We start from the raw sequence: 144,179 nt of genomic DNA, 5'->3' as shown, positions 1-144,179 counted from the left end.
ATCTTTTGAAAAGTGCACATCACTTATCTGCTAAAAATTCTGTAGTATCTTCCCACCACAATTATAATAAGATCCAAGTTCCTGAACATGGCCCACAGAGGCCTATGTGACTTGGCTCCTGCTTACTTTCCTGATTCCTCCATATATATTTATATCAACTTATTGTATTTACCATATTAGACAACTTTATTTTTCTATTCTACCATAAACTCATGACTTTGTATTTGGGTTTTTTTTTTTCCTCCTCCAGTAATTTTCTATGTATAGCTTCTTATTTTTCATGTCTGTATCTATCACCTCCTTAGAAAGGCCTTCATTGACCTCTCCAACTAAAGCACCCCAAACCAACAACTGAGTCATTGAAGGTAATTGTTTGTAATTATCAAGTTTGTTTGTTTTGCTCTTTTGCTTTGTTCACTGGCTGGACTACAAACTCCGTGAGACTTGTTGAACTGATTCAGCATTACATACCCAGTGCCTACCACAGTGCTTGATATGTTTCGTGGCAAATAGATGCTCTCTGTAGTCACAAATGCAAGTGAGTGAGTGATGAGATCAAGTTTTATGAAATATGCATAATGTACAATTAACAACTTTAAAGTGAAGAATTCCGTGGGCATCTAGCATGTTCACAATGTTGTTCAACTACCCTTTCTAGTTTCAAAACATTCTCATCTATCCAAAATAAAACCCCATGCCTATTAAGAAATTAGATCCCATTCTTTCCTTCCCCAGTCCCTGAAGACTATCACTCTGCTTCCTACGACCATGGATTTACCTATTCTAAATATTTCATGTGAATGAAATCATATAACATAGGACCTTTTATGCTGGGTTTCTTTCAAAATGTTAACACAGTGTTTTTGCAGTTCATCTTCACTACAGCATGATCAGTACTTTGTTTACTGTGCAGCTGAATAATATCTCGCCATGCATATATCCTGTGATCTGTTTAACCATTCCTCTGTTGATAAACATGTGGGCGGCTTCTACCTTTCAGCCACTGTGAACAGTGCTGCTCTGAATGTGTCCGTTCCCTTTTAACAGGTCACAAACTCCATTTTGGAATTCGGATGCAGACAGTCATTTCTAGAGCACACGCTCATTAAATTCTTGCCTGTTTTTGATTTTCTAGCATGTCTTTCATGCCCCAGGATTTCTCAGTCACTGAGAGTAGCTTTATGATCATATCTGCTTAATCATCATAGAATCCTTAATTAAGTTGTTTACTCTGCAGATTCATGCAGCAGGTCCTGAACTTAATATGGCTAGGCAGGAAGAGATTCAGGGGAAGGATAGGAGGAGTGGCTAAAACTAGGACTTTTAAAAAATATGCACATTGCAAAATAATCAATTTACTCATCCAGTGATGAACTCTGTTTCGCTCAGAAGTGTGAGTAGCTGCCAAATCTTTCTGAATTAAGCACTTGGAGTCCCCTGGTAGTATGTTCAATGCCATCTCCAGCATTGGAAAGTTTTAATCTGCAATTAGATATATATTAAGCCATTAAAATATCATTGCATTTTAATGATTTGAATCTATGAAAATATGTAAATTAGTAATGGCTTATTAAACTTTCCAGTTTCGGGTTATTGTAAAAAAAGATCTGTACATATAAAATGTTAGGGGAGAAAGCTTTTTGTGTATTTTATTACATCATTCTTCAGTGAGGATGACAAGAATGAAAATGTTCATGCAATTAATAATTTTAAAAAATAAGTGTATTAGCTATCATGAATAGAAACAATTTTCATGAAAGCTGAGTACAAACAGTTGTTTATGTCTAAGCACTTTATCTCGATCCCTGGCACTCTTATTTTGTGCTTTGGAAAGCTCCACTCAATTCAGAACATAAATTTAGAAAAGGTTTCCTCCCCCGAAAACTCCTGAAAGCCTGTAGTTATGGTGGTTACTTAAATATTATTTCCATAGCTACGCTGGCTTCAAGCTACAGCTGAAATGCATATCAACAAGCTTGGTGTGAAAATGGGAAGGGAGGGGAAAAAATAGGGGAGACAGAGGACACTAATTTTCCTTCTTCGGAGTAGGAGGTATAATGTCTTTATAAAGTAATAATTAAAAGAAAAACAATTACTGGAACCTTATCTGGACCATGCAGCTGTACTTCCTCCTTTTGCATTAGCAGTGTTTCTAAGGTTATGACAAACCATGAAAATTGCATCTTTAGAGGAGTTTTATTCCTTTTCCTATGATTTGATTGAAACAGACAGCTACATTTTGTGTATATATAATTAGGCAGTAAAATGGGCTTTGAAGGCAGGTTCCCATTTAGTATGTGAGTCACATGCACAACAGCTTTTCATTCACCAGCCAAAGACTGATCTTTTTAATGCCTCAACTGGCTCAACATGTTTTCTGAATGCTACAGCTTGCACTGGGGGAAAAGAGGGAAAGAAAAAAAAATCAGCTTTTAGCCCATATTTCTTTCTCTCTCTCTCTCTTTTTTTTCATCTTCTTTCCAAAGGAAAAACAATCTGAAAAGGCAATCTAGGAAGTCTTTGGTGATTTAACCTTACAACAAACTGATTTTTATCATCTTTTTTCCAGATTGTGGTCCGGGGCACAGCGAATGCTGCACCAGTTCTTGGCGTATCTAATCCCTCTCATAAAAGGCCATTGTGGCAGTAAAACTGAGACCAATGGCTTTCATTCTCCACCTCTCAGCTCTCCAAAGTAATGGCACTGGGTCTCCTCATCGTGTTTTTCCTTTCAGATGCATAGTTTCTCCCTTTAACAAGGTTTTTAAAAAGGGGAGGATGAGGAGGGAGGAACAAGGAGGGGAGAAGAAACACAATCCCATTTTCTCAATGCTGTCCCCATATGTGGCACTAAGTGATTTTTTTTTTTTCCTGAATCTAAATTAGGAAGGGCTTTAACATGGTGGTTATTTGAGATGCAGTCTGTTTTTATGAAAGAGATTTTCCTCTGAGGTTTTGTGAGCACAATGAGAACAACCCTGGGTGTATTTTTTTTTTTTCTTGTAATAGAAATCAGACCTATCAACTGTGCATCGTCATGCCTTATCTGATAAAAAAGCAGTCGCCTATTAATCTCTAGGCTTTCATCTCACTGTATACCATTTGCTATCTCCTATCTGTTCTGGCAAAAGATGCAGAAAAAAAAATATCAAGCTACTTGGTTGATTTATGCAAGCAATAGTTTGTGTTTGTAGAATGTCTTTCATCTAAAGACCTCAAAGGGCCTTAGGAACATTACCACATTGACAGGGCCCAGCTCCAACATAAAGGGCACAGAAGGGCCATAGTCATGTAAATCTAAATTTCTGGAGTGATTAGTACCCTGGTAACCAAGAGAGATGAACTAGGTCCTCATTTTTGATGTGAAATTTGATGTCCATGCAAGAATTTCAATTTCCAATTCAGGCCTATCACTGGGTAAACCACTCAGTATTCAATTTACTTCCTGGGATGTCCCCCTGGGGAGTCTACTCCCCAAGATGAAGGGCTTTACATGACAGGCAGGTGTATATATTTCTTCAATTGGCCTAATCTAATAAAGCTGGACATGATTTATATGTGCAAAATGTTTCCGTGTTAAATAATTCAGAATGAAACTGCCTTTTCTAGTTGCGGTACAAATAGATGTCAATCTACATTTGATGGTGCCTGTATCCCACAGGGACTTTGGATCAACTGAAAGAAAATACATTCCTTGTGCTAATTCTAAGGAAGAACACAGGGGACAGCTCTCCTAACTGAAGCCTAGGGCTTCAGGCCCAAACCAAGTGAGATTTTCAAAGTAGACTATCCTTGCTGGTTCTGTTTTTGTAAGAGAAGCTGCTTCCATAAACAATGTGGTATCTACACAGATTTCTATGTAAATCTGACAAGAAGGTTTTCTCATTATAAGAGAGATACATGTGTATAACTATTAAGGCCCAAGGTCAGAATAATCAACTTCACCTGTCCAAAATTTCTTCTTTTTCATTCCTGAGTTTCTTATTTCTTTTCACATTTCCCCCTCCCATACCTACCTCACACTATCTCTTCCTACTCCTTATTGTTTTCCCCTAAACCGTAGATTTTAAAAGATTTTTTTTCACAAAAGCAATATTTTGAGTCAAACTTTTATCATAGTTTATCTCAAATAAATTCATATGGTGTGCACTCATCACTTCCACATTAACCATACAGACACAATGGGAGCTGTCAGTTTGCAAAAATAAGGTCTCCACACTTCCACACAGTTATGTGTCTGAACTTCAGCAACGGTTTGCATTTACATGATAAAGCATAACAGGCATTATTTCCCAAATGGAGCCTCTTTGCTTATAAAAATGAAATGGAAACATTATGAAAACAATCCAACCAGTTCTGGGAGTTTCTTGATAATAACTTCAGGATGCCACTTTGTATTATCTACTTGTTAGCCTAATTTTAATGGATGGATATGATAAAACAAGGAAAACTTATTTCCGGTGCATTTTATTGATGGACTAACCAGACCACAATAGTCAGTTATTTAATTGATCTTCAACAACTGATTGGGATCCCAGTGATTTGAGGTATCCTGAAAGACCATGAAGAAAAGGCCAACGATACAGTAGAAAATGCCTGATGAATTCTACTTCTACTCCCTTAGTTACCCAGAACCAAAATGTGGGTTTTCTTAGGCTGGTTCTGTTTCAAATAGACAATTCTTAGCAAGTATTCCTTTATTTTTTTTATTTGTTTTAATTAGTTATACATGATAGTAGAATGCATTTGTGCACTTTGATATAGCATACATAAATGGGATATAAATTCTCATTTTTCTAAGTGTACATGTTGTAGAATGAAATTAAAAAATTCTTAGAGGTAAATGAGAACACTGATATAACATATCAAAATCTCTGGGACACTATGAAGGCACTAAGAGGAAAGTATTTGCATTGAGTGCATTCATTAAAAGAATAAAAAGTCAGCACATAAATGACCTATGCTGCATCTCAAAGCCCTAGAAAAAGAATAACAAATCAACACCAAAAGTAGTAGAAGACAGGAAATAATTAAAAGATTATAATGGAATGAAATTTGAAATCAATGATAAAATAAAAAATAGAAGCTACTATAACAAATGGAAACTAAATAATACACAATTGAATAATGAATGGATAGTAGAAGAAAGCAAGTATTCCTTTTAATGAAAGCATGTTTTTTTAATATTTATTTTTTAGTTTTAGGTAGACACAATATCTTTATTTTTTATTTTTATGTGGTGCTGAGGATCGAACCCAGTGCCTCATGCATGCTAGGCGCGCACTCTACCACTGAGCCACAACCCCAGCCCTGAAAGCATGTTTTTAATGTCTGTTTTAAACCCAACCAAGAGAAATATTCTACAGTTATAAAAGGAGGACACTCATTGTTTTGTTTGTTTGTTTGTTTGTTTGTTGTTTAACAAAGAGGCAGGGAGCATTGACAGAGTTAAAATTTCTCCAGATCCCAGAATGTTCCTTCTTGTTCTTTCCCAATTTCTACATAGCATTTGTTATTACCAGAAATCATTGTATTTTATTATCTGTTATTCATATTTTATTACTGGTTTACTTATTATAGCTCAACTTCACTAGAATATACATCCCAAGACAGAAGTAACTTTGGTGTCTTTGGTGCCTAGAATAGAACCTGGAACACAATAAATATTGAACCTGATACTCAATAAATAATTTGTTGAAGGAATTGATTTATTAATTAATATTAGTATTCTATATAGATGTGTCAACATTTGATAGATTTCTGATACTGTAAATAAATGTAACTACTGCAGAAATGATCTGGTAATTTTGATTACTGACTGGGAGAAACATCAATCCACTAGAATTTATTACAAGCCAAGTGTCCAATAACTCATCATTGCCACTCTATTCATATCTATACTACAATGAAAGATCAGATGCATATAAATGATGCAGAATCAAAGCAAGAGGTTAACTATAATCTAAATTGCAATTCTGAAACAAAGTTTAGTACAAATCTACTGATAGTTTGTGTCAAGCCCCACATTGTAAGTCTATCAAGTCTATGGCTCTCAGACTGTGTTGCTAAATTTCACACATGCCTTCTTACTCCCTCTCCCTACAAGCAGGTCTTAGACCACACTGGTGGAATCTTGGATTTCTTCAGGTCAAACTCCAACTCTCTCATAAGGTCTCCATTTCCTTCTCCACCCAAATGGGATAATCATTCCTATTTCATTTATTATTAGAAACAGTATCATTGTTCTCTTGTTTCTGTTGCTCTAAGTCTTTTTTTTTTTTTTTTTGTACTGGAATTGAACAGAGGGTCACTTAACCACTGAGCCACATACCCAGCCCTTTATATCTTTTTTAAATTTTGAGACAAGGTCTCATTAAGTTGCTTAGGACCTTGCTAAGCTGCAGAGACTGGCCTTACACTTGCAATCCTCCTACCTCAGTATCCCTAGTCTCTAGTATTACAGCTACCCGTCACCACACCCAGCTTCCAAGCCTTTTTTTTTTGGGGGGGGGAGGATGTACTGGGTATTGAACTCAGAGGCACTTGACCACTGAATCCTATCTGCAGCCCTATTTTGGATTTTATTTAGAGACAGGGTCTCACTGAGTTGCTTAGTGCCTGGCTTTTGCTGAGGCTGGCTTTGAACTTGTGATTCTCCTGCCTTAGCCTCCCTAACTGCTGGGATTATAGGTATATGGCACCATGTCGGTCTCCAAGCCTATTTTGGCTAGCTGGTCTTCTGGAATTCATTCCTTGTGTCTACATTGTTTCCAGTTTAAGAACCCATGTCAGGGCTGGGGATGTGGCTCAAGCGGTAGCGCGCTCGCCTCACATGCGTGCGGCCCAGGTTCAATCCTCAGCACCACATACCAACAAAGATGTTGTGTCCGCCGAGAACTAAAAAATAAATATTAAAAATTCTCTCTCACTCTCTCTCCTCTCTCACTCTCTCTTTAAAAAAAAAATTAAAAAAAAAAGAACTCATGTCAGACAGCCTGGATGGTTATCTTTTAGAATTCTTTTGACCCACTCATGCTTTTTTATTGGAACAAATCATCCAACAAATGTGTTTGTGCTTATGGCTGCCAATAAATTTCATTTCATCTCATAATCCAGCCATGGTAGCACTGTTCATCTTGTCTATCTCTGGAAGCCAAGATTCTAGGTCTGGCTACCACCTTGACTCTCAGTCTTGCACTTTGAACTTGAAAAATGGTTCCAAACGTAAACCTGATAGTCAACATATTAGAATAATCTTGCTGCAATCTTAGATGTGTGGCCTTGGACAAAATACATGCAAACTGAGTTTTACATTTTCATTTACTAAATTTAAGGAGATGGGTTACAGTGTTCTCTAAAGTAAGGGCTTAGGGTATAGCTCAGTAATTAAGTGCTTGCCTAACATACCTGAGGCCCTAGGTTTGATTCATGATACAGAAAAAAGAAAAAAATAATAATAAAAATAAAACAAGGGAAACATAAATAATAATCTCTAATTTGTGTCCAGTTGAAAATGTTTGATTCTGATGATATATACATTTTCTTCTAATAACTCTTCAGGTTAAATTTTCAAACAATTTCTACTATGGCAAAGTGTTCTATCTCATTACTACTTTATCAAATGTTAGACTAAATGATCTAGGTTGCACATGTGCTATCTATTGTGTCTTTCTTGAAATCTTTTACTGCTGTCAGTTTCTAATATACAGTTTCTAACATACTCTTAAGCTCATATCAATCCATACCAGAAATATAATTTCAGTTTATCATGTTAGCAAATTTATTATGCCTGTTTGTATAATCCACAGCAGTCAACGAGGAATATCATGTTTTTTAAAGTGGCAGAGCTAACTCCATTTTCACTTTTTAAAACATTTTTTAGTTGTAGATGGAAAGCGTGCCTTTATTTTATTTATATATGTGGTGCTGAAGATTGAAACCAGTGCCTCACATGTGTTTAGGTAAACGCTCTACCACTGAGCCACAACCACAGCCCCAGGAATATCATTTTAACTACATGTCTCTTTTGTATTTCACTGGACAACATATAAAATAAGGATGTGCTGCAGTGGTGGATGGCTCTGTTGGAGCTCAGGAAAAAAATATTCCAAAATGAAGGTTTCAGAAGCAAATTTTCCCTCTGTTCTCCTGCCTCAGGTCTCTTACCCTTCATTTTCTCCAGAAGCAGATAATAGAAACTAGAACCTGTTTTCCCCAAAGCCAACCATAAAAGTGAGAAATAAAACTCTAACTTTCTCCAACCTTTTGGTATGAGGCTAGCCATAAAAAAAAAAAATTCTCTGACTTTCCTTGTTTGATAAACAGTGATAAGACCTTATTCCAGAAAAGGACCATGTCCGGTACCCAGAGGAAGAAATCCTACAACGAAGAGACCAAGAATCTGACCTTATGGGCCTTGCTGGGTTTCTCCACTCAGTCTATTACTATCAGACCACATTTTTTTGTCCAATTTCATTTCTACACCACTGTTGCTGCTTCATCAAATCTAAACTGAATATATACATTTTCCCCTGAGTCCTCATCCTGAAGTTTTCCAAGTCACTTAAAACTATGATTAAATAAATTTGTTGTGCTTCTTTCCTGTTAACCTGTATTTTATTATAAAGGTATAATCTGTGACCCTCATGATGGGGAACAAAGGTATCAGTCCTTTCTGCCTTGACAGTTTTATGCCTTAAAAGCACATGCACACAAGTTAACTCCTCTGACCCTCACAACAAACTAATGAGGTAAGTAGGGCAAGTCTTATTGTCCCAATTTATACAAGGAAATCTAGGGCATAGCAGAAAACTGAAGTGGCTTGCCCTAGGCACCACAATTGATTAGTGACAACTAGGACAGGCACTCAAGATTCTAACTCTGAATCCAGGGTTATTTCCATGGTGCCTGCTTTCATTCTCAGAGTGTGCTCACTCCTCCAAGTGCCCATCACCAAATGCTACTCACTAACCACACTGCTTTCTTCAGGCAGAACATCAAATAATTCATTACGTAAAAATAGAAAATTGTGTGTGTGTGTGTGTGTGTACTTATATATATATATATGAGAAGTTGATATAGGTAGGTATTTGCAGTTTACAGTTATAGATGTGATTTACTGGTAGAGATAAAATTCTTGGCTATGCTTGGCTTTAGCATCCCATTGCTCTCTCCAAATATCCTCTGGTGTGGAAACAAAGCATCTAATAATCAGCTGAAAATAATAACAAATTCCAGGATTCCAGCAAAGAGTGGATAGCATTGCTGTTTATGGCAATGAATGGTCACCACTGGAACTGTGAAGTTCTTTCTATTTACAGTCCTGAATGAACCATTAGGTCAGTTGTTTACTCTTGCTGACTTGCACAAACCTTCCCAGTTTTATCACAGGTACATCATGGACATTGATGTTAATCTCTTTCAACATCAAAAGCCTAGAACTCTTAGCCAGGTGTGGTAGCACATGTTTGTAATCCCAGTGACTGGGGACGATGAGGCAGGAAGATGGCAAGCTTGAGTTCAGCTTCAGCAGTTTACTTGTATAAATAAGTAAACAAACAAACCAATAAATGGGCTGGAGGGGTAGCTCTGTGGTAAAGTGCCCTTGGGTTCAATCCCCAATACAGAAAAAAATATATATATACTTGAAGTTTTAAGCATTTGTCCTTTCTTCAATCCTACACCACAGACTTCTTTCATTCTACTGAATCCAAGTATTATCATAGTTGTCTTTCCATTTCTTTTGATTTGCACATGTTGTAATGCAAGCTTTCATTTGGCTATTGCTCAGATAATCTACTACATGTCTAGCCACAACTTGAATCCTGTGAAAAAAATTATAGATGAAGTAGAAAGTACCATCCATCCACAGGAGGGCTGGAAAGATAAGTACATATGAGAATGTACTCATGCACTGAATGTTTGTCCCCTAGTCTCACAATTCATATGTTAAAGTCCTCAGTGTAGCTATATTTAATGATGAGGCCTCTAAGGAAGTAGACAGGGTTGAAGGATGTTTTAAGGGTGGGACCCTACCACCCTACTGAGCTGTGAAAAAATAAATTTCTGTTGCATAAACCACCTAGTCTATCTCATGCTGTTATGGGAGCCCAAGCTAGTGAATACAGTTTGAGAAAAAAAAAAAAATATATGACAACCTACGTAAACTTGATCATATTGTATGCAGTGCAGATAAATAATTTAAAATAAGAGAAGTTAAACATTTTGGGGGGCTAGTATTTCTTAGTATAGAAACTATGGTGGATTTAGGTTTATTTTTTAAAATTAAAAAGATTGTATGATTTGGATTTTAGAAACTAGTAAAGGGAATGGAAAATTAAAGGCATGGTTACATGACCTTGGTTTTCAGAAGATAGTACAGAGTTACTATGAATGACCAATAGGGAGGCTTTTGTTCAAATTTGAGCTTGGTGTCAGGAGTAATTAGCATTTGATGTCTATTCCGTGTCAGGTAGTATGTTAAATGCATGATGTCATTTGATCCTGCAAACACCTTGTTACTCAGTGCCTGATACATTGTAGGAATTCAATAAATGCTTATTAAATGATTGAACACTAGAGTAAGTTTCTGAGGAAACTGAAGCTCACAGAAATTATATTATTGCACATAACCATATGGCTATCAAAAAGCAACTAGAATTTGAACAAAATCTATGTGATTTTAAAATGGAGGTGCACACCTATAATCCTAGCCACTTGGGAGTCTGAGGCAGGAAGATCACAAATTTGAGGCCAACCTCAACAACTTAATAAGACTCTGTCTTAAAGTTTTGTTTTGTTTTTTTAAAAAAAGGGCTGGCTGATTAGCTCAGTGCACTAGACTCCCAATTCAATCCCCAGACCACAATAACAAAAACAAAAAACACTCTAGCTAAAGATTTAGTACACTGCACAGTGCTAAATAAATATTAAAACAAAATATTTCATTGGCAAACTAAGAAGGGATGAATGGAAAAACAATACAGAAAGAAGAGCACAACTATTTTTGGATTTTCAACAGTTTAAGGCAATGAGTTTAGAGTTGATAGAACTTCAAATGACCCATGTAAAACAAATATTTGATGTGATGTTTGCTTTCATGCTCAGCCATGGCAACTGTTCCTTAGTTTTTAAATTTATTTAGTCTAATAATTTTAATACTAAGCCTAAGAGAGGCAACTAAATGACTTTTCCTGGAACATTCTCCATTTTCTATATTTAAAAATGGCCTAATAATATTTTCTATTATGACCCAAGATATTATTTGATACTCCTGATTCATATAATACTTTAATAACTCTTTGGTGTATTGAATCAAATAATAAGTTTTTTTTTTTAAACAACCTAGGGTAAAACCTTGAATAAGCCTCTCTGGTGTTGGAGTTTTTATAAGGTGATCCCTGGAGGCAACACCCAGGTATTTACGAATGCTCAGAGGAGCTCCCATAGTCAGAGAAGAAAACAGCAGTGTGCGTGACATTCCTAAGGTGAGATGTCACTTACAACAGGAAAAAGAGTGACACCTTGAAACACAGACTCAAAATTTAGGAGGTAGAACGAAGCCATGAAAGAAGAATCATGTGTATAAAGGGATAAAAAGTAATATCATAAAAGATTTGAGAAGATCTTACATACACGAAAGAGTAGGCTATGAAAAATAAGCAATAGAAGTTTTTAGAAATAAAAATTGTGATTATTGAAATAAAAATCTTGAATAGGTAAGAGAAATGGCTTAATGGATATGCTTGATCCAATGGATGAACAGGGAAATGGAGCCCAGTATCACTAGAATGCCAGGTAAAAGGATAATGTAATGGGTTGCACTGTGTTTCCCCTAACTCATGCTGAAGCCCTGACACCTATTACCTCAGAAAGGGACTGCATATGGAGATGGAGTCATTAAAGAGGTGATTAAGGTTAAATGAGGGTTCATATAAGGAACCCTAATCCAGTCTGACTGTTGTCCTCACAACAAGAGGAAATTTGAAGATACAAGAAGAGCTCCCAAATGTGGATGCTCACGAGCCGCGTGAAGACACAGCAAGAAGGAAACCATTCACAAACCCAGGAGAGGCCTCATAAGAATCCAATTCCACCGACACCCTAATTGGGACTTTTGATCTACAGAAATAAAATAAATTTCCATTGTTTAAGCCCCCTAAGCTGTGGTAATTTGTTATTTCAGCTCTAGCAAAATAAGACAGGTTAAAACAAAACAAAAAAATGGACAGTCTGGGAACATGGAAAATACCTAAGAAACACAAAAGATTTATAACCCCAATTTTTAAAAAAAATATATATTTTTAGTTGTAATTGAACACAATGCTTTTATTTAATTAATTAATTAATTAATTTTTAATGTGGTGCTGAGGATGGAACCCAGTGCCTCCAATAAGCTAAGCGAGTGCTCTACCACAGCCCCTAACCCACAATTTAAAAAAAATATTTCTTAGTTGCAGATGGACACAAACCTTTGTTTTATTTATTTATTTTTATGTGGTGCTGAGGATCAAACCCAGTACCTCCCACTTGCTAATTTCCCTGATGCATGTGGAATTGTTGGTCACTCTCCTAAGAGGGAATTCCTTTCCTTGTTTTTTCTTTTTTGTCTTCCGCCCCCACTTTGGGTTTGGTTTGGTTTTATCTCCCCATTCACTCACTCAAGCCCTTATATTTTCTGGCCCATACTTAGATGTTGGTGTTCCCCATGGATCTCATTTTTGACCCTGTGTTCTATGTGTTGACATTAACATTTGCTTCATTCAACATGTTTTCATTCATGAAGACCTCTCTCTCAACAGGTTTTCATTCATAAATCCCTTTTCTTGCTCTGGTTAGTTTATTTAATTTGGTTGTAGAATATTCTCATAGAATTTGCACCTTCTAAGTTGAGAGTTTCTAAATTCAGAGTTACCTCAGTACACATACTTGTTGGCTTGAATATATTGCAATACACCCGGAGCTGTTCACTATTCCTTACTATTATCTGTGCATTTGAGGAATCTATTCTCTGAACTATCCATGCATATGGACATTCAATATAAGTTCCTTAATTTAACAAACTTTTTTTTTTTTTTTTTTGGTACTAGAGATTGAGCCCAGGGGTGCTTAACCACGAAGCCATATTCCTAGCCCTTAAAAAAACAAAAAATTAAATTTTGATACAGGGTCTTGCTAAATTGCTGAGACTGGCCTCAAACTTGCACTCCTCTTGCCTCAGCCTCCCCAGTTACTGGGATTATAGGTATATGCTGTCATGCCTGATTTAACAAACATTTTTTTAAAAGTATTATAATTTCTAAGAATTTGGCCAGGCATGGATAATATGTTTCATTTTGGACCTCCTGGGCCTTTCAGATTGCCTTTTCTTTATATATGTCAATAAAATGCTGTAAAATATAATAGATTTAAGAGCTTTTCATTGTTTCTACTCAGTGTAGGCCATTGCCCTATGATATACTCAAGCTTCTCTCTGAAGGGATAAAGGCAGGTAGGTATGTGTTTCTGCTGGGCTGAGAGCACACTCTGCTTTGGCTGACACAGCAAACCCAGGGCACGAAACAGAGGTGAGTTGGGCCTAATGTCAGCTTCCATTGTTCTCTCAACAGAACACCTCTGCACTGGTTCACCATGGCCATATCTACAATATGACTTCAACCTAGAAACTGATCATCATCCTTTCCCTTCAAGACGCCTAAGATCAGCCAAGCTAGGTTAACACTGCTGTCCCAAAACCAATTTTGCCTCTACATCTATGTTCATGGTGTCTTCTCTCTTGGGCAATACCTTTCCTCCACCTCCGTTGTAATGTGGTGCTCATTTTATCTACTGCTCTAGAGCCTATACCAACTCCTTACATAAAGTTGGCTTCTCCTCTCTCTGGAAATAATGCTTTTTTGGACTTATTGTCATATACCAGTTTCTTTTCAGAGTTTGACAAGTGTCTTGTCTTACCTGAGAAACTCGAATCATCTCAAGGGTGGAGACAATGTCTTACTCCTTTTCCAATCCTCTGTGAAGCTTATATAGCACAACAGGGTTTGTTGAATTACTAAATGAATGAATCTCTCAAATTTAGTCATGAGAAACGAGTTAATATTTGTAAAACATCTAGCATAGTGCCTTGCACAGAGTTAGTGATAGACAGGTGTTTGTTAAATAAAATGAAAGGTTGATAGGATTTAAGTTTGGATTTAGGAGGAGTATTGTTACTGTAATTAATGAAAATTGTGTCTAATTTATTAGCAGATTCATACTTTCCTCTTTATCACTGGAGTTTTACTAATGTGGAACCATGGAACCTTACTTTCTTTTTATATTCCATTCATTTTTCTAATTGCATATCATTTCTCTCACAGTGATAGTTAAATCTCATTATATTTAATGATTTATCCATTTTCCGTTATAACAGTTTTATCAGTGACTCCTTGTGTTATAATCTCATTATTTTACAAAATTATGTCCTATTTGTTAATAGTAACGGTTACCATGATTTTATCTTCTTCAATGCTCTTTTCAATGCCAATGTCTTAGTCCTTCTGTGAAAAGATTAAATGTATTTTCTCTTCCTTTGATATAATTATGTTCAATGGTGCTTATATTACTTAAGTGTCTTTCACTATATTGCTATTTTATTTAAAGAATTTAATTCTGTGTAAGAACTGTGTCTGTTTCATCTCTCCAATTCTATTTCTTGGAATAAGACAGAAAACATGCACCAAAGAAATCCAAATTACCAGATCTTTTGATTTCTTTATTCCAAAGTATATCATACTTAAAATGAATGTTAAATATTTATTCTTTAATTTTTATTGAATCTATTTTCTTATGGGATTGATTTTTTTTTTACTTCTTGATTGAAATATAGTTTATGCAAAGATGTTATAAAGTGTTCAAGTGAGTCTCCTAGGTGCATGTTGGAAGTGTAAATAGAGCGTTACAGATTTTCACCATATGTGGCCTTGCCAATACATTTGGCTTAGACAAATAAAACCTATGTAAACAAAGGGTAGGATGCAGGTGTAATCTGCTGCTTCTTTGTACGTATAACAACATCATTTGAGATAATTTTGTTCTATTGGGTTAATGCCAAAAAATGTTCCAAAACCAAAGGTTAAATCGTGTTTCTGAATAGTTTTTTCCTTCTCCCAAACCAGGGAGTTTTCTTTTCCTTTTAGTTTTTAATGTAGAAGTTTTCCAATGTGTGTGTGTGTGTGCACATATGTGGTATGCATGCGTGTGTGAGTTACATAAATAATAATATGATCTATGGGGAGAGAGGAGAGAAAGAGTAGTACTGGGGATTGAAATGGAGCAAATTATGTTATATGTCTTCATGAACATGTCAAAATGAACCTACAATTACATAAAACTACAACGTACTAATAAAAACATAACAAAGAATAGTATGATCCCAGTGCACACCCACTAGTCCCAATAATTGAGAGTCTTATGTCATATTTAATCTCACTCTGCCACCCATTATGGTGACATTTTTAAACTGTTTAAAAATTAGACTAGGTATAGCTCAATGGTAGAGTGTTTGCCTAGCATGTGTGATGCCCTGGGGTCAATCCCCAGCACTGCAAAAAAAGAAGGGAGGGGGGCTGGGGATGTGGCTCAAGCGGTAGGGCGCTCGCCTAGCATGCGTGCGGCCGGGTTTGATCCTCAGCACCACATACAAACTAGGATGTTGTGTCTGCCGAGAACTAAAAAATAAATATTAAAAATTCTCTCTCTCTCTCTCCTCTCTCACTCTCTCTTTAAAAAAAAAAGAAGGGAGGGATTTCAATTAACAAGAAGTTGTTAATTGAATATATATATATATATATATATATATATAGAGAGAGAGAGAGAGAGAGAGAGAGAGAGAGAGAGAGAGAGATTTGAGATATATATATTTGCATCTCAAATATATATATACATCAATGATATACATATGTTCAATTAAATGATGACAATAAACTGAGATATATTTGAGATATATATACATATACTTATATGTATATATCTGTATAACCCCAAGTTTTAAGACCAGAGGTAATATACTGTGTCACATAATTTGTTTATCTGATCAAAAGTCCCATGCTTTCTTCTTGGCATAGCATTTATCTTTAGTTGAAAAATTACCACATTGTTTTCTTTGCTAGAAAAGCAGTTATATTCATTTTTTAGGAAAATAATTCATCAATTACCTGCAGATGTTCCTATGCTCAAGAAAAAGGGTAGCATTGTTTGGAGACACATTTTTGGTAGCACTCTAGTGTAGTGGCTAAGTATATAAACTCACAGGGCTTCTGTGATGAATAAATAAGTTAATATATATGAATAATTAAGAAGAGTTTCTGGAACATGGTAAGTCACACATATATTTCCTATTCTTATTCACTGGAATTACAAATTAATTAGTTAATTTATATATACCTGGAGTTTGAAACCTAGGGGTACTTTACCACTGAGCTACATCCCCAGATCATTTAATTATTTTTTTTTTAATTTTTCTTTGAGATATATTCTTGGGGGGCTGGGGATGTGGCTCAAGCGGTAGCGCGCTCGCCTTGCATGCGTGAGGCCCGGGTTCGATCCTCAGCACCACATACCAACAAAGATGTTGTGTCCGCCGAGAACTAAAAAATAAATATTAAAAATTCTCTCTCTCTCTCTCTCTCTCTCTCTCTCCCCTCTCTCACTCTCTCTTTAAAAAAAAAAAAAAAGAGATATATTCTTGGTACATTGCTAAGGCTGGCCTCAAATTTGCAATCCTCCTGCCTTAGTCTCCAGAGTAGCTGGGATTAGAGACATGGGCCACCATATCTGGCAAATTATAAACCTACTTTAAACTTGAAAAAAAAAAGTGTACTCTTAAGACACTTGTGGGTCTTTTGGAATAGCTAAATTTTTAAAACATTTAAAAAATTATTGGTAAAATTCATTGTTTTAATTATTAAAAAAAGTGCATCATCTTTTTTGCCCTTAAAAATGGTTTAACAAATCTACTATTCAGTATTAAGCTCAAAAGTTTTTAATTTAATGCTTTAATTAAAAAAGATAACAAAGCAGAAAATTCTTGTTAGGGCAGATAATGTTAGAATTATAAAAAATAAAGCATATGACCAGCACAGTGGTCCACACCTCTGATTGCAGTGACTATGGAGGTTGAAGTACTAGGATCACAAATCCAAGCAAGGCCAGCCTGGGAAGCTTAGCATGACCCTACCTCAAAATAAATAAAAAGGGTTAGGGATGTAGTTCAGTGGTGGAGTGTCCCTGTATTCAATATCTACTACTCGGGGGTGGGGATAGAACACATATTCAAACAATGTGTTATTTAACTTTGTGAGATTCCTCTAAAAATCCACAAACCTTGAAATCCCAGATATATAGAAAACATTAAAATATGGTTAGACAAAATGTCCCTGTACCTTCAACTCTCTTAGCAGATCTCCAATATGATCACTATGTGTTAAAAATATATACACAAAGTGCTTCCCTGGCTGATTTTAAGAACCCGAAGACTATGATGAAGAAGAGAAAGAGAAGGAGGAAGAAAACAGAAGGAAATAACGGAAGAGAAACAAGAAAGTGAAAAGAGAAATCAAAATATTTTTGTAAGAAGGGGGTCCCTAGAGCAGGCCAACATGCACAGTGTATACTGAGCTGAAGGAACTTTAACATCCTGGCCCAGGAGTCAACCAATCAGGAAGCTGAGAACCACATTTCCATAATGATGATTGGCTGGTGCCCTGGAGGCTCTGTGGAATTGGGAGAGGATGGGGAGAAAATGCTCTGCTGAGAAAAAAGCCAAACAACTTTCTGGCTTTCTGTTGTTTATTGCATATTCTCCAAATGATTGTAGTGATTCATCCTTTAGGGAAGCTTGTTTTGAAAACAAAAGAGGCACAGTTGTTCACAACAAAAGTGATATTCAACAGCCAAAGGAGCTGAGTATAATGGGACTCTTTTATTCTTCTTTAAAATAAACTTTAGTCTTCTTGTTTCTTCTAACCATAAATGTTAAGACTTCCTAGGAGATGCATAAGGGTTATAAATTAGGCAGGATTTACTGTTTCTGATAAGCATCAATGCTTTATTAATCTTCAGTCAGCTTCATGAAATGTGCACAGGGTATACTTCCTAAAGTGTAAAAATCCTTAAATTCTACAGCCAAAAATATATTAAATACTTTCACAATTCAGAGAATTCCACAAAGAAGCTATTTTAGGTATTTTCCCTCTGAAATCACATGTGTATGAAAGTTAAAGATACATTTATCAATGCATTTGCTATTGCTCTCATAAATTTACATATGTATAAAAATCTGTTATAAATCATGGCAGGATTTTTTTTTTTAAATGACAGAAGTGGAAGCAGACAGAGAAAGGGAGGCAAGGAAGAAAGATGAAGTGCAACATAATGGCTGTGTCCTGCTGCTTTTTGACCTTCCCTGTTTGGTAGGATGGCATTTTTTTTTTTTTTGTAGTTGTTTTAAATTCAAATAGAGCAGTGACAACATTTCACCTACAAGTTTTTAAATTTAGTTTTACAAACATTGTTTCCACAGGCCATCTTTCTGGAAATGAGAATAACTCTATAATGCAGATTAAGCAGAAGTATTTTGCAGTCTCTCCCAGTGACCATTCCTTGGCTAGCTAACAGACCAGCCATTCAGAAGCAATTTTCTTCAGGCTGAAATTATGTGCTGACCGTAGCAGATCACTTCCCATAATAACCCTTCCCCCACCCAATGCTAAATACAATCTGTCTCCTACTCACTGTAATAACGTGCAAATGACTGTAATTTTGCAGACAAGAAACAGCCCAAAGTGAAACGTGTCTAAACAGAGGTCGATTTGAAAAATCAGGGCTATTACCTAAATCTGTAAAATACATATTGTAATAAAACCAGCAACAGCAATCTCCAATAAGTAGTTTTTTTAAAATGTAGTTTGTGTTTTGATCTTCTTTATGTACCCAGCCTCTAGCAGCATAAAGGAAAAATCCTTTTCCAGAAATGGTTTCATTACATGCAATGTAAATTGCCTTACTTTGCTAACGGATCCACAGATCTTGCTAGGGCACCAGTTCAGATAGAGTAGCACACACTACACTGCAAGAGTCTGGGCCAAGCAGGGGTACGATTTCAGTCACTTAACACTGACCTACATTACAATTCTCTCAATGCAAACAGTATACAAATGTTTTCCTTTAAAAGAATGTGCTGTTTTGCAGTGGTTTGCTAGGTTCTTTGGAACTGAAAGGCATGAAAGGGATACAATCTGCTTTTCCTTTTTGATTATTTTAAGGTGTGGGATTGGGAGAAGGAATGAGGAATTATATGAATCTATAGGGAAAAGCACCACCTTCTTCAACTAACTTTCTTTCTTTCTTTCTTTCTTTCTTTCTTTCTTTCTTTCTTTCTTTCTTTCTTTCTTTCTTTCTTTCTTTCTTTCTTTCTTTCTTTCTTTCTTTCTTTCTTTCTTTCTTTCTTTCTTTCTTTCTTTCTTTTCTTTCTTTCCTTCCCTTCCTTCCCTCCCTTCCCTCCCTCCCTCCCTCCCTCCCTCCCTTCCTTCCTTCCTTCCTTCCTTCCTTCCTTCCTTCCTTCCTTTCTTTCTTTCTCCTTCCTTTCTTATACTGAGGATGAAATGTGGGCCTTGTTCATACTAGGCAAATGCTCGGCCACTGAGCTATATCCCCAGTCCTGTATTTATGTACTCTTAAATCAATTTGTGCAATATTTGCTTGATGTCATCCTAACTCTTTTGAACTAAACTGTATTATTAAGATTTGTCAATGTCATTATTCTCTCTTTTAGATACAAAGTCCCTTTATCATACTCAAAGGAATTTAAATTGAAGATCAGTTAGTAGAGCACAAAAATGACCTGAAAAGTTTAATATAGCCATGTTATGCAATGTTTGTAAGTATCTATAGTCACAACATGTTTTTTCAGAAATATCCAAGACTTTCACAGCAGGATACACCACTGGTGTCTTTCTTTCCCATTCACCCCACCCCCCATCTCTAAACCACACAAAGGACCAGAAATGTTTCAGTATACACGATCCTGTCTCTCACCTGTACACCAGCTTTTTGGTGTTGTATCTTGGTCCAGTGATATTTCTGAATGATGTAAAATATCAAATATTTAACCAAGAACACTGCTCATCTCTTTGATGAGAGTTAACCAGAGAAGGATATTGTTGAAAGTTCTCCACAGAAACTTGAATTGGTTTTAGTATGCAGGTATAAAAGGGCCGAGAAAGTTTTTCTAGTATCTCTTTAGCAAGTAGAAAGTTAAGATATTACCTAGGAGCTGGGCATGGTGGCACACGCCTGTAATTTCAGCGACTCCAGCAGTCTGAGGCAAGAGGATCACAAGTTTGAGGCAAGCCTCAACAACTTAGTGAGACCCTATCTCAAAATAAAAATTAAATAAAAAAGGCTGAGGATGTGGCTCCATGGTTAAGTGCCCCTGGGTTCAATCCTCCCCTTCTCCCCATATATATAATCTATATGGAAGTGTGGATGTAGCTCAGAGATAGAGTGCTTGCCTGATATATATATATATATATATATGAAATACATGAAAAAAACTATTTATACCTTTATCTATATTTACTATATATTACCTATTAATTATAGGGAAAAAGGGTGAAGACCTGGTAATGTTTGTGTGGATGTTTAATAAATCACCAACTCTAACTTCCCTAGAAAACAGAGTAGGTCACCTGCCCACTGCCTTCAGGCAGATGATTGCATAACAGTCTCAAATAGATAAGGATCTTTCTCTACATTTTTCCTGAGTTAGCCTGTAGCCAGTACATTTATATATGTTTAAATTAAGTTCCTTTTTCTATAAATTAAGTCCATTTATGCTAGAATTTATTTTTATTTTTATATTTTTCCCTTGGTATTGAGTAGATTTCAAGTGTTGATGTTGACACAGATTTAAAAAACTAGGTCAAGGAATAGACTTGCTTCCAAATAAGCAAAAACTCACTGGTCACAGTGATGCATGCCTGAAATCCCAGTGACTGGGAAAGCTGAGGCAGGAGGATTGCATGTTTGAAGTCAGCCTCAGCAACTTAGCCAGGTCCTGTCTTAAAAAATAAAAAGGGCTGGGGGGTGTAGCTCAGTGGAATAAGCTGGGTTCAATATCAACAACAACAAAACAAACAAAAATTTAAGAAATTGTTTCTGATCCTTATTAACATACCCCAAATCAGAGGAAACAGAGACAAAGACCATCGTGTTTTTCCATCTTATTGCTTGAAGCCCTTGACTTCCTTAGCTTTTGCCAAAACCTTTTGATTACCTTGTAAAGAACGCAGTATATCCTAGGCAAAGTCCCAGGGAGAGGTAATGGTCGTCTCTGGAGGTGGGATGACACCCTTCAACTGCCCCTTTGACATTATTCTTATGCTTTCTCCAGCCGTCAATTCCCAGTCCTTTCCTCTTTTTCAAACATCTCCTTTTCCCTTCCAAATCTCTAAGTTGACACACACTGTAATGTAAAATTATGCGAGGTGCAGTGGTGCAGGCTGAGGCAGGAGGAATCTCTTAATTGGCCTCTTTGTCAAACAAACACCACATGTAAAGCCAGTATCACAACACTGTTTTGTTTTGTTTAATATATTTTTAGTTGTTGATAGACCTTTATTTTATTTATTTATTTATATGTGATGCTGAGACTCAAACCCAGTGCCTCACACATGCTAGGCAAGCATTCTACCACTGAGCCACAACCCCAGCCCTGACAACATTGTTTTATTCAAAAGTTGCCTGGAAGAACTTGGAAACCAGGAGATGGGGATAGGGTGTAAGGGGAGTATGGAGATGCTAGCATGGAAGAAAATGCTTTAATTTATCAAATAATTGAGTTTAACATGTGGTACATTTGGACATAAACCTTTGTCTTTGGCCAGTGATGTTTAATAAAAAGGGTTAAGGGGTAGGGTGAGGTGTGAAGTTAGAGCTAGTTTAGAAAGTGTGTGTATTCTTAGACTTTGGTTTTGATTACAATAAATCTATGCTGTAGACTTGTGCTTTGCTTTTACTTAAGGAGATATATTGGAGGAGCCCTATACTTCTCCATTGTCACTAGGTCTCATTTTTTAAAATGCCCTTTGAAGTCCTGTTGTTATTAAGAGCTAACCGTTAATTTTTTTCAAACTGACGTAACATATGGGTGTAACCATAGGCTTCCAAAGGCTGAAATGGAGAGGACACCCCAGAGACCTAGGAAGTACCCAAGAGTGATCTGATGCTTTGAGGAACCACTTCTCTGAAAGCTGAAAAATTAAGGTGCTGTGTTATTATCAACAGGCCCATATGCAAATGTAAAATCTGTACATTCAAAACTATAAAACAAATATCAAAACTAAAATGGAAGGTAAGTGGATATGAGATATATTTTGTTTGTTTATGTACAGCTTCGATTTGAATGCAAATGCATTTAGGGAGATCTAAGGACTATTATAGATTGCATTCCTCTGGTTTATACACCCCAATAAAGGGTGGAAACTGCTGTCTATTACTATTTGCAACATCAAATCTAGTTCATCTAGCATAGTGAAACAACAAATTGGCATTTTTTTCTAATGGACTAAATATATTAAAAGCCCAAACATGAGTCAATAGCCAGTACTTAAAACATGTGACATAAATATTTGTATTGATCCACAAAGTCATCACTGAATATTTACATCATATGCTATCTTCTGCTAGCACTAATTCACTTTATGTGTCCATTTGACTTTGTTAAGATACATTCTTAAATTGCAATTGTTAGGTGGAAATTACAATCCCACTATTACTGGATCCTTAAAACTTGGGATCATGATGCTTTCCATTAAATTCAGAGCGACCATTGGCTTTAAAATTTCCATATTATAGCTCCTAAAAATAATGGAAAGCAACGATGAAAAATTATAAATAAAACATACTCTGAAGACTTAATATATAAACACATTCATTTAAAGATATATTAACAACTTGTTATTGCATATTAACCTCTTAACTATGTCATGAATCTTATTAACCTGGTTGCATATGTCCTACAATAAAAACTAAATTATGGGGGTTGTGGATTGCAGATGTAGCATTCAGAGAATTAAGATACACCACTCTCCCAAGTTAGAGTTAAAGATTTGGGGAAAGAGGAATTACAACAATCCCAATGGTTTAAAAATGTGGACTGGGACTATTTAAGGGGTTAATCTTCCTAGTATATTTTATCTCCCACAAATCGATTTAAAAAAAAAAAAAATGAGACTGGCCCGAGGTGTTAATATGGTTGGCGGTGGCCTTATTGTATTTTTTATTTTTTGGAGCCTCATATGACCAGGTGGAAAGGTTTGTTACTAATTTAAGGGAAGAACCGTTCCTGTAGTGTTGGCTAAATGGTTGCCAGCGTTCACACTTCAGTGGTTGTAAACCCGAAGACTGGAAACAAAAGGGTTACTTGTTTCCCCACCGCCGCCTTTACCCCCAGATCGATTTTTCTTATTTAATCAGCGAGCAAAAAACACAGGGAAAAAAAATTGCAAGAAGGGCAAAGTGGTGGGGGAGGGCTGAGAGCCTGAAGCTGCAATACAGAAAATCATTCTTGGGAGTTCGGCTGCCGAGTCCTTGGAACAAGGAAGAGAAGCCAGCAAAACGCTCGAAGTCATTTCCACACAGCCAGCCTCCCTGTTCTCCTCGCTACGCGCTAGTGGCTCATTTGGCTTCCCTCTGCCACCGAGCGATCACATACATTATTTCCCCCAAGATAACACAATCAAACTTGTATTTACCGACATCCTCTTTTCGCAGCCTGTTTGAGATTTGTTTTAATAAATAAGTGTTTTATGTGAATGATGTAGTAATTGAAACGGGTGCTCCATTTTTTTTCCCCTTCTTACTGCGGGAGGTTTCTCAACCCCAATCTGGTTGGAAAATAAAACGCTTTGTCTCCACAACTACCCCCCACCGCACCCCCACCCGGGCTCAGTGTGTGTTTTATACGTGTGTATATCTCAACCCCCTACAGTAGCCAAGAGAAAGCAGCTAGCCAATGAGAGAGCCCAGTTTCATAAAAGCTGCTCTCTGATTGGCCCGATGCGAAAGGGCATTGGGAACAAAGAAAAGTCCCTTTCAGGTATAGAGGCTGAGAGCTCCTTTTGCTCCACTCCCCCTGTGTGTGTGTTGTGTTTCGGTCCTGATTTCAGTTGTTGCAGAACAAGCTTGTGTGTGTGCACCAGGGGGATTTTTGTTTTTTGTTTTAATTTTATTTTTTGTTTTTATAAAAAATACACAGGACGGTCTGTGATATTTGATGGTCCATCTTCTTTAATAAAAAATTTGTTGAAGAGATTATAATTTCCAAAATAAAGCGGCTGCAACCAAACACATTCAATGCAGTTAGAAGGAAAAGGTCAACTCGATCCCATACAGACCGTAAGTACGGTTGCGTGGTGTGTCTCTATATAGCACTTAGCGGGGACTTCATGCAGGGGAATGTGCGAGTTTTATGCATTGAAATGAGGAACTAGTTACAGGATTTGGCTTTTGCATTTAGAACAACCCAAGAAGGGTGAATTTTATTCAGTGGAGGGTAAAGCATTTGTAACTTCTTCACACAAATTAAGCTTGACTGGGCACTCGGGGTAACTTAGAGTAAATTACCTTTTGGGCTCTAACCCAAAGGAGAATAAAAGTGACACAGTTACATATCCTGGTCCGTAGTGTCAATTCTCTAGCGCACCTTACCTTCTTCCTCTCCTTTCCTAGCTGGGCAGATCCCCTCCCAAACAGAGCCATTAAAATGGGGGCAAGGGCAGAACAAGCCGATTTTTGTCTCCTGTCACATTCTAGTGCCCAATAATTTAATATTAAGGGGACATTCATCCATTACATATAATGGTTATAACTACCATTTTCCACCGTCTTAAAAAAAGCAACCAGCAAAGACACCATTAAGAGAAAAAGAAGGAAAAAAAAAAAGCCCCACCCAACCCAAACAAACCCACAAATAGTAACAATGGTGTGTTTATTTAAGGACCCAGTTTGAAAGCTAGAAAAATGTTTTTTTTTTCTTTGTGTAATACATGAAGGGGTCCCTAAAATCCTAATAGTTCGGAGGTGCTCTCCCCTTCCCCCAGGCGTCCGCGTCTCTGGCCCCTTGGGAAAGCCGACAAATTGGAGATAAGTTGAGGAAAGGTTTATAAGGTGTTTCTTTAAAACATCTGCTTTGCTCTTGTGCTCATTACATTTCACTCCTTCCGAACTTCCGAGATCCTAGATCTGAGAAATGTTTCACATTCATAACTTGTAGCTTCGCCCACTGCGGGTGGGGGCGGGGGCGACGGTGGGGGGAGTGTGTGCAGGGGGAGGCGAGAGACCTTCAGCTTTTTTTTAAAGACCAGATCAGTATTTTCTTGATACGCTTGTCACCATTTTTGTTCTCACGACAACCAATTGAGCCCTTGATCCTCACGTGATGTGAAAGGCTTGCACTGTAACAAAATCGCTCCTTTTAGATGGTTGGTTGTTGCTAACTCGCCCATCCCCCTCTCCCGGCCCCGACATTTCCAGCAAAGCGACTCTCCACTTCCAATCCATCAACAATTCATTACTGCTTTTAGCTTCCAAACGCCAGCTAATTAAAAATACTAAGCCAAGCTCCGAGGCCATCTGACTAAACACAGGAGGGGGTGGGCGAGAGGTGGAGGAGAGAGAAAAAAATAAATAGAAGGGAGACGCACCGTTTGCTGCGTGTGTTAGGGGAAAAACGGTCTTGAAAAAGGTCGTCTTATTATTTTTTTTAACTTAAATTATCGAATTACCACATGACTGATGGACTTGAGCGACAGAGGATTTTAACTCCCCCCCCCCGTCCTCCCTCTCCCCCAGGGCTATACTAAGGAACCCGGTTCCTTTTTCTTAAAACAACATAAAACAGGAAAACATCACATCCTTTAGGTTTCGAAGTCTGAGCCCATTTTAAACGCCGTTATTTCCCCCACTCGGCTGCCCCCCGCCCCGAGCGAATGCTGTTATAACTGGTTTATCAGCTCACTGAATCGTCTGCTCCCTCCTCCTCCACACCTTTCTTCTTCTCCTCTGGCTCAGCTTCTCATCCCACCCTTTCTTCCTCCTTCTCCTCCTCCTCCTCCCTCCATTCTTCTTCCCCCTCCTTGTCTCTTAAGTTAGTTCGAGAAATCAAATCTGTCAGGACGGGCGGAAAAATGCCACTTCCCGACTAACAGGCGGAATCCAGCCCAGATTTTCAGTCCTTTCTTCTTATTCTTTCTTCCCTTTCACTAATTTATCCCGATGTTAGCACATTCTGTCTTGTTACTAGCGGACGCCTGTAGGTTTGCTACATGGGATCATTACTTACTGATCACGGTGACTCTGAAGTCTGGAACTGAAGGCGGAATGAGAAGTTGGGAAAACTTTTTTCTCTAAGCTCTTTCTCTCTCTCTCTTCTCTCTTTTAAACCCTATTATTCTCGATGCTTGTTAAGAGGGAAAAAAACCTTTGGTGCTTCTGTTGTGAATGTGAAACATTATCTTCCAGCTGTACAGTGACACATTTTTTTAAGGAGAAAAGGACTCCTGATCCGTTTGCCAAAAGAGGGGGGTGGGGAGGTGGAATAATGTTATCGAGTGATTATTCTGGCTGAGATGTGTTATTTGGTTTCTTCCTTCTTGATCATTTGGTGTTTAAGTAAAATGAGGCACAGGCTTGTTTGCCGAGTGGAGTGGGAAATGCATTTTGATTTGCTGGCCTAATTAAAAATGATAAAGGATTAAAGGTAAGCAATCTCTCTCTCTGTCTCTCTCTCTTTCTCTCTCTCTGTGTGTATGTATATTTATTTATTTTTTTCCTTGACAATCAACTGTTAAAAAGGGGCTGATCCCTTTAAAAACCGTTTTAACTGCTCTTTGTCAAACACACACTCATTTGCGGTCATTGAGGCCACCTTGGCGCAGATCACTTAAAGTGTATGTCTTAATCAGTTTCCCTGTACAGTCAGTAGCACCATATTTAACAGACTAAGCAATTCTGTGACCTAGGGATATAGTAGAATTGTTTAGATGGATTTTTTTTTCTCAAGGCAAATATTTAACCTTTTATATAACACTGTCTTTTATATAGAGAAATGCTCTTGAAGACGTGTGTATTTAAAAAAAAATGTCTAAGCTGTTGGGGAAGAGAGGATAGGAGAGAGGTATGCATGTGTGTGGGGGGATTATTGGTTGTTTTTTTCTGTTCCTTACTGGGAACAAATACCAGATTGCCCAGACAATTTGTAAAAAGAAGTGCTAAAATTAGAAATAATGAAAAATTAGCAACATCATTCTGAAAATTAGTCTTCAGAAAACTTCCAGGGTCTGGTCTTTTAAATTGCAAGAGCTAGGACTCGTTTAGGGCTGTTTAATGCTGTGTTCCTCTTGTCTGAGTGTTCAAGCTGTATTTCAGGGGCTGAGATATCACATGTGCCAGACAAAATTCTAAACTTAAAAGAAACCCACAAAAACCTTTCTGCACTTGAATCAGATCCTTAAGATATTTTAATGCTTTTAAAAAAAGTGATTATCCTTGTGTTGTTGATAAAGGGATTTTAGTAAGATGCTTACTGTCATGGGTTTGTTTTTTGGATCTGATTATTTTCCTTTAAACCTGATATTGGACTGTGGAGACAATACATGAGGCACCTTACTCTCTATCCTTCCCTGTACCCCTTACTGACTCCCCAGTATTAATCTTTTCTTATTCTGGTAACACCCAGACAAGAAATATTCGACTTTTCCCCCCTTCACAGGAAAAGGTGGACCTGGACTGAAGGGTGTAAAAATCCCTGGACACATTCGTGGGGCAGGATAAAGAAGAGGAAGATTGGAAGATTTTTTTTTTTTTCTTTAAGAGAAAGCCCAGCGGAGCTAAACGAATGTCCCCTCATCTCCAAAGGAAAGTTCATCGGATTTTTATTCTAGAGAGCTCATCTTCAGGATGTCAGTGAACATTTCTACTGCAGGAAAAGGTGTGGATCCAAATACAGTTGATACTTATGACAGTGGCGATGATTGGGAAATCGGGGTTGGAAATTTAATAATTGATTTGGACGCTGATTTGGAGAAGGACAGACAGAAATTTGAGATGAATAATTCCACCAACACCACTAGCAGCAGCAGCTCTAAGGATTGTGGAGGTCCGGCCTCCAGTGGGGCCAGTGCTACAGCAGCCTTAGCTGATGGCCTAAAATTTGCTTCTGTTCAGCCCTCTGCTCCCCAGGGGAATTCACACAAAGAGACCAGCAAATCAAAAGTGAAAAGGAGTAAAACTTCTAAGGATGCTAATAAATCTCTGCCTTCTGCTGCCTTGTATGGGATTCCCGAGATCAGCAGCACTGGCAAGAGGCAGGAAGTCCAAGGGCGCCCTGGAGAGGCAACTGGCATGAATTCAGCGCTGGGTCAAAGTGTGAGCAGCGGCGGCGGCGGCGGCGGCGGCGGCAACCCAAACAGCAATAGTACCAGCACCAGCACCTCCGCTGCCACCGCGGGGGCAGGCTCCTGTGGGAAAAGCAAAGAGGAGAAGCCAGGTAAAAGCCAGAGCAGCCGAGGCGCCAAGCGGGATAAGGATGCGGGGAAATCCAGGAAGGACAAGCACGACCTCCTGCAGGGCCACCAGAATGGCAGTGGCGGCCAGGCCCCTTCCGGGGGGCATCTCTATGGCTTTGGGGCCAAGAGCAATGGAGGTGGCGCGAGCCCCTTCCACTGCGGGGGCACTGGGAGTGGCAGCGTCGCGGCTGCAGGGGAAGTTAGCAAAAGTGCTCCGGATTCAGGGCTCATGGGAAACTCTATGTTGGTAAAGAAGGAAGAGGAGGAGGAGGAGAGCCACAGGCGAATCAAGAAACTGAAAACTGAGAAGGTAGGATAAAGTCGCCTTCCTAGATGTCCCACTCTCTTCTATGTGCATTTGTGTGGGTGTGTGGGGGTGTGCCTCTGTGTGCCTTACACTTCTTCGTGCTTTCGTTCTTTGTGAGATTTCTCTGAGATACGTCCTTGACATTAAAATTTGATATGGGGGCGCTTTCCCGGGTGCCGTGTTTGACTCGTGCTGCTGTTGCTTTTGCTGCTTCTGCTTTGGGCCCCCAGGTGGGAGGGTCTGAGTGTTCTAAGTACCTCTGCCCTGCACGTGGGCTCCTGGCTAGTTAGCAAGTTGTGGTGTGCTTTTATTTGAAAACCTGCTTACGCGCCCGCTTGCCTCTTGTCCTGGTTTCTCCCCAAAGGAGAACAGTGTTCTGTTCAGTTTACATGCCCCTATCATTGCTGGTAATGTGTCCTTAGGTGCAGGGTTCAAGTTTCCTCTGTGGAGAGCAATGTTCAGGATTCCATTTAACACTCCCCCCTCAGCCCATTCATTGTTACTTTCTCCAAAATAGTTCAGTCAAAGGATATCCTTTGATGGTTTCCTGTTATTGGTTCTGAATTAAACTCCAGGCTTGGGGTGTTGGGTCATTGGTTTCATAAATGTGCAGCAAAACTAAGATGATTTTTGATGGCTGCTAGGATGATAACCCTTCCTTGTTCCCTCACCAAGTTTTTAGCTAGAGATTTGTGTTATCACTTGGGTGCCAGCTTCACAGGGGAGCTGTAAAGCTGTAAGAAGAGTAAAATAGACTTGGTGGACTAATGTTCCTGAACTATGAAGACATAGCCAAAGGGGTATACCACAGGAATGAGGCTGAATACTAGATTGTGTGTTGCACTTGAACAATGCTGATTTAGACCATTTGGGTCCTTTCCCCCATCTTTGTTATTGTCTTAAATTCTGCAGTTTAACACTGCCTTAGGAAAACTGCCCCCAATGTTTTGCTGCTTAGGAATGGAGGCCTGTGTCTTGCTGGTCTGGGATGTGATTGTTGTGCATTGAGTAATGTCTGCTGTGTCCACCAGACAGGTTAGGAGCTAATTGGGGTGTAAGTGATCTTTCTGTAAAATTAACCTTTAGATTAATTCTACAGGTTGTGCCTTGCAGAAGCAGCATTTCTATCATGTGGCTCGTGGTGTGGTTGTTTGGAAATATGCTTATTAAATGATTTGATTTTTGCTCTTTGCTGATCAGAATTTTAAGTGGTGGTACATATCTTTGGGATGCTGTTTCTGTGTACAGTTATTCATGGTTCTCTATTTAAACCTTTTTATTTTTGTTTTTGTGCATTCAAGATTCAAAAAGGACTTTAGGAATAAAGTTTTGATTTTAGAAGTTGACAGAGGTATATTAAGTGTAGCTAAAAATGCCAAACTTGGAAAGGACCACTGAACGCTTTTTAAAATTCTTATCCTTTTGGTTAGACAGCATTCTACATTGATGAATTTAAATCAGCTTTTAAAAATCCCAGGTTTTGGTTCTTATGTTTAAATGTGTGCAGTTTCACATAATTTCTACTAAAAGGCGTTTTGAAATGTTCTTATTACTTAGTACAGTAGGGCATTTACTTTTGTTGCCAATAGTCTTCAAATTGCAGTTCTAATCTGCTTTAACTATCTAGATGAATTGCCCTAATCCAGTGCTCACAATGGCTGTGGTTAAGGAGTCAGAGGCATTTGATTGGATTCACTGGCTGCCTGGAATGTGGGAGGTACTGCCCTTTTGCATTCCCCTTAGCCTTTTAATCTTCCAGCCAAATGTTCACATTCAACAATTTTGTTTCGCTGGCAATCGGAACATTTCAGGATCTCAAAGGCTGCTGTCATGGCAACTGAGATTAGAGCTTGGTGTCGGTTCTCCAGTTTTTGTGTTCTTTTCAATTTCCAGTCACAGAGGAAACTGGATGAAGAATGGAAGAATTAAATTATTCATATACACGCAACCCATCTTCAGTCAGAGCAGTATAAATGTGATCATATGAATTACGTAAATGAAGAGCAAACAAGTCATGGTGGGGCTGGAATGGGGAAGGGGAGAGAGCACATGGTGCTTAGATTCACTCCTGGCCCTAAGAGGGAAGGAAGCTGCACTGCCAACCTTAGCCACTGAAGTTGGCACAAAGGTCCTCTTGGGACGATTTGGAAGTGCTTGGATCTTGCAGTGTTGGCTCAGGATCTCAGAATTCATTCCTTAAGCCTTTCCTTCCCACCCCATCCCACTCTACCCCAGAAGGACTTAAGAATGCTTTCATCCTTGGCACACAAAGATGGCACTCCCTGGCATGAATGCCACCCAGGGAAGTAACTCTAATTTCACTAACTAGTGGTTATGGCAAATTAGGCTTCAATTTAGAAAATACTTCCTAATGATATGAAGATACCTATTTAGGAAATAAAGATTGAGTAGGACAAGCTTCACCTGACAAATGTTTCAACTCTGAGGCATCTTTGAGGAAGGTTTTATTTTATTTTAGGTGGTGCTGGGGATTGAACCCAGGGCCTCCTGCATGCCAGGCAAGCACTCTTCTTTACTGAACCATTATCCCTAGCCCTTAAGGAAGGGTATTTAAAAAAAAAAATACAGTGTTTTAATTTCAGCCTTGCTTGATTATCTGAGTTTGTGAAAAGCCAGATCCTTAAAAGTGAAGATGATTAATTTTCAGCAATCAGATGTGTCTCACGAGGGGCTACATGTGAAAACCAAAGGGGAGTGTAGGTGTGTGCGCATTTGCCCACCCCGCCTTGGAAGATTCATAAGACTTGCTGTCACTGGTTAATTTTCACAGCATGCTTAAATGTCTATTTTTTGGTGTGTTTATTCTGTTTCTTCACTATAGAGAGTCATGTAAAACATGATAAATTGGACCTTATGGAACCTAATTAAATCAGTGAGTGTTCTACTCCTTTATGTGGAAACCACAAGCATGTTGTAAAGTTGCCACTCCCTTAATACGTGAACAAAATCAAAACATGCCATAATTCTAAGATGTTGGAGCTATATTTCTATAGCCCATTTCGTGGTTAAGCCACCAGTGACATGTCTGAATAAGTAGATTTGATGGGTTGGCTTTTGGATGTTAAAACCTGCCTCTCCACCTCCCCCCTCCTTTCTTTTGGTGCATAATAGTCTTGTGTTGAAGCCCTTCTTCATGTGTCCTCCTTAACGGTCTTATAGTTTTGACTTATCAGAGAGGGAGGCGTTCGTCTGGGATAAATAAACAGTTCTATGGAGTATTATACATGGGTTTATTTGATCGCTAGATAATTTGAAGATTCTTCAAAGCAGCTGATACTTAAATGGAAATGAAAATGAAAAACACAGAGGTCACATAGTTGTGTCTTAGGGTCCTATTCAATATATATTCCCCAAAGAGAATTATTTCTGTAATATCATATTGCTTTCATTAAGATGGTCCTTGTCATCCTAAAGGTGATATCTATAAATGGACCTGCCTATAAAAGATATCATTCATTTTATTTTATTCTCTTGCAGAGCCTTTTTACACCTCACTAGGGAATTCTGGCACATTTTCTAAGTGAGTGTGAGCAATTTAAGAACATATTTTGATTAATGAGTTTTGTGGATGATTTTTTTTCCCCCAGATATAGTGCCCCTTATGAATTCTGCTTAGAGAGTGCAGATTATCTATGGTGAAATAAAGGGCAGGAAGGTCACTTGCTATAATTAAAGAACAAAGTCCATTGTTGTTGGACAGCAAACTGTTTTGAAAGCTACATAAGGGATTTAGCTGTTAGAAATGTTGGTAACTAAGGGTGGCTCCCAGTCAGCATTAATCCAGCTCCTTACTTTTCTATAGGCTTCCCTGGAAGGTGACAGGGCTTTTTGAGGTGGGTGCAGATGGGCTACCCTTTCCCCAAGGAGCATTTCTGTGAGAACCCCTGAGGGTAGCTTGGAGCACTTTTGTGATCAGGTTCATCCCTGAATCCTGAGTTTAGTATTTTCTGGAGAGATTAAGAAATATGCACAACTGTTTTAGATTGAGCTAAAGAAGATAATAGTTAGCAACTTTTAATAACTTTACAAATAGTCTTTAAAACAAAGAGTGTGTGTGGGGGGATTGATTGTCCAAATGTCATGAGGTTAAGAATGCTCTTTAAGTGAAATTGCTTGGCTGAAAGATGGTTTTAATTAGAGTGTTATAAAGACTTATTTTTCCTAAGCAGCATTTTATAGTTAGTAAATGAAATGTATGCCGAAAGTGCTAAGCAGAAATCTCCCTAACCACAGAGGTGTTCAATAACCAGATTCAAACAACATGGAAAGTACCATCTGTTCTTCGTTTTCAGCATGAAAAACAGGGATTGGATGGCTGAGATTTGCTCCAATTTTGATGGTGTCTGTGTGTGTGTTTTTTTAATTTAAAAAAAGTCCACCTGGTACTTCATAGAAACTTGAAATTGCAGTAATATGAGCAACACTGTGAAAACACATGTTCCTACATTTATTTTAACCAGTTCCACTTTTATTTAAAAGATTTCCAGAAGCTTGGCCATTGACCACTTTATAATGGTTATTTGGTTCCTGCAGGCACTCACAATGGGGGTGGGGGTCAGTTCTTCAAAGATCTGACTATTTAGTTAGTACCTGAATTATTCTGTCAATTTTCCTCCTGGAGGTGGGGGGTGCTCTCACAGGCTAACCTTGGTCAACATTTATGGTTAATCTAATTGTGTGTGATAGTGCTTAGGATTGGTGTTTACTATATATAGACCATGCTCTTGTTCAGAGATGTAGTCTAGCATTGTCGATAATGAGCAAAATACTTTTTTAAGGATAACTTTCTAATTCGTGACCTTTAGGCACTAAGATTCTTGGTTCTGGGTTTAGTAAGAGCCCTGGGTAAAACATTATCCGGCCTTTGTTTGAGGTCTTTTATTGAAGCTAATGACTGGGCTTGTGCCTCCCTGAGATAAATGACATTATCTCTGAGTGGGCTGACAGGAAACAGACATGTTAATGGTGAAGCTGCGGGGAGGATCTGCTCGGTTCTGACAAAGGAGTGGAGAAGGGACCCCTGGTTGTGGTCATTAACACATAATGCATTCTTGCTCTTCCTAAGAGGCCCTTGATAATTGGAAAGCTATTTTAGCCACAAGCACTTAAATCATAAATCTACTACTCCTAGTTCCTTTGCATTCTTAAAAGTAGCAAAGTAATGTGTTTTTGTTAACAAGTGTGTGATCTGGTTTTTTAGCATGGTAGCAGTTTTAGGCTGCCTGGTCATGACATTTAGAAGAGCTGCAGGTTGAACTCTTTTTATCAGATGGGCCCACTCTTTGTCTCTCAAAACTGCTGTGCCATCCCTCCAGTTTAATAAGGGGGAAAAGTGGCTCTAAAGCTTAAGAAAAGTCATTTTTATACTTGAAGATGTCTCGTGGGAGGGGGATGAATTTTTTTTTTTTTTTCAAAGCTGGGAAAGAGATTTTGCTCAGTGATTTGAATGTGATGAAACCTGCCTTTTGAAGTGTGTGTTTTAAAAAAGTCATGCTTATAATTGAGTTTCAATGAAGTTTAAACTCCGCTTCTTGAACGAAGATAATTGCCATGTTGAACACACTCTAGAGGTGTAGAAGAGGTGGAAGGATTGTGTTATTCTATTCTTTAATATTAAGCACTGGAAGTTTTTCATAGTAATTACTGTAGCACAACATAGTTTTGATTGCCAGCACTCTGAACTTGCCAGCGATCTGAACATCAAGGGATTCGCTTGAATACTAAACAGTTTATTCCTTACTTGTATAGCATTGTTGTATAATGTGGAAGGGAAGCCAGAACTAAAGATATACTTGTTTATTCTTTAAAGCAACATCACAGTGGAAATAATCCTTCTTCCTTAAGGTTGTTCTCAACAAATGATAATAGTACCTGCCTAAGATGATAGAAGAAAAGGTGAAAATCCTTGCCTCAGTAATGACTTAAATTGTCCTTACAGATAAGTACAGGAATCATATTGGTGCCCTGAAACTGATATTTCATAGGTGTATATAAATGTAGTTGCATATGTAGATTGGATTGAGAATATTAGGTGGTATGGACTTTATTCTTTAAAAAAAGATCATCATTGATTTTATGTTCCACTCTGCTACATGTCCAGTTCTCCCTTACAGCCAAAGTTTCACTAGTGGCTTCTTGCTTTCTGTTACAAGTCTTTAATTGAAACTGGTTTTGGCAACATGAACAAAACCATTGCACCTAAATGAAAGGTTGTTGAACTATTCACAGTTTATTGACCTGGCATTTGGATTGTTTTTGGGGGAGGGGATATTCAAGATGGTCAGACTCTTAGATCTTAAAACCAAATGCTGCATATTTGCTAAATTTTGTTTAAAAACACCTTTGGGACTATAGTAGAAGAGATTGTGGATTTTGCCTGAAGAACTGAAATGATCACAAAGCAAATACAAATACTTATATTTTGATAGGTCTGTGGACCTTGAACCATGGAAATCTCATCTAATATTTAGAAGGTTTTCTTTTCTTATCCCAGTGCAGCTAAATGAAAATTTAAAAGTATATATTATAGTTGTAATAGAGAACTTAGAACAAGTGGGTTTGAAATGGTGAACAAATACTATGCTATTGCTGATCTTTCAAAGCAACCCCGCCTCCACCCTCAGTTTGATTATTATTCGTTGTGATGAATCCAGCTCAACCACTGAGGTTTCTGCCTCCTGGGAAACCTCATTGTCAGCTAGCACCTTAAGAAAAATGTGCCTACAGGGACATTTAGGCATATTCCAATAATGCCATATGAATGCAGCTTTTACAGTTTTAGAGTAAATAAAAATACATTGATTATATTTTGTGTTGTACATAATGATTTTAGAAAGCAGATATTTAGGTTGTGGAATTGGCTTATTATGTTAACCAGAGAGCAGATGGCATGGTGCCACAGACGTATAATTTTACTTAAAGGGACTTTTAAGGTTTTGATGTGTTTTCTTTTCCTCTTATTTCCCTGATGGCTTCTTTTTATTGAAGGGTAACTTAAGGAGACCTGGTAGCAATTTTACTGCTTTCCCCTGACAGTTTGAAATAATAGCTTGGTCTTTGGTTGCACTGATCTTCTACCAGTCAGCTTGATTCTGGTTTTTGTCATGTGGCAGTGAATTAAAAAAAAAAAGTGTTTGTAGTATGTTTTAAGAAATGGCCTCTTTTATATGCTTCAATTAGCAACAGACGACAAAGTTCCAGTTGGTCACACTTTCATAAACTCCTGGAAGTCACTGTTCGTCCTTTTGATTAAAGAAAACTCCTGGTTTGATTTCTTAGGAAAGCACATCTGGCCCTCTGGCTGCTTTCAGTACCTTTCTGTCCTTTGCATTAGTCACTGAAGGTTCAAAGGTCATGTCTGAGTTGTTCCTAGTTAGGGTAGCAAGCTTTCCCCATGTTGGAGGGCTGTACTTTTGGTTAGTACACTCGACACACGTTTGGATTTAGTTGGAGTAAAAGTACCATTTATTTCTGTGCCTATATTTTAGTTTAACCCATTCTTCACTTAAAATATCATGAGAGTGAGCTGGAAAACATCTCCACCCCCCCGCCCCCCAAATGCGCATAGCCAGACCAGATTACTTTTGGATTTCCTGTCACATCCTTGGCTGATTTTATGGATGGCTCATGTTAAAAACAACAATAATGTTTGAATTGGAAGGACTGAAACCTCGGGTTTTCAATCTTCATAGAGAACTGTTTATTTGTGTGTGGTTCACCACAGTACATGGATAATGCTATCAAATCTGCGCTTTATTATAGGCTTATAACTGTCCCAGCGCTTAGTGCTCCTGCACTTCAGTTCTTCCTCAATTCTTTTGTGATGGAAATGAATCAGAACTGAATCCTTTGCAACAAAGGAGAAAATAGGCACAACAAATAGAAACTGCCCCCAGAGCCAGTTCAAAAGTAAGCAGTGTCTTTAAAAAAAAATAATTATTTTCTTAATAAGTGGAATACACAGAAAAAGAGTTCATTTTTAACTTGGGTGAAGATAGATGGAAGATGAGCCAAACCCTTTGACAAATGGAGCCTGCTCCTACAACTAGACTTTATCCCATCTTATTTTTTGACATCTTGAATAAGGGATTGAAAGGGATTCATTTTCCCAGATCTTTAAGCTGTTCTGAAGGTGGAATTTGAGTTAGGTAATAGTATTTGCTTCTGATCCCCAAAGGGAGCAACATGATTTTAAAACAGAGCGATCGAGCTTTTCCACATCTAACTCCATTTGGGCAATTGTCTCTATTTGCATTCCTTGCCCAAATCCTTCACCAGCCTTTCCCATGATGCCGCAGCAGATGCCAGACACTGAAGTAGAAAGCCAGCAGCTGTTTCCATTACTCCATTGCTGTAATATCCCCCACAATCTGCTTTCTTTTTCTCTCCCCTCCCCCACCCTAAAAATAAAGCAGCTTTCTCTCCCTCTGACTTTTGCATCCTCCAGTTTATCAGTCTGCAGGTTTGATATCTCATCAGTAGCAGGGGCTTCTTCTGAAGGTGCATTTATTGTTTTCGCTTAGGGAGCAGATGGAGGGCCCTTGTCCCTGGGGGCGTGGCCGCTGGCGTCTCGGGCCTGGGCTGCGCGCTCCCGGCGGGGCCGCGGGGACGCGCCCTCCTTCCCGCCCGGGACCCGTTTATGGCCCTGAGCGCTGTAAATCTGTCAGCTCTTCACGACGCCTTCACCTCTTTCTTCATTTGCTCCAGCTTCTAGTTTGACAACGTTCCCCTGAGGCGGAATTCTAATCTGCTTCCAATTAGTTGCAAAATGTGACTGAAATTTCCACATTATGACTGCTGTTTTACTTGCACGCACACATCTAGAAACAAATTAATGCTCTTGAATATTTATTTTTTGAGCCCTTGAATTTACTTTAAGAGGAAGAGTTTCCAACTGTTTGGAATGACTTCCAGGATTTGCATTCTTCCCTGCCCCCCAAAGTCTCATATACTTGGGTTTATTCAAACAAAACAGAACAACTAGGGTTGGGGTCCCTTGCCCCCACCAGCCTTTCTTTAATGAGTCTTTGCCATCTTTTCAAGATTTCCCCAAATATATTGCATATGTTTAAGTTTTGCAAATAAATTTTGTAGTATTTCTAAAATAAACAAAACAAGGATGTTTGGCTAAGGAGGGGTCCCTGTAAAGTGTTTTACTAGAACACAAATACACACAAATTTACTTCTAAATATAGCTAAAGTTTATTTGGCTAAAACACAGGGACTTTTGTTCTACACTTTTAAATTCTTTCATTTGATGTTCAAAAGCTGTAAATCCAAATACATGAATTGGGTGATTAATTTGCCTGACAATTATAAGGGCAGCATTAGGCACGTCACTGTGGGCGGTGACCAGTGCCCTAAATATGTATATAGGTCTTTGGAACACACTCTCAAAACTGTTTGAATGCTTGAGTTGCAAGATCTGTGATTTAAGTCTCTCCTTCCCTTAAATAATCTACTGTGAGGAGAGTGAATAGGGCTCTGGGTTTTGGGGTGGTCTTAACTTTCAGGGAGATCATTGCTTCAAATTTCATTACTCCAGCTCTCTTTCCTCCTTTTTAGTGATTTTTGTTTTTTTACAAAGATATCTGATCCACCTGATTATATGTAAATGTTAGACTTGTTTAAATTTTGCTTTTTGAGAAAGTCATGTTAAGACTACCGTTTACCTTATTTGCCTTGAAAACTACTGTCTCCAGTACTGTACTGAAGAATTTTACTACTCGGACAGTGGATCTCTGGCTTAGTGTTTGCAGAAAGGTGGTACTCTTAAGTTAAAGAATGTAAACAGTAAAATTTACTGGTGCATTTTATGGTGGAATTCAGTCCTCAAACATCTTGGCAGATTGATATCAACAGTAATAATGGGCTTTAAAGAGGTATGAAGGATTTTATTGATGGTAAAGTGGTTATGTTGATCACATCACTCAGTATTAGTTTCTAAGTAACACCTTCACATGTAAATAATGCATCCATTGTTTTTTTTCAACATTATTGTCATAAATAACTGTAAAATCCCTGCACTGATTGATTTTTACTGTCCCTTTTTATGTGCTATTTTCAATCTCTGTAATCAAGAAGTGGAGCATTTATTTTCACTACATTTAAACAAAACTCATTTTAGATTATTCTATATATATAGAATATAAATGATTTTATGATAAAACCTAATTGTTAGCTACACCAGAATTCCACAAAAGAAGAAGGAGTGCTCTTTGTATTGCTTGCTTTCTTCTTACTGGATGACTGGTAGTAGGGAAAAAAAAAAAAAACAGATTAAAATCCTTAAAAATTTAAAATGTAGGCCTTTCAGATTGCAAGGACCTCCTTGGGTTAAAAAAAAAAAAAAAAGAAAAAGAAAAAGAAAAAAGAAAGAAAATAGTGGCCTCATAGTGAAATGCTTACAATGGGCATGATTGTGGTAGCCCCTCAAGTCCCGGGGTTCACTAATTACCCTTTAATGAGGTCAGTCTGCCCGGGCTTTTTCCCTACCTTGGGAGGGAAAGCACACAAGACAGTTGGAGTTCAAGTGGATCTTTCTGTATTTGCAACTTAGCATAACTGCTTTGAAGGCCCCCAGGGTGCTTAATTGGGGCCTGGCATTTTTGTTTGGGGGGAGACTGCACACAGATCCTCATTGTGCGTTTAGAAGCCACTGTGCATCTTGGAAGCATTACATGCTTTTGTTGATGGTGCATAGTTTTATCAACTCCAAATGAGCTTATTGCCTTTTAACCATTGGGAGAGCTAAATAATGGAAGAACCTAGAAGTCTCTGGGTTGGGCAGCCGCCAAGCAGTTAAGGGAAGGGAGGAATAAAAAGACAAATGAATGGTTTAATTGTAGAGCAAACCATTTGTTTACAGATTAAGACTTACTCCGGTCACTAAATCCTATGGACTAGGAGATGAAAAAAAATGAGGCTGTAAGGTATAGAAATTGAATGCCCAGAGTTGTGTTTTGTGATCACACTCAGCTATTTTTGCCCCCCCCCCCCCCCACACACACAAAGGAGGCAAAAGAAGAATGAATTGTTTAATGGTGAGAACTGCCTGGCCAAGTGCACTTTTTGAGCTGTAAAGAATGAGGGGAAGAACCGTTAGGCAGGTTGTTATGTCTTTTCTGCTGCTCAAGAAGCTGAAGCCTTAAGCTTCCTCTAGAAGATTGTTGCTGAACCCCAACCCTCCTGTTGGTGGAGGGGGATGGTGGTGATGAGTGGAGTAAAGAGTGGAAGAAAGGTGTGTGGGAAAGTGGGTGGTTGCTGGAGGCCTTTGTTGCCATGGCCCTGGACAATACATTCTCATGAATAGTAGGAACCCTTTGCAGAAATCCCCCTATTTCATTAGTTAGGGGCCACGTTTCTGAATAGAAAGGGATTCTTCAGCAATGGCAGTGAAGTGGTATAGCAATTTTGGGGGGGGGGTAGGGAGGAAGGGAGGAAGAGCTGTTGCCTAGCACCCTGAATTTCCGCATTTTTTACCTCCCCCCTTAAGGATTTTAAACAGTAAAAGGCCAGAAATCATAGTGTTTGTCCAATAAGTAGTTGTAGTTCATCCTTTTAATCTTGTGAATAAATAGGCTTCTAGAAATCTCTAGTAAAGTGTTATTTTCTAGGAGTGTCATCCTAAGCACTTTCAAGATCTGTATTTCTATTTTTACATTATATTGGGAGTGAAACCCTGTTTCTCAAACTGCTGTCTGGTGTATTAGTCCATCATCCTTTTTGTTAACTCAGGGTGTAAGTATTGTTTCTTTTGTGTTCTGTTTGGCCATGAACAGGCACATCCCTTCTGCACCATTAAAGTAATTTGTTCATTACCTGATGTGAATTTGATCAGCTGAGCTTTTAAAATCTTAGCTGGCTCAGGGGGATCTTGTTTTGTTTTTCTCCTTGAAATTTGCCCATGATTGTTTTGATATCATGATTCTTCTGAAATGGCATGATTTTTTACTCCAAATGATGGCTGAAAGCTTCACTTCACAGATATATTTCTTCTGGGGTTGGGAAAGCAAAGAGGGTATGAAAATGAAGACTAGGTGGTTTCAGTCTTGTTAAACTACTAGTGACTTTTTAAGGTGTTTTTTGTTCATTTCTTTCCTATTATCTTCTCTTTATTAGGAAAGACACTTGAACGTCCAACATAATTTTTTAAACTCCTGATTTTTAAATTGCCTGAGACTTAGCATTGTCATAGTCACCAAGTAGACTAAATTTGTGAAACACAGTTTTTTAAAAATCCTGATTTTTTATTTTATTTTTTTTACCTAAGTGGTAAAACTCTACAAATGCTCACCTAAATTTGATTTCTCTGGTGGTTGTTTGTTAATATGTGCTCAGTCTGTGTTTACTTAGGCAGCAAAACATAAATGCAAAAATGAAAAACATGACTCCAGTTAATATTTACGACAGCTTTGGGCTGTGCAAGCTTGAGATTCTGTCTATGGTTTTAATTCTTCTGGAAAGAAATCTTTTTACCAAATTGTCAGTACCTCTCCAATATGAATGTTTCTAAGGATTTTTAAAATGCCATCTAGTTGAGTAAGTTTGTGTTCTTTTGTAGTGTAAGAATAGGGAGGAGGTGCTGAGCTTTCTGTCCCTCAGGACTTAATCTGAACAGAAGCTTCCCTTGGCTCTTCTATTTAACCTGTTCTTCTGTATATTATGTAAGTGAATTCTTTATGTTGCTCATATAAAATATGAAAGGAAAAACGCTAACTTAAGATGCTCCGAAAAAAGATTTTTATAAACCTGCTTACACCAAAGTCTAGTACTTTCTGTTTTAGCTCATGTTAAAGGCTTAAAGTCTCCTTTGAAAGACCAGTGTGTGAATCTATAAGCCTGCTATAAATTCATATACATATTTCCTTGTATAAACCAGTGTTTTACATTTATCTGGAGCTTGTACAGCTGCAAAGTTACTTCCAGCAGATAATCCTGTCCAGTCTTAGATTGATGGAAGTTCTGTAATACCACAGTTATGTCCTGGTGATTGGATGTCAGTTCTCTGAGTATATTAAACCTTAAGCATGTTGAATTTTCCTTTTCTGACAACTGTAGTAAACTCTGAAGACTCTTGTTCTTGCAAAATCTAGAAAATGCCCAGCATATTCAAATCATGTTTTTACCAGTGTTCAATACATAAATAGAGAACTTTGCAAATTGCTTTTGAATTTAGTGAGCAGCTTGCCAGCATATACTAGTAGCAGTAGGATATTAAATGGTGGTGAAAAAAATAGATGCTGTTTTATCTTTTATCTGGAAGATAAATTGTGAAAAGTTTTTGAAGAATTTCATTTTGGAATTGTTGCAACTCACTTTGGGACCTGAAGAATAACACTAACTGTACAAATAATTGTGTGCAGTGAGGTATGGTTGCCTCCGTGTTATCTGAGCCTCAATGTGCGTGCATAATTGGAGAGATTATTGGAAAGAGAGTGTTTTGCTGTGGTAGATGTGGTTTAAATCCTAGCGCTGAGCATAGCATTTAGTTTCTCAGCTTACCCACAAAATCTGTGACTAATTTAGTGAATGTGAAGATTTTTGTCCAGATGGTTAGGTTTAATTGTAAAAACTGGAAAGATTTCAAAGTACCCTTTGGGGGAGTGCAGGAAACAAGTAAACAACACAAAAGAATTAAAAGTAACTATCAATCACTAAATATAGCATATATGTATATTTCATATTTATAAACATAGTCATATATACTTAAACACACACACATATATGTATATACAGTCAAGGAAAAGCTTAAAGAATTGGTTACAACAACATGAATAAATAGAATCTAGGTGTGATTGGAATGTTTACGGATTTATCATATTTTATTCTTAAGTATTTCCTAGTTCACATTTGGCCTTTCTGGACTCAAAACAAGTTTTCTTGGTATCACTTTCTGATTGGTGGCGCTTCCTGGTAAAGGGACTTGGTATTGACTGCACCAAACATTAGGGCAAATCCTTGCTGTATCCCAGGAATTTATTGCCTGCTCTTGCCTCTTTGTGGGGCTCTCTGAGGCCTGGACCAGCTTGCTCTTCCCACACTGCAGCTGTGAGGCCAAAGAGGTGGTGAGCTTGTAGAAACGGGATGTAGATAGAGCTTATGTACCACAGAGACCTTTCCTTTCAGCACCCATTTCTTCTTTGCACTTCTTGAATTTGATGGCTGTGCCAGAATGGAAACAATAATCTGAGCTGATAATTTAAAAGCTGCTCAAGATCTCATTCTTCTCCTGATTGTTCCCTGTGAAGAGCAGAACTTTAGGGATGGAAATTGTGCCACCCTTTTGTAGTTGGACATTGCTGATCTTAATCTTGAGCCCATAAATTGGCTTTGAAGTTGGTAGGCTAATAGGATTCTATAGTGAACTTTATTTGTGTTACCTGAAACTATAAAGAGAGGAAGAAGAGTAATGGGCCATGGGTTTAGAAAGTAGCAGGATAGAAGGTGAGATGGGCTATTGATAATGTCTGCCTCATTGGAGAAAAATGGATGGAATTAATGGCACAGTGTTCTACAAAGCAAGCAACATGGATACATTTCTTGCACAGGAATGTAAATGTACCCCAATATTTATAAACAAACATACTTCATAACATTCATAACCAAAGCTGGAATCCTGATTGATTGGACGTTTGCACTTTTTTCTGGACATGCTTCCTAGGCTTTGCCTTGGCTGACTGTACATGCTGTTAAATCCACTCCGATATAGAGAAGGAGCTAAATTTATGTGTTACATTTAGTATGTACCAGTTGCTTTAATATTTGATTATAGAGTCCTTAGCATTTTAAAATGGCCCAAGCAATGAACTCAAGGTTATCTTGCACAGCAAGGTAGATAAGCAGAAGGCCAGGGGTGTTGGAATGGTGATTTTCAGGTCATGAAAAACCTATGTAAATGGGCCAAGAGAAGGGGCTTCCTGGGAGGAGTAAAGTATAAGTCAGTGAGGTCATCCTCTTCTCAGGCTCCTCTTCATCCCCTTTTATCACTCTTGGTCTCCCTTCTGTTTTCCTGAGACCCTTCTCAGGGTTTGTTAAAGATACTTACAGCTGGCCTTAAGGATGCAAATGATGAAGCTGAAGCAGGATCTGACATACTTTCCCTTCCACCTGATTTTTTTTGGGGGGGTGGCATTTTTATAACTAAAATAGGAAGTTAAGATTCGATTAGGGACCTAATAAACAAATGAGAGTCTGAGGCTTGGTACTTATATGAAGTTGTGCTGCAAATCACACTTCAGCATAGATGTTATATCTTTTTACTTTTCATATCTGTTATTAGAGTTTTATATGTATTCCCATCTATAAGTTGTGTTTTCTAGAAATTTCTACCAATTTTTAACAGACTTGAAGAAATTGATGTGAAGAACAGAACTAATGCACAGTTATGCAAATTAATGAACTGACAGTTATGAAGAAGAGGCTTAGATAAAGGCCACTGGGATCTCAAGGACACAAATCAGAAAGATAATGGGTGTGATAAGCTCACAACGATTTGAGCAAGCGGTGGTACTTACTTTTTATTGCCTCTGATGTCTTGATTTGGGGAAAGGAGAGCCTTTTGGGTTGCCAGAGCACACAGTTGTGTGTTTTGCCATTGCAAATCCTGGAACATTTTAGGATACAGTGGGCAAGGAAGTTGGCCAGAAAAATGAAGATTTGCCTACTTGTTTTAAAACCTCTTCTGTTGTTAATGTTTTTTTAAGCCTTCTGGTGCTGGGAACTGCACATGAGGGATGAGGTTAAAGCACAGGGTCTCATGGAGCTGATTTTGAAGCTCTATTACAGGGTAGAGAGCCATATCAAGTATAAGCTTGAGATGGGAGAGAAAGAGCAGACTCAGCAGAAAGAGCCATGTCAGCAGATTCAGCAGCAACTGACGCTGAATGGAGAGGGGAACCAAAGCCTGGAATCCCGATTGATTGGACGTTTGCGCTTTTTTTCTGAACATGCTTCCTAGGCTTTTTCTTGGCTGACTGCACATGCTGTTAAATCCACTCCGATAACACACATGGAATGTGTTTTGCACAGATTTTGTCCAGATTGGGTTGGGAGTTGGGCACAGACCTGATCATGCAGGGCCTTGTAGATCATGGTGAGGAGTTTGAATTTTAGTCTGAATATGAGAAAAATTTCAGAATTTTGTGCAAGAGAATAACATGATTTGGTCTGTTTTTCATAGTTGACGATAGACAAGAAGAGGAACAGGGAAATCAATTATAAAACTTCTTCAGTAGGCTCGAGGAGAGACAAGAGACTTTGCTTAGATATGCAGTCATGAAAGAATGATGATTAAGGATAACACCTGGATTTGGGGACAAGTGGAATCATGAAATATGATTAGTCTGGTGCAGTGATTCCTACAAGTAATCCCAGCTATTCAGGAACTGAGGTAGGAAGATCCCAAGTTTGAGGCCCGCCTGATCAACTTTGTGAGAAGTCTTAAAATAAAATAAAAATTGCTTGGATTGTAGTTCAGTGGTAGAGCACCCTGGGTTCAATCCTGAGTACCAAAAAAAAAAAAAAAAAAAAGTTACAACTCAGTTTTGATACAGCTGCTGGTTGCTGGTTGCCGAGTGATGCTTTTTTAGTTGGATGGCCAGGCAGGAGACACAGATAAGGAGGGATGGGCATATTTTGCTTGGCTTTAAAATTATTGGGCTGAAGCAGGGTCACCTAGAGAATGAGGATAGTTGGAGAAAACTGGGGTCCAGAGCTGAGCCATGGATATTAGGAGGAGCTGGCCCCACTTTAGTGAGGCAGAAGAAAACCCAGTCAATCTGGTGTTTCTGGAGAGCGAATGAGGAAATTCCTGCAAGGAGGCTCTGATCAGCCCTGGCAAATGCTGCCAAGAAGTCGGGTTAAGATGAGACTCAGAACTGACTGATGGTGACCTTAACGCAGATGGTCCTGGGTTGAGGGGCAAGGATAAGGGAATTAAAAATCTGACTGGAGGACTGGATTTTTTTTATGAGTTGAGAAAAAAAAATATTTATATATATGGACTAGTCTATCATTTTTTTTAGAGTGGGGAACTTTTTTTTTTTTTTAAGAGAGAGTGGGAGAGAGAGAGAATTTTTAATGTTTATTTTTTAGTTCTCAGCGGACACATCTTTGTATGTGGTGCTGAGGATCGAACCTGGGCCGCACGCATGCCAGGCGAGCGCGCTACCGCTTGAGCCACATACTTTTAATAGCCTGTTTGCTAATGGGCTGCTGGTGGAGAAAAGCTGATCAAACTAGAGAGAGGGGAGGGGTATTGGTGTGGGGGAGGTCTGGTACTTGGGTGCAGCTGTGGGCCTCTGGGGTCCCTGGAATAGTACTCCATTGTATCAGGAAGGATCTGCATAAATATGTGAGGCGGTGGGGGAGGGATGTGGGGGTGGGTGGAGATAGGTCTTAGGGTTAAAAACAAAACAAAACAAAAATAGCAGGTTTTTATCATTTGTAAATGATATAATGATATAATGGCTTAGTACATATGAAAAAATACAAATTTAAATATGTTAAGTTTTTTGTTTGTTTGTTTGTTTTTTAACTGGAGATGCAGACAGCAGTTAGATATTCACTTCTTCATTCATTCCTTCCCTCCTTCCCCTAACAGTTTAGAGAGCTTTGACCATTTTGTTTGGACAGTAGATATTAGAAAGTGCTGGTGAAAGTCTTAATTTGTTTTTCTATTCATTCCTGTATCATTTCCTTCACTCAGCAAGTAGTGTTTGAATGCCTATTCTATGTGAAGCACAATCTGGGTCCTGGAGGTCCAGTAGTGAACAAACCAAGTATCTGTTCTCATGAAGCTTATATTTTAGTTTATTCTTGATGAATAAATGTATTTTGGTTAGTGTCACGTGCTTTAAGGGAGAATTGAGTCTGGGAAGGTGGGACAGCGAGATGGTGGGAAAGGAGAATTTATGTTTGTTTATGTTTGAGAAGGGACCTGAGAACAGTGAGGAGGAGCCATTTGGCCTCTTGTGGTGGGAACTTTTTAGACCTGGGGAGCAGCCTGTGTGCAAGCCCTGAGATGGGGGAGTGTTTGAGGAGATTCCTGCTCCAGGGTGGCAGGAGCTGCAGAGGCAAGTGCGAGGAGATGAAGTTGGAGAAGAAACTAGAGGCCAGGCTCAATCAAGTAAGACTCAAGGTGGGAGGGACAGGCTCTGATGGTCCTGTGTGGGAACCTGCCCTAAGCTTCACTCTGGCTCCAGTCCTTAAGTCTTTTGATTTCATTTTCATTTCTAAGTGGCTAAGAAACATGGATGGGTTATCTTGTGTGAATTTTATCAAGTGATTTCACGTTGCAAAATTGTAAATATGGAGGTGTTTAAAAAAATAAAAAGTATATATATTTTAGTTGTAGATATACACAATACCTTTATTTTATTTTTTTATTTTTATGTAGTGCTGAGGTTCAAACACAGTGCCTCACAGGTGCAGGCAAGTGCTCTGCCACTGAGCCACAGCCCCAGCCCCAATATTGAGGCTTTTTAAAAATTTTTTTAAAAGAGTGAACAAAATGTTACATTTTTTTCAGAAAACATTAATTAAAAGAGATTACTTTTCCCAAGGACATGTGTTCAAGTGTCTCCATCACTCCCATACTTACATGTGTGATTATATTAATATAGTTGATTTCTACCAAATATGCTATCATCAGAAAATGATGGGCTAGTAATGTAAATAAAAAGGTCAATATTTTTTGCATTGCACCTCAGAAGATTACTTGCATACTTGCTGGAGGTTTGACACACCTCCTCATTTGAAGACTGATTTAGAGCCCTGAGAAACTATTACACTTATTAAAATAATTTTTATATTAAAAAAGCAATAAATAAATCTATAGAAGTTTAAGTTGTCCTAAAATATTGTATAATGGAAAGTAGTTTTTACTTCCCCCTTCCCAGACTATTTGAACCAGTTACTTATAGCAATTTTGTGTGTTCTTCTCAAAATAGTTTCCATCTGGACAAGCATATATTTATATTTCTCCTCTCAGTACACAAGTTAGAGCACATCAAAGAAACTGATTTACACGGTTGTGCACACCTGTAATGCTAGTAACTCAGGAGACTAAAGCAAGAGGATTGCAAGTTCAAGGCCAGCCTCAGCAGCTTAGTGAGACCCTCAAAATAAAATAAAATAAAATAAAATAAAAAGGGCTGGAGTTTAGCTTTGTGGGCTCAATCCCCAGTGGGTTCAAACCTGGGTACTGCAAAAAAAGAAAAAGAAAAAAATAAATAAAAAGCAATGAAACTGATCTGCACCTTGCCCTTTGCAGTTAACCATGTGTCTTTGGATAGCACGTGTTCCTTTTCTACCTTTGATTCCATAATTAAACTAGTCTGAAAGCCTTCAGGTTGTTTCCAGTATTTTTCAGCTGCAAAAAATTTTCTAGTGAACATCTTTGCACACATGTATTTCAAAATGCAATTGTTCTCCAACTTGATTGCATCAGGTTGAATACCTATTTACACTGGAACTTATGTGCCTGTATTTCTATAATTTAATGCTGTGAATTATAATTTTCTCACTTCAGTGTTAATGTATTAATACACATTATTTAAATTTGTATTTTTTCATATGTACAAGCCATTATATCTCTTTATTTTCCTACATGTTGGTAATTATAACCTTTGACTACTTTTCTAATGTGCTAGTGGCCATTTCTTGTTGACTTAAAAGTATTTTAGTGTATATTAATTAAATGCACTATTCTTTTGTTTGCAAAATTTTCATGTGCTTTGCAAATATTTTTCCCATCTCTTCATTTGTCTTTTGATTATATTTGTGCTAGTGCCCAGCGAAATATCTTAAATTGTGTAGTCAGTTTTACAATTTATATATTTGTATGGCTTCTGGGTTTTATATTGGTTTAGGAAGACCTTTCTTACTCTAAGACTATTATTAAACTCTTTTTCTTCTGCTGATTTTATGGTACTTGAACTATCTTTAAGGTCTTTAACTGGGATATAAGATTTTTACCTTATTGATTTTTTTTTTTTTTAAAGAGAGAGTGAGAGAGGGGAGAGAGAGAGAGAGAGAGAGAATTTTTTTTTTTTTTAATATTTATTTTTTAGTTCTCGGCGGACACAACATCTTTGTTGGTATGTGGTGCTGAGGATCGAACCCGGGCCGCACGCATGCCAGGCGAGCGCGCTACCGCTTGAGCCACATCCCCAGCCCTACCTTATTGATTTTGAGGGTCATGTTTCTATATAATTTTTGTTCCAATATTAAAAAATTCTTGAAACCTTAATATAAATAGTTCTTGACCTGAGTTATGTGTCTGAATCATTTGGAGAGTGCTTAAGTTTTTTTCATGTCCCCAAATACCTAGTCCCTGGTCCTCACCCTTATTCAGCTTCTTTGGGTACATTTAGACAATGCTGAAGACCCTTCTCTCTCTCTCTCTCTCTCTCTCTCTCTCTCTCCCTCTCTGTCTGGACAGATGTTAGTAATGGCTATTAGAATGTTTTTTTAAAGGTGGTTCTGTATAGAAAAATCACCACTGTATTGCTTTAAATATGACTTCATTAAGGTGTTTTACAGGTGGTTAATTACTGTACTTGGTTAAATGGGAGGTAGGGCCAGAACAACTAATGATTTGCAACTCCAGCCCTAGGAATATTTATACCCAATAAATACACTTACTGGTGTTTCCTAGAATCCAAGGGCAGAAATATCCCTCACAAACAAATTGCTTAAGTAGTAAAGCTGAACCATGGCTTTGCTTAGTTAGCCATTTTGGTTTAGTAGCATGTAGATAATTGCTGTGGAGGCAGGAGGAAATGTTTTGGGAATGTATAAAGCATGCAGTTTTAAGTATTACTGCTGCTGGTCTGATCTATGGAGGTCGTCTCTCCTGGTCAGCTGGGCTTTGACTTCTTTTATGACCCTGGACAAACGCCACTGTTTTCTGGGCTTTGTTTTCTTCTTGGACGGTTGCCTTCTGGTTCCAAAAGAGTTCTAATTTCCCCCTTTCCTACGTATTGCACTGGAGACAGATGTCTTTTATCTACACTTCCTCCCATTTTGTTCTGTAATATCTAATATATGTTTCCCTGCTAGCCTGAGACCCTGAGGACATGGATGCCATCTTATTTTTATTTCAGTCAATATTTGTTGAACTGGATGCTCTTTTAGTAGGGTCATAGAGTAGAGGAGGGCCTTAAGGCTGGCTCCACTGGGTCCCCATCTTTTGTCTTTCTTTCAGGTAGAGATCACAGGCACAGATACTGCTGGGAATTATTTGGATTTTCCTGTATCTTGCATTTATGTGGCATTATATCCGTCATCTGGATAATCAGTTATGTTGTGCCGGCTTTCTCTGGGTCTGGTAGAGCATATCTGTTGAATTTTAAAGAATAAAGGTAAAGATGATTTACCCATAAGGGTTATGTGGTGTCAGAATAACAGATTACAACGGCATCCTGTTTGTTGGCAGATTTTTGTCTGATGATTTCTTTGTTGCCCACACAACCCTCAGGACTAAAGTGGAGGGCTACTCTTAAAAAAGAAAAAAAAAAGTCATTATTCAAGAAGAAGAAAGAAGTATTTATTGGAAAACTTACACCAAATCATCAATCTAATTTGCAAACAATTTTTTTTTTTTTAAACCAGCCTAGGAGTTTAGAAGGGGATCAGATCTTTGGGACTCAGTCATGAATTTGGTCCCTTTATCTCAGCAGAAGTTCATATAAGAACTTGAAGCACAGCCCATTCTGAGGACTTTAATGTGTAATCATTGATTACAATCATAAGTCATTATTAGCTATAACTGTTGTTAAAAAGAACAATGGTTTGATTTTTACCTTGAAGTTGTCCATTAAACTTAGCATATTATTAAAGCATATTCTTTACCCCCTCCCCCAAATATTCTTGCCAGTATGCATTCAGTAGATCGAAACTATTCATGTTTATTGTGAAAGTCTGCTTTATCTGAATGAGTTGTGTGCTGCTGTGTTAGCCATGGCAGGATTGTGGTTCTTATAGAGCCTCTACTAAGTTGAACATCTTTTTTTTTTTTTTTTTAACTCTGTGAGTTTTTGCTGGAGTAGAAGTGGAGAAAGAAATTCCATAATAAGATATATTATAAAGGTGATGGATTATGAAAATTAATGAGAAATCTAACATCTTTTGGAGTGAGCAAATACAACATCAGCAAAGCTGGGAATAGTTTCCTCTTTGAGAAGCTCCCCATATAAATTATTTACTTAGAAGTCTATTTCCTTTCCAATATCAAAAAGAAACAATCGATAATTTTTAATCTTGGTACAATGCTTAGCATTTAGTTGCCCAAGGAATGTTGTTTAAATTTAATAGCACCCTAAATTATGTGTAAGTACTTTCAAAGGGATATCCTATTGGTTTTTATGACAGCCTTCAAAGGTCATAAGAAAACATATTATTGCTCTAGTTTATGGGCAGAGAAACTGAGGTTTAGAATGAATGCCAGTGCCTTCTAGTCTGAGTGTGCACTACAGTGAAAAAGAGGAATAGCTCTTGCCCTTGAATTTACGCCTGGTCCGTTCTTACCTCTCTCCTTGTAGGTTAGAATTTTACTGAGCATCAATGGACCCTTTCTCCAGGAATTTAAATAATAATGATAATAGTAGTAGTAGAAGAAAGAAAAGGTGCACAAACACACAAACCTTTGCTTCTATAATTACAGGATTTCTCAGACTCCACAAAGTCTTTGAAGCCCAGGTACAAAATCTTTGATTTAACAATTGCTTGTCAACAAGCCCTTGAATTAAGTGACTTGCTCAGGGGCCAAACAGCCTGACTACTGAGAAGCAACAGGAACCCCATGCTTCTTTTTCCTCCCCTAATGTTTTCCCTACGACCCCATGTTGATTTTGAAATGATGAACAACAAATGAAATAATGGGAAAACTCTTTGTAAATATAGAGTGTTTTACAAATATAAATGCAAACAAAGTAAGTAAGTGCCAGGGAAACCCAGGCCACACATTTTGTAGTGGCTTATGTTCATGTATTAGGGAACCTGCTAGAACCCCACTAAATGTTGAGTTGCCAGCTGTTTGCTTTAATCTAATCATTTACAAAAATACAGCAATCCTCACTGGTGTGTTTGTTAAATACTGATATAACCAAAATGAATGCTGTGCCTGTGGCCTCTAGTTTTGCAAATGTCTCTCTCTATGGATTGTGAGAATCGGTTTAATTGCAGAAATATCAGTGGGATTTATATCTGTCTTCCTGAGATAGCTGTAAAGAAGAAATTTAAGTACTTAGAGAACACGCATTTTGATTTTTGTTCTACAATGGAAAGAACCACGTTAGCTTGAAGAAGCTCATTAACGTGAGGGTTAGTACGATTTCTCTTAATTAAATTTGGTGGATGGCAGAAGTATTAGAAGTGGAATACAGGCGAGATTTTACAAAATTTCTGATTTTGAGAGAAGAGAAAAAGCTAGTGGTTATTTCTACTGTGCATGCTAATTTAAAAGTAACTCAAAAATGACTCCATTTGTGTGATTCTGGTGTTAAAAAATGGATATGGTAAAGGCTTGCCTGTCTTTATTCACCAAATAGCAGTTTCACAGACCCTTACAAGTTCCCATATGTTAGTGAAAAACATTTTCCAAGGAATTGGCAGTGTTGTACTTTGTAGCTGATGCCAGCTTCTTCCTTGGGCCAATTCAACAGAGAAGAGAGAGAAAAAGCCTTGTTTTAGTGGCTGAATTACTCTGACAAGCTTTCACATTGCCCCTCCTCTTATTAATATTCTTTTTGATGTGAGCTTGTAAAACAGAGGATTGGCTGTTAATCTCCAAGATCTCAAGGGCTTTTGGCAGTGGCCCATAATTGATGTGTTCACATGGCTGTTGTCTGACTACTAATGATTAGACAGCAGTGTTATCTACCAGCTAAATCAGTGTTGCTTATAAATCACACTTGATAAACTGCAGTTTCATTTCTTCAAAGAGTCCGTACATGTCTACATACTTTGATAGAACTGCCAGAGGCATTTCATGATTCTATGACAGCTTAGATTAGGTTTATTTTTCATTTCTGTTTGACAAAATATTAGACTCTCTAATGCATGTGAAAGAGAATTTGTTTTGTTCCCCTAACAAGGCACTTGGGGAATGATAAGCAGAGGAAGATTACCTGTTCTCAGTGGGAGGGTGAACAGGTTGGGATGGCAGGTTGTATTTTTGCCTTTGCGACTTACTGCAAGGTAAATAGAGTGGGGTGATAGTACTTGAGGTCATGCCACTCTGAAAGAAGGAGAGCAGAAGTCTCTGGGGAGAAAGTTCTCAGAATGTGGGCCTATACTCAGATTGTGACATGGCTGGGGAGGGCCATCTAGAACTGTGAGATTGTGCTGACTGTTCAGTCATAGTGTGTGCTGAGCCCATGCAAGGTATGACTTCCTTTTATAGAAGGGCAAGAGAAAACAAGAAGGTTCTACAACAAGAAGAGGTAACAGCCGCAGAAATAGTATCTGTGTTCCTTCTCCACTGCTTTGTGCTTGGCTGACCACAGATACACCCAGAGTTCCCCATTTGCCCCAAACTTTGCTTACTGAAGACAGGAAGCCAGGTTGCATGTTGCATATACATGGTGGGCTTTGGGAACTTGATGCTAAGTCATGAGTCTTTACCTAAAGGTCACAAACTCCTCTGGCCTAGAGCTAACTTTCACTGTCTATACAAAAAAAAAAAAGTAAATTTTTAAGTAAATTTTTATTTTGTTTGTTACCCTATAATTGTACATGTATATAGAGGCAATTTTGTTTTTTTTTTTTTGTTAATGACAGCTAATCTTTCCCTAATTTCTGAGATCAGATGTTTTTAGATTTCAATGAAATAGTTAAATCAGAATTGTCATAAATTTTTAATAAGCTAATTTTTTCATGGGATTTAAAATTACATTACTTTAGAGACGTCTGTATGGTTTTTAAGGTATATCAGAGGTTAAATATTTTCTCAAAATTCACAGCTTTTTTTTCAGAGTAATTGGTTTCTGTGGCAAAAGATTGGGCTGGGGTTCTGTTAATAAATTGTTAGTTGGTGGAGTTCTTGAATATAGGAATGGGGGAGAATGCACTTACAAATTTTACCCACCCCATCCAGAGCAAAACCAAAAAGCCATGCAAGATCCATCTCCTTAATTCTAGGCGTCATTTATTCTTCACCTAAGAGTGGCTTTGATATGAACACTCCTTTTCCTTAGTAAATTTTAGGGCTGTAGTTAAAATAAACACTGATGTCAAGGAATAAATGTTTATTGATGTGTGAACATTGACTAACAAAGGTACTTAACTAACCTGCTTATTTTACAATGATTCATGGTTGAATCTAATACTTTTTTTATTAAACAAAAGCAATTTATAAGTTGTTTTGGTTATGGTTATTAGATTTTAATATACTGGAAAATACCCATATCAACTTAGAGAACACAGTCCTTCAGTTATTTAAATAGATGCTTCATTTAGTTTTGATACATAAAGCAACTATATTAGAGTTTCTAATGTAGCTGTAAATAAGAAAAAATGCAGTAAGAGGTATGGAGTATGGTTTTCATTATGTAAAGTATGCATGCGTATGTAAGGGCTGGATGGTAATATTAAAAATTATGAGAATGTATTAAAAGATTTTTATATCATCTTTAAGTAATTTTTTAAAGTATTGTATATACACATATCTATGAGTTTTATGAAGTATATTACCATTATGGCAAAAATAAGCATGCAATTTTTAATTTTAAAAGGTATTAGTTCTTCTTGACTGATGGTTTAAATCGTGATTCAAATCAACTTGATTTAAATTTAGCTTAGTCTAATGCTGAAACTGTTTGCAGGTGTTTATTAACTAACTGGAAATAATTGTAATGTTAAAGGAAGATATAATAGAAGCTCTCTTGCCTACAGGGTGCTCATAGTTTGACATTAGTATATAGAAAATATCCCCACCATCTGCTGTTTGGGGGATCCCATTATATAAAATACCTTATTCATTGGTTAAGAAATCTTGGATACTTTGTAGTATGCACTATAAAAATTGTGGCTGCATGTTCATTTGAAAGCTATTCTCTTATGGTTCTGTGTGACAAAAAACTATTTGCTAGATAAGAGATTGAGTATTTTCCTCTTCCCTCCCAAATAGTTTTGTTATTTTTTCCCCCATGTTGAGAATTGAACCCAAGTCTTATACATGCTAGGCAAGCACTCTATAACTGAATTATATTCCAGCCTCCCTGCCCCCTCATTTAGTCATAATAATTTCCTAAATTCCTCCAAAATTTGTTTTGAAGTAAAAGATATGTAAAAATAAGTATTCTGAAAAAAATGGATGCTAGGAGAATGTAATCCTGTCTACCCCCTGCACTAGCCTTTAATCTTTTGTAGCTCTATGAAGTGGATTAGTAATTATAAATGGATAGTAGTATAATTAGTATAAGTGGATAGTAACATTTATTTCTGTTTACATCTGTGCATTTGTTTGAGGCCATTTTCATAGAGTTCATTTCATTCAGTTCTTGAGGTACTCCTATAAAATTGCTGAGGCAAGCATTCTTAATGCCATTTTATAGATAGATATTGACACTGGATGATACTGATCTCATTTGTAGGCAAAGATTCTTCCTAGACACTAGCTTTTGGAAGAGAAAAAACAATTCACTCCCCCCCCCCATAAAACCTCATTATATATGTGAGTCTAAGTAGCTATAAATATTCTATTACAATTCCATCCCTAAATATTTAGAGGTTTTTTACTTTCCGTCTCTGTTGAAAACCGTCCTGTGGTTTTCAGAGACGATAGTAGTATGTTGGTTTAGCCTTGTGATAACTTAAGCTCTGTAAGGATGTGTTATTAAGGTTGGTGCCTTGGGTATCACTGGGAAGAACAGGATCAGGTAGGGGTAATTGAAAAAGCTTACTCAGGATGCCCATTGGTCTTGTGACACAGCCCCCTGACTGCTTGTGACACACAAAGGATTGAGGGACATGGCATTTAGGAGTTAGGGTCTGGTTTTGAAAAACGTCGTGAGTCATCTCTTGGGAAAAGGTGACTGGTGTCCTGGTGTTGAGTCATATTTCTTTTCCTGCCTTGAGACGGACAGTTCAGGTGTGTACAGTGACCACCGGAAGGCTGCCAGTGCCTGTTAGAGTGAAATTAAGGGAAGTGTCAGAAATTGACAGGCTTTAAGAAAACAGCAGTCTTTCTCTTCTGGTAGGTGGAGGGGAGAGGGGAGGGCTGTGTCCTCTTGCTTTTCCTTGGTGGTGTTGCACACTATCGCAGCCCTTTCCCATCTTAGAGCTGCTCTCTACTCTCTCTGATTACTGAGACCTCACAGCCATTCTGCTCCTTTCCCTACCTTTCTTCTCTACCACTGGTGGGGTGTCCAGGGCTCCTCCCCTTTCCTCACCATTCCTTTTGCTTTTTCTGAATCATCTCATTCACTCTGCTGGCTCTATTACTTTATTTGTGCCAGTGATTCCTCTCTAGTCTAGATCATTCCCTTGAGTTCCAGGCACGTCCTGTCATCTGCTTGGTAGACCTTGCCGAAACTCCCTTCTATCTGAACGTACACCTGGGTTTATCCTCTGCCCACCTTCTTGTGTCCCACCCTCTCCCTCTCCCCATCATAGCTGTCCTCTCTTCCTTGGAGTTCTGTCATGGCTTTCTAATTGCCTTTCTCCCTCTAGTTTTACCTTCTTTTGTTGGTTTTCCAGCAGATTTTGAAGTGTTTTTTATCAGATGGGCAATCTCATCTTGCCTTGTCCCTGTTTAGAATCCTCAGTGCTGTCTTCTAACTTCACAGTGAAGCCTCAGATTCACAACCTGACCTGGGCTGTTTGTGAGCTGATTTGCAGCCTCAGCTCTTCCTGTTCTTCCTGGCTTCCTAAGCTACCAGCCCCTTCACTAAATGTGACATCCAGAGTGGCTCAGCTCTGCTCGCACACCCCACCCCTTCAACAGGCCAAATTCCACACGTCCTTCTGATCCATCTCAGCACACTCCGTGGGCCACCTCCTGGTGCTTCCATGTTGCCCTGGGCTTACCTGACCATCTCAGCCCTGATCACACTTTGTTTTCTGCAGCTACCATTTGTTCTCCCTGCCAGCCTCAGACTTCCAAAGCGCATCTGGAACAATGCTTGGCACATAGTGGCACCTTCAAATTTTTTTTGAATGAGAGAATGACTTCCCCAACAACGAGGCAGACACAGCAGCCCTTATAAAGAGGGTGTGGGGTCCATGCATGGTTCCCCACCACACCAACTAGGTCCTTAAGCCACCTGGGACTCACTTATTGAAATAGTAGTCCTCCATCATGAGCCTTCTACCTCAGCATTGGCGTTTATGTATGTTTATTCTAAAATGGAATGGCTTAACATCTTTTATTAAAGTGATTTTTTTAAAAAACGATACAAGTAGTACCTGTTCATGCGTGTTAACACTCAGCTAACGCAGAGGGCTGTAAATGGAAAGTGATCCACTTCCCTTCCATTTTTGCATATGAATGGATACACAAGAAAAGAGGTTCTTTCCAGAGAAGTGGCCTATTGGCTTTTAAAATCTGGTCTGTTCTTGGGAGGGAAAATAGTCCTGGCCTATGTGCAGTATTCTTTCATGTAGGGCTCTATGAGAAGAGCCCCCCCCCCACCCCCCAGTGCTGGGGATTGGATCCAGGGCTTTGTGCATACTAGGCAAATACTGCACTGGAGCTATATATACTCAGCCCCCAGAAGAAACTTTTAAAAGTTTGAGTTGTGATATAGAACTTGGTAAAGGGAATGACAGATCTCACTGGGATAGCCCAGGTCTTCTTGTTTTTGCTCCTTATCCTGAGAGGTAGCTTCTCTTAAGACTTTAGTTACTTCAGTTCACAAAATCACTTGAGGAAACCCTCCGTTGCTTTTCTATATAGACATGGTAGTAATAACGAATGTGTCTTTTAAAGTGCACCTGATGAGCTGGGGTTGTGGTGCAGTGGTAGAGCACTTGCCTAGCAGGTGTAAGGCACTGGGTTTGAATCTCAGCACCATGTATAAATAAAATAAAGGTCCACTGACAACTGAAAAAAAATATATTTATGTAATATATAAAATATAGTACACTTGATATTGTCATGTATGTCTAAAAAGAACAATTTAAAAAAAGATTTTAAAAAACAAATTAAAAAATAAAGTATGCTTGAGAATAGATATATGAATAAGTATTATGTGCATATGGAAAAACCATATTTGTAGATGTGTATAGACATGTTTGAAAATAGATACTTAAGAGCTCTATGATTTTCTCTCTCCCTTTAACAATTTTATCCCTGTGATAAATGTTGGAGAGCTTTACCAAGTTGTATTCAATAACTAAGGCTTCAAAACATTCCTTAATTTAATGGAATGGATCAGTATTTCAGATGGGCGTTTGGGAGGGAGGGAAGGAAGAAGGACAAGATGTACATACTGAGCCTTTCAGACAGTGTTGAATTTCTGTGAGCAATGCTGCTATTTTGCAGGGAGGAATGTGGTACCAAGATAGTATCCTGGTCAGGGAGTCAAAATTGTCCCTTCTGTAGCTGATTCATGATGCTTTAGAAAAGCAGGTTTTGACTCTTTCCAAAACACTGCCTTAGTTCCCACACTGTGTGACTCAGACACACCCTCGTCATTTAATTTGTCATGGCAGCATGTGTCGGGTTTATCATTCAAATGTCTAAAAATTTAGCTGTAATTTCAAGTGAGATTTCTTAATATAATGTAAAGGATTGCTGTTAATTGAGGGGAATAGGAAGAAGGGGATTATCCCTCAACAGATCTCTTTCCTTACTGGTCCCTGCCTTCCTCCTCTCTTTAAATCTTGTTTGTATCCAGGAAGGTGAGGGTCAGGTACCTTCGGACTTTACCCAATTTCAAAGTGACTTCAAGGAGAAGTTAGGAGCCCTGCAAAGATAGGCACTACATTTACCAATGGCCAGTGTCTACTAAGGTACATGCATTGTCCACAGAATTGGAAATTGATGGGCTAATGTAGGTGCATGCCCCTTAAGCAATACCCAGAGTTTACCATAGAGCTCTCTTTCTCTTAAGGGCCCAGGAATGAGATCTAATTGATAGACATGGAATTTGTATGAAACTTTTCAGGAATTCAGCTTTGTACAAAGGGACTTATATGAAAAGGATTAATCCAAGAACACAGGCTTTTCTCGTACCTTTATGATGGTCCCGTTTCTTTGTAGCTTATTTTCGTGTTTTAAGTGTCTTTGGAAACAGGATGAGAGGAAATCAGAGAATGCTTTTGAACAAGATATGAAAACACTGATCATTTACTGCTACTATTTAAAGCACACCCAGCTCTCTGAGCAGTGAAAGATGTCAGCGGCACTTTCAGACAGATTAAGTATCTGTGGCTCAGCAATGGGATGGGATTCTTTCAGAGAACACAAATGAGGCTAAGTATGTGACAACTGATGTGCCCTGGTGGAAGAGTCTTCAAGGTCCCTGGCCCTGCATCTGCTCCACCTCTACCATTGTCACTTTGCAGCGAACTCAACTCATTAAGGGTCTTTAAGGGGAGGTTTAGTTTGGCTTCAAAACAACAACAACAAAAAAAAAAAACAAGGCATTGAATGGAGTCATTTAATTATGCTTGGTCTTAGGTGCTCAGTACCTTCTGTTGTACTCTGAAAACTGTCAAGGCTAGGGGATGAAGTTAAAAATAGTCACTGTTGTTCAGAGCATATTTGACACATGTGGCTGGCCATGTGAGTCTCTGCTTTGTGAGTTGTACACAGAGACATCTCTGGGGTTACCACCAATAGTTGGTGACACCCTCCCCACCACAGCACCATGAGGAGCTGGATTGTTGAATTTAGGTCCTGGCTAGAAATGGAAGCATCCATCTTGACCCTGTGAGGCCACAACCCTGGCTGTGCCCCGGCCCATCCCAGCAGGTCAGTTGCTAAGCCTGAACCACACTTGATTCATTAAGACTGTGGTGACTTGCTATTTAGGGCAAAGTAGGTTTTCACAGCAAGTAGTGCAAAAATGAAAATAGTGATGTAATTCCCACGTAATGTATGTAGTTGTAGCTTTTAGAATTGGACGAGTTTAAAACAATAGCAACAACAAAACCAAACCTGAGCTTTGGTTTTAGTGGGGCTTTAGAAGGAGGTTTGCAAAGGGAATGCAGTATTTGCTGGGAAGCCTTGAGATGAACTGTTTCAAACTGTGGGCAAAGAACATGGATTCAGGAGTATGGCTTCCAGCATTCAGAAGAGGGTAGGAAATCACCTTTGGAGAAGATTTTCTTTCCACATCATGTTCTATTTTACATTCAGTAGAGTTTACTTTTGATATTAGATTGTGCAGACCCAAAATCTGACTCAGCCAACGCATCCTCAGTCATCTTTCTAGTTACTTAACTTTTCCCAAGTGTCCTTTACTTCGTCTGTAAGAAACTTCTCTTCACCATCTTGTGAAGATAGAATGGCAGAATGCAGAGTATAATCCTGCCTACAATTCTAAGTGTTAAAACAGTTAAAAATCCCTTGATGGTTTTTGTCTTGTTTGTTTTGGTACTAGAATTGAATCCAGGGTGATTTTACCACTGAACGACATTCCCATTCTCTCTCTCTCTCTCTCTCTCTCTCTCTCTCTCTCTCTCTCTCTCTCTCTTTTTTTAAATTGTGGGACGGGGCCTTGCTACATTGCTGAGGGTCTGGCTAAATTGGTGAGACTAGCTGTGAACTTGATATCCTCCTGCCTCAGCCTCTGGAGTTGCTGGATTACAGGTGTGCATCACCACACCTAGCATAATAGTAGCTGCTGCCAGTGTTGTTACTACTATTTTTACAAGAAAGGCTGTGGACTTTGAAACCAGGAAGGTTTAGCCTTAAGTTTCAGTTCCTCAGATAAGTGGCACATACTGTTAGATCTTTAGTTTCTGCCTCTGTAAAATTGGGATGATGGGGAGTTAAAGGAGATGGAGTTCTGGTGCCTTAGACCCTTAGAATTTCCCTATGTTGTTTGTGCAACAGACTGTGAAGCATAAATTGCCCTGATCATGGTTCTGAAAAGTCTGTATCATGTTTAAGAAAGGCAGGATTAGGAATGACCACAGATATAGCGGTTCCAGGTTTGTCTATCGGGTGGAAATTCAGATTTGATTAACTTGCAAAGAGTTTTTTAAGCCTCCCCTGCTTTGTTGATGAAGCAGTAATGTCAGGCAGATGCCAAGTGCAACTCTGGCACTGGTTACCTCTCAAGAGTAGTGACTTCTACTGTAGTGCAGTCTCTAATGCTTTTTAAATTAAGAGATGACTGTGGGCAACCTCATAAAATAGCCAAATACCAGGATATGGAGAAAATGTGAACATTAAGTAATCATAACTCAGCATGCACATAGAATGTAAAAATATTAACTGTGAGCAAAACAAAACACCTTTCCCCCTCTGGTTGTTGACAATCTGGGAATACCAGGATTGAAGGGTTAATAGTAGGATGGGTTTGGAGATTTGTGGCAACAGATGGCAGAAACCCCGGGCCAGCTCCCTCCTGCAGGGTTCGGCCCTGACCTGGCCAAGGCAGGGAATCACTCTGCATTTAGGAGGCTTGCCTGTCTGCAGTGTTGGACTCCATCTTCTCCCTCTACCTAGGAGCACTCTGTGTCTCATGCCATAGAGCCACCTGAATGTCCGTTGTTGTATCCAGGTGGAGCAGGAATGCCCACTGGAACGCTCCCCAGCCCTGCCCTGGAGACCCCTCCTCATTTGCTGTCAGTTTGCTGGTACCGAAAACCATCTCTGGCTGACACTGTCAAATGCTCGAGTGATGAAAAACCTGCCACCACCAGCACTCCAGCTTTGGAGCCGTACTTGTTCATCAGCACTCAGGAAGCCCTTGAAATAAGGTGAACAGAGAAAATATTGCCAGGACCTCTGCAGATTTCCCCCCACCCCCCAGCCCTCTGATTGCACACACTAAGTGCCGCTATCTGTGTAAATAACCTTTTCTTCCCCACCTCCCTCTGTCCTCCCTGTTCCCCCCTCCCATGCTCTTAGACTCTCTGGCGTGATAAATAGCCAGGCTACTGCTCAGCGTGCTCCAACACCTGGGAATAATCATGCAAAAATAACAGTGAGAGACTGCCGCGCGTCTGTTCTTGACATTAACTTTCCTCAGTTTGACAGGCTGCCACCACCAGCTGTTAGACTTATGGGTCTTTTTTTTTCCCTTTTCTACTGGAGATGACTGCTTTCCTGCTTTCCTCTTTTGGGCTCTAATGGGTTACATCAGTGTCCCATCAAGATGACAGAAAAGAGGTCAGACAAAAAAACCGTAGCTAAAACTGGCCAGTTCTTTATTCTGGTCTCTTATTGTAGTTATTATTTGATCAATAATGCTGCACTGACTTTTAAATGAGGAATATCTGATTAGAACTATATTAGGATTTCTCCTCCAGGAAGATATTCATAACCTCCTTTCTCTTTTTTAATTGTACTTTGTTCTACCAGATTTTTTAAAAAAATATTTTTGGTTGTAGATGGACATAATACCTTTATTTTATTTATTTATATGTGGTGCTGAGTATCGAACCCTTTGCCTCACATATGCTAGGCAAAGTGCTCTGCCACTGAGCCACACCCCAGCCCCATAACCTCCTCTTTTGAACCATACCACTGATCTGTTTGTTTGTTTGTTTGTTTTTAGTTCAGGTTTCAAATGTATTTGTAATAATGATAATAACATTTACAATACAGTAGATCCTGTTTATCAAATGCTGCACTGTACCAGGCACTGAGCTAAGGTTATTTGTGGGATCTCACATTGTAGTCACATAGGTAGATGCTCTCTCCATTTTTGTCAATGAAGACAGAGGCTCAGCGAGATCAGGTGGCTTGCTGAGGTGACACAGCTAATAGTTAGGGTGGGATTTCAACTCAACACTGATGTCCACTGTCTTTTACCAGTGCCCTGCTTTTTGCACTCAGGCGACCAAGGACAGTCCCATGGATGTGGTTCTACAATACAGCTATAATTTTCATCTATTTATGTGATGATTTGGTTAGTGTGACAGTCTTGCTCACTCAGCAGTTAGTCATGAAGGTAGAGACCTGGTTGGTTTGGGCTAGCTCATTCTAGCAAGTTCTGTGGTGCTTGGCACACAGCACGTGTGCTATAATTGTCTATTGGGTGGATGTGTGATTGAGTTTAGGTAAGCAGGAATAAATTTTGGGGTTGGCAGTGCTTGAAAAGAGGTGCAGTTACAGATTAGTAGAAGGAGATTTTTGTAGTAGTTTAGAACTCTTCGGTACCTCTGTGGCAATCGCATCATTGCTGTAAAACTATAAAATGGGGGTGGATTAAGCTAGTCAACTGCTGCCAGATGCCAGTGTATGAAAGAAGCAATATTTCCCCAGGCTGAGCTTCTCTGGGTTAAGCCCCTTTTTCTTGTACTTTTAACACACTTTAACCGCACTTAACCATGCATTTGGAGGGGATTATAGATTTATGTTAAATATAGTAGGATATAAAAAGAGCTTTGTAAGGTTGTGTGCAGGGTTATGGAACTGTAATATCAGACCAAGGACCTTTTTTTTTTTTTTTTTTTTTTTTTTTTTAAAGCCAGTGTTTACTGAGCTATGCACTGTGCTGAGCATTCACTTTGCATGAATTATCTCATTAAATCTTTGCTGCAACCCAGTGAGGGTAACTGTTATTATCATTCCCATTTCTTAGATGCAGACACCAAGTCTAGTAACTTACTCAGGGTCCCACACAGCAAGCATAGATAGGGCCAGGATTTGAATCCCAGGTTCACCATCTACTGGGCTGCCTTCTGTCAGGGTGGTATCCTGTGGAAATTGTTGCTACCCTCTGCCTTAACGAGTGAGCTTCATTGTTTGAAGAGATTGTGGTTCAGTTCATGGACCAGTGACCTGAAAAGTCAGGGTGCAGTCAGGTTGCTCTTTCGTAAAAGGCAAAAATAACTACGGAGCATCCTTTAAAATTCTGCTTTACATATAATACCACATATAGTAGATGCAGGTTGGTGGGTGACACCTTGAGATATATCTGAGAACTGAAACCTTTTTGTGGGAGCATCTTCCACTGGGGGCATTACCTGGAAGAAAGAATCGGCCACATTCTTTGAATTATTTTCCTCCCATGCCTCTTTGTCTCCCAGTGTATACTGAACTGTTGTAAATTTTCTGCTCATAGTATGCTACTCTTCTGTGCACACTCCAGCTGTCACTAGTGGTGGCTTATTGCCCTTACACAATAGGGGCTGCAGTTTTCTCACTGGGTAGATTGGTCTTGTTGACCTTCTTGGTGGAACATTCTATGACTGTCTCAGGGAAAGGCTGGAAGCACAAACTCAAGCTGCCTGTGCTGAGCAAGTCGATGGGAAGGCTGAAGTTCAGCCCTGGTGCTGATGCCACGGGGAATGGCGCAGCAAAGCACATTATCCAATTTAATTTGAAGATATAATAAAAATTCAGATCCCTCTCTAATGTTTCAAATACTGGCAAAAAAAATGGAGCATTTTTAAAAGTAGCAAACCTGGCTAGGCACGATGGAGCATGCCTGTTATTCCAGCAATTTGGAAGGCTGAGGCAGAGGGATCACAAGTCTGAGGCCAGCCTCAGCATCCTAGAAAGACCCTGTCTCAGAGTAAAAGATAAATAGGCCTGGGGGCTGTAAGGGTTGGGGATTGTAGCTCATTGATAAAGTGCTCCTGGGTTTGATCCCCAGTACCCAAATACACAAAACAAACCTCTAAAGCATACTTGCCAGATAAAGCACTCCGGGAGTAGCTCTAATTCTCCACCTCCAAACCTCTTTTTCATTGGTGACCTCTAGAGAAGAGGTACCTGCCATAGACCACATGGATGGTCTTTGTACTCCTCTCTCTCCCTAGGAAGAAGAGAAGGGGCTTGCTGCAGGGAGAAGGTGGGGTTCCATTTCCTCTTCTCAGGAGGTACCAGAGGTGCCCATCCAATGCCTTTGCTCAGTGGTATATTTGAGCTACCATAAGGAAAGCCAGTACAGGAGAGAAACTAAGAGAAATTCACTTGGGTAAATAAAATATTTGAACCTGTAAGATTATTACCTATCAGGTTTGAGAATTGTAGAGTATTATCATGTAGGATATTCATATTTATAGTTCAACATCTCTGAACCTTAGTATTGTCATTTTGAAACATGTTGGACGGGGTTCCAATTTTCCATCTATAATATCACCAACATTTGGATTGCATAGTTATAATAAGCAGTTATTTTATTTGTAGGCGTATAGGATACCATGGCTCTACCCTCAAGCCAACCAGATTCTTCAGAAATCTGATCTTTGGGTTGGGGTAGAGCTTGTTCTTAGCATGCATGAAGTCAAAGAAGAGGAAGAGGAAAATTTTAAAGGAGAAAATTAGATCTTTGAAATTATATAAATATCATGAATAGTACGGAGGTGTATTCATATCAAAATAAACATAGGGATTTGGTCTAGAAACTGTTGTGATAGGATTTATTACCAACTTCAGAAGGTTGAGGAATACATTTTCTGGTTGAGGAAAATGGGCCTCAGAGGTGTTAAGGGACTCTCCAAGGTCACAAGCTAAGTAGTATCAGAGTGGAGGCCAAAATCCTAGAGTCAACGTGTCCTGCCCCCTTAACTTCTGTAGCATTCATTGCCCCATTGTGTCTTCATCTCCAAAATCAAGGAGCCGATGCTGTCTTTATTCCATTTTCTTGCATATTCGTCTCTAGTTCTATTTGTTATCCTGGTATTAATGGAGGCTCTGAATCAGGCCATGTAAAGAACACCTTCAGAATATTGTTCTGTTTTGTCCTTATAGTTTATATGCATAGTGTTGAATTATAGCCAGTTTATAATGAACTGTACAAATTATGAAGTTTTTGGGAGCAAGTAGAACTGATTATAATTTTCTTACTTTTTTAAAATTCTGAAAAATTATTCTAATCCCACACTTTTTTTTTAGTTGTAATAAAGACTACAAGGTAACATTGGATGTGGTTTTTTTCCCCTTTGCTTATATTTCCTGCCTCAGAACCTCTCTCTTCATTTGTCAGCCCCATTTAAAAATAGGAACTATCAGTGCGAACTTTGATCCACATTAAGCTGCATTTACCCAAAATCATAAATCATCATATCTGGGGTTTGAACTGCAAAATGCTTTTCTCTCTTGGACTCTGTGATCAAGAATATAGAACAATAAAATGCATGGAGCAAAAGAAGTTTTATGGCAGCTTTGAGAGCAGGAAATTAAGTTTCTTTAACATGCAGATGGGTGAAGGGCTGTTCTATTTCGGCTTGGATCACTCAGGCAAGTGAACGTCAGTTTATCATTTTAGTGAAATGCAAACTGCAGAAGTAGTTCCTACAGGCATTTGAACAAGGATCCCACACAGCTGACTGCTTCAGCTGTTTAACTTAGGAGCACACTTCCTTATCTGACTCTCTTGGAATATATTCTTTTTGTTTTGCTTTATTGCTTTTTTTAAGCAACAAAGACTGTGATATTACATCTGTAGCCAAGTTACTACAGAGGGTAACTAGGGATGTATCTGAACAACAGATAAGATAGCATTTTTACCAGAACAATCTTCTATGTGTCCTTTTAAACATGCATGATTTGTTAGCCCAACTGATAATGCATGCAAGGTGTCATCCTTTATATGCAGGTTGTATCTATGGGCAACATCAGGACATAGGATTAATCTGGAGTCCTAGTACAGGTGTGTTTTGTGTAGCTTTCCCCACAACCAATAACCTGTCACCAGGGTCAAAGCTATTCTGTAATAGCTCCAAGTTTGTAAATGGGTCAAAAGAAGGAATAGGTTGGTTGATGATCTGCCTGTTGAGTATATGCATAGGCTTTGATTCATCATGCCAGACTTCTAGACTTCCTCCTTTGCTGACCTCCTGGGGACGGGGGTGCAAAAGAGATATCTTTGCACCAGAAGATCTTGTACTTGACTGTCATTTCTATTTCCTGTATCTAGAAAGAGGGCTGCTGGGCTTTGGTTAAATTCATCAGGGATCTTGACAGGTGGAATCACTAAAGGATTTGTGCACTGGAAGAACTAATGTTCTGTTGAAGTTGAGCACATACATTTATTTCTTCTCTTTTATGAATTCTGCTCAACTTTGCAATAGAACACTTAATTAGGAGTTGATGTTTAATACATGCTAATAATATCCAGTTTATGTGTTTCAGTGTGTGTAATCAAGTTTATATATTTTATATATTCAGCACAGTAAGTTAATATATTTTAGTGGTGATTTAATTTATTATGGTTTATAAAGTACTTTGAAAACAATTTTGGTCCATCTCCTGTACTTAAATGTCCAATAATGTAGGCCTTATTGTTTATTGGTATTTATTGGAGTTTATCATTTGGAAAAGCATATAATTTTGAAAATAAGATTTCAGTACAAGTAGGAAATAGTCTTAATTTTGCAACACATTTTTCATTCACATCTACTGAGACTAAACAGGTTGTTCATTGTGAATTTAGAACATCGAAGGCCTGGCTGTAATTCAGGAAGCTAGCGCTCTTACGTTTACCTTGTTTGGCATGAAAAAATACAATAATCATTTCTATTCTACTTTATATTTTGGCATCATTAAAACACTCAAAGCAGATTATAATTGCAAATGGAATTTGGAATGATGATGTATTCTAGAAGCGATGTAAACAGATTGCATTAAAAAGAACTCGAGAATGCAGCGCCTCTGCAGTAAGCCTGTCTGTCTTTCAGGTTGACCCCCTGTTCACAGTGCCAGCACCACCGCCACCGATTTCCAGCAGTCTCACGCCTCAGATTCTACCCTCCTACTTTCCCCCATCCTCATCCAATATTGCAGCACCAGTTGAACAGCTTTTGGTTCGGACTCGTTCTGTGGGTGTCAATACGTGTGAAGTTGGAGTAGTGACAGAGCCAGAGTGTCTGGGGCCCTGTGAACCTGGGACCAGTGTGAATTTGGAAGGGATCGTGTGGCATGAAACAGAAGAAGGTAAATACAATTTATTTTTCTTTATTTTCCTATGCCCTCTACCCTGTGTTGTTGTGTTTCTGTCCATCTGTGAGGGGAATTTGTTTTGTGGTATTCAGAGAGGAGAGAAAAGAGGCTTTTAAGGCTCTCTGAATTTTTGTTGACCTAAGAACTGTGTTCGTCTTCTTGTTCATGGATGCTTTTACCTTCAGGATGAGTTGGTGCCCCTAAAAGTGGTTCTCCACTTTAAGTGCTAATAGGGAAGAAATGTAAGAAGCAGGGTCAGGGTAACCCTAAAAGGTATTCCCCTAAAAGGTATTGTGGAAATTAGGAAGGGCGATAGATGTCATGTTCATTTTAGTCTTGGTGTGTCAGACAATCTGTCTGTCTTGATGTGATTGCTTTTGTGATATGGAAGCTTATGTTTACCTTCTGGATGGAGCAAAGGTTCTTGTACCTAGCGAGGACCATTGTCATGATGTGGTTGTGGCTGGTTGGTGCTCAGAGCTAATGGAGCCAAGGTCAAAGGCGTACACCCTAGTTGAGCCAGTCATTTCTTCGGTGGCCAGAGACATGAGACCTTTCCTGCCCCTTAACTCAGTAAGCCATTTGGCAAGTGCAGTCCATTAGTCACGAGGGAAACAAGGTACAAGAGAAATGGATTGATCTGTCATTGCTATTGGAAATATAAATCAGAGCATGTGCCACACTGGTAGTGGATCCACATTAGAGTTGGCCACGTCTCATAGCACATGGTCATCAGGTACAGGGTATTTCAGATGGCTTGTGTCATTAACAGGCCAACAAATACTAAAAACCAATTGCCAAGGATTGAGAAGTCACCGATTCCTTCAGAATAGGTAGAGGAGTATAAGGAAGAAGTACATCCCAGAGTACACCAAAGGGAACAAAGGAAAATGAAGAACTGGGGGCACTTTTTTTTCCCCATTTAAGATAAACCGGTCAAGTTTAAAGGGGTTGGCAGTTGCGAATCACTGTCATTTGTAAGAGTAAAGACCAAGATGAGAGTAACAAGGAGTGTCCGAGACTCAAAATCATTCATTAGGTTCCCCCGAATCAAGGCAAAAAACTTGAGGGCCAAAATTCAAAGGGAGAAGATAGAATATATGTGAAAGAGACTGAGTGGGTGGGAGTGGGGAGTAGGTGGGGGAAGTAATTGCTGGGCAAGAAGTAGCTCAAGCTGTTTCAAGATAGAAAAAAACAAAAGTTTTTCGATAAGGCTTTGAATTCTACTTATTACATTACTCTTGTATGATATGTTTCATAATTGGATAAAAAAATTGTGTGGACAGTGCCAGAAAGAGAGAAAAAGACTTAATTACACAAGAAAAGGAAATGAAAATAGTAGCTATGGTGTGTTTCTTGTTTGCTTACATGGAAGTGATGGTTAAAATTTACTTTTGGCTTTAGAAATTTTGGGGTTTTTCATCTTCTCCCTCATTATATTTTTAATTGGGGTTTTTTTAGACATTCTGGGAACCAATTTAAAACAATACTGTGAAACCACATTGGGAGGAATTGATGGTAAGAGGAGCCAGAATTAAATTGTTCTTAGCTTGCTTGTCTATTTAGGCAACCCTCCCCCCAGCGCCAGGGCAAGCTTCTGTCTGGTCACACCACCCCCACCCCCACCCCCTCCGGGTTGTGCACAGTTTTGCCTTCCCTTGGATTTTTCCCTGGAGCAGAAGTGGTGGGAAAGGGTTTCAGAAGGATTCTTCAGTGTGAAAAGTATAGAAAAGGAGTTGGGACATTAGTAAGATCATAGTTAATTAGGTGCAGCTTTTTCAGGGAAACAAAAAAGATTTGGAAGGAGCCAGGAGTTAACTTCCATACACTTGAAGTCAGCTTTTCTTGTACCTGGATAATTGCTCACTGGAGTGAAATGCTGTCTCCCCATTTCTTAGCTGTGATTTAGGCTCATCAGTTCAGTGCTTGTCATGATTTTATTTATTTAACTGTGGGCTAGGACTGAGTTCCTGCAGTGTGACCTCACTGGGTGATGTTGTAAAATTAGCCACAAACTTTCTGGGACAGCTTGGGTTGTTTTTTAGTTTGCTTAGAAGTCTGTTTAGTTTCAACTTTTAACCTTAACCTCTAATAAAAGATAGGATTATTTAGAAAAATACAATCTGTCTTTAAAACTGTAGCAGTACGTGAGTTGAAGCAGAATTCTGATACTCTAGTCATATGTTTGAAGAGGTATGATTACTATTATTTGATAATGATATATATAAAGCCTCCCATTCCATACTGTCCTCTGAAAAGTCAGTCAGCTGATTCTGATGTACCTGCTTTTATATGCTGTCTTCTGTCTGTCTCTGTGGATGTCTTTTGTTCATTCATATGGTGGACCCAGCCTCAGATGGTGCAGAACCTTGGGCAGCTCTCAATTTCTCTTTACTGACCCACATTTTCCAGGGTTTGGGGATGTATGGATGTTTTCCATGATGATAATAAGGAGCTGGAGATGTTAACAGAGAAATTTTTGCTGAATAAAACTAAACATGACCTCCATAGAATTTAAGAGCTCATCTTGGTGACTGCCTGGGATATAAGATGTGTGTTTAATGTGCAACCATTTTCTAGAGCATTCCATTTGCATTCTTTTCTCAGTACATTGTATTTAAAGCCTTGTACCAACTTAAAAATGAAGCCCACTTGACCATTAAATTTTCCCTTTTGGGTAAAACAGACATAGAACAAATACATTTGGAGCCAGTTATTTGGCAGAGCGTAAAGACGTCGTTTTTGGGGAAAAGAGAGTGAAAAGTAAGATACAATAGTTTGGTAGTATGAAGTTTCACTAAACAAAGAGCTTCGAGTGGAGCTCTTATAAAACTGTCAGGTGCTTTGACTAATGTTCTGTAGATTGAGCTGGGTAAAATCCCTTCCCTGGTGTTTTTACATCGAGGGCATTGTATAACTGGTAGAGTTTTTTGCACAAACCTAATTTGTTATGTGCATTCATGTGTGTGAAAGTTGTATATGTGTGTGTGTTTTAAGGTCCTAGAATTTTAAGTGTTCATATTGAAAGTCTTTGGGGAATGTTGAATATTCTCATGGTTTTCTTGGCTGTGGTGGGGAATAGTGAGACTGGAATGTGAAATCCCTATTTAACACTTTATTGTTCCTTGTGCTTGGAATTCCTCACTAGAGGATGGTTCTTTTACTCACAATCTTTGAACCCCCCCCCCCCCCCTTGTTATTGCCAGTACATGAAATCCTGCTTGTCTGTAAGAACCAAATTGTGTTCTGAAATAAAGAATTACTAGTGAAGTTCCCTCTGGAAAAAATTAGTGAGTTTTAGACCATGCTTAATAGGAGAGCAAAACTATTACTACATTTAGATGTTTGGTTTTTCTACTCTGATCTTTCTTTAAGGTGAATGCATAGGAGCAATGATGTATTGTACAAAATTACTCACAGATGTTGGAAAGAATTTCCTCAGCATTTCATTCCTGACATTTGGGACACACATGACTATGTATAATTATTTGTTTGATTTTTTTTTTTTTTGAGAAAGAAAAAAGCATGGTATATAGTACAGTGTGTATAAATACATATGTGTTGAACTTGGCTTTTTAGCTCTTGTGAATGTGTTGTCTTTTTGTATTTTATTGACTCATATTTCTTGGGGGGGCATATCCAAGAACATACTTGGTTCAACTAAGTCTATTGTCCATTGTTGTGATGGTCATTTACCCCTGCTCTGACAGTATCATTCCCATCCCCTCTAGTCTCTTAATGATTAGGCAAAGCTACTGAAGAAAAGGAAGTGAGGGAAAGAAACCTGGCATTTGCCAATGATGGCCCTTCAGACATCTATAGGTTGTGGAACAGTGGTTCTCACTACTGTGCCTTTGAATCACCTGGGGAGCTTTAAAAACATGCAGATGTCCAGGTGTTACCACAGCTTTTCACTAGTGGGTTTGGTGACCTGGCAATGGTGTTTTATCAGAGCTGTCCCAGGTCACTCTAATGTTGAGACACAGTTGAGAACTACAGTCTCAGGGCAAGGTGGAAAGCTGAACCGTCTGCAAGTTCCTTGACCATCTGTTTCCCTTTAAGGGAATCACATGTATTATTGCTTCACGTTCCAAAGTATAAAATGGTCAGGTCACCTGCTTATTTACCACAGAGTAGGTAGTGCCAGTCAAGATGCTAAAGTGTGGCAGATGAGCCTGGTTGTCTAATGACCATTGAGGAAGAGGGTCCAGCCTTAAACCTCAAGGTGAATGCCACAGAAGATTTGAGGGGCATCTTGAATCACTAATTGATACCAATCTATCTAATTTATTAATGTGGTGGGGATGGTCCTTACTGTTGATTTCTCCAATGAGCCAGACACAATAGTTTTATTCCTGTGTGGTCTCTGCTGCATGATTTTTGAAATAGTTTAGAAACCCATACTAGTAAGGGAAGTGGTTAAGGTAGCAAAGAACGAATTGAACTCAGAGAATCAGGGGGAGTTTTCAGAGGGGATGGCAACTTAGGGTAGTGAATGTGATTTTTAATGGGAAGAGTTGGCACCAGGTGTGAGAGGTTTGCCACCTCATAGGAAGTTCCTCACATGGTGTTCTATGTGTTCAGCTTCCAAGAAAAGAAAAGTGATTTGGGGAATTATGCTTTAAAGGTAATTAACTGGAGAAATAAATGGTTCTTTTTTGAACCACTAGAGATGTCCTTAAAAGTCTTCTGCTTCTTTTCTATCTCCAAAGTCATAACTGTGTGTAGGATAAGGGGTTTTTAAACTAATTTATTAAAAGGCAAATGATCCTATGTAATTGAGGATGGATTTAACATATGGTATTGTCATTCCTGTTCTGCATTGTTTACTTACAATCTTATTACTTCAAATAAAACATTTCTTTTAAAATTTTGAATACCTTGAGTAGAGATTAAACATTAATCCAGGCTGACTTTGTGTTTTCAGCAATTAAGCATGGAGTTTGTGCAATAATTGTTCAGAGCGAGGTATTATTTATATCTCTGGGATTTTATAAATTCAACTTTGACTCACAAAGGGAATAAGTTGAACACTGTTAACTTGTGTATTTCATTACACCTCACATTAGTGATGATCATAACCACACGCTATGGGGAGCTTTGAGATGGCCAATGGTTGGTGCTCTCTGTAAGTGCTAACTGGGGGTAAATCAGCCCCCACTCAACAGGTGATTTTAAGATGAGCATAGTTTTATCACTGTGATAACAAGAAAAGGGGTCCAGCCTGGATTCTTACCAGAATGCCACAGAGGGTTTTGAGGGACTGAAAAAACTACTAGTTAGTCCTACCCAGTATATGGGCCATCAACTTCTCTCTTACCTTCCTGGGCCACCTTGCAGTGGGGTTTGCCCATAAGAGAGTGGATTGAGATATCACTGGTGGCAGCGCAGCCCAAAGGTGGCCATGTCCTTCCAAACTGCACATTTACTGCCCAATTTGCCAATGGAAAAGGCACACCAATTTGAAAATCAGATCTGCGCGTTTGCTGGACCACAGTGGTGGATTTCTTTCCTTCCTTCCTTGCCTCTTTTCCCTTAAGACAGGGTTTCTGCCATGCTGCCCAGGCTGACCTCAAACTCCTGGGCTCTAGTGTTCCTCTTGCCTCAGCCACCCGAGTAGCTGAGACTATAGGCGCACACCAGGGCCAGCAAACACTTTTTAAATAAAAGTACAACCTTTAAGGATACATAATACACAACAACAAAATGCACTGAAGTATTTTCTTTTTTAAGATTAATGAAAATGTTTCCAGCTTTTGAGAGTATAAATGGAGAGTGGGTCTTCATGTGGGCATACAGTAGACCATAAAAACCTATTGAATGAAGGAGAGGAAAAGGATGGTAGAAATTTCGTGGGCTTTGGGCCGTTTTCCTGGTTTGTTCTGCTTTACTCCTGACCCTACTTGTTTTGTGCTTTCCCAATGAGGTGATGTGGCCAAAGTTTGGGTAGCATGAGTGAATGTGTTTCGCTGCACAGCAACAACACACATGGTCACTTTACCTCTTGCCAGTGTGAAAAATGTGCTGCTCTAAAGTAGGATTCATCTTACTGACTTTAGGCCAAACATTTAGTTTCTGGTTCATTTGGGGTGTGTATGTTGGTATGGTGACATTGGGTGTTAAGATATGCAGCAAGAACTTTCAAACTCTCCATATAAAGGCATGTCGTTAGCCCTTTCTTTCCCCCCCCCCGTGGTACTGGGGATTGAACCCAGAGCTTCATGCATACTAGGCAGGTGCTACACCACTGAACTATGTGCCCAGCCCTTTTAAAAAATATTTATTTTGAGACAGTGTCTCACCACACTGAACTTGAGATCTTCTTGCCTCAGTCTCTCAAATAGCTGGCATGTACCACAGCGCCTAGCATGAAACTTATTACTGTGTGTGAACACAGAATGTAAAACATTAAAAAGTAAGCTTTTCTTAGGACATGGGTGTAGAAGATTAAGGTTGTCTTGTAGGGTGTGTGTGTGTGTGTGTGTGTGTGTGTCATATTGTCTGATCTGCTTATTAATTTTTTCCCTGTAAAGAAGGAATGGTACAGAAGTCTTGACATTACAGGGACTTTGAACTGAAGATATATTTCTGATTGCAAAATGGAAATGGTCTCATTAGTTGCAAAGATTAGCTGTTGGCCCATCTAAGCATATTGATCTGAGTATTTCATTGATTTTTTTACACAATGTTTACAGCAGCTTTATTGAGATATAATTTACATAACATACAATCTACCCATTTAAAGTGTACAATTCATTGGTTTTTAGAATATTCAGAGTTAAACAACCATCATTTACAATTAATTTCAAAACGTTTTCATCACCTCCAAAGAAACCCTGTACCCTGCCAGTTACTGCACTCCTCCCATTCATTGAATTTTACGTCTTTGTCCTTGATTCTTTGCTTTTATGCTTAAACAGTAATATTTTACAGATAAGACAAAGGATTGATCTGTTTGAACACTAAATCTGTGCCAGGCATTGTGCTGGGCACACTTACCAGATGGTTTCCTTTATGCCTCAGAATAAAATCCAAAGTAAGCTCACCCTCTTTATCCGTATTTTAATAGTGAAGTCATAGAAGGAGATTCACCTGTGCCAGGCAGCATGCCGAATCTGTATTTGAACTCACTGCAGCTGGACTTTCAAAGCCCTTGCTCTCTTCACACTATTCCTGGGTTCTGGATTTCTCTCTGCCACCACTCAGAAGTACCTGTGTATTTCTCAAAGTGCTATATGGAAAGAAGAAGTAAAATGTGATGTAGATTATTTTTATTTTAGCTAGATTATTTTTATTTTAAACATGGAATGATAAAAATTTATAGTTTTAGCATCTGATTTTGGCAGTTGTTCTAGAATGAGCTTCAGCTGGGTTGGTGTGTACAAACCATCCCTTTCAGCCCCACTTTGCTGCAAGCTGCTTAAGTGCACAAATCCCATCTGTCTTGCTCACTGTTGGATCCCTGGTGCCTGGCACAGAGTCAGTGCATGGTACTTATTTGTTGACTGTTGAATAAATTCATGGAACAAAGTGGTATGCTCTTGATACCTGTTTAAATTTGAGTAATGTAACTTTCTAGTCAGGAGTATATTTCTTTTAAATTAAGTTTGGTCTAGACAGTCAAAAACAGTTCCAGAAACCTAGTTTGTCACTGATGTGTGTTTTTTTTTTTTATCCATTATAAAATTGGATTACATTTTATTATATTTCAGCTCCCAACCTTGTTGCTATTAGGCTAATCAGAACAAAAGGAGAGAAACAAAATATTTGGCATGCCTTTTGTGTTTAGTCATGCATATCCTCAATATGGTTTCTATTTTCTGATTATAAAAGGAATATATGACCATTTTAGGACATTTGGAAAGAAAAGTAAAAATGTAGAAGAAAAAAATGTATAACCTCATATTGAAGTACCACTTAGTTCACTTTCTTTAGAATAAAGATTGCTAACTATAGATACAGTCTTGTACAACAGGTCACTAGAACATAGTCATCTTGCATAGCTGACGGCTTTAGCATCATGTTCTAAAGGCTCATCCCATTGTACTTTTGATTTGCATTTCCCTGATGGTTAGTGATGTTGAACATCTTTTCACATACTTGGCCATTTGTAGGTCTTCTTTGGAGAAATGTCTATTCAAGCCTGTGGCCCACTATAGATTTGAAGAAGTTACTTGTAATTTTGGATATTAACCTCTTTTCAGATATGAGGTTTGCAAATATATTTTTTTTCCATTCTGAAAGTTGCCTTTTCACTTTGTTGATGTTTCCTGTGCTCTGCAAAAGCTTTTTTAGTTTTGTGTAGTCCCATTTGACTAGTTCTACCTTTGTTGCTTGAGTCTAAAAAATAGTTGTGCTCATTCATTAGATGCATTCCTTTTAAAAAAAGACTATGTTTTAGATTCATAGCAAAATTGAAAGGAAGGTATAGAAATTGCCTATATAATCCTTGTGTCTACACATGCATAGCCTCCTACATCATCTACTTTCCCAACCAGAGTTGTTCATGTATTATATTTGATGAACCTATATTGACACAGCATTTTCATCCAAAGTCCATAGTTTATATTAGGGTTCACTCTCAATGTTGTGTAATCTCTGGGTTTGGACAAGTATATAATAACAGGTATATTCTATATAGTATTATGCAGAGATATTTTCACTTCCCTAAATATCCTCTGTGCTCTGCCTGTTCATCCTTCCCTGCCTTCTCTGGCAACCATTGATACCTTTTTCTGTTCAATAGTTTTGCCCTTTTCAGAATGCCATAGAATTGGAATCATACTGTGGGTAACCTTGTCTTATTGAATTTTTTCACATAATTAAATGCATTTAAGTTTCCTGGTGTCTTTTCATGGATGGTAGTTTGTTTTTTAGAAGCACTAATATTCTCCTGTCTGGATAGAACACAGTTTATCCATTCGCCTATTGAAGGACATCATGGTAGCTCCCAAGTTCGGCAGTTATGAATAAAGCTGATACAAACATCCACATGCAGGTTTTTGTGTGGACAGAGTGTCAATATGGGGGAGGAGTGCTGTTTCTGGGTGCTATGGTGAGAGTTCAGTTTGGTGAGAAGTTGTGGCACTGTCTTCCAAGGGGCTGCACCACATTGCCTTCCCACCAGTGGTGAATGAGAGCTGCTCTTGCTGCACTTCCTCTTCCATCGTTCTAATAGGTGCGTGGTGATGTCTTCTTGTTTTAATGTGAATTTTCCTAATGGCATAGAACATGGAGTATCTGTTTTCATATGCTTATTTGTCACCTGTATGCTTTTTTGGGTGAAGTGGTAAAATCTTTGGCCTGTTTTTTTTTTTTTTAATAGAGTTTATTTTCTTGTTGAGTTTTAAGAGAGATCTTTTAGATAGCAGTTCTTTATCAGATGGGTGCTGCAAATATTTTCTCCCATTCCTTGGATTGTCTTTTTATTCTCTTGACTGTTTTTATGCAAAGCAGAAAAATTCAATTTTAATGAAGTGTGTGCAGCATGTTAATTCTTTTATGGATTGTGCTGCTGTTGTATCTAAAAAGTCTTTCTCAAATCTAAGTTCATCTAGATTTGCTTCTGTGTTATACTCTAGTTTGCATTTTAAATTTAGGTCTGATCCATTTTGAGTGTATTTTTTGAAAGATATAAGGTTTATGTTTAGATTTTTTTTCTTTTTCTTTTAACACATAACCAGTTTTTTCAGATTATTAGTTTAAAAGATTGTCTTTTTTCCATTCTTCTGCTTTTGTTCCTTTGTTGAAGATCAGTTGAGTCTATTTTCATGGGTCTGTTTCTGGGCTCTAATATCCCTTCATCTATTGGTCTCTTCTTCTAGTACCACTCTGTCTTGATTACTATAGCTTTAAAGTAAGTCTTAAAGTCAGTTAGCATTAGTTCTCTAACTCTGTTCTTCAATATTTTGTTGGCTGTTTTGGCTCCTTTTTACCTATCTAAATAGACCTTAGAATCAATTTGCCAATATCCATTAAATGACTGACAGGGATTTTGATTAAGATTACATTGAATCTATAGGTCAAGTTGAGAAATACTGACATCCTGCCGATATTGAGTCTTTCCATGAACATGGAATATCTCTGAGCTTATTTAGTTCTTTGATGTTTTTTTTAAATCAGAGTTTTGTAGTTTTCCTTTTATAGATCTTGTATATATTTTGCTACATTTATTCCTAAGTATTTCAGTTTGGGGGGTGTTAATGTAAATGATATTGGTGTGTATGTGTGTGTGTGTGTTTAATTCCATGTGTTCATTACTTGTATATAGGAAAGTGATTCACACATGCTAGATAAGTGCTTTATCACTGAACTACATTGAAAGTTCTTTTCTTATTTTTATTTTTGAGACAGAATCTTGCTAAGTGCTGAGTTGTCCTGGCTGCGTTCTAATTTGTGATCCTCCTGCCTCAGCCTTCTAAGTGGCTGGGATTACAGTGCTCATCACCACTTCTCTAATAAAACACTTTCTGAGAAGCATTTTTTTTTTTTTTTTTGCTGTGAAATAGTCCATAGAAGGGATACACCAAAGCTTAATTTAATTTAAATTTCTCTAACAATGGATGTAGACACATTGATTTCAACTCACTAGATAAATATGAGTAGTATAGCTTAGTATATCTTTGTGTATGGAGTTTTTTTTTGTTTTGTTTTTGAATTTGGAATTATTATGCTGGCATCAGTTTACAAGAAACTGAATTGCTGAGTGAGTGGAAAGAAACATTTTTTCATGTGCTGGAACACATTTTACCTAACTGCTTCAGTTTACACTGGATCAGAGTGCCTGTCTTACCCTGCCCATCTTTGGACCAACTGACATTTCAGTGAAAAAGGAGATGAGTTTTAAAGTCATATGCATAACTTGTCCATATCCATATTCCTACATTTAACAGAATGAGGGTGAGAGGTCCCTCTTATAGCACACATCACAACGGTTTAGAAACAGAAAGCAAGGTGCAGAGGGTTCTCCAAAAGAAGACATGCTGGGGCTCTGCCTCAATGGGGAGCCTTGGATGATAGGTTTGGATTTCACTTCTCCTTGTACGTAGAATGACATTTTACAGACTCTCCCCCCATGAAGGAAATTAAAAGATACTTCTAAATATGAGAAATTCAAACATCTGGGGGGAGAAAAATTAGTCTGTCACTCACATCTTTTCTGAGCCACTTGTGTTTCTGCCTCTGAAAACATCTATCTTTTGGGTCCTTTTCCTTCAGAATAAGGGAGGATGAAGGATCAGATTTTTTTTTTTGAAAACCTTTTGTGTCCCATAACTTGTTTATAATACATAATTTGTCAGTTGATGTAGTCAAACCATATACATATCTTCTCCTGGCATACCCAAGCTCTGCCTACTTCCATCTTTTATTTCCACTCCTATTCTTTCTTCCCTCAGCAAGAGGAAGAACTATCCAGGTAGTTTTTTTTTTTTTTTTTTTTTCACATCAGTATCTACCAAAGCATTCCCATCTGCCCTTCCCAAACAACCTTTCTGTTTTCAAATAAGTTTGGCTGATACTTCCCTGACAAAAGGTAAATAATATGGAAAAATGCTTATCATAGGTTTCAAAAACCTGTTCTTAGCAGAGAAAGCTGGGGAAATTGGGCTTCTGGGCACAATTGCAGAGCATTTATCAGGCTCTGACATAACCTAGTCAGGAGACCCAAGAGGAGGGCAGACAAAAAGTGCTGTGAGGTAGGCAAAATCCTTTTTGCTCATTTATAATTTCTTATAACTGAATAGAAAATCGAGCAATTATATGTATGGCACACCCATACACCCATATATATTTATTTTGTGAGTAAGCCTTCTGATTCAATGTGTAATAGAGGCACTATATAGTATTTCAATCCCTGCTAGAAATGTGGCTGCTTCCTTGACATGACACATGACACACCAGGCCCGTGTCTTATTATTAAAACACATTCATCTGGGGAATCTTCCATATTGCTCTTAAACACCATCTAATTAGCATTTTTCTCATTTATGTGGAAGTCTCCCATAATTAATCCCACTGTTCTATGGAAAAACTGTGGTATAGTCTAAATGAAGTGACTTGGGGGAGTGCATTTTATCTAAATTTCTAGTTCCAGTCTAAAGTGATTGGCCTTTCCTGGTTTTGAGCCTCTGTGTGTATGTGTAGATGAATATAACTAGTTATTTCAAAATATGCTAAAAGCAAACAAACATCTGCCTGTCAGTTTGACTGAAATGTGGAAATCCAGTTCACTTATAGAGTGAAATGTTTTTTAAGTTTAATATTCGCCAAATTTTTTTTTTTACTGAAATCCCCAAAATGTAGTTTTCAGCTTTGTATTTCATAACAACAACAAAATAATAGCCAACCACATCCCGTGCCTCAGAGAGGCAGCGCCACATGTTCTCCTGGCCCAGCGGGCAGCTTGGATCCTGCCAGCTCTTCTGGGATCCACGTGTACATGTGCACGGTTTGTATGCTGTCATGTAGATGTCTTCTTGATATCCACGTTGACAGACAACTTTTGAAGTAACTCAAGTCGAAAGAGCTGACTGAGGACATTTAATGTGTCTTCCTTCGCTTGAGTAGCAGCACAGGGCAGCTTATTCAAAGAGACCAAAGGCTGCTTTCCACTGCATCCCTCAGCATTCTGAGAAGGTCTAGTCACTTCACAGTATGAAAAGCCAGTCAGTCCCAAGAAGTGCACACAGTTGGCTGCTTTTTCTCAGTGCCTCTCAGGCACACATGTGAAATTATTCTTGTCCAAACAAACGTGGGGTGGATACCGCAAGCAGAGCAGAACCATCACTGGAATTGGATTGGGCAAATTGGCTTGATACACTCCGTACCTGTGATTGAGTAGCTGCATGTGAGAGGTGCTTTGGGTGCAAGAAATCTTTCAATACTCAAGGACAGACAAGGGAAGAAGCCATAGGCTGGGAATTGGGACAAGCTTCATTGCAAACCACAAGAGCTTTGTTGAACTTCTCTTCCATAGACCCCTGCCTGGCAGGTGACTGAAAGCACATTTACCAGGAATTTTTTTTTAAGTTAATTTCTGAGTTGATAGTTGGACAAATACCTAGTGGGATTCAGGGGACCAAGGGTCAATGTTAAAAAAAAAAAAAAAAAGCAGAATGCAGTGAGCTACTTAAAATTGTATTGACTGCACATTAATCTTTAGTGACTCAGGAGGAGAGCATTACCTTAAAATCCCTAGTCAGTCACCAGAGGATCCCTGAAGTATGCACCTTCTAGGAGATCTCACTTTATCTCTGTCTCTTGAATCAAATGTCTTCTTAGAATAAATATCATCAGCTGTACTAGTCCCTCTGAGCTTGCAGTTTCCTGCAAGTAGCACATTTCCAAGTATGGAATTTCAATAAAGCACATCATGTGTTGAAAGTAAATGTTAAATATTTGAGCTGTGATTTAGCATCACTGTCTTTATTTTCTCATAGTGAGGAAAAAAGAAATGAGGAATTTCTGACTTGTGTAGCAATCAAGACAGGGTCCAAAAGAGAATTCAAAGCCACTCGGTTCCACAGTTTAAGGGTGGTGTACGGGAGGGATGTCATCATCTTGCTCCCATATGCCTACCTCCGAGTTCCAGGATCAGGTGGGCTGGACCACAGGCTCTTCCTCTGGAGAATCAGGCCTGGCAGCTAAGCTTGATCCTCAGGTGTCCAGTTTCTGGTTTATTGAGAAGTCGGTTATTTTTCCTCCAGATTTGGCTCATCTGTGTGGTCTTAATCAGTAGAGTCAGGTTTTGCACTATACTTTGCCTAGGGGAGATGCAGATATTCTGTTGAAGGGCGTGAGATTTTTACTTGCATATTCAGTATCAAGAGTGACAGTACCTGACTGTCAAGGCATGTGAGAAAGTTATGTGTCTTTTTTCCTTTATAATAACTCAGCCAAAGGTTCATTTTATATTTCATACAGAGGAAGGGCACAATTTCTTAGGTCAAGAAGTACTTGTAATATTTTAATTAAAAATTCTTCTTTTATTTTTGTGGGGGATATGGTATTCTAATATCTCTCCGTTTCCATTTAGTAGAATTTTAAACAATGTATTGTTGCAGAATCCTCAAGAGTTCTTGGTATTGCAGTCATGACTACTGCTGGACAAACTGTTCTTGAGAAAAGCCCTGCAGCTAACCCATGAGGAAACCCAAATGAAAATGAAGTGATGCGATTGTTATAATTGTGAGGGGACTAGAGTATATTGGTTTTAAAAGAAAGGGAAACCAGCTAAAAGGAAAAACAAAACCACGTGACCTTTAAATATCAGTCTGTTGGGACCTCTCACTTCCCATCACCATCCCTGTTTGTGTTAATATGTGTATGTGTAAGGAAGGACCAGTGCAGTTCATTCAGTCTTCCTGTAGCTGCTTCTGCTTTTGCTGACATGATCCCTACTCACCCTGAAAACTGATGCATTTTATATAACCTGAATAGTTCAGTGGAGGTCAGAAATACCTGGGGACTTGTGAGGGAGCTTGATAAAGGTACAAGGGAAAAGATGAACCCTGGAAGACAGCACTGAGTAGGTGTCTCTAGAACCAGGCTTAACCTCATCTTTTACACCCCAGCTGTGCTTCCTTGGCCTTGGGCCTCAACTTTCCTCATGTGCAAAATTTGGGAGGGGTTGGAGTACATGCTCTTTTGAAAATACCTGACGTTTAGGTAGCAAAGGAATATAAAGATCATAAGGTGTTCCTTGTGCCAGAATCATTTCAGACTTTAAGGCTTCCGAAACAAAATTCTTAGCAAATAGTCGGCCAAGATGGCATTATTCATAATAACCCTCTGGGTTACTGCCAAGTCCTGTTGAATAAGCAAGCCCAATTCGAGTCTCTGGGACCAGATATACTTCTAACTTCTGTTTACCCAAATCATTTATTGAACTGTTAGGCCTCAATGTGGGATCTGATCTGAGCAGGCTGATGCTTCTTTTATGCTCTGAATTCTCCAAGGAGGCATTATCAGATAAGATTCCTGTGGGTTCCATTGGCAGGTCCTGGAACCCCTGGTTCAGTACTCCTTGTGCTACTGGTACAGACTCCTTAAAATGCCCTAAAGACCACTGAGAAATAGAGATGTTATTGGATATGGGAGAGTTAACACAGAAATGCAGTTTAATTCTCTTTTTAACTTTTATTCAAGTTACACATGTATGTAGTTTAAAAGGCCACAGAGTTCTACAAGATCTATAACAAAAAATAATAGTTTCATATTCCACCTTTCCCTCACCCAGTTTTTACTCCCCAGAGGTAACTAAATGAATTCTTTAGCTAGCATTTTTTTCCCTCTGTATTTTAAGACACATGTTTACATGACTATTTCTTGGTTATTTATTTCAGTTTCAGATGTTTTCTAGAACCTCCTATTTTGGAAGATAATGACTTAGCTCTCTTGCCTCCTTAAACGCAAATATATTTTATCACCACCTGTACTCCCAACGTAGTTATGAATTATGAGCTTTCTATTGCTGTATAACAAATTATTCCAAAATGTCACGTCTTAAAATAACAAACATATATTTTGTGACAATTTCAGTGGTTCAGGAATCTGGGAGTGACTTGGCTGGGTGCTTCTGGCTTAAGCTGTCCTGTGAGGATCCAGTCAAGCCGTGGGCAGGTGCTGCTGTCAGGGCTGAAGCTGAGGGACCCCCTTCTAAGCTCACTTAATGGCTGTTGGTGGGCTTTAATTCCTCACAGCTGCTAGGCTAAGGGCCTTAACTCCTGTCTAGGCCCAGTGGGCCTCTTCATAGAACTGCTCACAACATGGTTGCTTTCTTTTCCAGCAAGACCAGAGAGAGAGCAAGAACCCCAAATGGAATCCATCACATCTGTATAGCTTAATGTTAGAAATGACAGCCTATTAGCTGTACTCATTTGAAGGAAGTCAGAAGGAGGGACTTTGGGTTCATCTTAGAGGCAGCTACCACAGCAATTTGTCCATTAGGTCAAATGTTCAGTATTTACATTGCTCTGACTATGAATATATTATTCACAGCACAGCCCTATACTAGGATAACTTTCTTTTTTCATCCCGCTTTCTCTCTGGAGTAAACTTGACTTATTTTTTGATTGCTTAGTGTTCTCAGTACCAAATCACTAATTCACCATGAACTATCATGCTGGAATTATAAATTGTTTCTCAGTGTGTTAAAAAACATCAAGTATTCTATACATTTTATCTGTTGGAGCAGTTTCTCCCATAGTCTTCTGACCTGCTTCATTCTGGACTGATTTTTTAAAGCATTATTCATAGCTGTAAAAATCTGAGATCTTTCCCATATGCCGAAGCTGCTGTTGCCTCACTGTTTCCTGGATTTGTGCATTATTATTCTCCTGGTCTGTACCTTCATTTTGGTGAGACACCAATAGATTTCTAAGAAAGGGCTCACAAGAAATAAAAATTTTGAAATCTTGAATGCCTAAATACATTCCCTTCTACTTCACACTTGACTGGGAATGTGGTTGGGTGATGAAGTGGTTGAAAATCATTTTTCCTCAGCCCTTTGAAAGTGGTACCCCATTGCTTTGAGCTCCTCAGTATTTAGCTGGGCATTTGAACTCTTGTGTTCATCTTTTCCTCCACTCCAACATTCTGACATATCTCAGTGACATCTTTGACCAGAGTTTTTTAAAAACCTGTTGGTGCTGAGCTTGATCCTCTCATTGGAAACTGAGGTCCTATATTCAAAATTGTATAGATATATTTCTTTGGAGAGAATATAATTTACATTCCATGTTCTATGGTTTTAGAATTCTTATCTTGATTTAGAACTTCCCGTACTGATGGGCATGGTGACTGACTTGTAATCATAGCTACTCCTGAGGATGAGGCAGGAGGATCTCAAGTTTGAGTCTAGCCTGGGCAACTTAGTGAGACCTGATCTCAAAATAAAAAATAAAAATGGTGGCAGTGTATCTCAGTGGTAAGAGTGTCCTTATGTTCAATCCCTAGTATCAAGTAAATAAATAAATAAACGAACAAGTAAATAAAAGAACTTCTTGTACCAATCTTTTCTAGTATTTTCTTTCTGGTTTCAAAACTCTGGTTTTATAGGTATTTATATATTTCTGGTTTCAGGAAAAAAATTTCAATCCTTTCATTGTCTTTTCATTGACAAAACTGTGCATATTCATTTAATTTCTAAAGACTTTTGAAAGAATTTTTGTAACTGTTCCCTTCAAAAGCTTCCTATTCTAGCTGAGTGTTGTGGCTTTTTCCTATAATCCCAGCAACTAAGGAGGCTGAGGCAGGAGGATCACAAGTTCATGGCCAGCCTCAGCAACTTAGCAAGGCCCTAAACAGTGTAGTGAGAACCACTGTCAAAAAATAAATGTAAAAGGGCTGGAGATGTGGCTCAGTGGAGAAATGCCCCTGGGTTCACTGTCTAGTACCAAAACAAACAAACAAAAACTTCCTATGCTAGTTTCATGAATGCAGTCTCTTCTCTTTTCTCTGAGGATATTAATCACCTTCTTTTTTTTTCATCAACATTATTTCTAATTCCTTTAAGTTTCTCTTATTGGTTTGTGTGCTTGGTTTGGCCTCTGTGTTTAATGTTGGTGACTTACCTTGAATGCCTGATGATCCTTAGTTGTCTGCTTCTAATACTGGTGTGCTAAAAAGCTGGTTCGAAGGGCCACATGTTGGAAGGAACTTGTTGATATAGGAGTATCTGGATATATCATTTCTCTAGAGAGTCTCACGTCTCTGGATTTCCACCTACCTTGGTCTTTTATCCATTTCCTCAGAAGAGTTTCCTCTGATTCCCAACTACTATCTTTCTTGATACCAATTTTAAGAAAACAGGGCAACAACTTTAATTCTCCATTTTATAAATTTTGACTTAATATCCCAGTTTTTTATTTTACTGACTATAATATTATCCCCATTTTATGGATGAGAAAATTATTAGCATTAAATTTCTTTGTTGAGATTTCTTGGTAGTGACCAGTAGCCTGAAATTGAGATCATTTCAGTGTGGACTGTGCTGTCATAATCATCATTTTTCTTCTTTAGAGAGATCAGTTTGTGTACTTTCCACCCTCTCACCCCCACACCTCAACTGTGATGTAATGCTTGGTTTTTCAGACAAAGTTTGGAAACTTAAAACAGGCGTGGGAATGGAATAAGATATCTTAAGTCATCAAACTGCCTTTTGTTGTTGTTGTTGTTTGTTTGGCTCTTGGTTTTCTAAATAAAACAGGTTTAGTAGTATTTGGAATGGTCAGACTCCCAGTCCTATCTACCTCCTTATGGCTCATTGTCTTGGGCTTGAGCTCTCTTCTTTTAATCTTTACTTAGCAACAAGAGCAGTCTCCCAGCTGGTTTTCTCAAACTCTTTTTCCTTTGCTGCAGAACTCCCCACTTCTTCATTGGCTAACCCTTCAATACCTGCACCTGTTGAGACAACAGGTCTCATTAGCATGTTTCTTTTCCACAAGGGACAGATGCAGGGAAGACTCCTCATTAGCACCAAGGGACCCTCCTGTGGTGAGGTCCACTCACTTCTGGATGCACATATTTACTTATATGTTTTTAAGCTTTTGTTCTCAGCCAAGAAAGGTGCTATCTTTTTAGCCCACCTGCTTTAACCTAATAAAAGGTACCTGACTCCCTTCTTGGACTATGAAGACCCTGAAAGATGATTATAAACTTCAATGGATGTCTTCTTCTGAGGCAGAGATTTCTGCCTGGTTTATGGATGTTATTTCTGGTACAGAGCACGTGGGCAGCCACCAATAAATATTGTCATCTGAAAGGATGAATGAAGAGAAAGGAGGCCAAATCAACTCATGACTGTCCATCAACCTAGAAAGCCATGATTAAAACACTCCTCTCTCCTCCATTCGGCTCCCCCATGTTCCTCAAGCCGGGAGTGGGTGCTGTGCATGTGGTGCATGTGCATGGTTGGTGCTATTGTGTCAGTGGAATCATTTGGAGGAAATGTTTTTATATCCTTAAAAGTGTTGTCTTCGAGGAGAACAGTTCATAACGCTGGAGTGAAAAGAAGCCTCCTTTCAGATGGGCGGCTCGATGCAGGCAAAGCTGCTAATTTGTTTTTAGCTTCAAGGAGATTGAGAGCCTTGGCCTCCTTGGCAGTAGCTCACAGTGGAATTGTTTTCTTGCTCCCTCATCTAAGTCTGCTGCACAGCAATAGGAAGGCTGGGATGTTTACCGAATTGGCAAGACCAAATTCCTCTTTTGCAGACAGACGTGGAGATTTGTTGCCCAGGACTTCTCTGACTTAATGGTGTACTCTTTGGAAAATACACCCATCTCTTTCATACCTGAGGGCAGCCACAGACCTGCCAGGAAGGAAAGCATCAGAGGGAAAGTTCTTGGCCCTCTAGCCCTGAGCAGAGCTGTCGTATGCCCTGCCAGAAGTAGACAGCAAACAAAGACAACATACACATCAGCTAACATGCAGGCTCAGAAAATGCTAGTCAGACAATATGCTCGTGAGAACTAAGATGGCAAGCTCATTGTGGAGTCGATGGCCATTTCAAACTGTCCTTTCCTGACCTCCAGTTAAATCCCAAGTCTGTTTAGAAGTTCAGGAACCTATCAGTGGCACTTAGAAGAGGAATATAGAGAAACAACAAAAACAAAGCTCTAGTAGGCTGTTATGTTTGTGCAGTCTTGGACAGACTTTTATTATTATGTAGATTTCCGCAGTTAATTAGATTAATTTTAGTCTATTCCAGTTCACTGGGATTTTTTCCCCCAAAGTGGAGGCCTTTAGGTATTGAGAGTTGGAGTTTTGAAATTTCTTGGTAATGCCTGGATCCACATTCTAGGAATTGCTTCATTGCCAGCTTTCTTTTTTTGGCAATGGAAAATGCATGAATAATGCCTTCTTTGAAGGTTTAAGTCCCACAATAAGCTAAGAACTCTCTAATTGAACTTTACAAGCTGAAGGGGTTGACTTATGGGCAGCATTTGAACAAACTTCTAGTCACTACAATTTGGTGAAGGGTGACTGCCAAAAGCCATGTAAGGCTTTATTTGATGCATTTATGAATTAAGGGCCTGCAGTAAATTAATTACCACATATTGGGGCTAATAAAATATAGCAGGAAGAGAATGCCTTTGGGTTCATCTGCAGAGAGGAATCAGGCCAGAGAGCTGCTTCCTGGTATCTGGGTATTTCCTGGCCTGGGGCTTTCCACAGTGCTGGGCAAGGATGGCATTTAGGCTCCATGTCCACCCAAGAGGCATTTGAGCCAGCTTTTGGCTCTGCAACTGCTGGAAGGCTTTGCTTTATTGATCATAATAAGCTGTTCTGTCTTATTAAAGTTGCATCATGGAGTCTGGTTTTTAGGAGCCCTATTGAGAATTAGTTGCAGAAGAAGCGATTTGCTTGTATTTTCCGACAGTTAACAGGCCAAGCAGATGGGACAGCAGACCTGAAATAGTTGGGTTGGCTGCCTGCCACTGTTCTATGAATTTTGATTTGCACGGATATATAATAGTTTTATTTTTCCCTTTTTTGGAAGTACTTGCCTATGAGCCTTGGGAAAATTAATCCTTGGTTTCCTGTAAAATACACGCTTGTAAGCAAATGTGCTGCAGTGCTCCTTACAGACCCTGTGCTGTGTCATGTGTCAACTAGCTCAGGACACTGTGGGTTCCAGGTCCTGTCAAAGAGGGGTGTACATGTTGTGTCTCCTGGAACACTGTTTCCATTCACAATTTACTTTGCGTTTTAACATGTTTTCCCTTCCAAAGGTTGGGATTACATTCCCTTTTCTGCAGTCTGTGTCCACCAAAATATTGAATAAATGCAAGAAAAGATGTTAAACAAGTGTAAAAAACAAAGGAATTTATATGCAAATATGAACGAAGCAGAGGTGGCATTGAAGTGAAGATGATCTTGAGTTCTTCCTAAATCAGTTGAAAAAGACACTTTATTAATTGTTGAATATATACAAAATACGTTTTAAAACATATATAAGGTGTAAAGAACAACATGAGTGTATACACACACACACACACACACACACACACACACACATTTCCCACTGCTTAGATTAAAACAGAAAATTTCATTTTCAGGACCTTTGAATCCCCTCTGTGACCCTTTCTCATTTGTATCCTGCTTCTTGTTCTCCCTACGTGACTGCTAGCATTAATTTTGTATTGTTAATTCTCACATTTTATCACAAACCTCTGAATTCCTAAATAATATATTGCTTAGTTACTCCTTTTTTTGAACTTTTCATGAACAGAATCATGCACAGTATCTTTTCTCAACTTGCTTTTTCTACTCTGCATTAAACTGAAGTTCGTTGCCACTGCTATATCAGATTGAATAAACCATTATTATTTGTACAATCTCATGCTCATGGACTTTTGGATTGTGGCCAGTTCTTTGCTATTTCAGTGTTGTCTCCTGGTTTCCAAGCCAGTTTTTAAACAAACCAATCTACTTTAAACAGTGTGCTGGCATTTTTTTTTCTCCTGTAAGGTTTGTTTTGCTAAATATTTCAGGTACTATAGATTATAAAAGGACCGTTTATTACACACTTCAAAGAAAGGACCGCATTTACACAGCAGTATAAAGAACAGTAGCTTTGTTTTTCTGCTCTTTACAGAGGTCCAGATAAAGGGAATTGTTGCTGCAAATGCATTTCATTAATATTTGTTAAAACCACAGCTTGAGGAGCCAAGTGGAATTTTAAGATCAAAAAGACAAACAAAAGGAAACCTGCAAGGAGAAATGCCCACCTCATTTCCATGTGCTGCTCTCACCTCTCTTTCTCGAGTTCATGGAGCATTTACTTTTTGCACTTGCCTCTTGTCTCGGGGGTTTTGGTTACTTCTGTACAGTGAATTCACTAGAGGCCTTTGACGGCATCTCTTTGACTTTGTTGAGGACACACTGGGCTCTTAATAAATATATGCCAATTTTCAAGTATGTCTTCCAAGGTGAGCCAAGTTCAATAAAGGGAAGGAGGAGGGTACACTTCTCCTGCAGCCCCAGCTTCCTGCTGCTGGAAGGCCTTTGCATGACACCATCTTGTGTCTTTTAACTCTTACCTGGGGTATTATCTCCCCATAAAGGGATTCCTCCACTCCCATTCCCAAACTAGCCTCTCCCTTGTCACTTCCTAAACCTGTATTTTGCTTTATTTTCTTCAGGAACTTAAAATAAATTATGGCTGCTCTCAGGATTATTGTTGTTTTGTGAGCATGGAGTCTATCTTGTTTACCACTCACTATATAGCCTAACTCCCCCCCCCACAACCCCCCCCCCCCCGAAGCAGAGCATAAAAATGGGTTTAGGAACAAATGGATAAAGGATATTTCTAGATATATGATGGCTGTAGTCTCAGTGAGTGAATTCTGATCAAGATGAGGCACTTCTAAGCAAGTCATTCAACTCCAGGGGCCTATTTTTCTCATTGGTAATATTCAACTAATAATATGACAAATACAAAATGTAAGTAGCTAAAACAGATGGCTTTCAAAAATGGAAAAGTTTTTATTATTTCTTGTATTATTGGTGTATAAACTGCTACTGGTGTTATGGGCCCTAGAAGCTGTTGAAGGGAACTTGGATTGAAACTTTGATTGTCTAGGAAAACGACAGTCTTCAAAGATGAAAGCAGTGGTCAGCTTGGACAGCTCTGGAGGACTTTTATTTCTCTCAAACCCTTGACTCCAGGTCAGCTTCGTTAATTTTCCCAGAGAATGTGCACACTTTGGGATGCTTTCTACACCTAGTTAATGTGAGCTTAAAACTAAGAACACTTTCAGTTTTCTTCTCAACACTTAAGGTTTTCATGGTTTTATAAATATTATCCATACTGAGAAAGTATTTCATAATATTCCTCTGTTATTTCATCTAAGTATATTATTTATCTGACCAGAAGAGTTGCAGCCTCCTTCAAAGGAGAGGTTGTTTTGCTTTTTAATTTGTTATTTTATTTGGCAAACGTAATTATACGTTTTGCAGAAAAAGGGTGTTTGGATGAAAGCTTATTGTTTAAATACTGTTTATTAACCTTAGAATCTACAATACTCATTCTTCTCAATCCAGACCACATTAAAGTCATTTTAGGAACAAGAGGGGGTAGTGGTGGAAGCCATGGCTCAGGTTTCAGGTCCAAATATTCTTATTTAGCTAGTTTAAGACAGAGGAGTCCAGGCATTTTTGAAAAAATTATTATTATTAGCCTATAATTTCCTAAATGTTATTCTGATGGGCAGTCAGAACAGAGAACTACCAAAGTAGATTAGGGCATTAGTTCATAAATCTGCTGTCCACTGAATTTACCTAGGAAGTTAAAATGTACTGGCATCACCCAGGTGATACTAATGTGCAGAGCAGTTTCTGAACCACTGTACTCACAGTTTTAAGTGATGGGTTCCTTGAACCCAGTGCCAGACACAGATTGGTTAAGCCTTCCTAATCTGACTTGCAGATTCACTTGTAATGCTGTCAGAAATGCAGATTGCTGGAGATTGCTCCACATCTACAGAGGAATGGTCAGGGAACTCCAGGTCTCCAGGATGCACAGGTTTTTTTTTTTTTTTAATGCAAATTTGGGGGATATTACCCAGTAAATATTCTACTTTTTACTGCACTATGGTTAAGAGCATAGTTTCTCATAATTTACCTGTTTTACCTTTGAGCACAGAAACCTGCTTTGCAGGCACATGTTGTCTTTTGAATAATTAAAATACTTTTCTTATTTAGGGAAAGTGAATAAAAGTAGCAAAAGGTGTCAATTATGCCATTTCAGGGAACAATCATAATTGCTTTCTTTCTATAGTTATATGATCATAAACTGCATGCTGTGTAAATCCTTGAAATAAACAGCCTATTTAGAGATAAGCATTTGATCATAGAAATATGGCAGATTCTCAACTGTTTATAAAACATAAGGATATCACAGGTAATTAAAAGCCAAAACTGATGAAAAGCCTCATTATACTTGAGGGTTCTCCCTCTCCCACCCCTTCTTTCTTTCTATCAAGTCTTTTTTGAAGTTGGAGTTGTCTGGTTTGAGTTCCACTCTAATTCATTTTCAGTGTCCTCTTATGGACACACTCAACTATACCATGTGTCACGAAGGAAAGAGAGAAACAAAAGCAAAGGTGAAAAGCTAAGAGCACTCCAGAATTACTGGATTCTGTTAGGTGCTTCACATTGTGTAAATCACCAGGAGAGAAATTAAAAGCATAAGATGATCGCTTGAAGTGGAGGGATGAATATTTTTCACAGGGTCTGCATAATGGACAACCCATTTAATCTACTAACTGGTTCATTAATTGTGTAACTGTTGAGAGTGGGAGATACATCTATATCTCCATCTTAGGCATCGTGTTGTCTGGTGTTTCTAATCATTTCTGAGAGATTTACAATCATTTGTAGAAGAAAGTTCCCCTGTGTGAGTCAAGAGACTGAGTTGAAGAGTACAAAGCATTCTCAGCTTTGCGCTGAATCTGTTTGAAAGGATGCATGAGCTATGCCCATATTGATGGTGAGGGACAAGGTGTGTTGGGACTTGTAGATATCACAGTCAGGTCCCTGTCACTGGATATTGGAGGCTCCCGAAATTTATTAATTGCTTGTCCAATCTTTCAGGTTATGTTTTTTGCTCTTGTTTGTTTGTTCATTTTTGCAGTACCAGGGACTGAACTCAGAGGTGTGCTACCATCAGGCTACATCCCTAGCCCTTTTTATTTTTAATTTCAAGGCTGGGTCCTACAAAATCATCCAGGCTGACCTCAAACTTGGCAGCTTCTCCTGCCTCAGTCTCCCAAAGCACCTGCAATTACAGTCACTAGCTGAGGTTAATCTTGTTTTGTGGTTGTTTGTAGTTTGAGAGTGGCTAAGCTATTGCATTTCCCCCTTCTATTTTTTTTTTTCTCCGAGTCACCTTAATTTACTAGGACCTTAACTATTGTCAGCACGTAGTGACTATAAGCCTATGATAAATGACTTGGGTTCAGACTTCTTTCTGATGAAAGAACTTTTAGGAAACATATTTATTTTTTCTAGGTTTCCTCTGAACAATGTTAAGATCTGAGATTTTTGCCTTTTAGCATTGGAGACCTAACATCAAAAGGCCTTTCCTTCAAAGAACTTCATGCTGCTATTTAAATGGTAATTGCTTTCCCCCTGGTTTAGCTCTGGGCTTGGTAAATTTAATAGGCTTCAGTATTTTTATTTTATATTGTGGGTATTATGAGATGAGTATCTGAATCAAAAACACCGAAATTTGGATGAGGAAAACGGTTGAACACCTAGATTGAAGATCTGCTCCCATGTTACTTGGGAAACAGTTTGAATATTGCCCCAGTGACTGAGTGATCCTTTTGCTTTTTGTAGTCATTTATTGGTGTTACATGTATTTCTCACTGTGCAGAGACAGTTTTCCCAGTCGTTATGGCCCACTATGGAGTTGAGGGCATTTAGAAATGCATCTTTTTCATGGAGGAAGAACCTAGGCCAGTCAGTGGATTTTCAACTCTGGCATTGCATTAGGATCACATTTTTAAAAATGTGACCTTGAATCTAGATCATCTGAATCACACTGTTAGGGATCTGTCTGTGGCATAGGTATTTAAATTTTTTTCTTCATAATTATATACAACAGAATTGGGAACAACTGTGGTAGACAAACTAATTCTACACTTTATTTAACCAAGAAAGAGTTAAATCAACTATGTTTAACTGATGAATATTTTATGTTGCATTTCTCAGAGTTTTTAGGGACAGAATGAGTGTTTTGGCATTTTCATGATTTTGCTGGTTAATCTCGTTGTATAGTGTGGGGGTACTGAACCCAGGACCTTGCACAGGTTAGGGCAAGCACTCTACCCCTGAGCTACCTCCCCAGCACATTCCAGATTAGTTTCTTGATTGATTTTTACATTCATTTTGGGTTTTGTATAAGAACCATAAGTCTTTCTGTGCACTTCTTTGATAGAGAAGTCCACGGAAGTGTGATGAACTTATCTCTTAACCACAAAAAGAAACTCAATTTCTGTATCCTTATAAGATATTTTTGGTTAAGACAAATTTGGCCTTTGAGGTAGTGTGTGGGTGGAAGCATTTAAAAGAGAAGGTTGGGAATGGACTGTTGTTCTCACTATATGCCATAGGAGTTATTAGAAACTTAATGTGGAACGGGATTTGTTTTTGTGGTTTCAAATGACCTTTTGGATATGGCAAGTTATTTAAAACCCCAGGTGGCAAGGTGAGTCTTGGCACATTACCCATCTAGGAATTAGGCTGGAGACACACACAAACAGAAAAAGACCTTTCTGGGCTTTTCTTTATTTTTTTGTATCTCTATTCCCTGACCACTTAGTTAGAGCCTCCTTTGAATATTTTATTATCTACTTGGTTTATAATCAAGACCACCCACCTGATTTTAGCCTGCTGACTTTTTTTTCCTCCCTTTTTATTCCCTCAAGCCCACAGTGCATGTGTATTCATGTTTTTGCTTTCCATTCACGGAGATCTCCAGCTGGGAAAATATAGTGTGTACAATACTCTCTGCCTTCAACTGACATTGCTCATAAATTGCAACAGAAACACTGCTATCAGCAGCTTAATAGCAGGTAGAATACAGCTCTACATATCAAGTCTCAGCAGGATACAGAAACTATGGTTACCAAATTTCCAAAGGAGAAGGGGGAGGGGGCAGAAAGTTTTCTATCTAAGAATAACTGAAACAACATTGAAAATTGATTCACTGAAAGCAGCTTTTGGAAAAGGCCTTATAAGGGCTGACTCAGTGGTTGCTCTGCTGTCACTTTTTGCTGAATTGTTATTTTTGAAGACCTCACAAGAGGTTTTTGTGGTGGAGCAGGGTAGAAAAGGCAAGCTTGTTTCCTTCAAGCTTGTTGGCTTTCTCTTCGGTCCCTCTCTCCTGGTCTTTCTCTTCTATCTTTTTAAAAGAAAAGAAAAGGCCTTTGATAAACTTCATGAAAAGGGTGCTGGTGAGGGGATTCTCAGGAAGGGCACCTGGGTGGAGTCAACAGTGACTGCCCAGGCCTAGCACCTTCATGCAGGCATCCCAGCATAGGATGCCTAGCACCACAGACAAGCTGAACTTGACATTAGTTTTGTTCTGTGAGCCACAGTTTATTTTATCTTGCACTGTGACCTGCCTGTTCATTTGACTTCTGGTAACAGAGCACACAACTGCATAACATCAAGATGTCAATATTTTAGGCTCTGAGAATAGACACTTGATAGATCCTTTCCGTTAAAAAAGAAAGAAAAGAAAAAGAATAGATAGCTAGCTGCTCGAGTGTGAGAATTTCCAGTGCTTTAGCACATCGTTTTATCTTAATAAGTGAGATTATATTAATATTTTGAAAAGTCCCAAATTCCCTTCCATGAAGAAAGGATTGCTGGGCTCCATCATCCACTGTGAGTGGCCACAGCAGAATTCTGCCTCTTGCCAGAAGAGATTAGTGTGGATGGTGAAATAATTCTTTCTTTAAACCAAGTAAAGCTGTTGTATTAATACTCCTGTCAAAGGGCTCAGGCAGATAAAAAGTTCTCAGCCTCATTCCAGGCTCCTTCATGACTTTTTCCCCCAAAGGAATAGTAAAATACATCCTACCCCCACCTGCGGCTCTGGCCCCCAGAATGTTGGAAAGTAGTTCATCAAAGTCACGAGTGCCCCCCCATTTCTTTCTTGGAAAAACTAAACTCGGTTTATGTATATTTTATTTTATAGGATGTACATTTTTCTTTAAAGTCTGTTATCCTAGTATAAGAACCACCTTAGCCCTTGGCACAGAGCTAGGAATTAGTTTTTTCTTTTTGGGGGGTGGGGGAGGGTTACTGGGGATTAAACTCAGGGGCACTCAACCACTGAGCCACATCCCCAGCCCTATTTTGTATTTTATTTAGAGACAGGGTCTCACTGAGTTGCTCAGCCCCTCACCTTTGCTGAGGCTGGTTTTGAACTCACAATTCTCCTGCCTCAGCCTTCTGAGCCTCTGGAATTACAGGAGTGCATCACTGTGTCTGGCAGGAATTAGTATTTTTAATAAGCACTCAGGGGAAAACAGGTCATGTTTTGAAACCCAAATATACCATCTGTAGGGGTATATGCCAGGGGGCGCACGGGTGGTGGTGGGATTCCCTGTAGTCCAACCAGGGACCCAGGCTTGGAAACTTACCCTTTTCCTTCATCAGAAAGGAACCTCGACTCTAAGCATTTAGAAGGTGCTGGAGCCTCACAGCCTATAGAGTTCACTTTGGTGGGCATTATCTGATGCTTGGGCACTGTGGCATCTCCAGGTAAGCTGGCTCAGTGCTGTCCTAAGACCCCTCTCCCTCCCTGTTTTTTTTTTTTTTTTTTTTTAAGAAAATGCACACAGTGGACACCTGAAGATGCAGCCCCCAACTTCCAGCCACTAGTGGCTACTTTCTGAGCCTTGAGTGTATTGAGTGATAACAATAAAACAAGTAGAGTAAGAGACTGCAGTGTAAATTTAGATTAAATCCACCCCCTACCCTTTTGTTTTGTATCTGGGATTGAACCCAGAGGTGCTTAATCATTGAGCTACATCCCCAGGCCTTTTTTATGTTTTTTTATTTTGAGACAGCGCCTCCCTAAATTGGTCAGGGCCTTGCCAAGTTGCTGAGGCTGGCTTTGAACTTGTGATCCTCCTGCCTCAGCCTCTCGAGCTGCTGGGATTATAGGCCCAGCTAGATAAACTCTTATTTTGGGGTGGGATTTCTGAAGGGCGGAATGATGAATCACCAAGCTCCTCCCATCACCTACTTGCCCCTCTTATCTTATCAAGGCGTTCTTTCAAGAGGTCTTTGGTCATGTCCCTGGAGGTCCTGTCCCTTGGTATCGCTTCATTTGACTTTATCAGTTTCCTTTGTGCATTGAATGGGTTGGATTTTAGTGTATGTCCTTCCCCCCCCCCAAAAAAAAAATTCTTCTAGCTCATTATTCTTAGTAATTTTATGTCATAAATTCAAGACATTCAACTTCCTTGGCTACTTGGGCCAATGAGTTTAGGATTGATTAAATGAAAAGAGGAGTCCTTGTTTCCTGTATCAGCTACCACAGGGCTTTGGTTATTTCTTTGTCCAGACCTCAAGGAAGTCTTTCCTTGACCCCCTTATTCTCCAGAGCAATATTAATCACTCGGCTGTGCGTCAGTTTCATTGTTCCTGAATGATTCCTGGCTGTGTACGGGCTGGGGATGTGGCTCAAGCGGTAGCGCGCTCGCCTGGCATGCGTGCGGCCCGGGTTCGATCCTCAGCACCACATAAAAACAAAGATGTTGTGTCCGCCGAAAACTAAAAAATAAATATTAAAAAAAAAAAAAAAGAAACTCATGCTCACTGGAGAAGCAATGGAGTGCCCTGGTTGGGGCAAAGGACCGTGCAGAGGACAGTCAGAGACCCAGTTGTGATCTTGGTGCTGGTTTTTAGTCTTGGAACCTAGCACCAACCATTTAACCTCTCTGGCCTTTGACAAGTTTCCAAATTCTTGATAAAGAGAGCAAGTTTGGAATAAGCAATCTCCAAGATTTGGAAATTTGTTCTTGAAAATAGCGTTGTAGGGGGGTGGTGTTATTTTGTGAGAATTCTAGACATGATCTGATGAAGGTCATTACCTTTGTGCATGCATAGCTCCCTAACAAAAAAGGGCAAGGGGCCAAATCTTTGAGTGGAGGGCCAGGAGTGTTATGGTCACTGTCTTTCCACCAGCGTTTTCTACATGGGAAGACTGGGCAGTTGTCACCCCAACTACAGCCAGACTTCATGGGGTTCCATTTTCCAGTTCTTCAGTTTACTGCCTAAGTGACGTTGGGTAGTTATTACTGCCTTCTTTGTGCCCCAGTTGTGAAGTGGAGATAATATGGTACACCCTCACTGGGTGTTAGGATTAAGTGAGTTCATATGTGTATAAGACGCTTAGGCTAGTGCCTCACCCACAGTCTGCACTGTAGGTCCTGGTAAATGTCACAAACAAGAGTGTTTCCCAGTGTTGTAATATTCATTCTCAGCAGAGCGTAGGTGCTTTTCATTAGTCTGCCAGCACTTTCTCTATAATTTAGGATTTCAACCTAGAAGACCCTCATTTTTGTAGGTCTTATTACAGTGATTAACAGTGGCATTAATGCTGCCATGTATGTCCTTCCAACAAAGGTGACTGTGAAGGGAGGGGCAAGCTGTGATCAGGGCCAGGTGCAGTGCCAGAACTGCAGAAAGGGAGCACTGTTCCCAGGAGCCTGGTTTTGCTGATTGTCAGATGCAGCTTTCCTCTGGGGTCACATGGAATCTAAGCTACAAGAAAACATGTAGCTGGAAATAGTGCTTTATGTGCAATTACTTTGTAAAAAATATTTATGGCTCCTCCCATCCCTCCTGCTGCCCCAACTTCCAAACCCATAGCAATAAATTTCTTTTTTATGTAAGGACAGGAGTGGTGAATAGAGTCTAAATAGAAGTTATCTTGAAGGGTTGATCCCAGTACCTCTTACACTCAGAGATCAGGCAGTTAATTTTTACATTGAATTGAATCGCTAGTTTACATTAAGTAAATGAAAACTTGTATCTCTGTAATCTCCTGCACCAAAGAACACAATTTGCATCTATACAGACCATATTTGACTCATGTTGATCACTAGCATTTACATTGCTGTTGTTGTTATGGCCATGTTGCTGTAGAATGACAATTTTCAATAATTTTTTTTAGTATTTTGTAGAATACTATTATGTTCTATTTTTTAGAACATGCCTGCATACTAGAATTTCTACATATTTACCAAGTTTCTATTTTAAAATATGCCTCAACATAAAATGAGACTAATTTAATTAACTGGGATTAAGTATTAAAGGCCACATTTTGTTAAACAGATTAAACACACACACACACACACACACACACACAGAGCTAGCCTAATTTGTATTTTGATCATTTGAGTTGTGAAGAGACTAGTTATAAGTGCATTACCAATCTTCTGGAAAAAACATGTATTTATTATATGTTATGGAGGCAAGAATTGTGAAGTTATTCTCTCTCCATGTCCTTCCCTTGTATTAAGAGCCAGGTATGTGATTCCTAATAACATAATGACTGAGTTTTAAAAAAGAAACTACTGCATTTGCATTATTTGGAGAACAAGAGATATCCAAAAGTATACTGGGAATGAAAGTAATGGTTCTGCATTTGAATTGACACCAAGAAAGTGCCTATTGGCGATCATGAGCCACTTGTTGAGGACAAGTGGTACATGACCCACTTCTAGTTGTAGTATTCTAACTAAAAGACAGATGAAACCATCTGTGCCAATAACGTCATTTTGCCGTGAAAGTATCACCTGAGTTTTCCACCATGGACAATCATGAATGCGTGATGCAGGATTTATATTGCCAGGCAATATGTTAAATAATTTTCTGTCTCCTTGAAATCAATTTTTGGTGATCACACATGCAGATTGAAACCCCCGGTTTTAAGATTTACACTTAACGAATAAAATTTACGTTCCCTGAAAGGCAAAGAAGGCTGTCATTTCATGCTCCCTGGCCTTCATTGTCTATTTCCCTTTGGTACACACAAGCAGCCTGGTATGCACAAATGTACATGTCATTATGGAGAGAGAGCTTTCTGCTCTGTCAACTTTGTTTTATAAAACCTCTGTTTTCTTTATTGCCTTTATCTATTACATCTGTAAAATTTATTTAAGCAATGACAAATCTCTCTTTGGGGCCCAGAGTCTGGGAGAATAACCACTGGCAGGCTATTGGGAGGAGATTTGTTGGATATGACTGTTCATTAAATTTCAAGGAGTAGTGAAAGAGGCCAACAGTCTGGATCTGCCGTGGCTGGGTGGGTTATGGTCTGTGTTTAGAGCTCCTGCATCAGGTGAGCGACAAATGTACCTCATCAATTGCTTTTGTAATAGTTCAATAAAAGTGGATGGCTTTTGAAATCCCAGAGGAAGGTTCCTAGTTTTGTTAACTTGAAAGATTATTTATTCCACAAAAAATTCTATTAAAAAAAAGAAGATACGTAAAGCCAAATTGTTTATATCTGTATTGTTATCAGATTATTTTAAAATTGGAAAAAATTAACTGAAAGAGGGGCTCTTTCACTTAGAAGATACCACAATCAGCTGACAGTTTTCAGCTTTACAATTTTCACTTTTATATTTTGATGTGTGTATGTGATTATAATACAGGAGCTCCTCTATATTTTTATTCATTTTAATATTTCATTTTCCTTTAAAAACATGTGTTGAGCTGGGCTTGGTGGTGCAGGCCTGTTATCCCAGCGGCTCGGGAGGCTGAGACAGGAGGATCATGGGTTCAAACCCAGCCTCAGCAATGGCAAAGTGCTGAACAACTCAGTAAGTCCCTGTCTCTAAATAAATTACAAAATAAGGCTAGGGATGTGGCTCAGTGGTTGAATGCCCCTGGGTTAAATTCTCAGTACCAAAACCAAAAACGTGTTGAGTGCTTACACTCTAGCAGAGATTTAAAAAACACTTGGTACTTAGCCAACTAGGAGAAGCTGGCAGGATGAAATGAGGCACCTGGAATCTCACCGTAATTGCATTTGCAGAGATACCTGCTAGGGCAGTCAGTCAGGCAGTGTCGGGTTTTGGGAAGGGCTCCCGGGAAGTTTAGTGCACCTGAACTTGAACTCAAAAGATTAAGCAAGTCAGGCCATCATTCTCCAAACAAAAGATAAAAGCAAAGCAGGGGAGTGTGAAATAACTTACTGTGTCCCAAGGTTCTTAAAGTCATCTTGAAGTGTAAGGAAGCAGAGAGCTAAGTGGTAATCTGTAGAGACTTAACCAAAGCCTGATTTTGGATGGTGGTGTGGATAAGGAGTGGGTGGAGCCAGGAGTTATGAGGAAGTCAAAGTAGGCACAGCTTGACCACCAATGAGATGTGAGTGCTTAAGCAGAAGGGAAAGCCTGGGATTGGGGAGCCTTTGAAACCACAACTAAAATCATAGGAATTTGACTTCACAGTGAGTTCTAGAATCATCCTTAGTTTTCTTTTAGCGATGCCTTCTAAACAGTTAAACATGAATATAGAAGGGTTTCAAGGTTCTATGCTTTGCCCAGGCCCTGATTTTCTATGGCAAGGATTATTATTATGTAAGAGAAGAGTAGCAGTTCAATGAATTTTTGTCATGACCATCCGTGTGCCAGTAAGTCTATAATAACTGGCTCTGGACAGGAGCTGCAGAGGGAAAACCCCATAGCATTTGCTGTTTTCTATATGTTTGTCTCCACCAAGGTCAATTTTAAGCTTCAAATGTGATGCCATCTAACCTGGAGTTGGGAGGAGACGTGCACATCTGCTGCGCATCGTATGCACACTGGGGGTCATCCTGGAGATGGCCTTTCATGCCCCTGTAGGTCCCTGTCTGGGCATGTGTAGTTCCTTCATGAACTTGTGTTATCTATAAGCTTACATTTATGTAAATTTGCATAATGCATGTGGAAGCCCAGTAACAGAAGTCAAACTGCCTGTGTTCAACCTCTGATTTTCTATCCTGGAGCAAGTCCATTAAATATTCTAAGAGTTAATTTTTGCTCACCAGAATAGTGATAATTTAAGAACCCATCATAGTCTCTGAAGAATAAATGAGATAATCTGTGTAAAAACACTTATCTTGTGTCTTACACATAGCTAAACCTCTCTATCACTGTTCCTTGTATTTTTTTTCCACATTTACCACCTGGGGACAGAATCACAAATATAAACTACCTGGTATATATAAAATGATGCTATTTTATTAGTTTTTGAATTGGCTTCCTGAAGCTTCAGGGGAGGCCCCACATTCAACCCCATCAAGATTGAGTAAAGTGAATCTTGCGGTTGTGCATACGCTTAAACATTTTAGTAATACCTATTTTGCTCTTGTTTTCTGTTGCTGAAACAGAATACCTAAGATTAGGTAATTTATAATGAACAGAAGTTTATTTTCTCATAGTACTGGATGCTGAAAAGTCTAAGATCAGGACTGTGGCATCTAGGCCACCCTTCTTGCCATGTCTTCACATATTGGAACAAGGAAGAACAAAAAGGGGATTGAACTTTCTGCAAGCCCTTTTATCAGGGCAACTAATCACATCTCAAGATAGCCACCCTTATGACCCACTCAGTTTGAATCAGTGCCTAACTTTCCCACCTCTTAATATTATCACATTGACAGCACCTAAATTTTAGAGAAGACACACTCAAGCTGTAGCATTCCCCTTGCAGCTACCGTCTTTATTAACTCAGGACTTATAATTTATGGTCAGCTCATAAATGCAGGTTCCAGATCCTCAGATTCAACCAATCACAATCTGGTTGAATATGTATAAACCTTTTTTTTCATCATTATTCCCTAAACAATATAATTGTTTATATAGTATTTATGTTTTTTTTTAAAGCAGCAGATTTTTTTTTTAATATTTATTTTTCAGCGGACACAACATCTTTGTATGTGGTGCTGAGAATCAAACCCGGGCCGCACGCATGCCAGGCGAGCGCGCTACCGCTTGAGCCACATCCCCAGCCCCTAGCATTTATGTTTTATTATTTATTATAAGAAATGAGAATATATATATATATATATATATATATATATATATATATATATATATAGGTTTTATACAAATACTATGTCCCTTCCTAAAAGTGCTTGAGCACCTGCAGATTTTGATGTCCATAAGGGAAGTAGGCATCAATCCTGTAACCCCCTGGTCACCAAGATATATAGTATAGTCTGTCTTTATATGGCAGCTACTTTTAAGAACAGGCTACACATTCCATTTTGTTTTGGACATGTCACAAAATATTTTTCAGCCTTGTTAGCCCATTGTATTTGTAAGTTTAATCGCCTAGGAGCATGCATTCTTGGTGGTTTAAAATTAAAGATTTTTAAAAAGAAATTTAAGCTGTGGACATACAACTGACTTAAAGGGAAAGATTAATGGCAAAATTTAGTTTTCTTGATCTCATTCTAATATTAAAGTTGATTTGGACTCAGTGGCACCAGAAAATTGAAACCACTGCACCAAAAGATTATTAGGATAAAAAGCACTGCTCTCTTAACCAGTTACAAGGCTTATCAAATTTAGTATTACTTTCACATACTTTGGAGTTAGTACATCATGAAGCACTCAGATGGGGTAGAATTTAAAAGAGCAACAGAAAATGCCTTTCTACTTACTTGCTTGGAAAAGTGTACACCAATCCATTTATGTTAATTCATACACTGTGATTTACTACACAAAGTAGCATAATCCCTTAGCTAAATATTGAAAGTTTTTGTAGCTGAAAATTTGTCAAAAGTTGAGTAATAACCAATGCTAAAGACTGGCAGGTGAATGTGAACTTGCACATATGCCCATCCATGGGCAGTGGTGTAATGCTTGCCTTAGTTTCTGGTAACACGGTGCCCTTTGCCTTGTCCTTAGTGGACTCCAGCTCTGAAAATTCTCAGGATATTATAGTATCTGTTGAAAATGTGGTGGTATCTCTAATAGAGGCTGTAAATCTATGTTCTAGTCAACAATCTCACCAGGAGTTCAGTCAATAGAAACAATTTGGAGCTGCAGAATCCATTATGAAAAAGTTATCTACTCTGAAGACCTTCAAACTCAACTTGCCATCCTGGACAAAGCAATGAAAGGAACAGTGGCCACTTACCTAGGGAGCATTCCAGATGTTCCTTTCAGTGCCACACCAGTGAATACCTTTTATAATGGCTGAATGGAAGTGAATATCAATGGTGGTACATTTGGATCTGGAAGAAGCCATTTCTAAACATTATTATTAGATGATTAGATGACTATTAGAGCTCACTCATGTCTATCAATTTGGAAAACATGAAGAATTCTTAAGGCATCTTTTCTTTGCTGATACTATATCTCTTTTCCGAGTATAATTATACTTAGGTATCTGTAACAACTGGCGTGTTTTACCTATGATGTGCAGTCTTTTGAATATTTTGTGGTACTTTGAGCTTCTCGGAATTTTTAAAAGGTCTTTTTTCAAGAAAAATTCTGTTGTGATGTAAATCACATTACAGAATTCTTCTGTTGCTATCTAGAAATTAAAAAATGAAACAAAAATTTCAAACATTTTTTGCTACACATGACATTGCTTCACTTTTTGTAAAAGTCAGTTTCATCATCATTGAACTTGTGTTTAAATATCTATTTTTCTCAGAAGGCAAAGCAGTAAACTCAAACAAAACACATGTGATTAAATACCATTCCCACAATAGGCAGCTACTATTTTTTGTTGTTTCCTTTTCTTGAAGGAGAGAGAAGAGATAGTATGGCTTAGTGAATGTGAATCAAATGGAAAGTCTTCAAACTTTATTCTAAAATAATTCCTCAGGGAACCAGCTTTGGCTTCATCTTTCTTTTACCTGGATTTGAACCAGAACTTTACTGATTTGAAAATCAAGAGGGACAAATTTTCACGAGAGCAGCACATGAATCCTTCTTGGGGAATAGATGCTGAGGATGAGACATTAGATTACATTGGAATGGGTATACAAATCTGGGTCGGGTACATTCCTTAAATTTGGCTGAATGGGTTATACAAGCTCTAGATTAGAAAAGACAGCAGTACTTATTCTTGGAGAATGAATACATGTAGAAATTCATAGTTTTCCTTCAGGTCAACTCCTCATTACCATAATAATTTGTTTAAATGTGATTGTTGAGGGGAAAAGAAAACCTAGGAAAGCTAGAACATATTTTTAACAAAAGGATAACCACAGAGCAATATAGTAAATGTTATATCTTTGTAATCAAAGAAGGAATGGTAAGATCGCCACATACTTGGTGGGAATGCATTTGAAATGACAATTTTTTCCACTCCTGAACCTACCATTCATGTTGGATGTACATCAGATGTTTCCTTGACATTTTAGAAAATAAATTGTTTTTCAGTGTAAGTATTTTATATCACCTAAAATAATAAATTGATGTACATTTTTTTAAAATATGAAAAAAAGTTGAGTAAAAATACCAACCTTTTTGGGTTTTGTGCTGTTATTCTATATTCAAGAAATTTGATTTCCAAAATGTCAACATGTGATTTCTCCTCAAATTTCAGTTTTTTGTTCACCAGTTTCAACAGCAAGATGGGATTTTTTTGTTTTTGTTGTTTTATTTTGTCTTTTGGTGCTCCTGTGTGGCATGTGTGGCTGAGCCTTGGTGCAGCTGGCAACAGACCTGGGCTGGGCCTGCTGGTGCTACCCTCCACCCAGCCACCCGCCTTTTCCTGCACTCTCCCCAGAGAGGCCTGGCTGGGTAAGAAGACAGAATGGTTTGCCTGGTTTTGCTTTCAGAGAAAACCAGACAGCCTTTGGCCTAGTTAATTCTGCCACCCCTTTCAAGTGCTGAGTTCCTCAAAGCCAGCCTTAGTGGGACCTTGCACATCTCACCCTGAAGCCAACCAGTCTGTTGCTGGCTGCTGACAAACACAGCTACCAGTTTCAACTGAAAAAGATCTTGAGTTTCTTTAAGCAAAGGTCATCAGAAGGAAATAATAGGTTTACACCTCATTCCTCTATCAGGCATTTTCCTGCCCCATGTACTAATCCCCACAGCTATTTGCCATAAAAAAAAAAAAAAAATCTATGCATTTATTGTTTCATGTGCCAACTCCCAGGAGTTAGCTTGTCCAGCCAAACATTCGGCTGTTGCATTGATGTTAGATTTAGCAATTCAGAGGCAGTGGATGCAAATCAGATTGTGTGTGTGTGTGTGTGTGTGTGTGTGTGTGTGTGTGTATTTTAACTCTTGTGAAGTACAAGGCAACCTGGAAAGATGTTGAAATATTTAGTCAGGTCTTCCTCCAGTGAAAAGAGGTGTATAAAACACACCCTGATGATGAGCAGCAATTAACAGTGCATTACTTTCTGGAAAAGACTTGAAGTTGGCTGCCCTGCAGGTCAGAGTCAATAAAGACTGAGTTACTAACAATAGCCTTTCTCTCTTGCTGAAGCCTTGGACTTAACCCTAACTTCATCAGACCAGAGAAGAAGAGAATAATGCGAACAATAGACGTCTTAGAGGTTGACTTGGGTCTAATGTGCAGAGGCTGTAAAAGCTGTCAAGAGAGCTTGATTGATTGGCTCGCACGTCTTAGTCCCCAGTGCAAAGCACTAATGTTTCTGCCTCTTCTGAGAGAGCTGATGTGCCACCTGGGGTCAGAACTTATCAGCCTGTGGGGCTAATGTTTCAGACGAGGCCAAAGTGCAGTCAATAATTTATTCGGAAATTTGTGCTTAGATTCGCAAGGAAAGCACGTTTTGACTTGAATTTCTCCCTCTGTCCAAGAAACAAGTCCGAGCCAACTTCATGTCTTCCTGCTAACATGATTGTTGTGTGTGTTGATGACACTGAAAACAAACTTTAATTGAAGAAGGGAATAATTTATTTAGCAGTTAATATTTGGAGCCACAATTTCAGGCTTTTAGGACTGCTGGTGAAACGGGGGAAGGAAGCAACAACTTTGAATTTCTTAAAAAAAAAAATGAAATCACCTCTAGACTGTAATAACCAGGTCAGGTGAAATCTGAGTGACTTTGGAAACAATTACCAAGTGACCATGGGGAGCTTCAGTTACAGGCTGGGGTAGTCTCAAGGACTGGAAAGAGAGAGAGATGTCAGAGAGGAATTACACTTAAGCTGGATGCCTTGAATACTTCGTCTGGTTTGCAGAGAAACAGAACCAAAAGTTAGCTTAGAGGCCTGGATGTGTGTGCGGAACATCATCCCCATGTCTGTATAAACACGTGTATTTACACACACACTGTATAGAAGTAGACAGTGAAGCAGTGACACCCAGCAGGGCTGGTCGATCAATAACCAGCTAAGTTTTGTTCTGCTCCAGCAAAATGAGGACTTTGCTCTAGTAAGTGCTAACAAAGGCCCTTTTACCAACGGTCTGCTCAAGGAGAGCACTATTAGTCACACTTCATTAGGCTTGTTTACAGAAAAGAGCTGGTCTCTGAGCACGTTATTGAAATACTTGTAACTCTGTTGGGCCTTTTCTCTTCCCTGAAAGATAAGAACTTTGGAATGTGGGATGGGGGAGGGTGGGAAGCAGCCTCTGACCATTGTCAAGAGAACTGGTCTGTTCAGATGGGAATTGGACCTGTAAGTTCACATTTAACCCCCATCTAGCTGCACCCCCAGAGCCTTGCTGCTGTGTCTCATTTCTGTGGTCCCAACTTGGGGAGCTTTAATTTGTGATCTAGGCAAACACCAGGAGTTCAATTAGCTGATTCCCAAAAACTTGCAATGAGGTTTCCTTACCTTAAATATTTAAAGTCCAGAGAGGAGGCCTCCTCAGTGATTGAGAACTGAACTGCATTTCTCAGCTCACTTCATTCAAATAATGGATGTGTGTGTCAGGAAATATAACATCATATGGGTTGAAATTAGCAGTGGATATAGAAACAAGAAAAAATGTCCTTAAGGTTGGAACTTGGGGCCCTTAATATTCTGAAGGATAGATGTGCTGCATCTGCAGTCAGCCTTGGGCCAAGACTACAGGCTAATTGGGCTGGGCCTGGGGCACAGTGGTAGAGTGCTTGCTTCTTGTGTCGGAAGCCCTGGGTTCAATCCCCCACCACAGAAAAGAGTGGATATAGGCTGCTTATTGCAGATGCCTGTGTGTAAGGGACCTTGCCTGGAAGGAATGCAGAGAAACTTGCTGGTTGCATTTCTGAGTCGGGTTTAAGTTACAGAAAGGTTTAAAAGATGGGGGAATGAAAGCACATTTGCTTGAGTCACTGCTTTATGCCCATGTCTGTGCCCAGTGCTTCACCTAAGTCACACCATATTTAATAATCACACTGTGCCTGTTGTTTAGATGAGAAAACTGAAGCTCTGGGAGGTTTAGTCAGCTCAAGATGAAGCAGCTGCAGAGCTGAACCAGAAGTGTCTGTCTGTGGGAGCTTAGGGTGCTCCATTCAATCACCATTATCTTCCTTCCTCGTCTTCAGAATTGACTGCCAGTTAAACTTGATTAGAGTTGGTCCCTTCAGCTTTCCTCCATTCTGAACCTGAGCCATGCTGTATGTTACCAGGGTGTATGAACTGCTCCCCGGGGTGCCTGTAGGGTCAACCACTCCCAGTGAGAACATGCCCAGTACTTACACCAGAAGCCTCATTCACCCTTCTTTGCTCAGTTGGGAGGGCACAGAGTATAGTTTTGTAATGTTCCCATTCCTTCTTTTCTTTCTAGATTGGCCAAAATGATGGCTTTTGGGTGACAAACAAAATCTACCCCTTTGTGTGCTATATGCCTGCAGATCCTTCCCATTCTATACACACACACACACACACACACACACACACACACACACACATTAAGAGAGGCAGTTCCCTGTTTCAGCTGCTGTTGTAAATTGCTATTTTAAATTTCAGCAAGTGGAATAATAGCAGAGCGATCATCTCCAGTAAATGTTGTTGGCCTGTGTAAAGAATGCCTCCTTCGGAGGTTTTATGATTTATACAGGACACAGCTGGTGGCCAGCAGAGCTGTAGGAATGTGTGCTCTCCTGGGCCCGGTGAGCTAGAGATGAAAAGGACCCAGAGCTGGCACAAAAGCAAATAAGCGCTCTGACTTTAAATAAAGCATCATAATTTATAGGAAGCCTGGCTCTTCAATCCCAGCGAGATACACGGATCAGTAGCAGCTTTTTGATGTGGAGCATAATTGTCAATTGGTTCCCACTGTCTCCTTATGGCTCAAGGACTGGGGATGGTAAAAAAAAAAAAAAAAAAAAAAAAATTACTTTAAAACACAGTCCTGCAACCTATAGTTCTACTGCACATATTTTGACAAGCAATTCAATAGCATTTAAACCTGAAAACTGCTAATCACCCATGGCCTAGACTGTCACTGTTGTAACTGGCACTGATCTAGGAGTCAGGGGGGATTTTGAGAAAGACTAGGTGATTAGGGATGTTGGGAGGACCCATATCTCTCCCCTCCCTTTTCCTTGCCTACTTTTCTGCCATTTATTTATTTTATTTCCCCTTTATCTTTCAATTTCATTCATCTCCATAATTACTTTGTCTCCCCCAGCTCCTTCCTCCCCTGCTCCTGGCTGGGGGCGAGGAACCTGGAGCAAGAGACAGCAGGTTGCCTGAGCCAGATTTGGGGAAGTGGCAGAGAGCTGGACAGGACTTCAGATGCACTGCATTTTACTCCCGCCATCCCCCAGGGGTCTCTCCCTCCAAGGGAGGGAGTGGTGGGGTGGAGGAAGGAGGAGGCTTTGCCAAGTTTTGTCTATCTCTGCTGTTCTCTTGACCTGTTTTTCCAGCTGAGGTAATGGCAGCGTGGAGGGCTTGGGTGTAGGAGTTGTTAGCTGGAAAGGTCCTGTAATTAACACGAAGAGCAGGAGATGATGAGAGTGGTGGTTTGAAAGACCACATCCTTTTAGTTGCTTATCTTAGGAGACATGTGAATCTGATACATGGGGGAAGGAGGCAGTTAGAGGCTATTTCCCTGCTCACTGTGGGAGACCCTGGCCACGTGCTGTGTGCCTGGGCCACTTGTACATAGCTGTGTCCTAAAATGACACTCTTGTTCATTATTGTGGCTCATGGCAAGCCAACAGTTCAACAAATATTTATAAAATGCCTTTCCTAAACTTCTGAATGCTTTTATTTAAAGGAAGGAAAAATATCTCCTAATTAGCTAATAATAAAAGCTATGAGACAGGCCTGGGGAGTGGGCTGTATCCATTAACAGTGGGCTTTGAACTCCTATCTTCTCATGATGAAAGGGAGCAGGAAGGGAAAGAGAAATCCAGTATCCTCCAATGAGGACATTGTGCTTCATAAAAAGGAGAGGGCCTGAGGAACCTGCCAGTATTAGAAGTCATCATCTTAACTTGTCAGAGTTCAGATAAACCAGCGGGCGCCTCGAAAATTCAAGTTTAGAACTTGGCATCGGAAATCAGAGTGCTGCTGTTGCTTATCTCCAAGCCCCAAGCCTCAAAGGAAGCAGTTACTGGAAAGTTCACTCAAAGGCAAGAAATGAAACCTCTTTGTACAAATGCATACAGACACACTGTATACGTTACATGTACCTGTTCAGTTTATGCATTTAAATTGCTCCAAATGTCTGGTTCAGAAAACTGGGTTTTTTTTGGGTGGGGGAGGCACATTTTACCTTGTCCCTCTTTATTCTTTCTATCCTGCTCTATTGACAGAGCCCTAATGGAACATGGCCCCTAAAAACCAATTCTGAAGGTGCAGAGAGGTGACTTATTTTTTTCTTTCTTTCCTTTTTTTTTTTTTTTTTTTTTTTGGTGTGTGTATGTGCGTGGTACTAAGGATCGAACCCAGGGCCACTTTCCCATTGAACTGTTACCCCAGCCTTTTGAATTTTTGTTTTGAGACAGTAGCTGGCTAAGTTGCTGAGGCTGGCCTCAAACTTGCAATCCTCCTGCCTCAGCCTCATAAGTAGATTATAAGCCTTTGTCATTGTGCCCAGGAGGGGATATCTTTTTATGCTGTCCAATTAAATATCTCTGGCTTGCTGTCCTTATTGAAGCAAGGTCAAGGAACTTGTCTCCCTTTGTCCTCCCAACACTATTGCCCCAGATCTGTTCTCCTTCCTTTCTGTCTCCAAGTAGGGTCTCTGGACACCTTAGCAGAAACTAGTAGAGGAATTGCCCAAGCAATAAGGGGTATATATTTATATATATATATATATTTGTGATGTGAATGGTGATAAACACACACACACACACACACACACACACACACACACACACATATACACGTGATAATTGAAAAGAAGGAAAATAACTCTTTTTTTGCAGTGAACATTAATTGATCTCTAATGACCTGTTTTGATCCCCTATTTCTTAAAAGTTGTTTAGGCGATCATAGTTTTCATTAATGCTTAAACTTCCTGAAAAGATCGTTGCCATCCTCTCGTGTGCAGTGCAGGCTCCTATGCAAATGTATGGGGCAGCATTTTAGTGTCCCTGGTGGTGCCTGACAAAAGCCTTATTTCTGCTCCCTCTTCTTGCCACTAGACTTCTTAACAGGCCATTGTATTTTCCAGAAGTGGGAAAGGATAACGTTACTAGGGAAGCAAGAGAAAGAAAAGCAGCAAGAGCTTCTTTTAGCTGACCAGTCAACTGGATATTGACCACCTGTCTTCATGGGAAAGAAATAGATGGCAGTGAATAAGCGAGAGTCTAGTTTTCCAAGAAGCTCAATGATTTTCCCAAATCAATACAGCTCATCAGGCCTCAGAACAAAGGCTTCGGGGGAGGTGACAGTGATGGAAGTGGCTCTGTGTTCTTTTGTGTATTAAACCATAAGGCCCATGGGGAAACAAGGTTTCTTTAGCCGTTTTTTTTTTTTCCTTTTAAAGGCTTATTCAGTGTATTTAGAGGGAAAATCCTTTCAAATATGTTTTTAAAAAGATCTCCATAGATTGTATACTGATGGCTCAAATGTATTTTGAAAGAGATAAACACAGCCTAGTAAGAAAGAATACTGTTTTAAAATGCAGATTAGAATAGCATTTTGCCATTGCTTTTTTGGTATTGGTTAAAGTTTATTTTTTTCCTTGTTATTTATGGCTGGTATTTAGATGAACCTAGAAGAAAGTCTCAGTGTTCAGATTAACCTCTGGCCAAGAATCTTCACTATCCTCCCATAAATGTGAACCTTGTTCCCAATGTCCTGAAAATAGCACCAAACCCTAATCGGAATGCTGAACTGTCATCTGAGAGGTTATAATTAATGTAGATAGAGCGATGCCAACATATTCCAGCCGCCGACAGAGAAGATCAACCCAAACCAGCAATTTTTAGCCCTTCAGTCCTTTAATCTTTAAGCTCGCTGTGCTTTCCATAAAGTAGTATATTAACACCAGAGCAGTGTGTCTCTGGGGTTTATGACTGGGGTGGCGGCACACTAGGGCATGAAGTGTTTCATTACACTCCTTTTGTTAGTGCTGCCCTATCTCCCAAGCTCCATTGCCATACACTATTTGTTCAGATAAAGCCCAGTGTTCAGGGTGACTAATCGCAGCACTGTGTTCCAGATGGTTTGATTACAGGATGTGGTTAAAATGACTCTTCAAACATTCAGCCCAGCAGTAGGGCTCTTTAAAAAAAAAAAAAAAAACTGTTTTTATGGTCATGTGACAACACATTTTTTGTCCTAGTGCTCCATATATACTTGGTGTAGGGAACAGGAAAGTCCCTCTGCTTGGGGGCTGACAGGTACTTTGTGGGTTACCTTAGTTAAAAAATTTTAAAATTTCCCAAACATTTAGAAACTCAACTCAAGCCTCTGAAGAAGGCTCTGTCTGAAGATGAAGAGCTCTGCAGCTGGAGCAATGAATAAAGGGGACTCTTTGTCAGTTTCAGCCTAAAAAAGAAACTGGTACTGAATATAGCAGAACAAAACCAACAAAATATTAGGGGAATGAGTTCTGAACAAGGCAACGGCGATAAATCAGACTTTGTGCAAGAGTAACATTGTGTGAGAATGTGGGATAACATGATATCTGAAATATAGGTTCTTTATCCTGTGCTCATGAAACTAGAATATTGTGGCACTTTTATCATCACCAATGTTTCACTAGAAAGAATATGTAAAAGGAAAGAAATGTGTAAACTTTGAAAAGAAGGATTAGGGCATAAATGAGTTACAATTTGGTATTATTATAATGAGGTTTCTGTTTTCTGCCTGAGTGCACACCAAGTCCATCCAGATGTGGTAGTCAGAATAAGAGTTTGAAAACACTTCTGTCTGATTCCAAATTCAGCATTTGCAATGATTGGCAAAGACATCTGTCCCAAGGATGAGGCATTTTAAAGACTCTGAGACAGTCTTTAAACTGTAATATAAACATTTTATGCCAATCCACTGGGAAATCAGGCATTTGCCCATTTCTACAGGAAACAGCTTCACAAATACCAGAAATAATAATTCATAAGCCACATTTATAACATCTTTGGAATAAAATCTCTCCACAGAGAATGTCTGTCATCTATAAGCTAGTGAGAGATTTGCTTATTGAAAAAGTATGGTAATAGTGGGAAAAGAAGCCCTTCAGAACTCAGCCTCTATTCCAATTATTCCCTAAGTATTCTGTGAGCTCTCATTATAAGCCAGGCACTATGCTTCTGGGGGGCTGTGGGTGCAAGCACTCTCCCTGATCTTAAGGAGTTTCACCTAGGTGGATGAGATAAGCTCACTTGTAGTGGAGTGAAATGTTAAAGGGACATGTATCAGGGTGGACACAAAGTCTAACCATGTTCATACAGGCTGGGAATTTACTTGTTCATCTAATAAACTGAGTATTCCTGGTGAGTTCTCTTTATTCAGGAACCCAGATGTAGAATATTATGCCAGTTTCAACTTGTGACCTTCAGGGTTACTATAGTCATTTCTATCTTTACCAGAAAGCGGAGGAGACCAGAAGAATATGCATGGGAGGCTCTTATGGGCCTGGCCTGGATGCGACCCACACCCCTTTAGTCATTTTTTTTTTTTCTGATAGAATGCAGTTATATGGCCATTGGTAGGGAGGCCAGGTCCAGCTGTGGACTCAGAAAGGGGAGGGAAATATGCATTCTGGTGAGCATCCATCAGGGAAAGCTGTGTATGGAGTCCAGCTGAGAACCCAGGAGAGAATGATTATTTGGGGGTGATGGCATTTTATGTGTACGAAGAAGGAAAGGATTAATATAAGAGATAATACTAAATTTGTCACTGTTTGGTCCTAATTTATTGAGAAATTTAACTTTCCTTGAGGATTGTGACTAAGACCCCTTATTTTAAGGTTTCCTTCAGGGGAGTTAAAAGTGTGAGGTGCAGAATGGTTGAAGAAATTTGTCTAGGCTGGAGGGACAAAAAGAGAGGTGAACTGGAAGGGAGAGAATACCAGCATGGTTTTGTCCTTGCCAGGATGAAATGCTGGCAGGTCGTGGAGGGGTAGACTGCTTCTGCAGGGTATCAGAAGGCACAGCCAAGATCAAGGTATTCAAAGATAGATTTTAGGTTAAGACAAGGAACAAATTTTTAATAAAATGGCTGGAAATTAACTAGGTGGTCCTGGGTGACTGCTGGTAAAATCCTCATCAGTGATGAGGCCAGAAGAAGAGGGACATACAAAAGTGTTGAGGGCATTCACCAGCAGTTTGCTTCCTTGCCTCATAGCTATTGCATCCCTGCAGCTTTGGCCCATATGGTCCTTTTAGCCTTTTAGTCATTTACAACCTTTAGGCCTTCTCACAGTACCAACTCTCCAGAACTTCCGTATTCCTAATTCAGCTTCTCAGCATAAATCTGTTTGACTGCATCTGCTTTAGATGCCTTGGACTGTTCTAGTCCAGTGGGCATCTGAAGCAGAGGGCCAGATCTGAGAGGCTGGTCACTTAAGGCTATCTTCTGAGCAGGGACTGAGGGCAAGGTGGGCACCCAATAATACCACACCCAGGGCCCTGTCTAATGTGAGGCTATAAAAAGGGCCTACTCTGTAAATGTGGGTATTACAGAACCAGCCTGTGTTGGTTCTAAGATTTCAAACTCTTCATGAAGTTTAAAAGATTTCCAGCCAAAGTGTATCAATTCAGTAGCACCTAATGTATAGCCCATAAACAGAATAAACTCTTGATGGGCCTATCTTCCTGAGATCTCTTGACTGACGAAATAGAACACTGGAATCCTTATGAGGTCTCAGGGCTGTTTTGGCTTATAGAGAAAAGGGACTTGTGCTATATAATAAATACCATGTTCATATTAGGTGCCTTGTAGGTAATATGTTTTTGGGAGCAGCATCTCAGATTCTGCTTCAGTATCTGAACCAAAGTATCAACACTACAGAGAAGAAAAGGTGTGGTGAGCATTCTCTCAAACATCCTTTGTATGTTTCTGCTGTCTTTTTACTCTGCTAGTAATAAGGTTTGGGTATTTTTCAAATATAAAAAAATGTTACAAGGCAATCATTAACTCTTTGAGAAAGACCATGCCTAGTCTGTGGTAGATAGGGGAAGATAATAAACCTTTGAGATTTCTGAGAATATAAAGATGTAAAGGACTTGTATAGAGCATCTCTAGCACCTAGCTCATAGGCTAATGTTTGAAAGAAAACAGCAAATCTTTGGGGGAATAAATGTAAATTTATTTCCATTTTACACATCTTTATGCCCATATTTCTAAAAGTTGGTTTTATACTTTTAGAGGACTAATTTTCATTTAGAACATTTATGTCCTTAGTATGTATAGTCTGCTTTATATTTTTTATATTTTGTAATATTCCAGATTTGAGATTTCAGCAAAAATCATAAACTGTTTACATGTTTTAGAGCTAAAACACCACTTTTATTCTTGGCCCTTCATAATGGGATGTTGTCTAAACATAGACCTTCTTACAAAGAAGCAGTGCACTGTTTATATTGTAGTACAGTAGTTTATATGAGGAACATTCCTTAAGCCTTCATTCCAACACGGAGGGGCAGTTTTGTTAACATTTGCATGTATATATTCCTACGTGGATTCTAGGCAGATTTAAATTCTGTGGCACTGTGAATGACTTGTACATGTAAAGATAGACACAAGCCCATGTATCTAATTAGCAGTGCTTGATGGAAACCTTTCAAAATCTCCCTGGGAGTGATGGATTTATCTTAAGCATTGTATGTGCTTCTGGAAAAATAAAGGGTGACTTATTTAAGTTGAAAATGGGTTTTTCTTTACCTGCTGAACACCATCACCAACAACAAATAACATCACCTGGTACTTAGATAAGAAGTCTGCTTGTGTGGCTTCTAGAGAGTAGCAGCTGGGAACAGTTTGTGGATACTGCAACTGCAGTTCAGCCTTTGTGACAGTTTCAACCTGTAGCCCCGAGACTGATAGATTGCTTTGGGTCCCCTACTCGTCTCTGGCCCCACTTTCCCCCTGATCCGGTTTTGGGACCGCGAATTCGGATCTTTGTTGGGTTGGCATGTTGTGCTGAGCCGCGGGGCGTACGTGATGGAGCGGAAACGCGGCACCTCCGCGCGGATCGCAGCCTTCTTCCAACGGACGGTCCTGGTTAGCGTAGACGAGCCCGCGCGGACGGAGGGGGCCGGGCATCGCGGACAGCCCTCCGGTCGCCGGGCGCACTGGCCCCCGCTCCGCGCGCCGGCCGGCCCCAGGGCAGCATCCTCCCACCCGCGCGGCTCCTTTCTCTCCGGCCGCTGCCTCGAGTGCTTCGCCGGCCGCCCTCGGCCCAGCCAATCAGACGCGAGCGTTCGCAGCGGGCGCTGGCCAATCCGCGGCCAGCTTTTGCTGGAAACGCGAAACCCTTAGGGGAAAAGCAATAACAAAAGCCTTTCACTGCAGACAAATGTTAAGTGTCTGTGCAGACTTTTCCTGTTTTTAATTTTATTACTGCAAGAATGGAGGGTTTGTTGTTTCTTTCATGTTTCCTTTCAAGCAGTTTTAATTATACATTTGTGCTACATCAGGGACTCTGGAACGCAGTGATTCAGCCTATTGCATCTAAAGCTAAAATGCAGTAACCTTCTGGCAATACAGATATATTCCTGCACTGTAAATATAGCTGACATGCTAAAGAATTTTAAGCAGCTGCAAAGGTCTTTGACACCACACACAGTGCCCCAGAGAGCAGATGATGAGAAAACCAGCTCAGTCTTCCCCTTCGCCTCCTCTCCCACCCCCTCCCCTTTCCTGAAGGGATGTGCTCATAAAGAATCCTTTCCTCCAATTGTTCTGCCTTGTGCAAATTCTGACCAAATGCCTAATTACCACTGATTATCATCGCAATACAAATTTTTATATTCAATGGTTCAAAAAATTTCCTGAGGGAATTACAAAGGAATCAGCCATGAGTTGAGGAAATGCTTGCTTTGCTTCATCCTAGCTTTTCTTCCCCTGCTAGACTATTGCTACAATAGATTGAATTTACAGTGAGTAAATTCAGCTGTCATATAAGCACTAGCAACTTAAACCATATGGGAAACAATTTTTAAATCTCTTTTTTGAGACTTTTGAAAGAAAATCTTCCTTCTCTGTTACTTGAGTCCCAACCATTCAAATATTTACCCGCTGTTTAAAGGTTCCCAAGGAAATGAGTCTTACCTTGTGAGGTTTCTCTTACCCTAAAGGATCTTAGTTCAGGTTTTCTGCAAAATTCAAACTGTCAGGGGTAGCTCAAGTGAACAAACCAGCTAGGAACAGACTTTGAGGGATGTCCTCTGGTGTTTCCAAGAAAGAACGGGAGGTTGATGCAGAAAGAAAACAAAGGTTCGCTTAAATTTTTCATTTATTTACCCTAGTATTTTATTTATGTCTCAAAATCTAAGTCCTCCAAAAACGTGCTTTAAATGAGAGATTTTTAAAAAGTGGCACCTGCCCTCCAGGGAAACAGGAGGATGTTATATTTTGTTTCCTGTGACATTTGGTATACTAAGTGCACTTAAGTTTAGTAATTCACAGATGCAGTGCTAAATTAAATTGTCTGTCTGCAAAGCAGTGGGGAAAAGCAGAACGGCTTGCAGGAAACAAGTGTGTTGGTTTTGAGATTTCTTTTCTAATCCTCTGTGGCAAATGCTTACCAAAGTTGATTCTAAAGATAACCCCAAGAGCAAATCTATTGTGCACATTTATTTTCTTAAGAGGGCTATTTTAGGAGTCCTTAATATGAAGCAAGACCAAAGAGTGAAACAGATACCATACCAAGGCTGATTATTGTCTCACAAACTCAAAGAGGGGAGGATTAAGGAAGAGGAAACATGGCTGATTGTCTGCTTTCTGGACTCTGAGCCCCCACTTTCCCCTCTGTACCTATTTTTATGCACATGCATAATTTTTTTGTTAATAAAAATCACCATCATTTTACATTGTTGAATTGGAAACAAAACCTATTTCTTTCAGTCACCTTCTGGTTTAAGCACTGGTAACTGGCGCTTAGTTTATGTTGGCTGCTTGCCAAACGAAAGCAATTATGTGTAATAATAGAAAAATTAAGAGGTGAGTGTTGCTGTTTTACAGCAGGACATGGCAAAAACCATTTCCTTCTGTCAGCAGTATCTTGATTACACTCTCACACACAGTCTCACCCTTTTGTACCACATGCACGCACGCGCACAAATTCACACACACACACACACACACACACACACACACACACACAATTTCCTGTGGGTTTTAACTTGAGGTCACTGAAACCAGAAAGAGGAAGAATGCAAACCACAGCTTTTGAAAGCAAATGGAAATAGAACTTTGCTGATAAAAATAATAACAATAAATGAAGTGGAAATAAAATAATCAGTGTTAAATGTGGTCCCTTTTCATCCTTTACCCTACCCCCACCCCCCGCAGGTGTCCTAGTGGTCAATGTCACGTGGAGGAACAAAACTTACGTGGGGACCCTACTGGACTGTACCAAGCACGACTGGGCCCCTCCCAGGTATGCACAGGGCCTTTTGTTTCTCTTCTTTTTCTCCTTTCCTCTCTTCTTTGCAAGGAAACTATAGAAAGAGATTAATAAATTTTAAAAGTCTGCCTATAATTGAAAACAGGCAGAAGAGAAATGAGCAATTCAAGACTGAACGTAGTAAAATGCAGACGGCTAGCTTTTCTCTCAGGAGATCTCTACTCCTTGCCCCCTCCCTCTCTGCTTTGTCTTCTTTTCTCAAAATGGGAATCTGAACTGGATTAGAACCTAGCTACCTGAGCTGTTTCTCTTTCATTTTCTGAACAGGGAATATAGCCATTGATTGGTAGCCTGTTCTTTTGGGGGTGCTGAAATTATCATTGGAAGAATGAGGAGTCTTACCTGGGGTGTCCCACAAGCTGTGGAGATGTTGACTCCTCTTTGCCACATTGTATCTTGTGATTCCACTGTTCTTTTGGGGGTGCTCATTTTGACAACTGTTACTTGCTTCCCTAGGTTTTGTGAGTCACCGACAAGTGATCTGGAGATGAGAGGGGGCCGGGGCAGAGGGAAGAGAGCAAGATCTGCCGCAGCGGCCCCTGGCTCCGAGACCAGCTTCACCGAGTCCAGAGGGCTTCAGAGCAAGAACAGAGGAGGGGCCAATGGGAAAGGGAGGCGGGGCAGCCTCAACGCCAGCGGACGAAGGACACCCCCAAATTGTGCAGCTGAGGAAATCAAAGCCAGTCCTTCTTCTACCAACAAAAGGAAAACCAAGCCTCCAATGGAGCTGGACCTGAACTCTAGCTCTGAGGACAATAAGCCTGGGAAGCGGGTCCGCACAAATTCTAGAAGCACCCCCACCACCCCTCAAGGGAAACCAGAGACTACTTTTTTGGACCAAGGCTGCTCCTCTCCAGTGTTAATCGATTGCCCCCACCCAAACTGCAACAAAAAGTACAAGCACATCAATGGCCTGAGATACCACCAGGCTCATGCACACTTAGACCCAGAGAACAAGCTGGAGTTCGAGCCTGACAGTGAGGACAAGATCTCAGACTGTGAGGAAGCCTTGAGTAATGTGGCCATCGAATGCAGTGAGCCAAGCACAAGTGTGTCAGCTTATGACCAGGTGAAGGCCCCCACCTCTCCTGGTGCTGGAAACCCCCCTGGAACCCCCAAGGGAAAGAGAGAGTTGATGAGCAACGGCCCAGGTTCTGTTATCGGTTCGAAGGCAGGAAAGAATTCAGGCAAAAAGAAGGGCCTCAACAATGAACTGAACAACCTTCCAGTAATTTCCAACATGACGGCCACATCAGAGGGTTGCTCAGCGGTAGATGGCAGTTTGGCTGCAGAGATGCCCAAACTGGAAGCAGAAGGACTGATTGACAAGAAAAGTTTGGGCGATAAAGAAAAGGGCAGAAAAGCTAACAACTGCAAAATGGACAAAAACCTCTCTAAGCTGAAAAGTGCCCGGCCCATCGCCCCTGCCCCAGCCCCCACACCCCCACAACTAATTGCGATACCTACTGCAGCCTTTACGACTACCACCGCGGGGACAATACCTGGACTGCCCTCCCTCACAACAACTGTGGTCCAGGCCACACCAAAGAGTCCTCCATTAAAACCCATCCAACCAAAGCCCACCATTATGGGAGAGCCCATCACCGTGAACCCAGCTCTGGTGTCACTCAAGGACAAAAAGAAAAAGGAGAAGCGAAAGCTAAAGGACAAAGAAGGAAAAGAGTCAGGAAGCCCCAAAATGGATGCTAAGCTGGGGAAACTGGAGGACTCCAAGGGGGCTGGCAAAGATTTGTCTGGGCATTTTTTAAAGGACCATCTCAACAAGAATGAAGGGCTGGCTAATGGACTATCAGAATCTCAGGAGAGCCGCATGGCCAGTATCAAAGCCGAGGCTGATAAGGTCTACACGTTCACAGACAACGCTCCCAGCCCTTCCATTGGGAGTGCCTCAAGGATGGAGTGCAGCGCTCTGGTGAATGGACAGGCGCCAATGGCACCACTGCATGTGTTGACCCAGAATGGGGCCGAGAGCTCAGCAGCAAAGACCAGCAGCCCCGCCTACTCAGACATATCCGATGCTGCCGATGATGGTGGATCGGACAGCAGGTCAGAGGGCATGAGGTCAAAGGCCAGTTCCCCATCAGACATCATTTCTAGTAAGGATGGTGGTGTTGTAAAAGGGCATTCTTCAGCTACAGCACAATCATCTCAACTGAAAGAGTCCCATTCTCCCTATTACCATGGCTATGATCCTTATTATTCTCCAAGTTATATGCACCCAGGACAGGTTGGCGCCCCTGCAACGGGGAACAGTGGGAACACACAGGGAATGAAGATCAAGAAGGAGTCTGAGGAAGATGCAGAGAAGAAAGACAAGGCAGAGCAGTTAGATGCTAAGAAAGTGGACCATAATTCTGCATCCCTGCAGCCTCAGCACCAGTCAGTGATCACACAAAGACACCCGGCCCTGGCTCAGTCACTTTATTATGGCCAGTATGCTTATGGACTCTATATGGACCAGAAGTCTCTGATGGCCACCAGCCCTGCCTACAGACAGCAATATGAGAAGTACTATGAGGACCAGAGGCTGGCAGAGCAGAAAATGGTCCAGACTGGGAGAGGAGACTGTGAAAGGAAAACGGAGCTCCCCTTGAAGGAGCTGGGCAAGGAGGACAGTAAGCAGAAAAACTTGCCATCAGCCACAATCTCAAAAGCTCCCTCTACTCCAGAGCCTAACAAAAACCATTCTAAATTAGGGCCATCAGTGCCTAATAAAACTGAGGAGACAGGTAAATCGCAGCTTCTCTCCAATCACCAGCAGCAGCTACAGGCCGACAGCTTCAAAGCTAAGCAGATGGAAAACCACCAGCTTATTAAGGAGGCTGTAGAAATGAAGTCTGTCATGGACTCTATGAAGCAGACAGGTGTAGACCCAACCTCGAGATTTAAACAAGTAAGATTTTGGAGCGTGGCCCCAACAGAGAGAGCAGTCTGAGACACATTACATGTCTGGGATTGAATTGGTTAGACTTGGAGAGAAACCAACATCAGGGGTTTTTCCTCTTCTCTTGAAAAATATCTTTAAAAAAATCCTCAGGACTTGTTGTGTAGCTCTAAAATGTACATTGCTCACTGTTTTATTGTCATGTTGTGTAGTAAAATGAACTCTAGACTTGCGCTTTGCAGACTTGTGATCCATGCCATCATTTAATTCTGTGATTTTGATGAGGTCCCTTAATTTCTTGCTGAGTCCAAGGTGAGGGCATTCCATTGCAGGGCTGCTGAATTCCCTACAGACTCTTGAGATTTTGAGTCTGAGTACTGAAGTACTTGTTCTTATATATTTCCAATTTTCTGTAGCATTTTCTCAGAATATTAAAACTGGGCACAGCCAGTTGTGGTGGTGCATGCCTGTAATCCCAGTGTCTGGGGAGGCTGAGACAGGAGGATTGCAAGTTTAAGACCAGACTCAGCAATTTAGCAAAGCCCTAAGCAATTTACTGAGACCCTGTCTCAAAATAAACAATAAAAAAGGGCTGGGTATGTAGCTCAGTGGTAAATTGCCCTTGGTTAAATCCCCAGTACCTCCCAAAACAAAAAACAAAACTCATTGGGCACTTAAGTGCCATTTCCCATTCATCTTTTTAATACAATTGAGGACTCAGATGTATTTCACCTAGGGCCTGAGATGCCTGGATTTCTGTTTTACATTCTGTGTTAAGTGCCCAAAGCAGAGCTCAGTGCTGAGGTTTGTGAAGAAGGTGAGGAGGTTTGGGTGATGAGTCTCAGCAGTCATCCCAAAGAACAGTCAGCCAGCCTAAGAACAACTGAAAACTGGTCACCATGAAACCACACGTGTACTAGCACTTTCTGTCATGGTTCAGATATCCTGACTCACTGCAGCCCTGGGAGCATTAATTCTGGTATTTCCCAGCACCAATCCCCCAGTGCCTATGCTTAGACAGTCCCTGGTGAATCAGAATGAGAAACCTTTCCCCATGCCCATTTCTGCAGAGTTGGGAGGTGGTCTTAACTTGGATTGTTCACCCAGGATCTGAATACCCAATGGGTTTATATCATGAATGGGATGGGGATCGCAAAGGTCATTAGGATTTTTAGTTTTTTCCCTCTTCCAGAGGCCTAAAAATCAGGCTGTCGCTTCATAGGCTGCATTAGAATAATACAATTTAGAGATCTTATAGATGGCTTTATTTTATAATAGAGAAGCCATAATGTGTGCTGTGACTTTGAAATTTTGTTTTGATTAAGACATTAGCACATAATGAGAAGTTCAGTATATGAAGCCTCAGCTGTGGTAGGTGAAGAAAGTATATTAGGAAACCAAGAGTTCTCTTCCTCCTAAATGATGTTAATATCTATAGTAATTACTTAAATCTACTATTATTGGCTTGAATTTTTAAAATCATTTTTTTACCTGTGTGAGATATTAAAAAGGAAAATGAGGATTGGATTAAATATATCTGAGGGTATTATTTAATGTTGACAAATTATATTTTAAAGGCCCACCCTCAAATTCCAACAGACCTGAGTTTGAAGCCCTGATCCACAACTGGGCAGCCATGTGACCTTGGTGTTACCTGAATTTTAAAAGCTTTGGCTTTATTTTATCCATAAAGGATCATGAATAACCCCAGATATTACTGAGTTATGACAGAAGGAGGAGAGTAACACATTGTCTGGTACATACATAAATGTTAACTCAGTATGGGAGGTAACAGTAATAGTGCTGCCATAGTGATTAATGGGTTTTCTTAAAAAGTGAACAAAACTTTTTTTTTTTTTTTTAATTAGGATCCAGATTCAAGGACATGGCATCATTATGTGTACCAACCCAAATATCTGGATCAACAAAAGTCAGAAGAACTTGAGAGAGAGAAGAAATTAAAAGAGGACAGTCCTAGGAAAACTCCTAACAAAGAGAGTGGTGTGCCCAGCCTTCCTGTATCATTAACAAGCATTAAAGAGGAGCCCAAAGAGTCCAAGCGTCCTGACTCTCAATCAATGGAAGAGAATAAGTTGAAAAATGATGATCGGAAAACACCTGTGAATTGGAAGGACTCTCGGGGGACGAGAGTGGCTGTGTCCTCACCCATGAGTCAGCATCAGTCGTACATACAGTACTTGCATGCTTATCCTTACCCACAGATGTATGACCCCAGCCACCCTGCATACCGGGCTGTTTCTCCTGTCCTAATGCACAGTTACCCTGGTACGTGACATGTTTTGGGTTCTAAGTATGTTGGAGGGAAGAGGCTCTATTCAAACATGAGCTATTAAAAACTCAAGATAAATTAGAAGCTTCAAGAGTGACATTTGTTTTGCTTGTTTTTTTTTAATTGCTTAAAGTCCTAAAGATGGAACTGATTTAAATATAAAATTTTATTAAAAAAAATGAAATGTCAAGAGTCTTCCGCTATATCTTCCATAGTCTCTGATGGTCTGCTGTTAGACTGACAGTTACTTTATTGCCTATGAAAATATTCTAAGCACTTACTGTCATAATCATTATAGTTACTATTCCTTTCACTTAAGCAGACACATAAATGCATGAAGTGGCTGTAAGCTCAATTTTGTTTATAACCTCTGTTCATCAGGATGAATTAACTGCAGAAGAAAAATCAGAGAACCTTGATACAGTTTAACAATGATGTAGTCCATTCTTAATGTAACCCCTTATTTTAAGATCTCTGACTCTTTTCCCAAATTCATATAACACAAATGACATTTTTTTTTTTTTTTCAGAGACTAGCTTGTAACTTCATGTGGCATTTGTCGTTTATCTGCAGGGGCCTATCTCTCTCCAGGATTTCATTATCCTGTTTATGGGAAGATGTCAGGGAGAGAAGAGGCAGAGAAAGTCAATACCAGCCCCAGCATCAACACGAAAACAACCACTGAATCTAAAGCACTGGACTTGCTCCAGCAGCATGCCAACCAATACCGCAGCAAGTCTCCTGCCGTAAGTCTGCTTTTGTTGCCATTTATAAGGACTGTGTTTTGGGGTAGAAAGGGGGAACAAGCTAGAGAACAGTCTTGAAATAGAAATGGTTTTGGAATCTAGCCGTGATTTCAGGACGCTGCTTTATCCTTGGTACATAAAGAATAGAGTGTTCAAAAGTCAGATGTTTTCATACATAAGGGACAGGTGTTGTTGAAGCAGGTATGGTGGTAGTGAGCTTTTTGTTAGGTATACTTTTAAATTCATGGGACCTGGGCATTGGTGCAAAGTATTACTGATAAAATATTAAAAAAAAAATAACGGAGGATGCTATTTCAGAATAGCTTTGTAACTAAGTACTTCTAACCACAGGCCTTTGACCCATTGGGCAAATTGAAGGGTTTGTATGTTTTGATACCTGGGATTGAACCAGGGACACTTACATTATCCCAGCCCTTTTTATGTTTTTATTTTGAGATAAGGGCTTGCTACATTGTTAAGGCTGGCCTCAAACTTGTGATCTTCTTGCCTCAGCTTCCCATGCAGCTGAGATTATAGGTGTGGTTTACCATGCCCAGCCAAACTGAACTTTTGAAAAATGTTTTCTTTGGGCACAACTTTCAAAAATCAGAGTTTTCGCATACATTTTTCAGATGCCCTCTTAAGACTATGGAAAATCTGATCCAAAATCACATGGGAAAAGTAGCCCCATGGAGACTATGCCCTGCTCCCCCTCAATGTATGTGAATGAAATCTATCAAATTTGGTTTTAGCCTAATTATTTCTGTAGAGATTTGAGCTTCTGACTCCTTCTGTGGATCTTTGGCATCCACATGGTCAGTGTTCATGGTCGGAGCCTCATTCTGAGCAATACTGATGGTCCATGACGCGTAATAACTGTTACTTTTATTCAAACACATATTTGAGTCTCGCACAGTGTGAAGCTCATATGCAAGTGTGAGTCCCTTGGCTAATGAGTGAGGGCTGCATCTGCTGGGTGTTTTTTGACCTTGATTCATTGTCACGTTCCTATAACTCCCTGAAGTAATACAAATAAATGTCTTTGTGAAAGAGACTCTCACCTAAAAAAGGCAACTTCTAGTCCTGGAGACTATTGAAAAAGAGACTCGGAAAGGAAATGATAGTTCTTGGGTGGGAAAAAAGAAGTTTAAAGTCTAGTATCTGCAAGTCTGTCAGACACTGTATGGAGAAATTGAAAAGGTGAATTATGAATCCTTTTTTGTGAATCTTCCTTCTAGATTTTTTTTTTCCAAGTGAGAAAGAGAACTTTAGTGAAAGGGTGCTTAGGTTCTAGAATAGAAATGTGTAGGAAACAAATCTTTAATCAAACTTTTATTTGGGAGAACTGGAGTTTCTTTATGAGTGTTCAGAAATTGAGAGGGAGATTTCAGAATGTGGGAACAGGATAATGGATTCCTAGACGGCAGTCCCTTAGAGTCTTTGGAGAGTGGTTGCAGATCCACAGGGGTAACAAGATCCCTAGATGCTGAATGAGGTTCTTTATATAAAATGGCATAGTGTTTGTAGACATTGGCGCATCCTCTTGTATGCTTTTAAGTCATCTCTAGATGGCCTATAATATCTAATATCTAGTACAATATAAATGCTATGTAAACAGTTATTAGGCTGTTTTGTTTAGGGAATAATGGCAAGTCTACGTATATTTAATACAATGAATTTAAAAAATGTTTGATTGGAATTTGACTGAATTGCTGGATGGAACCCATGATTATGGAGAGCCGACTGTATTTACTGTATATTGACATACGATATCTGGATGTGTTTTCAGTGGAACCAAATGGATACAGTTGTTTTAAACTATGAGATAGATTCTCCCTATGAAGTATATAAAAAATATAACTAGAAAATATGACCTGAAATAGATCTCCAAAACTACTTCTTTTCCTTGATCTGTTTATAAAAATTATTGTGGGAAGACAGACAGATTGGATGACTGAAATTATCAGTCATTTGAAGAAAATATTGATGCTACTCAGCTTACCATGGGTGGAGCAATTCTTTATTGTTGTCTCAATGGCAGTAGAAACTAATGCATGTCTTTTGAAATTATCTTTGATTAATACAGAATTTTCAGTATCTATATATCTACCTAACACAATATTGCTGAAGGGGTGCAGGTGGTATGGTATGCTTTCTTGTTATATTTTGAAACATGAAGTGGGGAAATTTCTCTGTTCTATTTCAGCCTGTGGAAAAGGCCACAGCTGAGCGGGAACGAGAGGCAGAAAGGGAACGGGACCGACACTCGCCCTTTGGCCAGCGGCACCTACACACGCATCACCACACCCACGTTGGCATGGGTTATCCGCTAATCCCTGGTCAATATGATCCTTTCCAAGGTCAGCAGCTCCATCATTACTGTGTCTTTTTTCAGTGTGCTTTGGAAAACAGTTGCTAGAAACTACCTGTCTCGGTTTTAAAATAAAAACATTGAACTTTGAATTAACGTTAGCTCTGGGGAGGATTCTTAACACTTATTTCCTAGCATTTCCTACGGACACAGCTAAGGCTGTTCCCACATCTTTGTATTCTATTGAGACATGAAATGGCTACCAGTTAATAATTGTCACTGGTTGATGTTATCGGAGGCTTACTGTTATCTCCCAGGCTGAGGGTGGCAGCCAGTGTCTGGGGCACTGAATATAACAATCAGAAGATCAGATACCGACTTCAGGGAAATTGGAAAGAAAATGAGGGATAGTGAGAGGCTTTGGTGAAGTTTTTTTGTCCTGATATCTGTAGGCCCTTTAAGTTGCTCTTTTCCCATGCAAGTAATGGGAGTGAGGTGACTAAGTTTAACATTTTATAGTGGAACTTAAGGGCTCTTCACAATCCTTCACGATATGACTCTGATCAAAGATGAGGATTGAGAAAAAGGTTTTTGTTTTGTTTTGGTTTTTGTTTTATTAGTGCATTATAGTTATACATAATAATTGGGTTCATTTTGACAAAATCATACATGCATAGAATTTAATTTACTCCATTCCAATCCCTGGTGATACCTTCCCCCTTTCCCTCTCCTTCTCCCTCCCCCTTTTCCTCTTTCTCTACCCTACTGGTTTTTCTTTCACTCATTTATTTTTAATTGATGCTTTAAGGATATACATGAATGTGGAATAGTTATTCATTCACATAGCATAGCAAAGAGCCACAGAATTGACACAGTGAAACCATCAGTCCAGGGGGTATTTGTTGAGCATGTTATTATTTCTCCCATTGTTATCAGTGGGCACCAGTACTGCCCTGGAGGAAGAGGCTAGGCTGCAGCACTCATTGCTCCAGAAATGTTTAGAGTCAAATTGATAGGAAAAAGAGGTTTTCTTCAAAGCCAGCTTTGAAGGAAGATAGGAAAAAAAAAAAACATATTGTTTCAGAATCTCTGAACACTAGGGAAGGCTTTGAGGCAGCAAAATGGGACAAAAGGAAGGAAGCAGACATAGATTTAGTTAGTCTGTGCAGCACAGGCCTGGGGAGTGGGCAGTCTCCACTTTCAGCCTCCTTGGTGCACTAGGCCACAGGGAGAGCCCTTCAGCCTCCATTCTTAGCTGCAGGTCGTGGTTCTCAGTTCAGAGGGCCCTTCATATTCAGTCTGTTTTACCATCTTTGTCTCTCAGAGGAGGTTGTTCACAGTCTTTACCAACAAATCCACCCGCCTAGGGTCTGGCTGTCTTGTCAGCTCAGATTGTCATTTATGACATACCATAGATTGCATGGACTTAAAGAGCAGACACTTGTTTTCTCATAGGTCTAGGGCTAGGCATTGGAGATCTTGTTGGGTCTTTGGTGAGACACTCTTACTGGCTTACACCACATGGCCACTCCACTGGCCAGAGGCAAGCATTCAGGTGTCTATTCTTACAAGGACACTAATGCCATGTTAGGATGAGGCCCTTAGGACTTTATTTTACTTTTGTCACCTCCAACTAGGCCCTGTTTCCAAACACAGGCAAATTGTGGGTTCAGGCTTCAACATAGGAATTTTAGGAGGATAGAATTCAGTCATTAACAACGACCAAGTTGCATGTTACCTGCTATATGCATGTAAAATAATATGTTTATAAATGTAAAGGGACCGCTCTTTATTTATTCAGCTCTCATTGCTTGGTGTCAAGCAGTGGTGTTAAATGAGAACATCTCGGTTTCCTAAACATCTTGTATTGAGTGTGATAAGAACTTGGAAGAGAAAGGGATTTTGTTTCTAACACATCACATCTATATCAGCGAATATGCTGTCACTGTATCTATGTTGTTATTATTGTCACTGTTATTGTAATGTCCTAAATTATCTTTGGGCAAGGAAAACATGTCCAAACAAAGTACACAAAAGGAGAGAGTAATCTTCCCAAGGTTTACTTTGTTTACTCTCATTTTGCCCAGGACTGTTTTCTGTAGAATTTAGAAGAACCTGGGTTATGCTACTTAATACCTTTTGGAGCTGTTATGGTCTCTGCTACCTTTGTCTTATGGATTAAGACTAAGAAGTTCTAAGTTTGATTTACTGAATCATGTACCTTGAAGGATGGATTATGGCAAATCACTGGGAAGAATGTAAAAGTGATCAAAGTTATTATAAAGTATCATATTCTAAGGAAGCAAGTAGCATGACTTTTCTATAGTTCAATGTGACTTTTGATTCCTGTTGTTACTTGGTCCCTATTATTTCTCCTGAGCTTCCTATTCCAGGACCCATGCAAACCATTTAGCGCCATGCAGAGCTGGGGAGATGGAATGCTCTATCCTACAATAGCTATTAAGGAAACCACAGAAGATTCAATAAATGGATAGATTTGGGTTAGACCAAGTGGCTTGTACTCTGTCCTTGCTGCATGAAACATTTCATGTGTGTGTTTAGGAAAGGACAAATTGCTGCTACTGGGTCTGCAGCCTTTGCCACTGGGCCTGTATTTACTCTTATCTTTCTAAATGTCATGGAGACCCCACATTTTTTCGCCCAGCAGGCTTGACCTCTGCTGCCCTCGTTGCCTCTCAGCAGGTGGCTGCCCAGGCATCTGCATCAGGAATGTTTCCTGCACAAAGAAGGTAAATATCCTTTATGTTTGCAGTTATTTTTCTAGGCAGAGAGACATTTTAATGTTTTTGAGGAAGCAAGTCCAGGCTTTTCAGATGAAAAACAACTCCCTGTTTTTTGTTTTTTAATCCTTGTAATAAATGGGTTTATTCAGCTAGTAGATTCCTGGTACAACTTAGGCTCCAGGAACTTCATTTTATAAACCTAAAATGGATTGGTAAAGAGTTGATTGGTTCTTAGGCAGTTGAAATTTTCTTAGTTTATCCTCACAACTTTGTTAAAATGACAGTTGTTTTCTCATATTTAAAAATAAAATTGCAAATAGAAAACTATATTATCCTAATGCTAAATGTTTCTTCTGTGATTTTTAATCACCCCTCAAGTTATTTTAAGAAGGAAAATAGTTTAAGGGAATTTCATGATTAATATAAAATGAACATTTTTTTCACAAAATGTACTGTATTGCTTGCTTTTTATTTGCTTTTTTTCTGGAATTGAATCCCATAAATGGAATAGACTCTAAGTTTCAATATTTTTAGGTTTTAAGTGTCAAATGTTGGTTGAACTCTATGCTAATATATGCTTTTCTTTTGCAGAGAATAACAGGATTGGAAGTGTACGGTGTCATGTGACTGGATCACATGGGGAAGCGCTTTATACAGACATCAGTTCCATGGTGTTAATTTGAAATGCCTTAATGGCAGGCAAAAACCAGTCATTTCATTTTTGTAAATTACAGATTTTATCACAGAGTAACAAATGTTGCTGTAATTAAACTTCTGTTTTATATATATATATACGTATACATATCTGTATATATACATATACATATATATATATATACATATATATATATATATATATTCTTTACTTTTTGTATCAGTAACCAGGCTCGCACACACAGGGTCTGCTGCCAAGTCGCAAACCACTCAGTAAAGGAAATAAAAAAATGTATTTGTCACGTTGAAAAGTGTTAGCCACGAAAGGCTGCTTATTTTCTTTTTCTTTCCTTTGAAATTGTAAATAAATAATGTTATGTATCAGTGTGCCTGAACCTTGCATATCCTTCATATATTTCCTGTAAGCCCCTCAGAAAGGCAAACTGTGATGATGACACTTTGGTACAATTTAGATGTCTAATTGGTGGCTCCTGTTAAAGACGCATCAGTGTAAAATGTTCCTGTAGTCACTGTTTGTACTTGTGTATTGTGGAAAAAAAAAAGAAAAAAAAAAACTTTTGGAAGGCATGGGGTTGCCAGTACCACAAAAACTGTGTTGTATATAATGTAAAGATTAAAACGGGGAAATAATGAGCATCTGTGAATAATGAGGTGTCATTTTTTGATAATCTTGAATGGCAAATAACCCAATAGCCTGCATACCAGAGACATCTGTGATTGTTCTATTACTTGAATAGTCCTGCAGTCCTTTTTTCTTCTTCCTCTTTTTCTTTTTCTTTTTCTTTTCTTTTTTTTTTTTTTAATGTTTACAATTATCCAGTTTTAGAAGAGAGACTTTAACGCCATTGCCTGGTTACTTGTTTTATGCTGTAATCTAGTTTATTTTATGTAAAATGTATATTGAATGCTTTCCTTTTTTATACCTGCCTTAAATAATTTGGCAATCAGAATTAAAAAGGTTTTGTTTTTTTTTTTAATAACGTCTTCTTGTCTGTCTCGTGTTATTTCTTGCTGGCTGTTAGTGATGGCTGACTTTTGAAGAAAGCTTTCCTAATACTATGAGTATATAAGACACAAAGCAAAGAAAAATTTTCTTATGCGATACATAGGCATAGTAAACAAACTGTATTTCATTCAGTGAATATATACAAACTTATGGTGGGGTATTTATTTCAAATTTGGGATGTATCACTACAAACCTGTAGGTACAGGTTTCTTTAGCAGGGAATGTTATTCCAAAGATGTAAATTTTATGACGTGTGGATAGTAGATAAAACATGTAAAAAAGCTGTCCTTAAATTGATTTACTAGAATGTTTTATACCAAATTTTAATGGTTTCCTTCCTTTTTCTTCTTTGCTTCCCTTTCTCGGTCCCTCCCTCCCTCCTTTCTTTCCACACAACAAATAGCTATTGCACACCTATTCTATTCTAGGCATTGCACAGGGTGCTGGGATATGTTGCAATGAACAAAGCAACAAAAATTCCTGTCCTCATAGAGCTTGCATTTTCTAATGAGTAGGGTAAACATATAATATATATATATATATATATATATATATATATATATATATATATATACACACACACACACACATACACATACACTATGCAAAGTTAGGCAGTGGATAAATGTTGTGAATAACAAATGAGGATGGTGGGTGGGGGTTGGTGAGTAGATGTGGGAGTCTGGATGAATAGAACCTAAGAAGACTTCACTAAAGGGATGACAAAGGGGGTCCATGCACACTACTGGAAGAAAAGCAGTGCAGCAAGATGGAAAACCAAGTGCAGAAGTCGGTCCTTCAATGGGAGTATGCTCTGTGGGTTTGGACAGTTGATTTCATTGGTTCATTCCAGCCGTAAGCTCTAAGTGTTTATGGCTATTATAATTGCTAATGACAGTTCTACTGCTTGGTTTACTAAAAAGTTCTTTAAATTGACAGAATGTGTTGTCCTATAATTTGGTTAGTTATTCTTTAAAGGTCTTTGCTTCACAAATGAATTGATATTTGCAATTGAAAAGAGATGTTTCCTCTGCTTTTGAAAAGCTACCTTAAAGTATTGGCATTTGCTTCTTCTAGCTTTACAAATCCACTCTATGTTCCTCATAGATTTTAGTAGGAAAATATATTTTTTTTCTAACTTTCAGTTTATTTTGTTTTTGAGTTTCCTTTATATCATCATTTATAAAAACATTGTTTATGCTATTTACTCATACACTAAGAGCACTTCACATATTTTTCATCTTTTTTTTTAAACTATCAATTTTTTTAAAATATGTATTTTTTTAGTTGTAGGTGGACACAATATCTTTATTTCATTTTTTAAATGTGGTGCTGAGGATTTAACCCAGTGCCTCACATGTGCTAGGTGACTACTCTACCACTGAGCCACAACCCAACCCCCTCAATGTTTGTTTTTTTTTTTTTTTTTTTTTCAGTTCTTAAACCACATCTTGATATATTCTTCAGGACTTTTTAAAATTTGTTTTATATAGCTTAACAAGTATGTTTCCTCTGTTTAGAATACCATTTATAATGTGTGACTCTGTCTGTAGTCTTTAGGCTTCTTCAGTCTCTGACCAACCCCTTAATTGCAGAAACACAGGAGCAGAACTAAGGTCAACTACATCTTCCCCCAATGAATCATCATGTTCCTGTTGGTAACTGGGTGAACTGTGGATTCCTGATGATTTCCCTGTTTTCATACATGCATATGCACAGAAGCCAATCATACTTTTCAGCTGCAGAATGACTGGATGTGTATTTTTATTACATACCAGGCTTTTAATCACTTCTAGTTAGGTGGTTAAATAGATAGGATTATAAATAGGTGCATTAGACCATGCTTAACTCTGCTACTGTAATAAACGGGGATGCTGATAAATGCAGAGAGATACATGACCAAAAAGCACAATGTGATTTGAATAGTTTTCCCCCTAGGCTTTTACTGGAACATTATTCATGACTGGTTTACATTAATCACTAAATGAAGTTTTGTTTCTTCTCTGCACTGTTACAGTGTTATCTTTGCTGATGACAACATGAATTGCCAAAGGCCAGAGCTTGTTTATATTATGTGTGCCATTTCTCTGGCTGAGTATAGAGTCAGTACCAAATGGTAAATTAAAGATTCCCAAAAGACAAGCGTACTTGGCTCCATTATATTACTATGATGAATCTGCCATTAATACGCTTCTAATTGTTTTACTTTTATAGACATAAAATCAGTCCCCTTAGTGACTAATAATAGGGTTTATTGATTTTACTAAACATTATTCATTCCAGGCCTGCTCATATCAGCTTGTCCTGAACATATGCAAAAAGCCTGCAGTGCTGACACAGTGCAAATTAACTTCATGGAGAAATGAGAGTGAAGAGTTGTTTACAGCTGTGGTCCCATTGAATACAGAATATTAAAAACAAGGTAATAGGCTCCATATAGAACCATTTATTCCTAGATTAGAGTCTCAGATGGCTTTTTCATGGAAACTTGCCATTGATGTTCAGCCCAGGTCATTAACACTTAACAGAGTAAAAAGGCTGGCCTTATGCATTGGCTCTGACTGTTACCCTGATTTAGTGTGGTTTCAGCCCCAGAGTCCGTGAGTAACCAGATGAATAGCTCTGATTGATACAGGATAAAACAGCAGTTTAAATGATAATTACTGGTCATTTCATTCCCTCTGACTCAGAAAAGAGACAAGACAGGCAAAGCCATTTATGATTGTTTTTGTCACTAACTACAGTCATCCATTCCCTGCTTCCTGCAGTAGTCAGAGTCATGAATGCTGCTTACTTTCAGTTAACTTTAGGACAGGAAGCAAAGACACAGTCTGACTATTAGCACAGCCTCAGCCATGAATTCTTCTTTGCTTTTATTAGCAAAATCACTCTTTCAAGCAGGGAATGGGGGCTGGGGATGTAGCTCAGTGGTAGAGTGCTTGCCTAGCAAGTGTGAGGCCCGGGGTTCCATCACCAGTACCGGGTGGGAAATGGCTATCAGCCTCAGCACTACTGATGTTGTTTTATACCAGATAGTACCCATGGCATGCACCCCAGAGAAGCCAGTAGCCACTTCTCCATCAAACTATGAAAACCATCTGGTCATAGGAATTCTAGAACTCCTGCCTACCACCCCACAGGAAGACTCCTGAGTCCTCTTGTTCTTTGTTGCTTCAAGAGGTTAAAAAAAAAGGCCATCGCTGGCTCATGGTAACCACATGAAAATATAATCTGGATGCTCATTTAACCAACATGGATGAAGTTGGTCCAGATTGCCAGCTTTTCAAAGAGAATTAGAAGGGGATAGGTAAGGTAGCAGAATACAACAATTACTAATAGGGCATTATGTAAAATTGTGGATGTGTAACTGATGTGATTCTGCAATCTGCATTTGGGGTAAAATTGGGGGTTCATAACCCACTTCAATCTAATGTATGAAGTATGATATGTCAAGAGCTTTGTAATGTTGTGAACAACCAATAAAAATTAAAAAAAAAAATAAAAAAGAAAGTATATATAACTGGGAGTGGTGGTGCATACCTGTAGTCCCAGCTACTCAGGAGGCACAGGCAGAAGGATCATTTGAGCCCACAAGTTTGAGATTAGCCAGAGCAACATAGTTAGACACAATCTCTAAAAAATACTAGTAAAAATAGAAATGTTAGTGTTTACAATTTTACCACATATGAGATCATACTCCTTTTTTATAATGGCATTTGAAAATTTTCCAAAAAGATTTTCAGATCCTGCTCTTCGTGGAACTAAAAATCACTTTGTGACTGCTGGTGTTTAAAATGGTTTGAAATACTAATTAAAAATTTTAATGCAACAAGTAAAGTTTAAGAGAAAGTATTTTCTCCAGCCACAAAAAAATTGAAATTATGTCATTTTCAGGAAAATGAATGAAACTAGAGAGCATTATATAAGTGAAATAAGTCACAATCATAAGGTCAAGGGTCATATGTTTTATCTGATATACAGAAGCTAGAGAGAAAAGGGGAAAGAAAGGTGAGGGTGAAAAAAAAAAACAAAGAGAATTAGAATAAATGAATGATTCAGATTTTAACATAATTAATACTTTCCATAGTTTAAAATTAACTCAATTAAAAAAAACATATTTGAGGGCTGAATTCAGTTCATAGCACAAAATTTACAATGCAATTTTGTTTTTGCCCTTGAAAAGACATACTTTTCACTCCCTGAAATGAAGACTAAGAAGTTGGAAAACTTGGAAAAGTGGGTGATTCTTAAGTGAGCTGCTGGGATTAAACTTGGATTTTCTTCCCACAGGGAGAGTCATTTATTTCATATACAGGAATAAATTTTGAGAGATTCTCAGTCTATTTTAGTAAAGAATTTCACTTAGACATTTGAAAATAAAATGAAAGAAGCCAAAATCTGACATGCAGAGAAAATTAAGTTCTCCAGGAGCATTGTGAGCACAAGGCATTGACAATGCCCAGGGGCCTATGCAGATTCAGGGACCAGGTTTATGGCCTGACCATATTGTCCTGACGTATATTCATTTATTGTCATGCACCTTTCCAAATGGAATGGCAAGTAGTGAGATGAGACCAAAGTTTTCACCTGGGTCCGTAGTAGATATGCTGACTACAGCACCTGCTATCCAGGTGAGCATGGGTGAGACCTTGCTTTGTAGGCAGCCTCATGTAAAATGCAGCTGTTCACCACCTCTGCAAGAAACTTAGCTCTTAAAGAAGGGAATCATGATACTATAGCTTTCAGGGGCATCCAACCCTCCCTCCTCATTTTCAAGCCAACGGTTTTTACCTTAGGCATCTGAAAGCAATCGTTATTGCTTTAGTCAGAAAAGTTCAGAAATCAAAATCATCAGGTATTGACCTCCAATGACTGCAGAGGTGTTTTCATTTTATGTAGTATCACATCTTATTCAATTCACTTGAATCCCCCTTAAAAGGATCCTTGACTACTTTGGGTCCATCCAGATAATCCTGTATACTCTTCCCATATCAAGGTTAATTGATAAGCAATCTTAAGTTCCTTGTCCCATGTAACCTAACATTGATAGATTCTGGGGATTAGCATGTGAGCATCTTTCAGCAGCCATTGTTCAATAACATCCTACATAATTTTCTTCTTGTCTAGGACATAATAACAATAGTTATTATAATAATAAAATAATAATTATATATCTTATTAAAATAAGGTAACTGGCATAGTTATGATCATTATACTAATAATATATGGTATTAACTATGCACTATTAACTAGGCTTAGACATTGTTCTAAGCACTTTACATACACCAACTCATTTAATTCTCATAACCCCATTTACTACTTCTCTGTTAGAATTGAGAACAGAGAAGCTAGGAGTGACTTTATCTATTTTGTCCGCTGCGAGGGAATATCACAGGTTGGTAATTTCCAAACAATAGAAGTTTATTTGGTTTCTGGTTCTGGAATCTGGGAAGTCTGCAATTTAGAGACTATATCTGGCAAGAGGCTTCCTTCTGCTTAGTATAAAGCCTCACATGGGAGAGAGAGGGAGAGGAGAAGGGGATATCTCAAGACAGCCAACCCATTCCTGTGGTAACAGCACAAAACCATGCTTAGGGCAGAAGTCCCATGACCATCACCTCTTAGAGGCCTCACCTCTCAACACTGTTGCCCTGAGGGTTAAGTTTTCAACACCCAAACTTGAGGGGACACATTCAAACCACAGCATCAGGCCAAGTCCTTTGTCCAAGTTCACACTGCTATGTCACAGAGGTGGGATTCATGACTACTATACTATGCTTCTGCTGGAAAGGGATCATGAACTCCCTTAGGCTTTCCCTTAGGCTGCTGCCGGAAAAGGATCAGGAACTCCGTTAGGCTTTAACCAGCTTTTCTTTGTTAAAGTATTTATTACTTTCAAAGGGCCAAATGAAGAAAATATAATCTGCATCTCTAGTCTTCTGTTAGACAAAACTCCAGACAGCCTTGCATGGGGAAATACCCTCTCTGTCAGTGCCTGTCACCCATCCTGGCTCTACTCCACATTCAGGCCCAGGATTCCGAGAGCCCAGAGGGTCCTCGGTGCATTGCTGGCAGAGATTGCTGGAAGTTTTACTTTCTTCCCCATTGTCATGGTGGCCCTTGCTTTCTTGAATACTGCACGGATCTAATAACTAGGAGCTCAGAAAACAAGGGTTGGGCTTGATGGCAGCCAGTGCTCGGGAACGTGTCTAGCAAGGTGGCGGTATAGCTGGATGTTTTCAGCTGCACAAAGAAGAAACCATGATTCAAACTGCCCTCAAGGAAGTGTATTCTCTCCCTGAACACTAAGGCAGGAGCAAGTTGAGCTCAGGTTTCATCCTGTGTGCTGATGTGATGGCTCAGCTTATCGAAATACTCCACTTGTTTCTCCTTGCCTTTATCTACCTGTTCATGGTCACAGGAGCTCTAGAAGACCTATACAGAGGGGAGGACAGTGTCTTCCTGTGTGTCTGTCTCTGGAGGGAAGAAACCTTTCTTGGTCACTTCCTTGGTCTCATTCCTGGCCACACACTTCTAAACTATCACCAGTGAGATTTCCATGACTTTCTCAGACTAAGAAGGATGAAACTTTGTCCCCGGGTCACACATGGGAAGTGTTGAATGTGGCTCAGACCTAGGGTTCTGTGAGAGTGAAAGTTGAGATGAGTGTCTCAATATCCAACTCATAAACCTTTCCTGTGGGGTGAAGGATTCGCCTGTAGTTCTCCCTGATCCTCTTGGGATATAAGTCTGGGTGTGGGCCGGGTGTGCGTGAGAAGTGGCAGCTGTTTACACTCAAGTGAAACTCAGCCCCTCAATTATAACTGATTCTCCCTTAGAGAATCTGATGATTGGGCAGAATTAGGATAGTGAGGCACTCATGGCATGAGGCTCCACCGAGCAGCCAAAGGAATATGGAGGAATGATTCAGAAACCCACCACATTTCTTTTCATATAGTTGAGTAAGACTGCTGATGGGAAGAAAGGTACTCCCTGCTGTCATGCCACCACGCATACATACACATACTCCTTTCCCCCCTGCAGAGATTCCTCAGAACTTAGATCCTATAAGAAAGACAGGGATCTGCCCTCTCCCCAGTAGAAGGAGCCAGCAGGGATGCCTCCAAATCAGGCTGCCTCCAAGCTGAGGGTTGAGAGAAAAGAGGAAATCAGGACCAAAGAAGAACAGAGACAAGATTAGGAAGGGTGGGGTGGACTGAAATATTAGGGCGGGTAAGCATTGGGTCCTGGTATACCAAAAATGGAAAGATAAACAAAATAGACCACTGGCACAGGGAGCGTCTCCTCACACCAGAAACAAAGAAGATTCCATGAGGAAAAAGAGAAACAAGGCTTAGGCTTAGAGTTACAGTCATTGATCTAGAGTTATGGAAGGCTTTAGGTTGAGAAAGACCTTGTCCAGGTCTCAGGAAACAGTCCTGCTACTGCTGGAAGAAGAGTAGCTGGGGAACCCCTCGGTACTTGCATGGGGAAATACCCCTCTATGCCTTTGTCTTCTCTCCATTCTGAGAGAGAGAGAGCAGAACTTGTCTAGTAGGGAAGAGGATAAAGAGTGCCCCCAATTTCTTGCCTCTCCTCCACCTTGCTGGATTCCTATGTGCACAGGACTAACATGCTCACATGTGGAAGAAGGAAAATCAGATGGTATCATGCAGAGATCCCTGCCTGGGCAAGCAGTGAGCTAGTGCCCATCTGGCACATCGGTACTTGGAACCCCTTGGAGTGGGATTAATTCCTGCAAAAGAAGGAACTTGGAAAGTGGGTAAACAGGACATGAGACAGTATCCATCCAGAAAATATTTCTTGAGTATCTACTAAGATCCAGGTTTGCTTGAAACAAAGAGCCCAGATACTGTCCTCTTAGTTCTTATAGTTGGGCAGCCCTCCCCTCTCTGAGAAGCCAAATGTTTCTGTAGAGCTGAGCAAAGCAGAACTCTGCAGACCTGCTGTTGGCTGAGAAGATCTGATGTGAAGACAGGAGTTTACTTTGAGACTTTGCTGTAGAAGTTCCCAGGTGCCTGTATGTCTGCTGCCCCCAATCCTCTACCAGCCCTTCTGTGGCAAGATATAAAAACATGTTCAATAAAAGATGGATTTTTTTTCTGAAAATAGTGTGATGACCAGACTATATCCCCCAGTCAGGCTGCCTCCAAGCTGAGGGCTGAAGCAGGGTGAGTCATGGGGTGGGGGGACCCTGGCAGACAGCTCAGGGGGCCTCTGACTTAGCAGCACAGTGAGCTTGGCATTAACTGGCCACTGGGGAACTACAGATGTGTCAGAGGTAGGAAGATGTGGTGACTTATTCCCCACCCTCACCTGGAGTCCTAATCCCCATCTGAGTGGGCCGAAGAATCAGATCCAAAAGAAAGCCACACAGCTGGGATTCCCCAGTGCTTCTTGGTAATCAGGTTGTAGATGATTTTTAGCTTAAGAGTCTTTCTATTGTGGCGATGCAGATTCTGGCAACCTGTGGGAATGGTGGACATTCTTCTGACTGACTTATAGGTAAGATGTGCTGAGGGTATGTAGGTGACCAAACCACATTTCCAGGTTAGCTGAAGGGATTTTTTGCATCATCTAGTGGTGGAAATTAATGGACTGGTGCTGAATATTAATATCATATTCTCTTGGAAGGCCAAGTATCTCTAATCTTGTCCCACTTAATGTAAGCAGCCACATGGGCTCTGCAGCTCTTTCCGAATGCTTGGCAGGGCTCACCCACACACTTCTGCTTACCAGTGCCACCATGCTTGAGCCAAGGCCTTTTCAGTTGTCAATAATAGAAACCCAAACAAACTTAAGCAAAATGGATTTAACACAAAAACAGAGAGAGCCTTATGGTAACAAGAGTAGGAGGAGTACCTGAACTCCAGAAGGGGCTGGTACAGGGACTTGTGAGCTCTTCTGGCACCTTGAACAGCCTCCCTCCTTTTTCTCCCTCTCTTTCTCATGTCACATCCTATTGTGTCCATTTACTCTCCTTCTTTGCCTCTTTCTTCCTCTCTCTGAAGCCAGATTTAAAGTTAGGTAGTCAGTGTAGTTAGATCGGGTCTAATATCGAGTGAAATCTAAAATGGAGGCCATGCTGAGAATGATTTAGGGAAATGCAGGACAACTCATGGAATGTTAATGAAGTCCAGGAAAAAGCCCAAGGCCAGAGCCCATCCCAAAGAAGTGTTAATGAACAGCCCCCAGCAAACTTGAAGGTGCTGACTCAGAAGTCCTTCCTGCCCAGATTACTTCTTTGGCCCACCTGTGTCCCACCCCTCGGGCCTTCCCACCTACATTCCATCACTGAAAGAACTATAAAAAGGGGAGACAACAACCCTTCCACGGATTCCACCTCTTGGGTCCCCTTCTTCCTCCAGGAGAAGTCTTTTCTGCTGTCCTTTAATAAACTTCTAATTTCTACTCTGACCTTGCCTCGGCGTGCTTCTTTGGTGTTATTCTTCAACATCGGGGAAGCAAGGACTCCTCACCGGTCAACAGCGGTAACATCTCTACACAGTGACTCATTCTCCAAGCACATATCCTCCCCTGATTGGCTGGTACTGTCTAGCATCTCTTAGTTAAAGTACAAAGTCCCTGCAGAGAGGCTGGAAGGGGCCCTGCCTGGGTCCAGTGAGCAAGAGGGTCCAGCAGGATAGAATGAACTTGCTTGGCTAAGAAGGTAGAGGTGAGGGGGGAAAGTGGAATCAGGCTACTAGACTGGTTTCTAGTTTGTGCTTTTTTTTGATCAGCCCTACATATTAGCCCACTGTTCAAGCAATATTTATGGCCAGAAGCATAAGCCCATTCAAACCAGCTTAGTTATATGAAAGACTCACTGAGAGCTTAGAAGAATCTGTCAAAGGAATTGGCAGGTTGCAGGGATAGTGCCTAGAAAACCTATGTCCCTCTGGAGTATCACCTGATTTCTTACTCTCCTTGTCCTTCCCCTGTTGACAGACCATTTCTACCTCCTGGTGGCTTTTCTGTTCTTATAATCTAATGTGACTTGGGATTGCTGTGGAGCCCACTGTGGCCACTTTCCACTATTATTTAACTGGCTCAGCCTTTTGGTCCATATTCCAAATTCCTGTGCCAAGTACAATGAGTTTATGTCCCTTGTAATAACCAAATGTGACTGGGCCAGACTTGGGTGAGGTAGGGCAGAGTTATATAAAACGAAGGACTATCAACCCTCTTAGGACTTAGGAAATTTCAATGACTTAGCAAATTCTGTGCCAAGTACAGAGGTGGGGTGGACACAAAGGTTAAATATTTGTTTTTATTACTGCACAAAAATAGAAATGTCCCTCTTGCCTTAGGGACCACCTATCTTCTTTGCCCTACTTCATTTTTTCTACATTGTTCATCTTTATGACTTGTTAAATGTTTATTTGTTTATGATGGTTTTCTCCTCCCTTGAGAACTTGATAAGGGTAGGAATGTAATCTCTTTACTGTTCTTATCTCCAGTCCCAGAACAGAGTGCACCTAGAACGGGCTCACCAGCCAGTTGATGAGGACACATCAATAAATGTTGTCATATGATAGAGCAAGTGAGTATGATAGACATCTCAGGATTCAATAAGGATATCATTGACCCAATGCCTTCTTTGAGAATCTGCCTCCTCCCCACGGCTGTGTAAGGTTTTGTCATTCATGAGGAACCCCTTAGACCATATGCTAATGAGGTGACTTTTGGCAGGCCCCAGATAGCTTCAGTCTGGGTTCTGATCACCAGATGAACCAATCACATTACTAGAAGGATGGAACTTTTGAAGACGAGAAGGACTGAAGATTGAGTTCAGACACCAGTGGCCAGAGCTTTAATCAATCATGCCTAGGCAATAACATTTTAATAAAAAACAAAAAACAAAAAAAAACTTTAGTAACAAATCAGGGGCCTTCCAGGTTGGTGAACACATGGATGTCTTGGAAGGTGGCCTTCCTGGAGAGGGCCTGGAAGCCCCCTCCACATGCCCATACATCTTAGACATCTCTTCTAGTTGACTGTTCCTGGGTTGTATCCTTTATAATAAAACGGTAATTTTAAGAATAACTCTTTCCTTAGTTCTATGAGTAATTCTAGTAAATTATCAAACCAGGGGGTAGGGAGGAGGGGAAAAGGGCCTTAAGAGACCCCATATCTGTAGTTGGCTGAGTGGACCCATGGAGGTAGTCTGGGAACCCCCTTGTAGCTGGCACCTGAAGTGGGAGGCAGTCTTGTGGGACTGAACCCTTACCCTGGGGGGTTTGCATTAACTCCAGATAGAGGGTCAGAACTGAATTATAGGTTATATTTTTACGCATTGGTGGTGGGATATTGAAGAATTATTGTTGGAAAATGATGTATAATTTTATCTGGGAGGCCCAGGAAAGAGATAGCTGAAGAAAATGAGGGAGCAAGCCATGCAGATGACTGAAGAGAGTGTTTCAGTTAAGAGGAGAAGTGCAGAGGGCCTGAGGAAAGACTGTGTTTTGAGTCTAAGCAAAAGCAAGCAAAACTGGACCTTGAGAGGCAGGATGGTAGAGGAGATTTTACATTGTTACAACCTTGATGCAGGGTAGCATCCAACTATAGGACCAGGTAGGCTAATAGGCGTGCTGCAGCAAGCTCACAGATTTAAGATGAACAGGTCACACAGTTAATAGAAGCAATTTAAGTGAAAGTGTAGAGTGAAAAGAAAGTGCAATAAGTGAAAAACACATTTGGGCTGGGGTACAAGCAAATAGAAGGCGATACCCCGGGAATTCTACGGTACACAGTGTTGATATATCATGCTTCTGTCTGTGCTGCATCAGCCTCTCCTACTAATGGTGTGGTTACAAGGGCCAACATGGAGGGTGAGGAAGATGGAACATGCCTGGAGTCAGCACATGCTTGCTCTGTTGGAGAGCCTGGCCAAGAGCTTTAGCGTTAGCCTGATGAACAGTTTGGGATTTTATTTACAGCTCCAGTGTAGGGGGCAGGGGCTACTGTGCATAGCTGTCACCAAAGCATGGTTAAAGTAAGACCTATGGATAGTGAGTGCTTTGTGTCCTCACATGTATTTTGGATAGAATGAATATTCAGTGCTTTGTGTGTTTCGTGTATATTTAGTATATCATGAATATTTAATGTTTGCTTGGTACTTTCATTCCTTTCTATCTAGGTTCATGCATATATGCTCTACTTTTATCTGTCTGACATATCTCCCAGGTAAATAATTTAATTATCGGTGCTAACACATGTTCTAATTTACATCAGCCTCATTTGCTTTGTTGTCTTCTATAGCAGAATTGAGTATTCTCAGTTCAGGAAATGCTCATTGCCTGATGTCCAAGGACTGTTTTGCTCATGTTTGGGTGGGGAAAGTGGCTGCTAATTAGAATGTTGTAAGCCCTTGTAAAAACTTTATTTTTACTTGGAAGGGCATGAAGGAGCTGCCTGATTAGATGAGCCTGTATCACTTGCAAGAAAGATTTTAGGCAGGAGGTAGGAAAAATTATAGAAGCTGGTGACAGCGGCTTCTTTGTAGGATGGTGTCATGTAAAAGTGCTGAGAATGAGGGTTGGAGGGAGGGTGAGGGTAATGAATATTAATTTCACTTCTTTTACTATCAGCCATTTCAGTTTTGTCATGCTGACAAGAGGACAAAAAAAGGTGGGATAAGAAAGCCACCCCACGATGTGAAGGGAGAGGCTGGACAGAGTGGACAAGGGTCACCCCGGAGAACAGATACAGCTAACTCTAGAAGGAATCATAATGGGAAAGTTTGCAATATGGCTTTTGACTAATCAGATTTTGCAATGAGCTTGATTCAACCCCCTAAGATGTTCTTTTCCTTATGTATTTCACTTTGCCCAGTTGGATAGATTTTTGAATGGCATTATATTATATACTTTAATTGCACCATTTTCATGATTGAAATTAGCGTGAACAGAATACTGACGTATTCTTTATTTTGATTTAAAAAAAAAAGTATTGCAGTGTAGCCAGGTGTGGTGGCACACCCGTGTATTAACAGAGACTCTGGAAGCTGAGGCAAGAGGATTTTCAAATTTGAGGCCTGCCTGGGCAGTTTAGTGAG

The 144,179-nt window shown here is 39.5% G+C and overlaps 1 protein-coding gene across 6 annotated transcripts; it reads left to right on the top strand.

The window, feature by feature from the left end:
* Window positions 1–24,174: 24,174 nt before the first annotated feature.
* ZNF608 (zinc finger protein 608) lies at window positions 24,175–131,023 on the top strand (the record flags this gene model as incomplete). 6 transcript variants are annotated; one of them, XM_081280327.1, is made up of 10 exons in its annotated part: window positions 24,176–24,435; window positions 27,809–28,914; window positions 67,687–67,942; window positions 118,310–118,397; window positions 118,881–121,338; window positions 123,198–123,615; window positions 124,193–124,365; window positions 126,572–126,725; window positions 129,345–129,426; window positions 130,012–131,023. In XM_081280327.1, the coding sequence occupies exons 2-10, from the start codon at window positions 27,997–27,999 to the stop codon at window positions 130,016–130,018; spliced, it is 4,554 nt and encodes a 1,517-aa protein (XP_081136453.1). In that variant the 5' UTR covers window positions 24,176–24,435; window positions 27,809–27,996. The 6 variants fall into 6 exon arrangements, with proteins under 6 accessions (XP_081136457.1, XP_081136458.1, XP_081136453.1 ...); XM_081280328.1 differs by lacking the exon at window positions 24,176–24,435 and adding an exon at window positions 26,679–26,797; XM_081280331.1 differs by lacking the exon at window positions 27,809–28,914 and having other exon boundaries at window positions 24,175–24,435.
* Window positions 131,024–144,179: the final 13,156 nt, after the last annotated feature.

This window comes from Spermophilus citellus (assembly GCF_964194105.1).
Source record: "Spermophilus citellus genome assembly, chromosome: 1".
NCBI classification, from domain to species: Eukaryota; Metazoa; Chordata; class Mammalia; order Rodentia; family Sciuridae; genus Spermophilus; species Spermophilus citellus.
This window is presented reverse-complemented; position numbering and strand designations above follow the sequence as displayed.